At 49.8% G+C, this 143,493-nt stretch overlaps 1 protein-coding gene across 2 annotated transcripts; it reads right to left on the bottom strand.

The window, feature by feature from the left end:
- Positions 1-4,438: 4,438 nt before the first annotated feature.
- Positions 4,439-85,808, bottom strand: Sh3pxd2b (SH3 and PX domains 2B). 2 transcript variants are annotated; one of them, XM_060363883.1, is made up of 14 exons: positions 85,633-85,808; positions 59,277-59,357; positions 49,857-49,932; positions 44,728-44,804; positions 36,049-36,140; positions 35,542-35,567; positions 28,436-28,570; positions 24,666-24,770; positions 23,248-23,331; positions 21,228-21,345; positions 18,865-19,091; positions 17,331-17,380; positions 16,091-16,216; positions 4,439-10,379 (listed from the first exon to the last, which is right to left on the bottom strand). In XM_060363883.1, exons 1-14 carry the CDS (start codon positions 85,705-85,707, stop codon positions 8,844-8,846), a joined length of 2,808 nt encoding a protein of 935 aa, XP_060219866.1. In that variant the 5' UTR covers positions 85,708-85,808; the 3' UTR covers positions 4,439-8,843. The 2 variants fall into 2 exon arrangements, with proteins under 2 accessions (XP_060219866.1, XP_021491293.1); XM_021635618.2 differs by lacking the exon at positions 23,248-23,331.
- Positions 85,809-143,493: the final 57,685 nt, after the last annotated feature.

Raw genomic sequence — 143,493 nt, forward strand, 5'->3', positions numbered from 1 at the left:
CACACCTGGAAAGCATGTCTGTCAGTTGCTTGTGGCCTAGTGACAGAATGCTTGGTTCTCTTTCCTGTCTCACTTTCCCTTCTGAGCCTCGAGTTAGGGTTTGGTCTCCAGCAGCCCACCAAAGCCAATATTTCTTTGATATCTGTAGTTTTATCTTAAAAATTTAGGTCAGCTTTGCAGCCTGTTGCATGATACGTTCTTCTTTGTTTTCTTATGGATATGTGTGAAATAACTTATTGATTAAACTGCCCAACTCAACTGGGCAGTTCTGGGAGCTTTGTGTCTGTCTGTCCTACCGCACTGTTGCTGTGTGTCACTGGAAAGCCAGTACTATTCCAAAGTGAATCCTGGGTGGCCTGGCATTTCTGTGCCACTCAGAATTCGCACAAGGTCCTGCCCTTCCTCTGCTCTGTAAAGAGGGGACCACAGAAAGGAGGGAGGTCCCTCAAAGAGTTTCCAGCGAGGCTGGGTATAGTGGTGGATTCCTTTAGTCCCAGTACTTGGGAGGGAGAGGCAGAAGGAAGGATCTCTTGTGAGTTTGAGGCCAGCCTGGCCTGCATATGAATTCAGGACAGCCAGGGCTACAGGAAGAAGCCAAGCTTGAAAAACAAAAACAAAACAAAACAACAAAAAAACAAACAAACTTTCCAGCTAGGAGTCTGTTCATTCCAGGTTTGCATGGCTTGAAGCCAGAGTCAGAAAAAAAAAACCTCCCCAGTGAGAATATTGACATCCTTTCCTTTTTCTTTTTACAACATTTAGGGATGGAACTCAGGGCTACGTGTGTATCAGGTAATCAGTGTATCACTGAGCTATACATCAAAGCTACCAACTTTCGGAGTTTTCATTTTGATGACATTACAATAAAGATGGGCATGCACATTCTAAAGAACCACCACGTTGGCCCCAGAAACCAAGCTCTACTATCGAGTGAATGGGAGCTCAAATTTCCTGGGCTGAGGAGAGAAGATCCAAGTGTGACTTCACCCCAAAGTGATACGTTTGTGCCCACTGAGGGTTAAATGCATGCTGCCTTACCAACTCATTCCATTAGAGTAAGGTGAGTCTCACAGTACAGCACATCTAGCTAGAAAGACAGACTCCAAACACCTGCCCCACTCAGGCTCCATCTGTCAGTGTGCAAAGGGAGACAGATAATTGCAGCAAATCTGGGGGGCGTAATGTATGCACACATATATGTAAATATATGCGTATATATATGTATACATATATTGGAGATAATACGCATATATTGGAGATAAGCAGCGACAGTGGTGCTGTTAGTGCTGTGTAGGTATACTCTAAGTTTGGTAGTTGTGCAGCAGCTTCTAGAGGTGTTTATATTTTAAAAAAATACTTATTTATGTTTATGGGTATTTTGCCTGCATGTATGTCTGTTTACCACATGTGTGCCTGGTGCCCTGGGAAGCAAGAAGATGGTATTGGATCCCCTTGAAGTGGAGTTACAGAAGATTGTTAGTGGCTGTCTGGATGCTGGAAATCAAACTCAATTCCTCCAGATTAAAGGCGTGTGTCACCACACCAGCCAGTGCTCTTAACTGCTGGGCCATGTCTCCAGTTCCAAGGCACTTATATCTTATTTCCATTGTAGCTACAAGGAGGACATTTGTGCCTGGTTTGTTTATATACATATTATACATTGGCCACAATTAAAATAATGTAAGTCTAAATACTAGGGGTCTACGAGAATTTTGTTATCTGTAGGCAGGTACAAACTCAAATTTGAACAGCCATTTTTATTCAAGAAGATGATAAGAAATTAACAACAGAGAGCTCTGGAAACATTATAGTGATCCCTCAAATGCTTCAGCATAGGGGCAGGAGTTACAGCTGAGTGTGAAGAAATGCCTGCTGTGAAAGCAAGAGGCCTTCAGTGCCTGTAACTCCAGCACTGTGGGATGGAAAGGAGCAGATCCTAAGAGCTCACTGGGCTCCAACTTAGCCAATGTGGATGTGCTCCAGTATCAATGAGAAGCACTGTCTCAACAAGTAAGATGGAGAGGGATAGAGGAAGATATCCGATGCCATCCTCTGGCCTCTACACAAGTGCACCCGGTAGTGTATATCACATACACACGTGGAATCACCACGTGATCTAATAATTCTAAGTGAAGGCCAGGACTGCAACAGGTATTTGCACACTTTTAAACATTAAACATTATTGTTATTATCGTGTGTGCTTTCGCATGTGTGTGCCCCAGTGCCCATGTGAATGTCAGAGGATAAGTCTGTAGAGTTGATTCTCTGCTCCCACTTTCTGTGGGCTCCAGGGATTGAATTTTTAAGGTTACCTTACCAAGCTTATGTGTCAAGCTCCTTTACCTGCTGAACCGTCTTATCAGCCCTTGTTTTACAGAGATTTATACTATTGTTGTTGTTGTTATTCGAAACAGGGTTTCTCTGTGTAGCCTTGGCTGTCCTGGAACTCACTCTGTAGACCAGGATGGCCTCAAATGCACAGAGATCTGCTTTCAAACTGCTGGGGTTAAAGGCATGTGCCACTACCACCCGGCTTATTTTACTTATCTATCTATCTATCTATCTATCTATCTATCTATCTATCTATCTATCTATTTATTTATTGAGACAGAATTTGTCTGTGTACCGCTGGCTGTTCTGGACCAGGCTGGCCTCAAACTCACAAATTCACCTGCCTCTGCCTCTTGCGTGCTGGGATTAAAAGTGTGTACCACCAACTGCCCACCATAAGATTTACTGTTTTATTTTAAAATGTGTGTGTGTGTGTGTGTGTGTGTGTGTGTATGAAGGTCTCAGCACATGGATGCCAGGGGCATGAAATCCCCTGGAATTACAGGTAATTCTGAGCTGTCCAACATGGATGCTAAGAACTAAACTTCTATCCCTCTGCAAGACCAGTACATACTCTCGACTGCTGAGCCATCTCTCCAGCACCCCTTACTGTATTTGAGTTTTATTTTGTAGCCCAGACCAGCCTGGAACTCAGTACATAGTACTGACTAGCCTAGGACTCTTGGCAATCTGCCTGCCTCAGCCTCCCACATGCTGAGATAGTAGGTGTGAATGATGTACCCTTTGGACCTTTTGGATGGACCATAAGGGCACTGTTAAGTGAAATAAGCCAGTCACAAAAGGATAACAGTATGACTCCAGTTATGTGCGGTACCTAGGAGTCAATGTGCAGAGACAGAAGGTTGAATGGAGAATGTATTTGTGTGTATGGAATTTCAGCTGCATGAAAAAGCTTTGTGGACAGCCAGGGATGGCTGTGTGACAACGTTCCCAATGCCACGGAGCTGCATGGGAAGCAGCCAAGATGGTACAGTACAGCAGTGCTATGTGGCCCAGTAAACACAAGGGATGGGATTGAGGCAAGTCCATGTTCACAGTGGCCTGAGCACAGTCCAGCCTTCAGCTCTCGAGGATCATTAAAGGTTACTACAGGCCTCCAAGGTGAGTGCTTTCAGCCCTCTAGAACCTTCTGCAGGGCTCTCCAAATCAGTATCCAGAGGGTTCTGGGGGCGCGGGGGGGGGGGGACACCAGCGAATCTGCTATTCTTTCTAAATAGAAGCCCCTGACCCCTGTCCAGGTCGATCTGCTGGGGTAGGACATAAGCATGCAGGCCAGAGGCTTCCAACAGATGCCACAGGGCACTATGACACTGTGAATGATTACCACTGAGGCTCTGAAGCAGCAGAGGATGTGACACTCCAAAACATCCCGTGAACAACAGGGCTATCATCAAATACACTTTGGAAACACTGGGTTAAATTTCATCAAGCATTTGATGCACCTTTTTCTTTCTCTTCCATTGCCAGTGTGCTCACGTACCCAGGGGACATGGAAGGCTCCTCATGCAAGATTAACCGAATAGATTTGACCACAGAAGACGTCCTCAGGTCACACTGAGAGGGATAAACACACTTTGGCACACTTTTATTTTATGAATGATGATAAAATGGGAGGGGCCATCAATGCTGGGCCAGAGGGCAGCAAATGCCCTTGAGAAATTGATCAATACCTCTTGTGGACAGAGAACCAGGGCAGTCTTGCAGCATCACCGTGGCTGCATGCTTTCCCTGCACTCTTGTTCACCTGAAGACAGTGTCAGTAAGAGCAAGACTCTCTGGCCATGTGATGTTTCTAATCTCTAGACGGAACCGAGATGCCACCCAAATAGAAGGTGGCTTTCCCCTGTGGGTTTGCCTTTCTCTTTCTTCTCCCTCTCCCTCTTTCATTCTTTCCTGACTTCATATTTAACAGACTGAACGTTTGCCAAGGCTCAGAAAGGAGTCACCCCTCTTTCTGGGCAGTGCCCAAACAGCTTCCATTCATTTCTATTCTTCAGATGCAAAAATCTCAAGTCCAGACACCAGGGCACAAAGCCATACATCTCCTTTAGCCAGAAAAAAAAAAAAAATCCACAAACACTCCGCCTTTACAACGAAGCTTGAAACCAGTCAAGCATTTTATTATTTTAAAAAGAAATGTCTAATGGTATACAGTCTCTACATGCTACTGCTAGGTGTCCCCCGCCCCCTCACATTACACACTCATGGGAGACAAAAGCCACCACCAGGATCTGTCAGCTGGCCTAGGGGGTGTGAGAAGGGCTGAGAACCCGGGGGTCCCCAGCACCATCTGTGGGCACACACCCCCACGCAATGGGCGGCGCTGCCCACTGTTCTTGGAGGGATATCAGAAGCAACCTAACTCCGCAGTGGCCCTGAAACAGGAACCATGTATGGCTAAGGTGACCACAGTTTAGCACACTCCCGGATGAGAGAGGTACAACTAATAGTTACAGGGTACAAAGGCATTGCGGGCGTAATACAGACATCTCCGTTGCATTAGAATTGCTTATTGCTGTAGTAAGCTTGGTGGGGCACCTTTGCTCTTAAAAAGCATAGAAGTGAGAGTGAAGGCCACTGGCGATGGCACCGGCTCTGCTCTTTTGAAGCATGAAAGCTAAGCCCTTGTTCTGAGTGGAGTGAAGGGGCTTCCTTCAGGGAGGAGAATGGAGATGAGGAGGACGATGGAACACTCACATATGTAGGGGCTTGGTACCTCAACTAGATAGCACCGGAGACCAGGCGTCACCCCCCCAGAGCAGGGAGAGCTGGCCTGTGGGAAGGTTGTTCAGAAGGTGGCCTATGAGCAGGCGCGAAGTATGAACCATTGTCTTTAACTGTGTGGTCCTGCTTGGGGTCAGGTCAGCCCAGCTGCTGGACCTTAGCAAGTCGGGAGCAATTCTCCCAGGCAAAGGCAAAGCCTTTGGCCATGATACAAATTAACTTCCTACCTGTTCAGCCCATACCTCTCTGGCCTCAGGGACTCTTTGGTCTGTGGTAGGATACAGCTGTCTGTAGTATATAGAAAGAGCCTGAAGGAAAGTTTAGACAGCCAGCAAAGGGGCCGAGACTGCCATGATGTTCAGAGAAATGGCAAAATTTCCCAGAGTGCAGACTCTATCAGCACTGAAGAACCGCAGGCTCAATGGAAGGACAGGAGCTAAGCCATTAATGTCCTTGTTTATCTGCGAGGCTCGGGGTGGAGCCTGGGACACCATACCTTCCGGCCAGTGCTTTCTGGATGCACTGCACCTCCAGGGGGCAGCTTTTAGAGGGTAGGGGCAATTTCTTCCTCCCAATTTGGTGATAAAGACTGTCCTTAAGTCTTGTGGAGATTTGGCACCTGTTCTTTCCTGAGGCACATGTGTCCCCCACTTTCCACCCACTACCCAAGTCCCCAGTGAGTTCAGAAACAGTTTAAGGTCAAGAACTGTGCCACAGAAATCAAGTCTATGGGGCAGCCTGGTGGCAGAGGCTGAAAACGGCTGTGAAAGCTTGGTATGGCTCTAGCCATTTCCTGGCAGAATGTGAAGTAGCTGGAGTGCAATCCTGCCCCGGCCTCAGCCTGGGGCCATGGTATAAACACAAATGCCCAAGAGTGATTCTGGCCAGAAAATATAAGCAAAGTCTCATTCTATCAACTGGCCACTTACAAGGCCAGGTTACCAGAGCTCAGGGCACTATACTTGCTCTCGGGCAGAAACAAGGCAGCCACAGAGCCAGAAAGCATGGCCCATCCGGCCTGTGACCAATGTTTGGCCAGGAGATTGTGAAAGGGGCTGTACACATTTCTGGACAAGGTGGGATGTGACGGTACTCTCCATGCCATAACTTCCTCATCACACACTGGGGTGGCCCTTGCCACAGCATGGATGTGAAGGTTAGTTAAGGGGGTGAGGGGCAGGTTTGCATTGGCGATCTGCTCTCTGACTGTCCCAGACATTGCCCCCGTGGCTTTGGAAAATTTCCAAGGCAGGGATGGAGAAGAGCCTGGCATACGCTCTGCCCCAGAGGAGTGATAAAAAGCTAAGTCCCAGGCAAGGGAAGCTGGGTAAGTGACCACCTTCTGCAGACCCACTCACTTCCAGTTGCCCAGGGCAGGGATGACCACTAGGCTGACAGAGCTTGCTACGGAAAATTTCAGGCTGTTCCTGGGACCCAAGAAAAGGATAGTGAGCAGAGAATGCACCTTGTACGCCCACAGTTCACGACAGCACGGAATGGACAAAAGGCAAATTCTCTCGGTTGCCCACAGGAAGGCAGGCCTGTCTGCTCCACCTTAGCTGACCCCACAGAGGGAAGGAGGCAGATGAAGCCTCCTGTGGAGCTAGTAGGAAAAACTCAGTTCTTCAGTCAAGGGTAATACCCCTATGCCCTAGTCTACCCAGTACCTGTGGCATAGTAGGGGCTTGCAAAAGGTTACAGAGAGCCAAATGCAAACAAAACAACAAAAAACCTTTGCCCCTTCAAAGGCTTATAAAACAGTCCATGAAAGCTGTTCGTGAAGTGAAGGTGTCAAAAACTCAAAAACTATGAGGCTTCTTGCACGGTGGCAGTGGTGGGGCGTGCGGCTCTGAAGTGGTGCTAAGACTCTTTCAGCCTCTCCTCTCCCTAACTGCTACTTTCTCCCGAGGCACTGGACCCAGACTAAGTTGGAATGACCTTCAGGAGGTGCCTCAGACCCTGGTCCAGTACTCTGGTAGAGCAGGGCTGCAGGCTGAGCAGAGGAAGAGAGTAATGGTGCCACCATAGGTCAGAGGAAAGCAAACGGAGCTGGAGGGGCATGGAGAGGGGGCTGGGAAGGGGCAGGTGTGAAGAGCTCCGCTTGCACGGAATCTTTGGCACAGCAGGTAGGACTCAAGCCTCTTGGGAAAGGGAGCTTCATGGTTTTCATTGGGAAAGGGAGCTTCATGGTTTTCAAACCACAGTAAAACTGAGCCATGGGGGTGAGAGGTTTCTGGGATATGTGGAGAGAAGGACATCTGTGGGATGGAATGGGGTTCTGCCCTCTCAACTCCATTCCTCTTTCACAGGAAGCCCGTTCATAGCTACAAGTTGCTCTGGGCTGGAAGCTAGTTTAGCTCTGCAATAACTAAGCAGACCTTTTGAGGCCTCGGTTGTCTATTGGTCAAAATAGGGAAGGGCTGCCCTGGGCTTCTCCCCGGGAGAAAGCACGCAGAAAAGCAAACAGCTCTACAGGAAGCCATGGCTGCCGGGGGCAGGAGTCCGCAGGCTGGCTACTCTTGCTCTGCTTAGTTTGGCACGGACCCAGCTCCTGGTCCCTAGCCACCAGAGCCCCCTTCAAGCCACCCAGGGACACTGCCTCATCTTTCTTTATTCTCTTTCCACACCCAGGTTAACAGCCTACAGACTCTGTGCCAGCTACAAAAAATCCAGGGCATGCCCTGTCCTGGAAAAGCAGCTACGGGTCCAGGGCAGTCACTACTGTCCCCTTGATCATACCACAAGAAAAAGGCCCCAGGCTACCTGCCCTGACACCCAAATAACCTTCAGTTCTCTCCTCACTGATTTGTTCTTGCAGGAGTAGAGCATCAGTGCTGGAATCAGGCAGGCCTAGACTCAAATGTCCTCCCACCACTTCCTAGCTGGCGTGTCCTGGGGCCTGTAGGGCCCCAGTTTCCTCGTCTAGAAAATGGGTGCGATAGAATGGGAGAAGCTTGTTGAAGGTTAGAACATGAAGGCAAAAGGCCAAGGGCAGTTTGGCACCTAGTGGGCGAAGAAGCCCTCACAGACTGTGTGCCTTGTGAGGGGCCGCCTTATTTAAACAAACCTGGCAATTCTGGCAACTCGTTCTATTGGGGAGGTGGGCAGGAACTGGAATTTAAAAGTCCTGGATGGACCAGGGGCTTCAGCAGTGAAGTGAGGCATGCTCCGTTAGGGTGACCAGATGAATCCCCAGGACCACTGCTGGGCAGCTGCATCTGCTCAGGACTCAGAAGGAGAAAGTCCGGGAGCTTTCTCAGCACACAGTTCCCAATACCAGGCATTCTGGGAACAGGGAACAAAGCCACCATTGGGCTTCCAGAAACATGGAGAAATTAGAGCGAATTGACAAGGCCTTGTGGGCTGTCCCTCTCTGCCACAGCTGAGCACGGAGGTGTGGTCTGGAAGGTCTCCAGGTGACAGCTCTCTCAGGTCTGGAGGTCAGAGAGTGTCACTGTCCTGCTTCTGGGTGACAATACCATTGTCTAGGAGAATGGGTGCTACTTTTAGACAAGGATGCTGACATGACTTCTACCTAGCAAAGGCTGTGGCTCTTGAGCCCTCAGGAGAATCAGAGGCCAGGTTACAGGACATCTCTGCACCAAGAATTCTCCATCTTGGGAGGGAGGAAGCCACAGCACCCGGATGGCTGCCTTCCTTGAAATACTGTGGAGACTGATAAATTAAGATGCGTATTAAATACGTGGGACAGGCTGGCAGGGACAGCGGGGTCTCTGGATAGTGTGTGGGGGCGGGGCAGAGGAAAGCTAGGGTTTCTTCCGGAGGTAGTTGGAAGGAATCCAGCCTTCCCAGGAAGACGCCCCGCTGAGGACCTGACAGAACCACCAGCCACTGCTGTTCTTCTCCCGGACTTCGAACACTGTCCCTTCCTGGAAGCTGCTGGTGTCTTCATCGCCTTCAAAGTTGGCCACAGCCACATACAGTGAGTCCTTAGGGCCATCAGCATTGAGGGAGGAGGCTGCTTTCTCTCTGTTGTCTCCCATCTTGCCAGCCACGCGTGGCCCCAGCCCACCTTTGCCTCGAATGTCATCTTGGCCCATGGAAGAGTTGGAGAGGAAGGGCTTGGCCTTCGGAGGGACAAGGAGGGCCCGGCCTGTGGCAGGAACGGCTCTGTTTTCTTCACGGTGTGGTCCCCTGACCTCTGGGAGGGGCCTGCACGACAATGGTGATGAGGAGGTTTTCTTGGGGGGTGGGGGTCTCCGAGGTGGGACCACAGGTCTTTGCTGGGTGGCTTCTTGGATGGGCACAGGCGCATTCTTGGGCCCAGGGTCTATGGTCTTGGCTGGCCTGGGAGGGGCTCTGCACGGTGTCTCCTTTGGACTCAGCCCGTCCTGTCTGCCAGACCTGTCCTGGCCACGGCCAGGCCCCTCCCCGGGAAGGAAGCCTCGGCTGAGGGGTGTGTCATGACCCCCAGCAGCGTGGTGGCTTTCTCCATCCACTATGGTTTTCTCCTGGGACTTGGCAGGTCTGAGCTTGCTCCTGAGGTGATAGATGTCTACTTGGTCTTCACCCTGAGCTGGCTCTGCTTTGGGGGAAGGAGTGGGTTTGGGCCTAACCTGAGGTCTAGACTTCAAGAACAGATTCTGGGGGGTGGCTTCCACCTTCTCCTCGGGCAGCTCGGCTTTGGACCTGGTGATGGGCCGGAGGTTGGGCTTCTTTACTTCCTTGGCCAGCACCTTGTGGCCACACTCTAGCCCCATGTCATTTCTCAGTGGGAACTTGCTTTTGTCAGGTTTGGGCTCTGGTTTCCTGCTGTCCCGGGCCAGCGGGGCATGCTTGGCTGGAATCATTGGCAAAATCATGCCAGGGGGTTTGGGGGAGGAGCCCCGGGACAGCTCCATCTTCTGTCTCTCCCTCTCCAGCAGCTCCTCCTCGGACTTGATGATGGACTCTTTGCGTGGAGGGAGGCTGGGCTTCTCCTCCTGTGTGGGGTCTGAGATCTCCTCGTAGCCTGCTGATGCAGACAGGTCTGAAGATACCTTTCTTGGTGCCTCCTTTCCTCCTTTCCAGTCTTTGGACCACAGCATCCCAGAGTCCATAGCACCGTGTGGTGCTTCTGGCAGTGGTCTGGAGGGCCCCACCACTTCTGGACCCGTATTGTTCTCCACTGCAGTGGCATCCCCAAGCCGGAGCTGATTCATCTCATGGGGCAAGGGAGCCAGGAAGTTGGGCCTTGAGGCACTGCTGGTCTTCTTGTATTTGTCAATGAAGGTTGCTGGGGCCCATCCCTCCTTATCTTCCATCTGAATGTACCACCAACCACTTAGGCTCTTCTCAATCACCTAGGAAGGGGACAGGAAACACACTCAGTAGGTCTGTTACCACAGCCTGGGGCCCGTGATTTCTGAAAGAATCCACATGAAACAGGTACCCTGGAAGCAGTACCTGTTTCTGACTCTGCAAATTCTCCTACAAGGTCTATACTAGACCAGCGTGGTGGTTTAAATGAGAATGATTTCCAAGGCTCATTATGTTTGAATGCCCGATTCCCAGTAGGTGGAACTGTTTGGGAAAGATTAGGAGGTGTGGCCTTGTTGGAGGAAGTGTGTCATTGGGGGTGAACTTTGAGGTTTCAAAAGACTTCTCTCTCATTTCCAGCCTCTCTCACTCTCTCTCTTTCTCTCTCTCTGTCTCCTGCTTGTGGACCAAGAAGTGAGCTCCCAGCTGTTTCTCCCATTATGCTTTTGTTCTCCCTTCATGGACTCTGAAACTGTAAGACCAACTAAAGGCTTTATTTTATAAGTTACCTTGATCATGATGTTTTTGACATAGCAACAGAAAAGTAGCTAAGACAACCATGGATACTGTGCCAGGACCCACTGAACCCACCTCAGTGAAAGTGGGTTTTTGGCTATATTGTTTTTTGAGATAGGGGGATAGATACTGCCCATGCTAGCTTCTAATTCCTGGCTCAAGCCGTCCTCTTGCCTCAAGCACCCGGAAAGCTGGGATTATAAGCATACACTGCCATACCCACTCTTGGATGCTGACAAGGACCCTTTGAGGGATGTTCCTGACAGTGCCTCAGAAGGCACCTTTAGGGGAGGGTTATCTATTGATATCCTGCCCCATAATTCACCCAGAGCTTTAACTCCCTTCCCCTTCCTTTGACATGGGAAGCCACAGAAATCCACGTGTAGCACAGGCCAACTTAAGAGGACCTGGCCAGTACCACTAGCTGCAATGCCAAAGAAGGACAAGGCAAAAGCTACAGAGAGGGAGAATGACCCTTAGTCCTGGCTTCTTTGTCTGAATGCTAGAGGAGCTGTCTGGTGTTTATAGCAGGTACACCATATAAAAAATAGGATTTTTTTTTTTTTTTATTTTGTTTTTGTTTGAGAAAGGGTTTCTCTGTGTATCCATCCCTGGCTGTTCTAGAACTCACTCTGTAGACCAGGCTAGACTTGAACCCATAGAGATCCACCTGCCTCTGTCTTCCTAGTTCTGAGATTAAAGGCATGTGCCACCACTGCCTGGCTGAGAAACAGGAAGCTTTAAACACAGGAGTCACCCTTAGGTCAATGCTATGCTTACATTCAGGGAATGGAGGCTGGTGGAATAAAGTAAGTTTCATCTCTTATCTCCATCTCTTCCTGGTACCTGTACACATTGAGTTGACTGCTGGGAGAATTGTGGCTGTTATTTAAGATAAGAGGTCTCCTGTGTCTTTTGGACCCAGTATCATCCAAGTGGATTATTTGAGATGAACGGTACACAAACTGTGCGTTACAGGCTGAAGTGGGCCCCCAAGTCCATACATGAAGCATTCCCCTTCGGAGCCTCAAATGTCCTTGTATCTAGACAGGCCTTTAAAGAGGTAACTAGGTGGTGATGGGTCATAAGAGCAGGCCTTCGTTTACCAAAGTGACCTCTTCAAAGGAAGAGATTTGGAAATTCAGAGTGAGGGACTACGTGTGAGGACACGACAAGAAGGTGGCTATCTGCAGGCCAAGGCAAGAAGCCACAGGAGACGCCAGCCATGCCACACCTTGATCTCGGATTTTCAGCCCCAAGAAGGTAAATCACCGTGTTTAATCTAGCCCATCTTGGGGATTTTGGTATATGGCAGTCCTAGAAAACTAACACCTGCAACTGTCCAGCAGGTTCTGTGCACAGGAAGCCTAATGGCGCGGCCTTCCTGCGATCCAGGGACTGCCATCCCATTCTACAAATGCAGAGTGCAGGAGAGCTGAGGATTGGGAAGAGGGTTCTGAGAAAGGTGAAAATGGCGGAGGGCAGGAATCTGGGCTCTGAGCACTGCCAGACTGTGCCCCTCAGGAAGAGCCATGCCTGGCCTGAGAAACTGCTTAGGAGCCATAAGGACTGATGCCTGGCAGAAGGGATAACAGCTACAGAGTCAGCACCAGCAGACCCACCTTTGGGGCCTATAGTCCTGGGTTTCAGCTCGGAGCTTCACCATTTGAATGACGATAGCAGCAGTAAGACCCAATGGCAAGGTTCGCTAATGCCGCCACAAGCAAAAGTGCGACATCTTCATCAAGGCATGTAACTGCACTTAGCAGGTGCTACATTAGCGGATCAGAGGGAAGGTTGCCAAAAAGAGGGTGTGCTGGACAGGCAGATCTAGCAGGACTGACAAACAGGTGGCCAGCCAGTCTGTTATAACACTAAGCAGTACAGGGTACAGTTAATGGCACAGCCTTCATGAGCAGTTCAACTCCAAAGACATGGACTCCAAAGACACGAAAACAGCATGGAAAACAGGACAATAATGAAAAGAAGTTATCAGTGTGGCTGATACTGACACTGAAGGGAAAGGATGGTGGCAGAAACTCTGGCCAGACTTTGGATTTTTTGTTTTGTTTTTTCCTTTTGAGACAGGGTCTTACTATGTAGCCTGGGCTGGCCAGGAGCTTTCTATGGAAACAAGGCTGCCTGAAGCTCACTGACGCTGGACTGACTGCCTCTGCTTACAGAGTGCAGGGATTAGAGGTGTGTATACCCCACACCCGCCTCCCATTTGGGTCCCTAATCATGATTTTGTTTGTAGAGAGAAGCCACATGCTACAAGGAGAGAAACAAATGCAGGGTTGCAAGAAGGAGAGAAAAGAAAAAAGCCTGGGCTTTGAAACCAGACAGACTGCAGTTCAAATCCCTGCTCCACCACTTACCAGCTGTATCCCTAGACAAGCATTTACCTTCTCCCTTGGAGCCTCATCTGTAGGACAGGCTGATACTGCCCTCCTGGCCTCCCATTAGGCTTAGCTATCAAGTAGATAAGGCTCCAAAAAAGTGCCTGTACCATCATCCCCGTCACCAATGCTACCCCACAGACACCTGAAAACATGTTTGAAAGATAAATATTGCAGACAGCGAGCTGAGTCTCACTGTAGCCTGACTGCCAGAAGCCTCAGAAGCATCAATGAGAGCGGAGGCCTAAGATGACAAAGATATGAACCAGGAAGCAAAAGAAAACAAAAGCAAAAGGAAAACTCATTACCCCAAAGAACACCCATTAAGCCCCAAGCTTTGGTGGCAATCATTTCCTCAAAAACCCATTGGTGGGGTCTTCCAACATCACGGAGAACAGGACCTAGGATGGAGGCCAGCCAGGCTGGCTGTTTGTGTGGTATCATCCTAGTTACCCCACAGAAAAGTGCTTGCTCCTGCCCCCAACTCTCTCAGGACCACCCAATGTCTCTTACCCCTCGTAGAACTCTATGCCCTCTGAGAAACTGTGAGAAGTCACCTAAGGACCCACCCCTCCCCCCTGCTTCCTTCTAGCTGAGCTGCAGAGCTACAGCTTTCTTTCCTAGAATATGCTGCATAAAGAAAAGACAACTGTCCATTCCATCTTGAAACCAGAAGCCCACACTATAGGCTATGAAGGGCTTCTTCCACAGAGAGCTGGCCTCAATCCTAGGTCCTGTTCTCCTGCAGAAGACTTTAGGTACCAACTGTGAAGATGCAGGCTGGAGTCACAGAGATGTGACAATGCTCTGTGGCTGGCTCAGAAGTCTCTAGAAGCCAATTAACCTCCTGTGTGCATTTCCACGGACAGTGACTCACAGCTGCCTTGTCTTCTACTTCATCCTGTGAGACCCAGGGTGTCACAGGTGCTCAGCCCTGGCCTCTGCAGCCTAAACAGGTACTAACACCATGGAATAATTGCAATAAATATCAGTAACAACACGAAGACTGACAACTGAGGAAAAAGACAGTCAATGATAACAGGACTGTAAGTTAAACCACCATCCTTAGACAGATAGAGAAGAACATCAAGTTAATCAAAGGCTAGGTGAAACAAGAACGGGGAGCTATGAAAAATAATCAAGAGTACATGGAAACGAACACTGTAATTGTTGAATGAAAACGAGGAACAGCTGAAGAGCAAATTAATGAACTGAGAGACTGAACAAGAAGTCCTCTTCATCTTTCTGTGGTCAATATATCATCTTAGGTTGTTCATAATAGCTGCCATCTATAGACAGGTAAGTCAGTAAACAGGTAGGTAGGTTGAAGTTCTATCATATTGTTTTGGGGAGAAACTGACAAGCCAAAAAGTCTCTACATGTTCCACAGATATATAATTCCTCCCTCTCCCCGAGACAGAGTTTCTCTGTGTAACCTTGTCTGTCCTGGAACTTGCTCTCTAGACCAGGCTGGCCTCGAACTCAGGGATCCACCTGCCTTGCCTTCTGAGTGCTGGGATCAAAGGTGTGTGCCACCACCACCCACTAATCATTTTTTTTTTTTTAATGCTCATCAAAATCACAGATATGATCCTAGGAACATGAGGGGTGACTGGATTATAGGTACCACAGAGATGAGCAGATTTAATTTCTGCCTCCTGAAGTAGGGTAGAAAGCATCTGGCCAAAGTTTACTCATGACAGAGCAGAAGTAGGGGTGCTGGTGGCCAGATCACCTGGTTCTGTCAGGAGGCATCTTTGCTAGATTTCACATCTCTGCTCTTAGCTGCTATCCTGTTACCTACAGGCTTTCAGGAGAGCATGAGAAACATCTTTCACCTCTGTGCTTGTGAAGACAAAAGATAACACACAAGAAGAGAAAGAACTTATCTTGGTTATCCAGGGATCAGAGTGCACATGCAGAGAACAGAGGGAAAGGACAGAAGAGAGGTGGGAGGCAGGAGGTAACAGAAAAAGGATCATAGGATCAGGAGATGGTTTCATGTAAAACTAAAGACCTGAGCTTGATCCTTGGACCCATGGTGTCTCAGGTCTGTAATCCAAGCCCCAGCATTTCTATGGTAAAATGGGAGGTAGGGGCAGGAGAATTGGCTGGAAGCTCAAATAAAGTGTAGTAGCAGAAATAGCGAGAGACCCTGACTCAAAAACAAGAAGAAAGAACCAATTCATGGAACGATTGTCCTATGACCTCTTCATGCAGTGAATGCCATGAACACAAACACAATAAATACATCTTCTTAAAAAGTAAGAGAGGGGCTGGAGAGATGGCTCAGTGGCTGAGATCACTGGCTGTTTTACCAGAGGACCCAGATTCAGTCCCAGCACCCACATGGCAGCTCACAACAGTCTGAAGCTCCAGTTTCCAGGGACCTGACATGCTCTTCTGGCTTTCACAGACACTGGACACATGTGATACACAGACATACACACAGACAAAATACCCATACACATAAACAAATAAATAAAATTTTAAAAAGAGAAGGAAATACAAGCCAGCCACATGGAGCCATATAGTATATAATTCCACTTCTAGTCAGTAGGTTGGGGGTGGGGGAGGGGTTGGTGCAAAAAGGTCAGTGCTGGCTGATGGGGCAGGGTTCCTGCTAAGGGCTTTGGAACCAGAGTGGGGTGATAGTTACACAGCTCTGAATAAAAGAAACCACTGACTTGTGCACGCAAATTGGCCAACAGTTTGGTGTGTGATTACGAAGATTCTGAAGAGGTTAATAAAGCCGTTAACCTCATCTCCCCTCCCCCACAGAAGGAGGTAAGATGAGGAAGGCAATGCCTAGAATGAAGAACGACGGCAGGTGTGCTCACCTCAACCTTCAGGCCGGCCTGGAAGCTGATGCCATCTGGGATGGTGGTCTGGAACTCGGCAATGGTGTAATACTCTTCCTCCACCTGGGGCGGGATGGGCGGCTTGGGCAGGTTGAGGCCTCGAGGCTGGCAGGATTACACACAGGGCTGATTGAATCAGGCTGGCATGAAGGGACTAGGGAATACAAACATCACGGGTGCTGGGAACCTAACTGGCTTCTGAAGGGCAAAACAAAAAGGACTTGACTGTCACCTAGATGAAGTCTTCCTGGCCCTTCGAACTTTACAGTAACCAGCCACAGGAGACTTCCGGGCACATCGTGAGAACTTGGGAAAACATAAAAGTGTCTGAAGGTAAGAGGCAGAGAGGCTGTGGGAAGACCCCAGGCTTTTGGAACAGACCCAGGTGGACTGGAATGCCGACGAAGGGCCATGCCAAGCCCCTGCTTCATCCCTTAGTATAACTCATCCTAACACTACTGACCTGGCACTCCTTGCTATGACGATTACATACGTTACTGAGTGAAGTACCACTTTATGGTACTAGACCGGTACCCAAGAAATGGCAGCTGTTTTCAAAAAGCCCCCATCCAAAGCAATCCTCATTTCCTGATTGCTTGTGTCGCTATTGTTTTAGAGTTTGAATATTTGTATACACAGTGAACCATCCTGGAGACAGGATCCAAGTTCAAACACAAAATACACTAATGCTCCATGTATATTTAGCCCAAATAGAACATTTTAGGGTATTTTTAGTGCATCTGCGTTTTGACTGTGATCTGTCATGTGAGGTCAGGTGTGGAATTTTCTTTCCACTTTTGGTGTCATATTGGTGCTCAAAGTATCAAGATTTGGAAGCATTTTGCATTTTTTGGATTACGGATGCTCAACCTATATTGGTTAAAAAGGTACCTATAGGCAGACGTGGTGGTGAAAACCTTTTCTCTCAGAACTCAAGAGGCAGAGACAGGTGAGTCTCTGTGACTTTGAGGAGAGCTCTAGGCTGATCAGGGATACCTAGCGAGACTCTGTCTATATATAAATAAATGAATGAATAAATAAACAGACCTATAGAGTTAAAAGTGGGTCAGAATGTCACCTCAGACACACCTGTGCCTGAGGTGTGTCAGCTTGGGCCTGCTTGGGAAGCATTGGAATATGTGAGGTCTGGTGGGTGACTCAGACAGGACCCAGGCCGAGGAAGTGGGTGAAGCCTCAGGGCCCCAGGGAGTGCACTTACGATGGTCATGTCCCGGCGAGGAGGGGGTCTTTGCCTCATCTTTGGTGATCCTACGGGGAAACAAGACTTCATTCACATACAGACTTCCACAGACAGGTGCCAGCGGTGGGAGCCAGGTGGGGTCTCATCCCTCCCGCTGTCCATCAGGTTTTCTATGTGTCTCTGTGAGAACAGCCTGGCTGTGCTCTCCTCATGCTTGGATCAAGACCCTCCACCAACATGGCCTTCCCTGGATCGTTTTTATACGGGAACAACAGATGAATGGCACCAATCCTCAAGTACTGGGAGACTATCCATGCGGGGCTAAGAGCATGGCCTCAGAGCTATACAGGGCTGGGACTGGCACAGGACAAAATTACTGCCTGACTCTGGGCCATCGGTCCTTTTCTTTGGAACAGCCTAATGCATACCCATCCCTGGCAAGTGGGGTAATGTGAACTACCTATTTCTTCATCTTCTATAATATTAGAAAAATGCGGCAGAGTCTTAGCCAAGATATTTAGCGCCTCTATAAGGACTACCGTTTCTAGACTTCCTGGCAGCTTGGTGTTGCCATGTGACTGAGTCCAGCGAGGGAAGGTGGGGCATTTGAGCTGTTTCACTTCTCCCTGCCTTTCACTGGACAGACAGTGATGGGCCACACTGGACGATGAGGGCAATGCAGGACAGATATAGGAGGCCAAGATCCTTGACTGCGTGGAAATATCATCTCAGCTTAGACACAAAGTTGGTCTATTGTGTAGAATGGAAATGAGTCTCCAGGTCAAATGAGCCACTGTTATTAGCTCTCTCTCTCTCTGTGTGTGTGTGTGTGTGTGTGCGCGCGCACACACACACACACATGTCCATGTGTTTGTATGTATATATGAGTATGTCAGGGAGGAAACTTTGATTTTACATCTGAACATCTTGACAAAGTTACACTATTTCAGACGTTAGTTTGGCACCCTACGTTTAGTGGACTATACCCTTAACCATGAGAGACTAGAATCATAGATCCTGGGGTTTGTTAGAACCCCTACTGTGGCCTGCAGCACCCATGAAGCTCTTGGCATTTAGGATGGTGCAAAGCATGAAGCTCGGGGCACTGCCCTCGCCTGTGGGGAGCTGGAGTCTGTTCTCCACAGACTCTCACTGCCTTCAGGACCAGCACAGGATGCTGGGCACTGTGTCAGGGCCACAGTTCCAGGTACAATGCAGACAAACTATGAGTCACCCTGCTCTGGGGATGTGGGGAATAGCAGAAGTAAAACATATTTAGGGAAGCGTTGGAAAGCAAAATGGGTGATACACTGTGGTGGGAGCAAATGCAATCTGGGGTCAACTTTTCTCTCTCTGGTTCATACATGAAGCCATGGAGAAGGCTGGAGGGGCACAGGCCTTGGTGGTCTGGGTGAGTTACCCAAGGTCCCCCAAGTTTTCATTTTTATCTTCAGGGGATCAGCAGATGGCAGGGGATGTTGCGAGGAGGAAGGGAGGCACTCTAAGCTCAGATAGGCCTCAGCCGTCCGGAGCAAGGGTGGGTGTCACTCACTCTGCTTAACGTCACCATCTGGCGCCAGGCGGCCTTCAAACCGGCCATCCCTCTGGTTGTTGAGTGGCTCTTTCTCCCTGCCCACAGTATTCTGCTGCCGGGAAACACCATCCAGGTCGAGGGCCCCCGAGTGAGCAGAGGAGCTGGGGCCCAGCTTTTGGGGCAAGGGCTCCCCGCTGTTCTTCTTTAGGTAGGAAGCAGGGGCCCAGCCCTCTTTGCCCTGGAACCTGGGAAGAAGGTGAAGGATTCCAGTCAGGTTGGTCTGGGGGGCCTTGGAGTTGGCAGGGGGACAATAAGGGGGGAGCCATGCTTCTATATGTCAGGTTCAGGATGGCAGGACACTGAATTCTGACTGTCGTGGGCCAAAGGCTACCTAATAATGCCTAATCCTTCAGCTTGGCCTTCCAGGCCCTCCCCCACTGGTCTCCACTTGCCTTAATCAACAACCACGGTGTCCCACATGCCCCTTCCACGTGTAGTTTCCCAAATGCACCACTGCTTGTCACCTCCCCACGGCGATGCTCTTGGTGGCTCTCTACCTGGCAAGCCCCCCCCAACCCCGGTGGCACCTGTTCCCCTTCCCAGGTTTAACTTAATGTCATTCAGCCTTCTTCTGACCCTCAAATGAGGCCCAAGCTCCACAGTGGCTCTCTGGCTTCTGCACACTGCAATCCCAACACCTGCAGAGTTCACCTGCAGAGCGGGTTTCCTGTCTCCTAGTTAGAACATGAGCCCTTGGGCACAAGTAACTGGGTACTGGTGGATTTAATAAAGAAACAAGAGGCCAAGCAGACAAGCTGCCAATGGGCGTATCACATCATGGGCGAACAGCAGGAAAGCTCTGTGTCAGAGCTGTCCCCTTACGGTACCACTGTGATGATGACAAGGGTCATGGCAGTGAGAGCCAGCACTCTTGGCGCCTACTCTGTCAGTCCTGCCCTAAGCACTTTACAGCTATGAGTATGTTAGGACCCAGCTAACCTCAGCAAGACAGACTACAGGTTCACCTGTCCTCCCAACCCTCAGCTCCCAGTGAAGCTTCTTGAGCACCAATGTGATAGCACAAATGGAAAATTCCACACTTTACTTCACGTGAGGGATCGCAGCCGAAACACAGCTGTATTAAACTCACTCGAACTTGGTCCCATGCATTCCAGGTTAAGGGATTTGCAACCAGAACTGGGATCTGCTTTAAAGAAGCCTGAGACCCACCGGTGTTAAGTACCTCACTCAAGTTTACAAGCAAGTTGGTCTGTGGCAGAAATGGATTCAGATCTCTTAACTTGTTCTTTTTGGCTCTTTCCCAGAAGCCCCTGCTCCTGGTGCAAAGCCTCCATGTTGGCTGCCACTAAACTGAGGAATGATGGGGACTCTGACAGACCAGCTCATTTGTCTCGTGAGCAAGTGCTCATTGGCTCACGAGAGCCCTCTGCAAGGATACCTTTTGAACTCCACATTTAGTGGCATCCCATTGGTGGCTTGAAAGTGGTCACAGGACAGGTATTTACACCATGGAATCTCCGCTAACCCCACCAGGAGCTACTAGTAGTACCTCTCTAGAGAGATGCCCACAGCTTTGGGGAAAGAGGAATGACTAGTGATGATATATGGCAGAGCCAAATCGTGTTAAGGTCAGTGGTGGTGCACACTTTTGGTCCCAGCACTTGGGAGGCAGAGGCAGGCAGATCTCTGAGTCTGAGGCCAACCTGGTCTACAGAGTGCATTCCAGGACAGTCATGGCTATGCAGAGAGGCCCCGTCTCAAAAGGAAGAAAGGAAGGAAAAAAAGAAGGAAGAAAGGAAGGGAAGAGAAAGATAAGATAAAAAAGAACCACTTTAAAAACAAAATGGCCTGGGTTTCAGCAAAAAAGCAAGTCATTTGTAACTGGAGGCAGATTTACAAAGGAGATAGAAATCTGTTCAATTAAACATTTGTCAAACTTAAAAGGCCCTCTAAGAGGGACTAAGTCTTGTTCTAAGTGGAAAAAGTTAGCTGAGAATGCAGCACAGCCCACATCCTTGGGCCATCATTGGGCACAAAGCCACAGCGCAGGCAGCACACACAAGTGTGTGAGCAGGCTCTGGGAGAGGAGGGTGTGGGCTCCGATACTTCCCAGCTTCAGATGACCCTTACTGCCTCAAGGCCTGAGTCAGGTCAAGACCCTCCTGAATTCCAGAGCCGTGCGGCTGCAGCCACATTATTCCGCAGCACGGTACTGTGACAGTTACATGATGGGGCAATTTCTGAGAAATGCTTTCTTGGCTTCTGCCCTGTGCAAACACTAGCATGCTGACACAACCTTGACAGAGTGGCTTACCACAGCCAGACCCCACCCAACCACTGAGGGAGGGGCAGACGGGTACCTGATCTTCCACCAGCCTTCCAGGTTCTTCTGGATGACCTCCACCACAGCCCCTCGCTCTAGGTTCATCTCATCCTGGTCACGAGCTGTGTACGGGTAGATGACTGTATACTTCTCCTCTGCAGGCACAAAGGGTGACGGGGTGAGGAACGGACGGGGGAGCCGGGATGCTGGCTGTGGAATTACACGCAGGGCTCCACTGAGCTCTCTAGAGCCCCCGGCCCCTCTGACACCCTCTGCATCATAGAATCACCCTCGGTTTCCTCCAGTCTGTGCCTCAAGGTCATGTATTCTGACCCACAGCATCCTTATGTTCCTTGCTCAGGTTAACGTCTGAATTCCAGGAATCACCTTCTAACTAACACAACCTTTACCATTGTCTCAAGTCTATTTCCTGTGGGGGAGTATGAGCTCCGTGAAGGCAGGGATTGGTCTAGCCCAGTCATGTCTTTGTTGCAGCACTGGCCGGTGCCTGGCGGTGATTGTTTTAGGAACCGAGCCTCTGTTTAGGGAAGGGGCTTGTTCTGAAGCCCCGCCCCTGGGGGTGGGGAACCTCACTCACACAATGAGGCAAGCCCCCTGGACTCCTGCTAGCTCTGCATGGTGGAGAGCAAGAGTACAGAAACAGGCTGCAATTGCCACCATGGAAGGGTCAGAGAGCACTTCTCATTACCTAGACGGTGGCTTTTATTGGCTATGTTGCAGGCCTCCTCCAACCGTGCTTATTGCCTGTAGGCTGGGTTGCTTCCCACCCCACTCTCCCCACAAGCAAAAGCACCGTCCTTAGAGCCCACACTCCTCCCCGAGAGCCACCTCCCGCACAGAGAGGAGAGGGCTGCTCTGAGGTTCTATTTCAGTCCACAGGTGAGCGGCTGAGCCAGCCTTGGCCTAGTGCTCATGCTTCTTGGGAAAACACTTGAGGCATCGTTGCCAGCCAGCTGCTGTGGAGGAGGTGGCAAGCGCACAAGTGTTTATTTATTTATTGAAATGGCCTGCTGACCGCTCACTCTGAGGGGGCTGCGCTGACTTGTGGCACACATCACATCCTGTGTTCAGCATGGTCAGCTATTTCCCCTTGTGCTGAGTCAGCAGGGACAGGAAGCAGGAAGCGATGATTCGACAGGCCTAGCACAGTAGTTTTTGTGTGGTCCAGGTGGGAAGGGGTGCCACCTGGGGCCTGAGGGCATCCAAACTCATCCAAAAGGGAGCCCTGGGTCCCTTCAGGCTCCATCTGGGAGGGTTCTCAAACTCTGGGATGCTAGAGATGCTAAGAGACTCCAGCTTGAGCTCAGGGAACAGACAAGTGCTACCTATCCTTCTGCTGGTAGCTCGTCCATGTGCCATGAGGGTGGCTGAGCCCTTACGTCCTAGAGGGAATTGTGTGCGTGACCCTGGCCTAGTCACGGTACCGCAAGGCCTGGTGCTATCACTGGTTCAGGGATGGTACACAATGGGAGGACCTGGGGGGACAGTCCTAGGGCATGTGTTGATTTTTTTTTTTTCGTGACTGCCCTGACAGGTGCCTGGGATTGGTGTCATGAGGAAAAGAGCTGTGTGAATGAAACAGAACAGAAGTAGCTTTTCAGTGGTATGAGTCAGTTTTTCCCCACTTTTTTCTTTTTTTTTTTTTGGCAGCGTGTCCTCATGTAGCTCAAACTCAGGATCCTCTTGTCCTTGTGATAGGATTACAAGTGTGAGCCACGCACCACCAATCTGGCTTTTATTTGGTTGATGTGACTTCCTCCCGTGACTCAAACAAGTCCGGTAAAAGTAATGAGGCTGCCCAGTCACCGTCATAAAAGACCCAGGCACCTTTTCAAGCTGGGGTGCTCTAGAGCCCCAAGGCCGTCAACCACCCCAGGCCCACTCCTCCCGGTCCTGCATGCTTGCACACACAAGATTGACAAGACCATGGCTTTCACATGCAGCAGGCATGGGCAGTCCCAGAGCAGGGAGCTCATGCAGATGCAGAAACTTGGCTCCAAGCACCAAATGCAGAGAAATCTCTGAGGGGTAGGCACCTTGACGCCAGCTGATGCCATACAAGTTCCCCAGAGTCCGGCGGTGACCCACAGAGCGGGGCAGAGAGCAGTACCTCCAGCAGACTGGTCAGGCAGCATGTGGAGGGAGGGCAGAAGGCACAGTTAAGAGGAGTGTCCTCCCAGGAGCTGCAGGCCTGGGAGCACCTAGCAGTGTTCCCCTGGGAGGGATCTACCCGAATCTACTCTCAGCCCCAGGCATCCTAGGGATGTGCCTGGGGAATGGGCGTCTGGGGAGTGTCCAGTGGTCATTCTATTCCTAGCATGATTCTACTGTGACAACTGTCATAGAGAAGGAAAGAAAATGCCTAAGCCAGCAGAAAAATGGCCTGCCTGTCCTCTAGTTCTGTGGCCCTGGGCAAACCTCAGCCTTTCTGAGTGTGGCTCCATATCTGTGAAACGGGGCTTTAAGGGTCATTTCCTTCTGTGAAACGGGGCTTTAAGGGTCATTTCCTTCTCGGGCTTGCCATCACAGACTGTGTAAGGAGACACAGGCTGCCTGCAGTGTATCCCTCCCTTTAATCTGAGCTCACTCTGTGGGAGCCCCAGCTCCTGCAGGGCCACTGAAGCACAGCAAACAAACTCTATAGAGTGTTGCTGTGATACAACTAAATGCAAAGCCACATGCAATCTTTGGATGTATAAATTTTTTTTTTTTGGGGGGGGTCTTACATCCTTCTCTTTACCCACTTTTCCAAAATACTTTGATTTGTTTTTGTGCTTTCTTCGAGCCATCTGCTGAAACCCAGCAGCTCTTAGCCTTCAGGTAGGATGAAGACATAGGCCTCACTGCTTCCATGTTTAGCAGAGAAGGCTGGAGCTTAGAGGAGGCTCTCTGGCCCAAGATCACTCCATATGTGGCAGAGGTAAGATTCACACTCAGGTCTGGCTGCCTCCCAAACACTCATGTGCTATGGGAGGAACTGACAGCCTCTACTTTTAGCAAGCTCCCAGGGAGACAGGAAGTCTTGGGCCTTGGCATTGCTGGAGTTCAGGCATCACTACACAGAGCATCTACCATGAAATGTCCCCCAGGAGAGGGAAGTGTGTGGGAGACAGAAGGGGTCACTTAAACCAACAGACAAATCAGACATGTTTAAACAGATGGGGTCGGGAGTTTTGCAAATGAGCAAGTACAGTTGGGTATTGTGGTCACCACTGCAATGCCAGAGAGGAGTAGCGGGGTGTTGGTAGCAGTCAGGATGGGGGTCCCATAAGGGCGTGAGGGCCCAGCTTTGGCAAGGCTCACCTAGGGTAGCTCCCACGAGCTCATAAGGAAGTACAGGCTTGCCCTATAGTTCTAGCCCCATCCTGTTCACGGGCTCTGGATTCCGGGCTACAGAGCTGTCGATCCAGAGCAGAGGCAGGGAAGAAGGTGTGAGGGGGAAGCAGCCTCCTACCTTCCTCAGGCTGGAGGGAAAACTCGTCTTGTACACCATCCTGGCCCTCGAGGCAGGTTGCAGGCACCCAGCCTTGCTCTTCAGCAGTGCTGACGAACCACCAACCTGTAAGTAAGAGGAGTTTAGGGTGCTGTCAGTGGGGCGGAGGGATCATGTAATAATCCACTGTCCTCTGGCACACGAGGGACTGCTCTAGAGGTGCCCTGAGGGCAGCAGATCCTCACACAGGAGTCCCTCATATCACGTAAAGGGTAAAGGACCCACACCCCTATAGACTTTAACTCATCTTCAGATGACTTCTGCCAACAGGAGTCAGAGCTGTGAACAGTTAGGCTGCATGTTTAGGGGTCATGAGAGGAAAAAGCTCTGGACATGCTCAACACAATCATGTTGGTTTTTTTTCTTGATTATTTTTTATCCATGGTTGTTTGAATCCAAAGATCCACACCAGTGGATTCTGTATATTGTATATTCTGTGCGCGCACACACACACACGCACACACACACACTATATTCTGTGTAGTGACTGTCTATTCTGCCACTCAACTGTTAGTGCTCAGGTTAGGCTAAAAACATTTCTAATTCATTGGATACAATGCTACTGCCAATAGTAGCTACAAATTGTTAAAATAACCAAACCAACCAACCAAACAAAGAAGCTAACAAGGAAAGCAACTTGCTCCCGAGCCTGGAACAGGGGTGAGGGAGGTTGCCCTGAGTGAGGTGACTATAATGCATTTGCCACTAGCAGGGTGTGCAATGGACTGCTCACCATATGTTATCTGATATAACCTTCACATTTCTGTCCTCACTGCACAATGAAGAAACCGAGACACAGAGAGGACAGCAGAGGTGACAGTGTACATCAAACGTGTGGCAGAGCAGCGGTCTGTTTGATCTTAAAGGCACAGGCCTCAAAGGTACTCAGCACGCATCAAGAGGAATCTGGCTGCAGGCGTGACTGCTCAGCAGGCTTTGCACTCATACCTTGTTCTCTGTGAGGAAGGGCTGGTGTGGGCCCAATGACTTCCACCTAGAGATGCCCATGGTCTAATCCTTTAATATCTGTGGGTTCTACATTTGTATTTACCAACTATGAAATAAAAAAAAAATACCTAAAACATCCCTTCAAGTGACTGAAATATATAGCCCCTTAGTATTATTCTCTAAAACCAGTGGTTCTCAGCCTTCCTAATGCTGTGACCCTTTAATACAGTTCCTCGTGTTGTGGTGACCTTCAACCATGAACTTATGTCATTGCTACTTCATAATTGTAACTTTGATATTGTTATGAATTGTTATGAAAATGTCTAATATGCAGGGTATATGATATGCAACCCCAGAGGGGTCACAACCCATACTGCTCTAAACAAACAGTAAAACAGTTATCCCCCAAGATGCCTACATTACATAAAGCATAAGGTCACCTAGAGAGGATGTCAAGTGGACAGGTCAGAAGCAAACACTCTGCCTCCTAATAATATAAGGGACGGGAGCGTTATCTCCCCAGTATGTCTTCCTGCCTCACAGCCTTTGTAGCAATGCACCCTGGGAGCCCAGGAATGGACCCTCCTTTCTTCATTTCCCCTAGTATCTCCTTGCCATACAACCTGCATACATCTCTCTTGGGAGAACCACACAGACCTAAGAACAGCAGAACTCCAGCTCTGCAGCCTATAGAGACCTGGGGACAAACAGTGAGTCGCTTGGAGTCTGGCTCACTTGGCTATAGCACAGGGATTACAGGGAGATGACGCGTGATTTTCAGTTTTCACCCGTGGCTCGCTATTTCCATTGCTCCTGTGGCTTAAGTGGCTGGAATACTACTGGGACACTCTGGGCCTCAGAAGATTGGGACACAGTCCCTCTCTGTCCTTCTCCTGCCTGCCCCTTACATCTGCCTTTTCTACTCAAGACAGGCATGGAGGCGAGGATTTCCCTCCCCCAAGAGAAGTCACAGAAGCTAAAAATATGCTCTAATCTTTTCCACTTTGGAGCCCCTGGCTAGAAAGAAATTAAATTATCTGACCTACTTTGATAATAGATTATAAAATCCCATTTTGGAAGAGTTCCTACCCTATCTCTGGCATACAACATAGAGGCCAAAAAGCCTGGAGGAGCAGGCCTGGCTGGCTTCCCCACTGACTATTAGCATTTGATCTGACCTCTTTTATTTAGTCACAGGTCAACACAGTTGTCAACTGTGCCTCTGCAATGAAATCTCTGAGAACCGCAGGGGTCTGGGGAGCTCGCTGAGCACAGAAATTCCTGGAGGGCAGCGTGCAGACAGAATACAGAAGTGTGGTGCCTCTCCCAAAACTTGACTGTGCATCCCTTCACTTACATCCCTGAGAGTATCCTTGACAGTGACCCTGAAAGCATGTTTCCCTTGGTCATGTGAGCCACTTAACGGAGCCAGAGAAGGGCTGCGTGAACCGTGTTTGATAGCTAGCCGCAGTATGTGCAGGCGGAACAACCCAGCTAAGGCAATAAGGGAGGGCCTGAGGGATCCAATACTACCACTAGGCGTGCAATGTCAGAACAGAATTGCACTAAGGGGACCTTCAGCTGACATTCACTGCAGGCGTCAGTGCTGCTTGCCATGGGGAGAAATCTTCGCACCTTTTGCCGTCAGAGAAGTGACCTTGAAAGTGTTAGAGCACAGGACACTGAGATGACATTGGAGTACTCTTTCCTTCCAGGTCATCAAAGCTGATGACCTCTAGATTGCATAATTATGGAGGTTTGCTGACTAACACCAGCCTCATGACTAATGGTGACATGACCTGGAGGAGGCCGGAAACATCGTCTTCCTGTATTCTTGGAAGCAGGGACTGTTCCTGGATTGCACAGTTCGTTTCTGGTTAGCTAGTGCTGATCGCAGGACCAACATGAGATGTCGTAACTTGAAGGATGCTGGAAGCATCATCCTTCCACAGTCATGTGGACTTAACCGGCCACTGGGCTATCATAGAGCTTGGCCCCTAACAGGATGAGCCACTGAGAACCCGGTTGAGGAGAGGGCTGCTCACGCCCTGCTTTTTCCACATGGTGTGATGGCTGCTCTGTAACTAAGGGGGGGGGGACAGGGAAGGAAATCTGCATTTCTGCAGCACACGCAATGTGCCAAGTTCAGGTTACTTTTCAGTAGTTCTTTGACGGTTTTCTGTGTTTTGTGGATGACAAAACAGATGGCCAAAGACCTGAAGCAACCTGGACTGATGTGCTGTGTAGAGTCCGGGTGGAATCCAGGCCCCCTGTCTCAATCATCCCACTGCCAGTGGAGGTGGCCAGTGGTCCGGGATGACAGGTGGGTTGAAGAGACTGGCAGATGCCCATTTTTCTGAACAGGTTCTTTCATTTTTTTTTTTTTTTTTTTTTTGAGACACAGTCTCTCTATGTAGCCCAGATAATTGAAGGCCCTCTTGTCTCCACTTTACAAGCGCTGAAATTACAGGAATGTGCCACCTTTCTTGGATCTGCAACCTTCTTGAGGGCTCCCAGTGGAAATCAGTGAGAAAGTTCTCAATGGAGCACTTGACTCTGTTGATAGCTACGTGAAAACCGGAAGGATAGTTTCTGGGAGTAAGCCTAGGAGCAATGGTAACATCTGAGCCAACAGGCTGCCATGACAGTGGCTGTGAGCCCTCAGTGGCTCTGGGGAGCCAGGCCCGGCTGCCCTGTTCACTTGTTTTGGAGTTTCCACCTGCTTCTGGTTCGTGGGGCTTGGTGATGGTGCAGGGTGTGAGGAAGGGGCTCCAGGGCCTTACCTGACTCATTCTTCTCAATGATGTCCACTACTTGGCCTACACTGAGGCTGATCTCTGAGCTTTCCTGCTTCTGGTAGTCTGCTACCACCACATACTGCTCCAGGACCATGGGGTCCACCGAGGTCAGGTCACTCCCTGGGGACAAGCAAATGCCATCAAACATCCCATTAGTTCTGAAAGCCTTGGTTACAGGATTTGTCTCGTGCTCTGAATCCCTAGCCTTGCATCCTCTCATTCATTTGCTTACTCGGGCAACAAAGTTTACCAAGAGCACTGGGGTTTCTAAGAAATAAAAAAACCGGTGAAGCCAAACCTCCATAAAGTACCTCAGTACCTAGGAAATAGCCAAACAGCAGGTACTTGCATATCCTCTGCAGCTCCACAGACTTATCCCTGCAGTACCTCCCTCCTTCTTGCCTTGAAGAGTAAATTAATGAAGTACTACAGCGGTTTGCAGAAAACGTCAGCTTTTGCTCCTCACTCCCTAGGAGTGGCTTGGGTGAGACAAGTTGGAACTTTTGGCGGGAAGGAACAAAAGTCCAAACACTGAGAAGCCTGGAGGCCTCCAACACTCCAGATTGCCAAGTGAGTAAGATGTGGTATGTGCCCAGAAGCTGACTGCCTGGGTGGAGCTCAAGGGGATAGTTTTGAAATAGCTTGAGGTCACCTTCCAGCCAGTCTTTATCGATCCAACTTCATCCGAAATCCTCACCTGTGAACTCATAAGTCTCCTGTGATGCCCCACATACTTTGTTGGGGACCACAAAAACAGATGAGTCTCAAATAACTCAAGGTTTTAAGAAGATAGATACATGGAAGATATATATATATATATGTACACACACACACACACACACACACACACACAAACAAACATATGAGAGATCCAATTATACAAGCATCAGTTTGGAAATACCCAGGATGCCAGCACAGAGAATGAACAGGAAAGGCAAAGTTGTACCAAAAGAGTGGTCAGCAAGACCTCCCAAGCAGAAAACAGAGACCCATGAGGGAAGGTGTCCTGGGAACGGGGGAGAACCAAAGCAGGTGGAGTCTTCCATGATGGGAAAGGCCTGGGAGCCTCCAGGAAAAGAATGAGGTGGGGAGGCAGAGTTCTGCCAGGAGGTATGCATGGTTCTGAGAGAAGTCCCAAGGAAAGCACTGGTATGAGGCCAAGGACTTGATAAGTTTGGATTTTTAAATCTTGAGGAGTTGATTAAGGATTCTAGGAAGGGAGTAGCAAAATTTACAGCTGGACAAGTGATTCTTGCTGCCGTGTGGAGAGAGGCAAAGGCTGGCATGGGAGAGAGAGCAGACTAAGGGTGTGAGGTGTTAGGCAAGAGGCAATGGTGGCACTGGAGCTGGGCAGTGGTCCCAGATGGGAAAAGTATGGGAAGTGCTTCCGGGCAGACGGCTTCCCCAGTGTCACACCCTGGAGCTGTAAAGGCCTGGTGGTACCCACTAAGACAGACAGGTATCACACAAAAACACACCACAGAAGACTTAAAGGGAACATCTCAGTTCAGAGGCGTCAAAGGGGCCAGCCTGGTACATGTGGGGGAAGGGCAGGCCTGCTTCTTGGCTCTGTGAGCAGGTTCTGGCCACTGGTCCTTCCTGCTGTGGAAGTGCTGGGGGTGGAGGGAAGGCATCCAAGCAGGGACCACCCTACCCACCTGAACCTGAGTGGAGAGAGCATAAGGGGAAGGGAGAGAAGAGATGCAGAATGGATGTGTTGAAGAAGGCTGGATGGGAGGAAGCTGGGGGAAAAATGCCTCTCGTGGGCTGCAGACCATCACAAACCTTCCCCACCACTGTGCATGAGGTGGGCACTGCTTATTAGATAAGAAAACAGACTGAGGATAGTAAGTGAATTTCCTTTACCACACAGCTGGATGGGCTCTCCATCCCAGTGTGGAAATGAACGATGAATGACAGGGAAAGAGGTAATAGCTGAGGTCTTCTGGCTTTCTTTCCTCAGCAGTTCCTGGGTCCACCCCAGGTTCCAGCCTACCTATGTCCTTTCTTTGTATTTCTCAGAGGTTATACCCCTTAACAGCTCTCTGTCATACCCTTTAACAGGTCAACAGCCCACCAAACCCAGACAGCCACATTGGCTGGGGTCTGAGACAAGGCTGGCCTGACCCTACTGGATTGTGACTCTGTCGAGAACCTCCTGCCAGGCTAACCTGGTATGTTCTGCCCCTCCAGGGCCCTGTGCAAGGAGCCCATGAGTCTAAGATGCTGGCTCTCTGCAAACAAGGGTTCTTTCAAGTTCAACAGAACAAACCAGAGTCCACACTGAGTAGAACCTGCTTGAGGGCCAGAAACCCCTCTACTGGGCACCAGCTAGTCTTACTCTCCTAACTGGCTCCCTGCTGCCAGCCTCAATCCACCATGATTCTTCAGGTAGAGGATCATTTGGGTCATTATCCTCCCCAGGCAAGGTTCTGCTTTTGTGGTTCTCACCTCACTTAAGAAAAGCCCAGTGCCTGCAAAGCCCTGCCCAATGGATGCAACCTGTTAGCCAATCAGAACACGTTCCCTCCCCTGCCCCACCCCAGCCCACCCCAGAGGGCAGAAGGCTACTCAACTCCCATTCTCTTATTCTACAGAGACTGCAAAAATTTTGACCAGCTACATTGAACACTTGGGAAAAGACCTTTCCACTTGGGAATGGCATGAGTCAGTGGGTATGCGTGGAAGTATACGCAACTGCTTGGTGTCTCTATGGAAAGAGGCTTGCCCTGATTCACCCATTTCTCCTGGCCTAAATGGGAACGTAACAAATGGCTGGTGCTACAACAGCCATGCTGGGCCAGAAGGTAACCTTGTGAACACTGCCATGTATGGCAAAGCACTAAGGCAGGCCCTGGATCCTTGTCACTGCCAAACACTGTGCCAGGCTCGGCTATCTTTTGTGTTTGAGCTAAGAAGCAGTACTGAACTGTTTAAGCTCCAATCCGTCAGAATTTTCTGCCACAGGCAGTCAAATCTATCTCACATTTGTACACCTTATATCGCCACGTTGAGCCAGCAGCACGAACTGTTCTCTTCGCAAGAGACAGTCTCTGCCAGCTGTTGGCACCACTGTTTCTCTCCTTTCCTCAAGGGGTGCTTGGTGATGACCCCTCTGACAGCCTGCTGTTACTGCTTCACTTACTTTTGTTTCTTTCTATTTAAAAATTTTTTTAAAAAGATGTATTTTTTTTAAATCAGTTTTAGTTATGTGTAAAGGTGTGGGTATGTGCACACATGTGCGGGCTCTAGCGGAAGTCAGATGATCCCTCAGAGCTGAAGGTACATGCAGTTGTGGGCAGCCTGACATGTCAGGACCAACTGAGGTTGGTTCTGCTGTAAGAGCAGAAGTGCTCTTAACTGCTGAGGCATCCCTCTGGCCATTGTTACTTAAAAAGCAAGCAAGCAAGCAAGCAAACAAACAAACAAACCAGAAAAAAACAAAAAACAAAAACCCATCAATTCTATACATCCCTTTGTCTCCTGCTGTATGTTTTCCTGTTCATGTTCTAGCACGAATCCAGGGACTCATCTCTGGTTTGCAGGCTTCTCAAATTTTCATTTATTTTCTTATTTTTTTTATATTACATGTATAAGTATTTTTCTCTACACGGATGAATGTGCACCAAGTGCCTGCCTGATGCCTGCAGGTCAGAAGGGGACATTTTGTCCCTGGAACTGGAGCTATAGACAGTTACGAGCCACCATGTGGGTGCTGGGAACTCAAGCTGGGCCCTCTACAGGAGCAGCAGGTGCTCTGAACTGCTGAGCCGTCTCTCTAGCCCCACCTGCTTCTTAAAAGTGTCTGTGGATGAGGAGGATGAGACAGAGGAGGAGGAGGAGAGGAATAATATATTATTGTTAGTGACAGACTGCATGTGACCTGTAATATGGAAATTATCTATACATTATTTGGCTCTTTAGAAAAAAAATGTATCAATTCATGATCTAGACCATGGATGGTACCTAGTAGAGCTCAATAAATAGCCAAATGGAAAAAGGAATATTTTATTTTATTTTTGGTTTTCCAAGACAGAGTTTCTCTGTGTAGCTTTGGCTGTCCTGGACTCACTTTGTAGACCAGGCTGGCCTCAAATTCACATTGATCCACCTACCTCGGCCTCCCTGAATGCTGGGATAAAAGGCATGCACCACCACACCCGGCTGAAAGACTATTTTAAAACTTGGATTTAAATGACTTCCTGTATTAGGGAATATCAAATATCTCTATTATTTCCTTTTGTTATGTCCCTTTTTGCCTTGACATTCCCTACGGACCAAATACTGCCAGGCATACAGTAGGAGCTTGGTAGGTACTGGGTGACAGAATCAGGAAATCTAAATCAGTAGGAAGCCATGAGCAGAGAACAGAGGACAAATAACGGGGCTCAGGCTGTGATTTTGAGCTTTAGGCTGCAGTCCCTGGCCAAGGCGTGCTTCAGAGGCAAGAGCCGGGAACTGCTTCCCAGTGCTGCTTCCAGGGCAAGTGGTCTGCGGTTTACTCAGAATACCCCACTTACCGACACTGATGACAAGAAGTCTGGTTTCAGATGATTAGCCAGGAGCCTTACATGAGGGTCAGACCATTCGGGTGCCATGTAGAGACTGGGGTGGAGTGTGAGATTGAAACTAAGCCCTATTAGGAACGGTACCAGAAACATCTCTCTCCTGGTTGAGGCTCAAAGGTTCTTGATGTTGCCAGGGGCGAACTCAGAAGATTCCTAGGCTAACTCACATGACCCGCAAAGAACTGACAACATTCTTCTTGTCCTTGTAGTCTCAAGCCACATAGTGCCTATTCTCCCAGAGAAACTTTTGAATTAGGTGTTTTTTCCCTTTCTGATGACATGTCTTGAATTTTTAAAATGTTGAGTAATGCCAAAGTGAGATTTTTTTTTCTCCCTCCATAAGTTCACTAAATTGCCAGGCTTGCTAAAAAAAATCTGTAAATAAGCAAAAAGCAAGAAGAAAAGCTCTTGCAAGCCATCAGATGACCTGCTCAATTGTGGCGAGACGTTTCCCCCCTGTGGGATGAGCAGAATTTGGGGCCACATGAGCCAAGTCTGCAGGAGCCAGCTGGCTGTGACTGGGCGGTGCTGGGGTCAGACAAGCCTTTCTGGCAGAAGATGCAGGGGTAAAGTCTGCCTTTAATTTAAATCTCTTTAAATTCAATGAAGAAGGACAGCTCTAAAATCAAGGCAGTGTCCACCACTCAGATAAGTATGGAGCCCATCGAGGGTTCTGAGTCTGACTGAAGAAAGGTGCCGTGTTCCCGCCAGTGGGACTATAAACAAACCTAAGCCCCATCATTGCAGGTGAGTGATGTCAACCACTGTCACCACAAATTACAGCCTCGGCTTTCTTTTCCAGACAGGTCCCCTCATCAAGCCTGTTCCGGCGGGACACTCTTATTTTCACAAACCAGAGTGTCTCTTCCTTCCCCACCCCATCTTCTCCGGCTCCTGTCAGGGGAGTCTACATACTCAAGGCCAGAAACTCTGAGACCAGCCCAGAGTGGCAGCTGCTCTCTGATCTTTGCTAAGAAAAGAAATGTGTCATTATCCCAGCTGAGGACCATTTGCAGATTTAGCAGGATGCCATGGTGTGGCCAGTGACCGCTAAGCCCCAAAGGAGAGCCGGATGCAGTCAGCGAACAAAGGAGGCTGGGGCTGAGGAAAGAGGAATGAGGTCATGGCTTCTGTCTTCACTTTCTGCCTTGATCAGCCTAGAGGCCTGTAAAGCTCATCCAGGGCCTGTTCCCAGGAGGAGAGGAAGAGAACAGCCCTGAAATGTGGACCTGTTCTTGGTGCTATCGGGGACATCTGCAGGCTCGAGTAATAATCAAACAGTATCAGTTAGATATTACTATTAAAGGATTTTACATATATTATTATAGAACCTCTGATAATCCTATAAAACGCATTATCGTGTGTGTGTGTGTGTGTGTGTGTGTGTGTGTGTGTGTGTGTACTTAAATGGTACCCAGGGCCTTGTGCATGTTAGGTGAGTGTTCTACCGCTGAGCCACACCCCAGGCCTGGATGTCACACATGAAGAAAACTGAGGCAAGGTCATCAGTTTTGACTTTGTGAATCTCTGCCTGTGCCCCTTCCTCCCCGTGCACAGAGACCCTCAAACTTCCTGGAGTTCAAGATTAGAGGCCAGGGCCCTGGAAACTCCTAAACCCACAGTGGCTGGGCTGCCAGAAGGAGCATGGGGTGGTAAGAAGAGCTGGACTAGTGACCTTCATCTTTAGAATGTGCAGGCCTGTGGGAACCATCACCCCAGGCCCACCTCTGTTAGAAGACTGGTATCATCCCAAGAATAAAAAGGCGGTCAGAAGCCAGCTTCCGGCGTGAGAAAGGAGCCAAACAGGGCTTGAGTGACGGGCATCAAGCTCTGCCCAGGATAGAGGGCTGAAGGAAGCTTAGAGGGCAGCCAGGGCTGAGGCTGTCAAAGGCCCAGGCCCAGATCTGTGGCTGAGTCCACCTCCCAGTCAGAATGCATGGTGTCCTCTCTGCCTGGAGTTCCCTTCGCTCTTTGGAAAGCTCACCTTTAGTCCTCAAGATTCAGGACTCCTACCCTCTCCTCACTCTCTCCCTCCTCTTATCCTTCCAGTACTGTATAAGGCTCTGAGTGTCCATACTGCTTGTACGAAGTGGAATGGAGGCCCAGACCCTCTGCTATGTGGTTAGGAAGACATCTGTCTTACCATGCCACAAAAGCATTCTGGTCTCATCCACTTGGTAGAAGTTTTGGCAAGGGATAAAACAGGCTCAGATTCTTCTTTTGTGAGACAGGGATGGGCATTAGTTAATCAATCAATCAATCAATCAATCAATCAATCAATCAATCATCAGCTCATCTATTCATTCTCCTAATCATCTACATACAAAAGCACCCATCCAGTGTTTACCCATCCCTCTGTCTGTCTTATCTATTCACCCACCCATCCTACAACAATCTGATTACCATCCATCTGTCCATCTATCCCTCTGTCTATCCATCCATTGAACTGCTGTGTCCCCAGTGTAGAACCCAACACAGGGTACACGGCAGGAATGAAAAGAAGGAACTGGAATATAGGCTTACCTGACTTCTTCTTCCCGATATGCTCCCTGTGTAGGAGAGAGGGATGAGAAAGAGCCAGTCAGTCCTTGTTATGTACTAAGGTGAGACTCCATTAGGACGCTGACAGTCCTCACCCCACAGCGTCCTCAGGCAGTGAATGAACCCAAACCCACCCCAGGAACCCAGGCTTCTCTAAGAAAGCCCCCCCCACCCCTTCAATATTGCCTTTATCTGATAAAAGTTCAGGATTCAGGAACCAAAGTTTCTTTGCATTTGGGGAGTGGAGGCATCACACTCTGATAAGCATGTGTTGGTGCAGAACAACTGTGGACACTTAGCGGGTTCCATTGCCTGTTAGATGGGACCACGCCCTTTCCCACTTACAGTGGCCACAGAGCAGAGGGCAGTGAGGCCTTGCAGGGGGAGCTGAGGCAACAAACTCTGGCTTACTCTTTGCTGACTCTGCGTCCCCGTGGGACTGGGATGATGAGCGAGCTATCACCTGGGGAAGTCCACGGACCGACTTACTCTTTGGGAGGATTAAGGTCCTCGGGCCTGGTTTCGAAAAACTGTAGCACCTCATCACACTGAGAGATGTAGGGGGGCAGCTGGATCAGGGCCTAGAACAGAGACATGGGTGAACCCCAGGAAGGAGATGGTGTCAAGAGCGTTGTCGCCAGCGGTTCTCAAACTCAGAAAGGCATCAGGATCGCACTGGGGGAATTCCCAATGCACAGGTGGGACCCCCCAGAGCTTCTGACCTAACAGACCTGTGGCGAGGCCTTCGACCAGGCATTTTAACAAGCTTCCTGGAGATGCTGGTGCCCTTGCCTTGGAGAACACATGGAGAACACACAGGCATGCACATGCACTCTCCCAGATGTATGGAGATAATACATCCTGCTGGCATATGTGCAAACACTGTATGTTCATGATTACACAATCCAGCCCACACGTACATGCTATTTTGGAAAGTGATACTTTGACTAACAGTGTGAACTCTATGCATTTCATCCTTATCTACCATATTCTATGTTGTCTGCCACTGGAGAACATCTGGAGCGTGTCCAACAAGAGTCTGAACCTCCCAAGCTGAAGCTGCAAAACCCAACGATTTGGGTTGGATGTAAGTCTCCCGGGTGATGGAGGGTTAGCATGCCAGCCTCCCCGGGGCCAGTTCGCAGCCATCTGGCAGAGCGGCTCAGCTGGGTCATGACAGAGCCCGGCTGGCAGGCTGCATGAAGCAAGGTAAAGGCCAAGGAGGAGCTTGTTCTGTCTGCTTGTCTACCAAGTGTTCATTCAAGTATTTAACAGGTATCTTCTCTGTCCCGGGAAAGAACAGGGCACATCCTGCTCATCACAGAGGTGGTGCCGCACCAAATGAACGCTGAAGTTGAGCAAACATTTGACTAAGCCTCCCTCCTCTCCAAGCGCAGGTCCCGGAGTGGGATGATGGAGGTGCAAAAGGCTCATGGTAAAGCCGGTTCAGGTCCACGCTACTACAGACACAGAGGCGGGAGTGCAAGTGTGTGTCTGAGGGATTTACACAGCCTGTGCCCTCACAGAGGCCTCCACAGCTCAGTGGGACTCTGCACTTCCTGGGCTGTGCTCCCTGGTGCCTCTCTTGCACCTTCTGGCCCTGGCGTTGCCCGAGTGAAGAGATGGGTCATGTATTTTCTGCCCAACAGCTCTGCAAATCAAGCCTTGCATCAATGTGCAGAACACGGGGTTCAGATGCACCTCGTGGTGGCACACAGGGGACTCCAGGGTGGAACCTCACAGCTCCAAGGGGATTTTGACCCTACAACATCCCCCCTCCCCCTGTTAAGAATTTTACATTGTGGTCAAATACATATTAACATCAATTGGCCATTAACCGTCTCAGGGTCACGGACACCGTCCCGCTCTCTACCTCCAAACCCAGAGCTCATTCCATGTTGCCGGATAGAAATTGTCCCTACTAACTACACCCCCCCTCCCATTCCACTCTCTGTCCCTTTGAATTTCTCCTCTAGGCGTGACCAGATAGTATCTGTTCCCTTATGTGCCCCTGGTGTCCTGGATCATGCTCGTCCATTCGGGCGGGGTGGAATGTAGGGGGGACACCCTGGCCGCAGCGCATGTCAGGATTTCTTTCTTCGGGTTTGACATATTGTCCATGTCCACGGCATTCCCTTCATTCACCCTGAGCAGGTGGGCTGCTGCGTCTACTTCTCTGGCAGAGGTGCCGGGGGTGGGACCCAGGGTTCGTGCACACTAGGATATTGTTCTGCTGCTGAGTTTCCACCTCAGCCCGAAGGAATATCTGACCCAAGCTCTAAGCTACATCCACAGACTTAAAGTGGAAAGATACAGACAATGAGGTAGACAATGGTCCTGGAAGACCCCTCATGGTCACTGTCCACTGTCCAGGTGAGAGACGCTGACATACAGCTTGCTGATTTTTTTTTTTTTTTAGATTTTATTCATTTTTGTTTATCTGATGTATGTCTGTGTATCACTTGTATGCAGTACCCATGAGAGCCAGAAGAGGGTATCAGATACTCTGTGACTAGAATCACAGAGAGTTGTGACTACCATGTAGGCACCTGGGAATCGAACTCAGGTCCTCTGGGAGAGCAGCCAGTGCTCTTAACGACTGAGCCATCTCACCAGCCCCTTGTTGATCATTTCAATTTGCCATGAGGCAGCACCTACTCTGCAACTGGCACCAGGATGGACCTTTGCTAGGGTGCGGAGCCACACTCTCCTCTTCCACATCCCACTTTGATGCTTCTCCGTTTTCTAATTCTGGGCTGCGCATGGTGATTTTTCTGCCCAGGACACCTGCTGTGCAGGGCTCTTTCCTCTGAAGCCCTGTAGATTTTCCAGCTTAACCACACCAGGGAGTTGCTGATGTGACGCCGGCTGGGCTGTGCCATGCCCTGCTGTGTGGTGCACCGAGACCTCACACCTACCCACTCCGTGACAGCAACAGAACTCTTGAGAACAAACTAATGCTTTTTCTAGTGAGTGAGGCTTTGCTCTGCAGGGACAATGCACTGCTATAAATCGAGGCATGATGCCACATTTTGCTCTTTTTTTTTTTTTTTCTACCATGAGTTAGAATGTGTAAGAAGTCCTTGCTGGCACTATGCTCCCAGCTTCTGGAACCATGAGCCAAAAGAAATCTTTCTTTCTTAGTAGACACCCAGTCTCAGATATTCTGTTACTGCCACAGGAAATGAGCCAGGGCAGGCTGTCCTCAAACGTCCTCAGGCTGATAGAGGTGAAAGAGCACCTGTGTGACATCCGTGAGACCCTGAGGTCAGTACCCGGTACCAGAGGGTTGTAGTGGTACACAGCTTTAATCCCAGTATTTGGGAGGCAGGGGCAGGCAGATCTCTGTGAGTTTGAGGCCAGTCTGATCTACACAGTGAGTACTGGGGAGCCAGAGCTACATAATGAGACCCTGTCTAGAAAAAAAACAAAAACAAAAACAAGGGCTGGAGAGATGGCTCAGAGGTTAAGAGCACTGGCTGCTCTTCCAAAGGTCCTGAGTTCAATTCCCAGCAATCACATGGTGGCTCACAGCCACCTACAATGAGATCTGGTGTCCTCTTCTGGTATGCAGGCACACATGCAGGCAGGACACTGTAGACATAATAAATAAATAAATCTTTAAAAAACAAAAACAAAAACAAAAAAACCCAAACCAAATCAACCAAGCAACCAACCAACCAAAAAGCCTCAGTACCAAAACCCAAATAAAACACAGTTCACTTTAGAAAAGAGTGCTTCAAGGTGTCAGCCGTCTCTGTCTTGGATCAATCCCATAGTCTGAAACCACAGCATAGCAGTAGTTAGAAATGATTTTTTTTTCTCTCTCTACTGGAGAAGTGAGGTGTGATCTAGAGAAAGTCTGATGCTCTGGCCCCTGTGTGAACAGAAGCCGGTGAGACCGTGCTTCACATACGTCCTTCACAATGGTGCCCTGGGCTGGGGCCTCTTCTTGAGGGTTTTATGGCTGGGCTTTGCTGCCCCCAGAACGTGCTGCATCTGTCGTGGGCAGTGCTCATGCCAAGTGCTGCCAGGCAGACAGTTGGTAGTTCACCAGCCCCACAGCAAGCTGAGTAGCTGTTTATAAGGCCGTGTGACAACACATGCTCATCTTTGCGGCAGGTTCAGAAGTCATGTTTTCACTGCGTCCTTCTATAAGTGTAACTTCTTAGATGTAATGAAATACATCTTCTTTGTGGTCAGCACCTTTCGTGTCTTTAAAAGTCCCTCCATGCCTAGAGATGGGGAGCTTTCGCTTCCCGAAACCCTCACAGCAGTTCCTCTTACAGTGATGACTCTAAGTTGCTGGAAGTGAGCCCACTGTGCTGTGACGCTGACACTAGACATCTCCTGCACAACCCCTCACCCCCCCCCCCCCATATGGAGACTCTTTATCCAGGAATCCAGTCTTTTCCAATGATCTGCAAGGTTGCCTCTGTCAGTGCCAGCCAGCCCAACACACAGGGGTCTGTTTTGGGGCCCTCAATTTGTTTCCAGTAGCTTTTCTATCCGGTACCAATTCTGCAGACAATGATAACTGTACACTGGGTCTGGCAGAACCCTTTCTTGAGTTTTACTGCACACGTGGCGGCCAGGTTTGGGTACTAGCAGTCCTGGCCTCTTTCTACCTGTTGGAGATGACCACTTTTCTACTAAAATTAAGCTCAGTGTGATGGATCCAATTACCTTAAGTCAGTTCACAATGTCCCTAACAGCTGTCTAAATATTAGGAACAGTTTTTGCATGCAGAACTGCAGATCCGGTGACAGAAGGAACAGTTCATCTCCTCCAAGGAGGGCAGGTTCTATGGTACTAATAATCCAGGGAATCTGGGCAAGTGAAATAACAAAATGTTGGCATTGTTCTGATTCATAACCTAAGCAATTTCTTCCCGGGAAAGCCGTAAACATGAGTGCAGCTGGACCTGGAGAGAATTGGGTGTGCTGGGGAGAAAACAGGTCAGAATGATGTAGGCAGAGGATCCAACTTTGGGGAAAAGTAGAGGCAGGAATTGTCTAGCAGGGCACGGTGATCCTAAGGACCTAAAGCTCTTGCCAGCAGGGCCCGGACAAAGGGATGCTACCTTCAGAATGGCAACTTCAGGCTTTATAGTTATAAAAAAGGGATATGGGAAATGTAGAACTTTCCTCTGGGAGTTGGAAAGTAGGAGCAAAGTGCTTATCCTTGGCCCCTCACCCTTTCGGAAGACGACAGTTAGCAGGGAGGAGTCCGCCTGCCTATGATAATGTGTTTTCTGTTGCTATACCAGTATAGCAACAGAGACTGGGTCCTTTATGAGATGAAGGCTCATTTGGCTCACAACTGTGGGGCTGGCCAGAGCCTCCCCCCTCCCGATACTGTGGTTATGAGTAGCTGTGGGGCTTCATTTCCTCCTCTACACAGCGGGAATATGGAAAACCTACCTTGTATAGTCACCAGAGGGATGCAGGAAGGTCATGTCTGACCAGGAGCGAACCATTCCATCAGGAGTGATTTTCAGCCCTTCCTACATGCCTCCTCACCAAGAGGGGCCATCTGTCCCAACACTGCCCCCTTTGGTATAAAACTTTTCACATTTATTACAGTATAATTTACATGCCATATACTTACTCACTGCAAGTGCCCAGTTCAGTATTTAGTAAATTACAGAGTTCTAGCCTCATCCCCACAATTCAGTTTTAGAACTTTTCCATCGTCCCAAACATCAAAATTGCAGTCAGTCTTCCCGCCCACAGTCCCAGGGCCCGGGAACCCACTCATCTGCTTTCTGTGCTCATAAACTCACCCTGCTTGCACATCCACTTGGTCAGTTGTCTCTGCATCTGGTTTCTTTCACTCAGCAGCACGATTCTGCAATTCCTCTAGGTCATATGATTTACCCAAATTTAACTGGCTGACAGCATCAAGTTTCAGACTGCCCCTTCCATTTGGCTCTTAGGACTTACTGTTGCCACGAATGTTTGCATCTAAGGCTCTGTGTGAACATAAGCTTTCTCTTATGTATAGACCCAAGGCTGACTATATAATAAGCTTCTTGGGGTGTGTTGAAACAGGTTATGGACCCGGGCCGGCCTGAAATTTTGTGATCTTTGTGTCTCAGCCTCGCAGAAATGGCCCCATTATTTTCCAGATCCTCACCAACATCTGGCACAGCTGTCCCATGGTTAGTGCCAAACTACAGTCCCTCTTAGTATGACCCCAATGGTTCAAAGTGCTAAATATCTCTTCATGTGTTTATTTTATTTATTTAATTTGTTTATTTTTGAAAAATGCATCACTGCGTAATCCTGGCTGGCCTTGAACTCATTTGTAGACCAGGCTGGCCTTGAAATCACAGAGCTCCTCCTGCCTCTGCCTTCCTGAGTGGTGGAACTAAAGGCGTGCACTACCATGCCCAGCTCACATGCTTATTATAACCCCTGTCTCCTCTTGGGTGAGGGTGCTATGGAATTCTTCTCCTGTCTGAAAGTCTTTTTATTATTTCTTCTTCCTCCTCCTCCTCTTCTTCTTTGTTTGTTTTTCAAGGCAGGGTTTCTCTGTGTAGCTGTCCTGGAACTTGCTTTGTAGACCAGGGTGGCCTGGAACTCACTGAGTTCCACCTGCCTCGGCCTCCTGAGTGCTGGGACTCAAGGCATGCACCACCATCACCCGGCACGAGTTCTTTATGTATTCTCAGTAACTCCCTTACAAATGTTATTTATAGATATTTCTGTGCCGTATCTTTTGATTTTTCCTAGTGGTGGCTTCTTTCTTTCTTTCTTTCTTTCTTTCTTTCTTTCTTTCTTTCTTTCTTTCTTTCTTTCTTTCTTCCTTCCTTTCCTTCCTTCCTTCCTTCCTTCCTTCCTTCCTTCCTTCCTTCCTTCCTTCTTTCTATCTTTCTTTCTTTCTCTCTCTCTTTCTCTCTCTTTCTTTTTTCACCAGAGAACTTTGTAAGTAGGTTTGATGAAGAATAACTTGACCGAATAGGTTTAAGGATTGTCACTTTTGGTGTCCCATTACAAATCTCCTTGTTTAACGCAGGGTCATGCAGGTTTCCTCTACATTTTTCTTTGGAGGTTTTATAATTTTGTCTCTTCTACTTAGGGCTGTGGCCCATTCTGTGTATTTGTGCACACACGTCTTCATGTGTCTGCGTACGGATGTGTGCGTGTCTACGCCGGTGTCTTTCTCTATCACTGTTCACCTCGTGTTTTTGAGATAATGTTTTACTGAACGTAGATGTCACCAATTTAGCTAAAGTAGATGGTGGGTGAGCCCCTGAGCGTCCCTTCTCCCCAGCACAAGCATTACAGATGTGTGCTGTAACATCTGGCTTTTACACAGGCGCTGGAGATCCAAACTTGGGTTTTCATGCTCCAGGGCAAACACTTTCCCCACTGAGTGGTCTCTTCAGCTCCTATGACCCCTTTTGAGTTGATTTTCTGCACAAAGTGTGAGGGAAGGGGTCAGGTTCGCTGTATGTTTGCATGTGCACTGAAGCTGTGGGTGGATCTGAGGTGAAAGGGGGGCATAGTTTAGCTCTATCCCCTCAGGGCATATGTGCTTAGAGCAGGGTCTTTACAGAAGTAATTGGAGGTTAACCAAAATCATCAGGGGTGGGCCTTGATCCACATAAAGAGCGTCCTTTCGGATTAGGGCACACATACATGAAGAGAACATTTCCGGTACAGTCAAGACAGCTACCTGTGGCCTGAGAGACCCTGCTGCTGGTATTTTAGCTTTCAGGAGTGACAGAAAAACCAAGTCCTGCCATTGAAATCACCAAGCCTGGCAGTTTGCAGCCCCGATGAACGAGGCAGTAGCTAGTTGTCCCATGAGTTAAAAAAAAAAAAAAAAAAAATCCTTCCTCGTTGAACTGTTTTGGCCTGGCATTTTGGAGCATTTATTCCTGGCTCACAACTTTGTCCACTGATCTGTGCATGAATCTCAGGATAGTACCACGGAGACTGGATTCCTGTAGGGAGTAAGGAGCCTTGTAGGGAGGATGCTAAGCATGACATATCTTCTAAGATCCCTTTAACTTACACACACATGCCCACACATACACAGACACACAATAGGTCTTGTCAGCACCACTAAGGAGCCCATAGGATTTCTATAGGATTAAGTCCACATACAAAGAATTTTTTTTTCTTTTAGCGTACAGAATGCCTTTCCATTCGTTTAGAGGTTTTTTTGTTTTGTTTTGTTTTGCTTTTGAGACAAGGACTCACTATGTATGTAAGCCCAGCCTGTCTAGAACTCATTGTGTGGCTCAAGCTCTCCTCGAACAAAGAGTTCTGCTTCTGCCCCAGAGTGCTGAATAATGGCAATCCCACCACGCCCAGCTTTACTCACAGCTCGCTGGATTTTTCTTGGCAGTGCTTTGTATAAATTCTGTATAAGTTCAGTGTATAAATTCTGTAGTTTCAGCTAAGAACATTTTTAACGGTTTTAATATATATTTTTTTGTAGCTGGTGTGAGTAGAACTCTTCTCGCTCTCTCTGGTATATTTTATGTGCAGATGTGTATGCATGGAGATAAAAGCCAGCAGTCGGTATTGAGCGCCTTTCTCGGTTGTTTTCCACCAGTTTTGGGAACAGGGTCTCTCACAGAACCCAAATCTTGCTGGCTGGCTGGGCTGGCTGGGCAGTGAGCCCCCAAGACCTGCTTGTCTCGACATCTAAGCTCAGGATTACAGGTCCTTCAAGCCACGCTCAGCATATTACATAGGTGCTCAGCCAAACCCAGGTCTTCATGTTTGTGTGGTAAGCACTTTACTGACCACGCCATCTCCCCAGCCTAAGGGGAAGTGCAGCCTTAATGTGTCACATCTGGATACAGAAACAATTGGTGGCTGCATATGCCACCTGCATCCTGTGATCTTACTCTGCTCACTTAATAGAGATGCTAAAGGAAATGAAAACACGCTTCCTTCCCCACCAATCCAATAGCACCAAAAGGCAAGAGGCCAGCTGCTCCATCAACACTAGGGGCTGGATGCTGACTGGGACGTCCATGCCCAGTGCAATACCACACAGCCGCCGAAAGCGGATTCAGGTTGATTCCACAGTAGCAACGGGAATTTGTATGTTTTGTTTCCCACCCTCCCATGAACATTTGGCACGCAGAAAGGAAAACAAAACAGAACACCCACGGGGAAATATGGTGTTGGCATCTCTGCTTACCTTACAGTACTCATCAATTGGTATCAGGCGTTTGACGGCTACGTCCCGGATGTGGCTGCGGCGGAAGAGGATTTTGCCTGTGGGGGAGGAGAACACTTTCAGCATGGCAGTGACTAGTGACCTGCCCTCTGCCACCTGGAGTGGCTGTCTAGGGGTGGGCCTGAGTGGTACCAAAATTCCGTAGCGTTCCCTTTTTAAACTTCTGCATCTGTGTGAAATTACATGGAAGAGCCCCTGGGCAGGAAGGGCTCCCTCAAGCTAAGCCTGGGCAGCCCAAGACCCTCAGGCTCATGGGCAGCTCAGAGCAGAAACTCAGCCTCCCTTCTTTCCTCATTCATGTCTGTCTCTGCTCCTGGCTAAGGGTTCGCTAAACTTCTGTGCTTTTTTTTTTTTTTAGTGAGTCTGTGTATTTCTTTTCTTTTTTTTTTATCAGTTACATTTTATTAACTCTGTATCCCAGCCGTGTCCCGATCCCTCATTCCCTCCCAGTCCCTCCCTCCCTCCCTCCCTCATCTCCACCGTGCCCCTTTCCAAGTCCACGTCTGTGTATTTCTTATCTATCCAAACTTGCTAGAAAGAAAAAATATAGAAGATAATGCACCAAAGGATTTGAAGAGATCTGTCTTCTTCCAAATGACAGAAGACAGGTCATTTTTTCTTCTCTAACTTTTCCCATATTTACTGCTTTTAGAATCATAAAAACATCCTCCAACAGAAAAGGAGGGCAGTGCTGACAGCCTGTGTTTTTTTGTTTGTTTGTTTTTTGTTGTTGTTGTGTTTTTTTTTTTGTTTGTTTGTTTTTTTCAATGGGAACCCAGGGGCCAGCAGGCTCTGCTGTTTGTCCTAACTCGGAGGAACCCTTTTGGGATTCTGGGTGGGCTATCCTTCTCAGGGCAGAATTAACCCAACCCTGTGAGGTGTTGAGCAGCTCCAATTCAACTCTAGAGCAAGCTGGTGGCCCATCCCAGCCCCAGCCCCAGCCACCGTGACAGTCAAATAGCCCCAGTTCTCATTCTTGCTGGCCCCTGCAGGTAGAGCTGCTTGCAATTTAGACTCCGCTGAAGTGCCACAGCCTATAAGCCTTCACAACTAAGAAGGAATGTGACCCTATGGAGCAGCAAATGCTTTCTGCCATTCATCTGTTTCTCAAAGTGGGAGAGGACCCTCCCACCCCAACCCCAAAACTAATGTGTTCCCATTTGGCTGCAGTTCCCTTCTGCACATCAGGGGAGGAGAACCGTATACAGGGTTCTTACTATAGAGGTATTAAGTGGGCTCAAAGCAGTCACACTAACATGGGGCTGCTGCCAACCCAAACCACCAGACTTGTCTCAAAGCCACGCAGCTAAAGAATCTGTTTTGGTTAATTTTTTTTGGTCAACTTGATAACAGCTAGAGTTATCTCAGAGGGAATCTCAAGTAAGAAAATGTCTCCATGAGATTGGCCTGAAGGCAAACCTATGCAGTAAATTGTCTTGGTTAACGATTAATTTGGGAGGGCCTGGTGTCACCCCTGGACGGGTGGCTGCACGAGCCAGGAGCAAGCCAAGGAGCAGCACTCCTCCGTGGTTCTTCTTCAGCTCCTGCCTCGACTTCCCTCAATGATAGACTGTGACATGGACATATTAGCCAAACGAACCCTTTATTCCTCAACTCTTGTTTCATCGAAGCAAGGGAAACTAAAGGAAGCCGGAGACCCGTGTCAAGGCTTCACCCCAGAAGGAGCTCAGAGGGTGGAAACTCCTCAGTGGGGTTGGAGGGTCCTTGGGGATACTTTGGGGCAGGGGAAAAGCTCACTAGGTGGTTACAGCCAATCCCTCTTACACCGCGACCCTGAAGAGCCAGTCACCTCTGGAACCTGTGGACAGGAGGACAGGGCTTTGTCTCCCAGGTCCTCTACTCAACACACCTGGAGCCTGGCCCGTGGTAGACTTTACAAAGGAGTAATTACTGTGTGCTCCCAAAGCAGGATGAGAACGCCTGTGACGCTCTAGGTAATGTTAATTATCTCTCCCATGGTCAGCTTTCTGGGGCCAAACACATGAGAGCAGGGTTACGCTCAGGCCAGGCTCCAGGCAGCCCCGCCAAAGCTCTCAGCAGTTCCTAGCTGCTGCTGGTGCCTCTCTGGTGAAGTGTGGGGACAGTCAGCACAGGTCTGATGGGAAGGTGAGGAAGGACGGAGGGACTACCTCCATGCTGGAGCAGAAAGGGTGTTCAGCAGAGAAAAATGGCTTTGGTGGGAATGGGAGGCTTTTGTTTTCCAGTGGAAGAAGGCCAAACTGTAATGCTTAGTTTTCAAGTTGCATCCTTTGCCAAGTTGGCCTCCCCAGCCCTTGCTGGGATGGAAAGTCCACACAGGCGGGTCCCCCTCCCCCGCCTTTGTGCTAACATGAAACTCGCCTTTGTCTTGCTGACAAGGCACTCTGGGTAGAGAACTGACCTCAGAGAGGAGACCCACTTCCTGCCCATAGCATTGGCTTGGGGAATAGCTGAGAGGTGGGTTCAGAAGGGATGGGCCAGAGGTCCTGGGGCCCCTGGGGATCCTAAGCTGGAAATGGGCACAAGGACAAAGGGGCTAGGTCCCGAGAGCAGCATTTTCATGAATTCTTGCTGGAAAAGAATTACGTAACCACAAAGGCTTTTAAGAGCTGGGGAGAGGGTCGGGCTCAAGTTCTCTGCCTTGGGAAGGTTCCCAGAGCTAACTTTGGCCTCTTATCCAGAAGAAAGCAAGTTACAGCCTACGGCTCCCTCTCTCTTTCTTGAAGAAATTCTGGCTTTTAGAGCCTGGCTGAACTTGAATACTCTTGGTCATTCCAGGGTGACTCCAAAATATAAGACCAAGAAGCCCCAAAGGGAGCACCCCCTCCTTGACTCTGCTCTCTTACCGCCTTTCCTGAGAGCCTGTTCCGGGCCAGAAATTGAACTTTAGGAAGCAGAGTCACCATCTTATTTAACAGATGTGGAAACAGAGGTGCAGGGGAGGAGGGATGGCTGGGGGTGGTGATTAAAGTCACGGGGCTGAAGAGGTTTTGTCTCCAAAGCATGTGCTTTGCAGCCCCAAGTTTTGGCTACCACAGCTGGCACACGGGGTTCTCTCCAGTGGGGGAAACATTCCAGGGTGGCTGATGCTTTCGCAGTGGAGGGACTAAAAACGTTAGTTGTGTTTGTTTGTTTGTTTGAGGCAAAGGATTCTCTCGGCGGAGGAGTCCTAGCAAACTCAGCTGGCCCAAGGCTCAGCCCAGCCAGGCTGAGAACCTGCTGACTGGGCAACAGGAGAGTGGGCACCGATGTGACAGGGACCCCGGAAAGGAGCAGGGTGAAGAACTCTCCAAACCACGGCTATCCGAGGTGACCGTCAGTGTGCCCAGCCTACGTGTGTAACAACAGCAAGTGAGCAATGGCCCCCAGCGACTGGTCAGAAATTTACACAGTCCTTATGGGCACTGTTACTCTGGTACCGTTATCATCTCCAGTTTGGACGAAAGAAAAATCAAAACATATGCTCCTGAGTCATTTGCCAAGGCTAGGGGTGTGTGGGCGCCCTAGGTGACAGAGTTGGAAGCGCCTCCAGGCATGAAGCTCGAGGCCAGCCACTCCTTTGAGTACACCCCAAGCCTGCCATCTCTGTATGTGTGCAGCTTCTCTGGGCCCTAGCTCCTCCTTTGTGACAGGGGTGTGACCTGCAGGGCTGGGAATGGACTGGGGTGTAATGTAAATAACTCAGCTTGGTGGGCTGGCATCCGATGACAGCTGTAAGGAGCAGTTGTTGGAACTTGGAGCAGGTTCTGTTCTAATAATCCCTCTTTTTCACCTAAAGCCTTGACATTTCTCTTTGGTAGGGATGTGCAGTGGGTGGTGGTGGCTGCGCATGCAAGTGCTAGCCAAGACTGCATTGTGTTCTGTGCAGCAGTTGGTTTAACACCTGGTATTCAAGGTACACGGTACCACGACCCCGACATGTCCTGTCCTAATCTACAGAGCCGGTGGGCATGATGGGAGAGTCCATGCCTTCCATTATTCTGGATCAGCCTGGAAGCCACATGAACCCTGTGTAAGCAGACAGCGTTCTCTGTCATAGAGGTGAGAAGGATCTGAAGTGTCAGAAACCTTTCTCTGCCCCATCACCAGCTCCCTATGTTGAAGGATGCAGGCAGCTTCCAGACACTGCAGGGCCCCAGCTGATAGCCATCAAGTAGCCTGAAGGGAACTGATTCCACCACAACGTGAATGAGGTTGGACAGGAGTTCTTCTCTGCAACCTCCAGGTAGGAGGCTTAGCCTAGCTAACACCTTGACTTTGGCCTTGTGAGGGTAGACAGGGAACCCAGCTGAGCTCATCAAGGCTTCTTCTGATCCACAGAACTTGAGGCATTAATGGTTCTGTGTTGTGCTGTTAAACTGTCAGTAACTTGTGACACCGGAATAGAAACCAAAGAGTGGTTATAACGACCAGCTGCTGACTGTGAAAACCCCAAGCTCAGGCTCCCACTTGAGAGCTGGGAGAAGCTGAACACCCCAGAGGGCAGGATCCCGCCCAGGGTCACACAGCTAGTAAACAGCACAGCCTCTAACTCCAGTGCCCATTCTAAGCCACTAATTCTGCCCTTGGCTGAGAACTGTCAGTGGTGGCTGTGCTGGTTAGTTTTTGTCAACTAAACACAAACTGGAGTCATTCAGAAGAGGGACCTCAATTGAAGAATTGCCTCCATCAGTGTGATGGTGGTGTGTGTGTGCCATGTTATTAATTGCTAATTGTGAAAGGGCTCAGCCCACTGTGCACAGTGCCACCTCTGGGCAGGTGGTCCTGGGCTATGTAAGAAAGCAGGCTGAGCAAGCCATGGCCAGCGAGTGAGCCGGCAAGCAGTTTTCTCCATGGGTTCAGCTTGGGTTCTTGCTTTACCTTCCCCTATGAGGGTCAGTGACTGAGAAGCAGAAGATGAGATAAACCCCTTCCTCCCCAAGTTGCTTTTCCACAGTGGTGTTTATCACAGCAGCAGAAACTAGGAGAGAAATATTGTCCTCCCCTCCCCCAAAAGCCCCCACCATGAAGGGGGTTGAGCTCCTGTGCTCAATCCAGAGCTGCTGTTCAGTGCCATGCTTGCCCTGTCCGAGAGTGTACACCTTACCCACCTGGCAGAAATGGGATGATCCTCTGCTTGGGATCCTTCTGTCCCCCTTCCATGGGGAACTTGTCCAACATCTGCATCTAAACGAAGAAGGAATAAAAGCAAAAGCTTTTCATAATACAAAATGCACATTTCCTGACATCTTAAAGGGATATTTGAGATTTGTGGTTTGACATATTAGAAGTTCACTTTGTCCCGCTCTTCAGAAGTCTGAGGCAATAGGGATGGGGTCGGATCTGAGGCCCATTCGAAAGCGACTGTTTATATCCACAGCTTCCAAACTGTGAAAGCTCAGTGTTGCAAGAGACTATTGTTAGTTGGTTTTTAAAAGATTTATTTTAAATTATGTGTGTGTATGCACCTGTATGACATGGATGCAGGTGCCCTCAGAGGCCAGAAACGTCAGGGCCCCTGGAGCTCTTGGAGGTCATCTGATGAGGGTGTTAGAAACCAAACTTGGGTCCTCTGCAAGCAAGGGCCATACAGACTCTTAGCCACAGAACTATCTCCCCGGGCCACCATTCTTGGTTCTCCTAGAGAGTTTAATCCGAGGGACTTGAAATGTGAACAACAGCCTAATAACTTCTGTTTCACAAACATCAGGTCGCTCTGCACTCTGAGAAGTGACAGGCGTGTTAAAAGGCCCTTCACCTGGTGAAGTCTATGCTTAGGAGGACATCTATTCCTGACCCACTCCAAAACCCCCAACCTGCTCAGCAGAGCCCAGTGCCTGGTTCTATGCTGCATGCATGAGCCAGCCACGAAGACATGCAGTCTCTGCAAGAGCCTGGAAAATAAGCTTGTGATTGCGAGGTATTATATCAGATACCATGCAAGAGGCAGGGGTGGAGGATGGAGCTGGGGGCAGACTACAGCCGGTGAAAACCTGTGTCTCCAAAGTCTTAGAAAATGAAAGTGAAGCTGGATGTGGTGGCATCCAGAAACAGGTGGATCCCAGCTCAAGGCCCCTCTGGTCTATGTAAGGAGTTCTAGGCCAGCCAGGGCTACATAGTGAGACCTTATAAAAATCAAGATTTAGAAAAAGAAAGAACCTAATGTGAAAGCTCTGGCTTGATACTTGATCGAAGTCACAAGGATCTGCCACTTAACTCCTGTGTGTTCTGCTGTAACTTTAAGGGCCTTCTCTTTTGGTCCCCATAATGACAACATACTGCAGCATTGCACTAAGGTAAAGCTGGGCTGGGGATGTTACCAGAGCTGTCTGCAGGTAGGTCCCATGTTTCTGAACACAGGTTTGAACTGTCCTTTCCCATCCCTCGGAAATAGACCACATCTAGTGATGTGTCTAACCTGTGTTAACTCAGGGTGGAGGCTTGCAGCTGGATCGTGGTGTTGTCGATTTCTCTCTCTCTCGTGAAGGACATACTCCCTGACAGTGACTTCTCTGGTCCTGGTGGGAGGGCGCAGAGCCTGCACAACCCCACCCGTGGTCCAGCCCATGGCCTGGTTGCCTGTGGGTGATGCAGGCTGCTCTGCTGCCTGGTGTGTGTGTGTGTGTGTGTGTGTGTGTGTGTTTGTTTTGTTGTTGTTGAGACAGGGTCTCACTGCATAGCTTTAGCTAATCTGGAGCTAACTATATGAAGCAGGCTGGCCTCAGTTTCACAGAGATCTGCTTGCCTCTGCCTCCTGGGTGCTAGGATTAAAGGTGTGCGCTGCCATCACCACCCCTGTCTCAATACTGTCTCACCCCACCTCTCTCTCATTCTCTGCCTCTCTGTGCCTCTGTCTCTCTCTCCCTGTCTCTCTCTCAGTGATGATAGGGATTGAACCTAGGGCCTCCCCACATGCTAAGCTAGCACTCTGCCACCAAGCCACCTCTTGAACCCCGAGGTTACTTGTTACAGTAACATATCCCTATCTATGCTAATTCACAGGTAGCTAGGAAAGATGGAAAGGAGTCCTGAGCCTTCCAAAAATGGCCATCCAGTGAGAAGCGCCCCCCGCCCCCTGTCCCCTGCCTGTATGCTTCAGGGAGAACCTTACCCTGAGTCCCCAGACTCTCTAACAGAAAGAAAGAAGTTTGGGTAAGTCCAGGAGGAATGAGGCTCCAGGGGGCCAGTAAGCACAAGAGCAAAGGAGGAGGTGTGCCCATGGAATCAAGCACTGCATCTCAGTAGGGGTACTTTGTCATTGCAAGACCACACATCTACAGGGCTAGAAGACACCGAGAAGAACATGTGTTGGGCTGGATGGGGCTTCTGGCTTCTTCTATGCTAGTTTACACAATGCCCTGGGGAGTGGGCCAGCTTCCGTGTGGTTGGGCTTGCAGGGCAGCTGAGGTATGCAAGCTTCCAGAAGGCTGGGGAAGAGGCTTTATTCATGGATTTATTATTATTATTATTATTGTTAATATTATTATTATGTGCAGTGCCAGAGATGTAACCAAGGGCCTTGCACACATTAGGTAAGAGATCTACCACTGTAGCCACTGGGCCACCCTGGGTTCAGTTACTATGGCATTATTTGTGGCTGTCCATCATTGGCCTCTACTCCATCCTGCATGGGGACAGTAATCCTTGGTCCACTGTCCTCCCCTGACTGCCGAGATTACTGTGGGCCTCCTTGGAAAGATGGATTTATTTCTGAAGAGTGCTTCTCTGCCAGCACACAGCAGGCTTTCAATTAAAACTGGCGAGATGCATGCTCACGTGGGAGAGGCTGGGAAACTGCGGGTGGTATCCAACACTGTTCTGGACTCTCCAAGACATCTTATGGTGAGCCTAAAACTACCCCCAAATACAGAAGTTTAACAAAAAAAGAATCAATGAATTCAGCAGAGAGAACTTTTCCCTCTTCCGGGAGATCACTTCAAGGGATAGTTAAATAACTCTAATGAAAGCAGTTATATTACTAATATATAAAAAAATAGTAATAGCTGTATACAGCAGCTGACAGTCAGCAGTCTTCTCATTCAGTTTCATCTGTCATTACAGTAACTCTGTGAAACAAATGTTACGAATTCCAAGTCTCAGGTGAGGCAACTTGGTTGCAGAGAGGGAAAGGAACTTGCCTTAGCCACATAGCAAAGCAGTGGCAGGACCGATCCAAACACCTTTGTCTGAACACATTCTCCTGATATCATTCACGCTAGCTGGCTTCAGGGGTACATAGATGTAGAAAACCAGCCTGAGCCAAGGTAAGCTTAATATTCTGTGCACATACGAACCTTCCCTTTCCAGAAGCAATCCATCAGTCTTAGCTGCAGAGGCTCGGAAATTTATGTTTGCCTAACGCTATCTCCTTTTCCCTTCTCGATATTAAGCCAGTTGAGACACCACCGAGGGGTAGCATGCTGTAAAGAGTGCACAGTGACGAGGCTGCTTCTGTTCTCTCGGTGCTTTCTGAGGCCCTCTCTGGATGTCCCCACTGGCTGGTGAGTGTCCACACTGGCTATCCAGTATCCACACTGGCTAATGAAAGTTTGCATTGGCTAACGTATGTCCTCACTGGCTTATTCACAGCCTGTCTAACCTAAGATAAGTTCCCCTAGGTGCAGACAGCTCCACCAGAGGCATCCATGCAGCCTGTGTGGCCATCTGGGGGATGAGAGGCATTCTGCAGGGGCTGTGAGTAATGCTACTTTGAAACTCTTTTGGGAGTAACTTAGTAGTCAACTTTGTTGTTTTAAAACTGTGACACACACACAATATACAACACATCTTTCAACCATATCTGGGTGCACAGTTCCATCGTGGCCTTATGCACACTCACTCTGCAGGCAGCCATCTCCTCCACCATCTCCAGAGCTTTGCATCTGGTCATGTGTCAGAGCACCAAACGGCTCTTCATCCACCCACTCTGGCAAATCTACCTTCTGATCCAGTTTGATTGATTACACTGGGCACCTTGTACAGGTGGCGTGAAACATCTGTCCTTTTCTCTCTGGCTTTACTCTGCTCAGCGCAATCGAGGTCCAATCATATTACAGCCAGTAGCAAATTGTTTTGGTTTGTTTTTTGTTTGACACGGTGTCTCTGTGTAGCTCCGGTGACAGCTGTGACCCTTCTCCAGGGGGACACACTGAACCTGAGGGATTCAGAGTACAAAGGCTGCACAACAGAATGTAAGGTGGACCTGTGTCTGAGGTATTTGTATATATATATATATTTGTGTGTGTATATATATATATATATCTTTTTTTTTTTGTAAAGGACTCTGGCGGTGCTCAAGCCACAGGGAGAAGATGTGGCCGTGAATCCACATCTGACTCCTGAGGGCAAGTTCATCTTTCTAGACACACCCAAAGGTAGCCCTGGGCCCCAGGGAGGTATTGGTTGGATCCCTGCTGTTTGGGGCACATGACTGCCTCTCTAAACTTGAGTGTATCCACTTGTGAAGTGGCCATGATAGTATTAAGATGAACGAGATAGCACTGAAGAAAGGCACCTCCCGTTCTGGCAAAGAGTAGGTGACGTTAACACACTGCTCGGCTGGGTGCTGCCCGGAGCACTGTGTGCATCCCTGTCACTCATCCCCAGAGCTGTGCTTGAATGTCCACTTTCTCCATGACATCCCGATCAACTCTATAGCACTGGCTCCGGCGAGGGTGGAAACTGAGGCTCAGGGAGGCTGAGTGACCTGTCTAAGGCTTGGAACCTCACACCAGGTATTCCTACTCCAAGCTCAGGGCTCTTTTCTGTCCCCTCCAGCCTCAGGTGAACAAGACACATGACCAGATGTCAAGTCATAGTGGCAGACATGGCCACCTTTTCTAAGAAGTCAGGAAGGTGAGTCCTCATTATGGGACTTTTGTGGTTGTTGTTGTTGAGACAGGGTTTCTCTGTGTAGCCCTGGCTGCCCTTGAACTTACTCTGTTGACCCAGCTGGCCTTGAACTCAGAGAGCTGTCTGCCTCTGCCTCCTGAGTGCTGAAATTACAGGCGTGCCTCACCACATCCAGCTTATGAGGACATTTTTGCTGGTAACAGTGTCTTTGTCCAGGAAGCATCCTGGACCATACTCCTACTACCTTGAGTGGCCTCTTTTTACACTGTTGCCTCTGCTTAAATATCCCACACCACCTGATGGGATGCCCATGGTTCTGGCTTCCCTGATGCCCTCTAGAAAACCTAGCAGCCGGTATCCAGGCACACAAGCTAGATGTTGATTCTGTTTTCTGTCCAGGTGCTGGCCTTGAACACCTCATCCTATGGCCCAAGATGAGTTTAGGTCACAGGGGACATTCTCTTTTCCCCTGAGTTTGTCAGTCACCCTACCAGCCAGCACCCATGTCATATTCAGCAGCCTCGGGCTGTTCTTATAGTCTCCACTTTAAAAAAAAAAAGTAGCCAGGCATGGTGGTGGCACATGCCTATAATCCCAGCACTTAGGGAGGCAGAGGCAGGCGGATCCCTGTGAGTTCAAGGCCAGCCTGGTCTACATATTGAGTTTAGGACAGCCAAGGCTACACAAGAGAAATCCTGTCTTGAAAACAAACAAACAAACAAACAAACAAACAAACAGCTGTACCTCTCATACCATAAGCACATCCTGAGTCTGTCCTGATAGGTGCTGGACACAGCCTGGAGCAGTAGCTGCTGCCACGTACCTCACCATGGGGCCCAGGCGCAGTGGAAAGAGAGAGGTCCTTGACATGGCAGCCATGGGCCCAGCTGCATCCAAGCCAAAAGTCCTTGGACTTCTCCGCTCCATTCAGATGAGGAACATGATCTAGGAGAAGCCAGCCTAGCTGGGGTTCTATCTGCATTGTAACAGTCTGACAGAAACTGGACCTTGGGCCAGAAAGCGGTGAGAACTGGACTGGATCCCAGCTGTCAAATTCCAAAGTCTGGAACTTCAAGAAGCTGGTACCATGCCCTCCCTTTATCTTTCTGCGGATTCCAAACAGCCTGGGTCTGTCAGTCATCCCACCAGCCAGCATCGACTTCATATTCAACAGCCCAGGGCTGTTCTTATAGTCTCCGCATACCACAAAATCCATCCAACGTACCAGTCAGCAGTTTTCTGTTTATTTACACAGTATACAGTCATGACCACTAATTCTAAAACATTTTCACCCCTCACCCCCCAAGATACCCAATACCTACAACCAGCGTTTGCCCACTGTCCCCTTCCCTAAGCCCTCTGGGATTGTCCCTTCTAGACACAATGGCCATTTTAACTTGTAGCTGGTAGGAAAAGCAGCAACAGAGAGCAGAGTGGCTAAAAGCATGGACTTTTGCTATCGCACAGCCTTGACTATGGGCCTTGTTGTATTAGCTGTGTGACTTGGGCAAGCGAGTGAACGTCTCTGAGCCTCGGTTTTTTCATCTGTGTAATCTGATAAGCCGGTTGTGATGATTAAATGAAAGGACTGAGCCCAAAAGCAGAGCTTCAGAACTGCTGGCTGTTTTTAATGACATTAGCCCATGTCACCAATGAGAACGCTCAGACACAGAAGAGTAGAAGAGTGGGCCCAAGGCCACACAGGGGCTCAGGTCTTCCGAGCTCTCTGCTTTTTCTGTTATACCATACCAGCTCAAATACTCCTCCACCAAGCCCCAACCCCGTGAGCCAACTCACTTCTAAATCAATCCATCAATCATTCAATCAGTCAAGGCCATGTATGTGCAAAATGGGACATGGAATCCTGAAATCATCCAACATTAGGGTGTCATGGCCCCATTCAAGCTAGTCTCCTGTCTAGTCCTTGGGGACAGCTGAGCTGAGTGGCCTTCTCCTACCCATGGATATGGGGTGAGGAGGCTGTTTCTAGCTTGAGCCAGACCCCTGGCATTACATGGCTTTCCCATCCTGCCACCACACCATCTGGGACTCCTTAGAATTGGATGAAGCCAGGCTTCTGGACAGCTTTGGCATGCCAGGGACTGCCACCCGAGGCAGTTCATTCTGTTCCAGCAAACCCAATCATTCCCACAATGAGCTGGGAAGAAAACCTGACTTAAGCTGGGGCAGAAGGGAGGTCAATAAGAACAGGGCCATAATGAGCACAGGATTTGGGCTGGGGAGACTTGTGACCTGGACCCAGCAAAGGAGGTCACATGGGTGTCACACCTGTGGAGAGGGACAGCTGACCATTAACACATTGAGCTAGCCGGGTCCATCTCACAAGGGAAGCACTTTCTTTCCCATTAAAGACAGAGGGGTATATGGAGGCTCAAAAATGTACAGAGGAAATCCCAGCTGAGACCTGAAAAGAGATAGCCGAGTCTTGAACTTGGGTTTGCCTTCAGCCTTATGCCAGGCTGGAAAAAAGACTTGAGGGAACAGTCTAGGCACACGCTTCAACAGGCCAGCAACCAGACACATCCACTTTCACAGGGCTCTCTCCCACCCCCTCTCCTTGAGTCTCCTCCCCCAGGTGACACCCTCTGAGCCAGTGTCACCTGGTTCCCACCACAGCTGACAGGTGCTGACCTAACGGTGCTGACTTGGGGACAGACCCTTAGCAGGTTGGCCAACGGGCAAGCAAAGGAGGCTGGTCTAGAGAGGCGAGGTGGGTAGCAGGGTCCTGAGGCCACAAGACAGATGGTCAGGAGCTGCCATCAGACACTGGGCCCTTTCAGGCTGTAGTCGTGTTTGCTCTGGGTTCCAGCAACATTCTGCTCTGACTGTGACTCCAAGCTATTCCTCTCTTCATGCGGCAACTAGCTGAGTGGGCTCTGCTCTGCAGACGTAAATAACCCCGGGATGACAATCATGTCATTCTTGTTCCTTAGCCCCACTACTCCCTGTTGGAGGTGCCAGGCTGGCAAGAAGCCCCTGAACACACGCCAAGGCAGAGCTCCCAAGGTAGACGCCACTGCCTAGAACAGCAGCCTAGCGATGGGCAACAGCTGTACGTCACCTGCGTCATCACTCGCCTGTGTAAAAGGGCAGAGCAGCCCTGGATGCTATTGGTCACTCTCACAGGGGGCTGTGTCGCCTGCTCAGGACAGTGGTGGTACCAGCCACCATTACTGTCCCCATGCCTCCCTCCCCTCGGTGTTTCCTTCTCCCCTGCCTGCTCATTCTAAGTGGTCATTAGCTAATTTATTAAGGGGCTGGGATCAAACCCCAGGCCTTGCGTGTGCGAGCCGCACACTCTCCCGCTTTGCTGCTTCTCACCCCACAGCAAGTGCTGCGGATAGCCCCGCTGTTTATTTATATTCAGCTCGTTTGCGGCAGAGCAGCAGAAAATGATAAGTGTATGTGACACTGGCAGATGGGGCTGCGTGCTGTTGAACACCAAGCACCACAGAGGAGCTCATTATGTTTTAAATAATTAAGTGACTGGCATCTCAATCTCTTTACACGACGCAGTGACTCCTGGCTGTGTGTCATGAAGGCACCAGGGACTGTTTTAGCTACACTAAATACAATAGGTTAGGAGCCTATTGCTGTCTGCCCTCCTCCTTTGCAGTAGAAGGACACAGGCACTGGATGGTCTCCAGTCCACACGGTCAGGAAGGGCTTGGGTCTATGGAGACAAGGATGCCTGCAGTTAATATTACTCAGTCCCTCTGAGAACCTGAGATTCTCCTTCCCAAGCCAGGCATACCCTTGATGCCATGGGTGGAACAGCAACCCAGGAAAACCCATTAGCGGTTCCAGTGATTGGCATAGAGCTAAGCCTATGGCATGCAAAGTGCTAGCCAGGACAATATGAGGTTTGAATAGGTTTGGTCCCCATTGATTCTTGCATTTGAATGCCTGGCCCACTGGGAGTGACATTGTTAGGAGGTGTGGCCTTACTGAAGTAGGTGTGGCTTTGTTGGAGGAATTGTATCACTTTGGGGGCGGGCTCTGAGGTCTCACCCTAAGCCCAGTGTGGCTCACTGGTGTGTCTCCTTCTGCTGCCTGTGGATCAAGATGTAGAACTCTCAGCTCCTTCTCCAGCACCATGTCTGCCTGGGTGCTGCTATGCTCCCCTCCATGACGATAACAGACTAAACCTCTGAGACTGTAAGACAGCCCCAATGAATTTTTTTTTTATAAAAGAGTTACTACCATGGTCATGGTGGCTCTTCACAGCAATAAAGCCCAAACTAAGATAGAATTCACTGTTACTATTTCCTACAGAGTGTGAGCTGTGACAGTCTAGAAGAGACAGATAAGCTGACAGCAACAAAAGAGAGAAGCTCATGGCACTGGGTGATGATGGCTCTTGATGAGCAGAGAACAAAGTCCAACAAGGCTTCTGGGAGCCGGGAGCTGGGAGCTGGGAGCTGGGAGCTGGGAGCTGTGGTGGCAGAGTTATCCAGGCCGAGTCTGGTAGGAGAGCAGAGTAACAGCTCAGGTGAGGGTCAGTAGACGCTGGGGAGGGGCTGGGGCTGGGACTGTCATGCATGCCAGGTGTTCAGACAGACTCCTGGATCACCACACGGTCACTGTACCAAACTTGGTTCAACACGGTTCCAGAGCCACACGTGGCCTCCAGGCTGGCTCCCACCAGAAATGCCTACCTGAAGGTCAAAGAACTTGCTGTAGCGCCTGTAGATGGCCTCTGTGGTGCCACTGGACCACGTGACTCGGATGATGTAGACCTGTGGAGGGACGGAAGAGACAAGTGTTAACTACAAGGGGATGATATGGTTGGTATCTATCTTCTTCTGGTCCATGTACCAGGAATTTCATTCCCATGAGCAGAGCAGGTAGACAAACTTTTGAGAGGTCGCAAAAAGGTTAAGGGCATCAGCTTGGGGTGGGTTCATGATGCCCAGTGGGTTTGTTAGAAAAGTGAGTTTAGTCCACCTATCCTCTCTCCTGCTCTCTCATCCATCTTCCATCTTCGGCCACAAGTTCCATCTTTGGCCACATCCCAAAGGCCCCTTGATCATACACTTCCAGCTTCTAAGAAATAAACATCTATTCTTTACCAATTACTCACCTGCGCCATCCTATTACAACAACACAAAGCAGACTAAGAAAGTCTTTCATCGCTGAAACTGAGGAGCTTGAGCCAAAAACACCCCTTCCTGTTTCAATCTCAGTTTGGCCAAGGACCAGCTGGACCAGTTAGCCCCTTGCTGTCTCTGAGCCGTAGCTCTCTCCTGCTTCAATAGAAGGGGAATAATAGACCTTGTCTGTAGAACTGTTTCAGAGACGGTACAGGGTCAAATTGGGGAAGCTGCTACTCCCAGCACCGTAAGGATGCCTGTCTGCTCCCCATCTGACTTTCCCGTCAGAGTAATTCTTAAAATCTTCATGTTCATCAAGAGATGTCAGGGCGCTTGAGCTCTTTTTTTTTTTTTAAAGATTTATTTATTTACTATGTATACAACGTTCTGCTTACATCTATGCCTGCACACCAGAAGAGGGCACCAGACCTCATTTTAGATGGTTGTGAGCTACTATGTGGTTGCGGGGAGTTGAACTCAGGACCTCTGGAAGAGCAGCCAGTGCTCCTAACCGCTGAGTCATCTCTCCAGCCTGCACCTGAACTCTTCGCCTCTTCTACAGCCCGATGCTGAAGTTTCCTCCACTGGGGACTCAGGCTAAATCAGATGTTCCCTTGTGTCTCAGCTTCTCTGTGAACTGGGCTAACAGCACCTGCTTCCCAGGCTACGTGAGGGTCTGACAAAATCAAGGTCATGAATCCTCTCAGCAACCAGAGGACATGTGACCTTGACCTGTGTCACAGGAAACAATACACTGATAACAAGCCTGGGGAAACTGAGGTTTCTGCTGGCAGGAGGGCATATATGCCCCTGCTGGTTTTAGTCAGCAATGATTACCACAGCACCCTGACTTTTCTCCAGAATGCCTTCTTCTCCATCTTGCTCAGCCCCTTAGAAACAGAGAAGGCACTGTCCATGGTGACTTGGAAGGGTTGACAGGTGACCTGAGCTGGGCCAATCAGGGTCAGTAATAGTTGGCCCTGGGACATCAGCGCCAACTCTTCCTATGAGGAGACCTCAAGGATACAATCTGACCGTATCTATTTCAGCTTGAGGCTAAGTCTACAGACACCTGATTCCTGGACTAATAATTACCATTTGGCCCACAGAGAGCTCTGCATAATTACAATAAATCTGTATAATTATAATAAAAATTGCTTAATTATCATTTTTTCCTTGTGCATATTAATGGGGCACGGTATGATAATCTGAGGTATGCATACCATGTGTAATGATAAAGTCCAAGCATGTGTGATAGATGGTTAAGATATATGTTAGACATATTTTATGATGTATACACGTGTATATGCTTACATATACACATATACACACACAGATAGTGCTGGGATTGAAAACTGAAGAAGCTAAAGCTGATAGAAAGTACAGAACTCAGCTAAGCTACTAACTCTATCTTCTAGTTGGGCAAATTGAGGCCTAGAAAGTGAAAACATGCTATCAAAGGCCCCCGACCCTGGAAATGCCCAAGCCAAGTTTGGCTGGCTGCCAAAGACAAAACCATTGAAGATGAAAAGAAAAAGAAATATTAAGAAAGACTGCCAAATACTTTGTTTTCTTAAAATCTACACAGAGCCTCTTCCCACACATGGAAAGCCTCCTCACGTACAATTCTGAAGTTCTTAGACTGAAATAACATAACTTCTTTGTGGGAATGAGCCCCTGACCAAATCCGACATGGCGCGTGCAGGCAGAGGCACACGCTCAGGCCTGAGGGCTCAGGGTTGGAAGATGGTACACACCAGCTCTGCGCTTCGGGAAGGTGCTGGCCTCCCCGGCCGTGGTACCTTTCCCTGTGGAGTGGAGACAGCAGCCTCCTTGAGGATCAAGCATGACAACGAACGGATATGGGCCTTGTCGGCTCCTGGTACACAGCAGGAATGTTTAGCTAGCTTCTCCCACACTGCAGTCTTCCATGCTGCTGTCTGGTACTCTTCCCCTCTTCTGGCTTCAGTGCCAGTTTCTCTTGGAGAATTACCTCTTTCCTTTCTCTCTCTTTTGCTAGGGGGAGGCATATTTCCCACATCTGGTCGGTACTGCCTGGCTCAGGCCACAAAAGGGGCTTTGCACCTGGCCTGACAGGATTCAGGATCTCCAGTAGCATCATAAGATCCCCCTCCCCAGTTAGGCGGTGGTGGTGGCTGCAGCAGCAGCAGTGCATGCCTTTAATCCCAGCACTTGGAAGGCAGAGGCAGGCGAACCTCTAACTTTAAGGCCAGCCTAGTCTACCAAGAAAGTTCCAGGACAGCTAGGACTACACAGAAAAACCCTGTTTTGAAGCCCCCCTCCACCAAAAAAAAAAAAAGATTATTTTCCCCCTGAAATGTCCTGGGGGGAGAACACCATGCAAAGAATGATTCCATGACAAGCATTTGCTGCATGGAAGAAAGCTGAAAAACAACATCTATGCAGTATGTATTTTCAAAAAAACCTCAAAAGCCATGAGCAGAAAACAACTAACTCAGTTACAAGAGACATGTAAAAGACCCACTCAGACATGTTACTGGAGTGAATAGACGGATGGCAAGAAAGCCGGTGACAGGATGGCCGTGCCACCAGCCGCTGGAGAAAAGCAGACGAAACACTGATGGGAAAGCATGCTACCGCTTGGCGAGTGTCCACACAAGGACCATGTGTTACAGGCCTGGTCACCAGCTTGTGGGGAAACCATCAGTAGGCGGAGACCAGAAGGAAGAAGCTATGTCGGTGGGGGCATGCCCTTGAAGTGTACTCTGGGACCCCATCTCTTCGATTCATAGCCAACATGCTGCGCCATACCCTCCCACCACGGTATATGTTGTCAGCACAGATCCAAACACAAAGGAGAGAACCACCCTTGACCTCTGAAAATGTGAGCCAAAGCGAGCTCTCCCTTCTTGTACATTGTTTATCTCCAGCATTCTGTCATAGTAACAGAGAGCAAACCCCAACTGTGAATCTATTAGCGTGGATGAATTGAAAAATACTGTTCAGTATTTCCAGGTGCTGCCTGTACTGCTAGCACCTGGAAATGGAAGCTGGAAGATTAGGAGTTCAAAGCCAGCCTGGGCGACATAGTCAGACCCTGTCCTAATTGCCACCATGTTAGCTTTCCAGTCACTGTGACAGAATGCCTGATATAAACAACTTTAAAGGAGAGACTAGACTCACTATTTCGGAGGTGTCAGCCTTCCATAGACGGAGGGCACGGTGGATTAAAGCAGCTCCCACAGTGGTGGCAGGAAGCAGAGAAAAGGGAAAGCAGGAAGGGTTCAAGGCAAGATACAGCCTCTGAGGCACACAGATGACAGCCTACTTCTGAGTAGGCCTGACTCAGGCTAGCACGGCACTATAAATCACTAACAAAAAAGCTCAAAAATGTAAAAGAGGTGGAAGAAGGACACTTGGTCTAGACACAAGAGCAGAAACAAGAGGGCTAAATGCCACTGTGCTCAACCTCAGCTGAGACTGTCAGTTGAGAATATTCCCAGATGATGTAGATCTTGACTCTCACTTGGGCCACGGATAAATGTCACCAAGTATACAAGTTCATAAATATAGATAAGGATAGACCTACACAGAGATGTGTATTCACGTAAAGTTACTACTCTGGGCTCAAATGAGCATGGGATATTTTTTTTAAAGCTCTGTTCTTAACGCCTTCTCATATTTCCAGATGTTTTTATCCTGTACAAATACTCCTCAATTTATGACGGTGGAACACCTTAAGCAGAAAATGTACTGACTCCACCTGACCTTCCGGACATTGCCGCTTGGCCACACAGCCCACTGTGTGGTGTCAGCTGTTCCCCTCTGTCCTGTGACTGGCCAGCACCTGTCGGCTTCCTAATGCTGCAGCATCTAGAGAGTATCTGATCGAACAGCATTGGCCTCAGCAAAGAAGCGAACTCAAAACCAGAGTGTGCATTAAAGTCACAAGTTGAACTGCTACCATTCAGGGGCTTCTGTATGTCTAATGAGAAAATGACGCGTCACTCCCTGGGAAGACTGAAAATCACTTTGTTTTGAGCCCTAGGCTAGCATCTTCTCACTTGGCACCCAAGGAAACTGTATACAGGTAGGGCCAGTGCCACAGGGATGCCAAGTATCCCTGTGTAGGGATGGCAGGTTCTAGCGCTCACCTCAACTAGATCTGGTTGTGCCATCTGCATTCAGGACTTAGTGTGTGACGTAGGCTGTGACATCTGTCTCTGGGAAACTTTGTGCTCTCTGCAAAACAGGCCGAGGCTGCTGGTCTTTCTTACCTCCCCAGCTGACGGAAAGTTCCAGGAATGGAACACTTGCTAAATAAAATCTCAGCTCAGGGATGGAGTTTGCAGGAAATGTTCTCTGAATGTTGTTTAATCCTTTACCCTTACCACCGCTGGCAAGTCTGCCCCTGGACTGTGAGCCCCAAGTCCTTGCAAGGCCCCTACAGCACATGTAGCAACCTAGGCCCACTTCCAATGTCAATAACCAGAGGGTTTGTTCTTCCAAGAATAAAGTCTGAAGCCAGAATCCAGCTTACAGCCCCTTGGGAAATCAGAGCTGGGCCCTAGTAAATGCAGGCAGTAGGACAGAGATAGTCAAGCCATCTCCTGTGGGACCCTAGAGTTCCAGGGCAATCAAGGCACAGGCCTCATTCCTGTTCACCCACTAGCTTAGGGTCCAGCACCTGGTGGCAGCACCTGAAAAGGTCCCAGGACATGGACAGGCCATACCCCAGGGCAGCCCCATGGCCTGCAGTCGCTGATTGGCCCACGCAATGCTGTGATCTCAAAGGGTTTCATCATCAGAGCTGCAAACATGAGGAGTTGTTCCTTGGAAACTTAGGGGCGGCTTCCAGTCACATTCTGCTTTTCAGATCTATTGCTGGAGTTTCTTGGGGCTTCTGGGCCTGGCTCCAACTCCAGGCTGAGAGCAAGGACTGGGCGGGGCCACTATGCTGGTCATTAGGCAGTCATCACACTGAGGGGTGCTGGGGTGGGGGTGGGGCAGAGGCAGATGCTGACTGACCTTCCTCAAACTCTTTCCCAACCCTCTCTGGTCTCCTATCAATCTCAGAGCAGGGCCACACTGGCCAGGAGGGATTTAATGCCAGAGTTTCTTGGTCCTATTTCTAGCAAGTGTTCCCGGTTTTCCATTTATGGTAGCCGGCCAGTTTCCCTTTAAAAGTAACTGAATTGCCTAAGTGAGTGCATTTGGGGAGCCAGGCTGTGCTGGGAATATATAGTAAGGCAGTCTACAGGCACAGAAAAACTGTGCCTGCGGGGAGAGAGGAGAATGTGGCTGGCCCTGAGTTCCCAGAGTTCCCTGACATCCTCTCTGCATCTGGAGTTCTGTTGTCCATAGGCCAGTGGATGACATTTCTAAAATTAGAAGCACATCCCTGCCTGTTCTGTGCCGGTGGGTGGTCTGCAATGACCTGGGGGGGTGGGGACACTGAAAAAAAATTTACAGGAAGGGCCCACATGGGACTGAGGCTGTTTCCCAACAGCGGTTTGAGAAAGATACATCAGCAAAATGGTGCTGTTAGTCATTAGCAACGTCTGTCATGAGGGTAGGCTGAAAGGCGACATGCACGCTACAATCCAGACCTCATTGAGGGAGTCACCCCTCAAACTAACACAGAGGTTAACATCTTCGGGTTGACACTTCAGCTGTGAGCTCTTCCTACCTCCACAACAGGGACTTTTCTTACAGCTTCTCTATGATAACCTCCGGGCTTCCCACACAATGGGAACTGGCCTGCAAGAAGCCCCAGGATCCTGCAGAGGCCAAGCGGGTGGGCCTCTGGACTGTCTACCCTGGTTTCCATAGCACATGCCACTTTTAGCAGTTCTATATGGAGGAGAGGGTGTAACCAGCAGCCAGCAGACCAAATTGTTAGACGTTGGTCTACAGTACCATGGGCAATCGTCCTGCAGCCTGCAGACGGGGCCTGAGCTCTTGGCAGACTATAGCTTCCAAGACTTTAATATAGGAAATCCCTGCTTTTAGGCTACTCTTTATTTTATAATTAGGGAAAGTTGGAGGGACCTATCTGGGGCCACGTAGTCTATGAGGAGGATTGTTGGAACCAGCAGCCAGGGCTCCCCTGGGGAGAGGCGAGGGCTGGGGTCTTCCCTCTAGAAAGCTGCTCTTGATTGCAGAGATCAAAGGGGGGGGCGTTGCAGAAGGCAACTGAGAGCATCGTTGAGATGCTGCAGCTTTGGCTCACAGGCCATGGTTAGTCCAATGAGCCCTCAGCCCAAAGTAACTAATGCAGCCCTCCTCCGCAACCAAAGCAAGCCTTAGCACATGAAGCCCCAAAGTCCTTCTGCTAAGCCATCCCAGGCAAAGGGAAGACAGCACCAGGAAGGGAGGATTTGATCAAAGGGACAGTGCTACAGTAAGATGGAAGGAGGGAGTCTGGGTTGGCTGCGGTTAACAGTAGGTCGTTATGTATTTTAAAACAGCGAGAAGGGCTCTGGGTGGATATAGAAAGGAGAGCCATTTAAGGCAATGCACACATCAGCGACCAACGTGATCATAAAAAAATGTACCAAACATCACACCGTTCTCCATAAATTATCAACCAAAAAGTGATCCAGATTATTTCCTGTTAGGGAACATCTAGGGGGATATGCTGAAAGAGTTCACTGACCCCAGCCATCAGAATCATCTCTAGCTGGGCATGGTGGCACATGCCTTTAATCACAGCACTTGGGAGGCAGAGATAGGTGGATCTCTGAGTTTGAGGCCAGCCTAGTCCACATAGTAATATCCAAGACAGCCAGGGCTATGTATAGAGATCATGTCTCAAAAACAACAAAACTCATTTTTAAAACATAGGTGGGTTCTCCTTAAAGCTCCCACCCCGGCCGTGTTTCCAAATTGAGAGATCCAGTGAGGAGCCTAGCTGGGCTCCTGGCTCTGGCAGTGTGCTGCCTGGCCATAAGGCCGAGAGCTGAATCAGAGTGAGAGGGGTCAGAAAGAGAAGAGAAAGGGTGGGAGAGAGAGGAAATGAGAGGGGTGCGGGTAGAGGGTAAAAGAGAGGGACAGGGAGGGCAAGGAGAAAGAAAGTGGGGCTGGGAGAAACAGGGGTGTAGGACCATGGTGCAGGGGAGTGAGGTAGCTGCAGCTGGCCTCATCTGGGCCTGAGCTAACAGGAAACATGATCCCACAGCTCCTCCTGGAGACCCTGGGTTCCCTCTGGGTCTGCTCTGCCAACTCTCTCCAGCTGTCGGCCCAACATCTGGCCTATGTAGGTCAGCGCCTCCAGCCTCTTTCTGAAACTGCAACACGCTGCAGTTTGTTTGATTTCCCAACACCCCACGGCAGCCCCGCCACAGGAAGTGCTGAAAAACGTGGATTTCTCTTAAATAAAAACACGTTCAATTTATTCCTGGATAGGAATGCTGCCGAGCTTCATGGTGCTAGGAGGGAACGCTGGGTGGAGACTGGGAGCTAAGAGGGAGTACTAGGATTGTAAATGTAGGAGAGCCAAGGCGCATGCCAGGCAGGTAAGGTCTGCCTGGATCTGAGACTGTTTACTATCATGTACCACCAGGCCCAGCCCTCACAGATCATTTACCAGGAGGGTGGGGCCACCTTGGGGTGAGACAGGGCAGGAGGAAACCACACATACTTGAGGTCAACCAGTGGGAAGGGCGGATTGGCTCCATCCCAGCCCACCTGCCTTTGAAGTCCCTTCTCCCAGTTCTCCAAGGCCCCCAGTCAGCAACAGGAATCACCAAACTTGGTGGCACCCAGCAGCTAGAGACACTGGAGATGGCAGGCTGCCAATCTCCCTCCCTCCCTCTCTCTCCTTGCCATTTTTTTCAATTAAGTGAATGGTTGGAATGGGGCCCAGACACAAGAGCCCGCTGCGCCCTGCGCCAGATAGGATGCTCCAGAGTTAGGGCTGTTCTTTGTCCTACATCGCACACTGTAAGACGGGGGCTGGTGGCTGAGGGTGGTTACACCTGTGTGAAGGTGTGTGAGCCAGATGGCAGCAGGAGGGGGAGAGGACTCCAAAGGGAAGGCTGGCTCCTTTGCCCAACATGCTACTCAGCCTCATCTGGTCACAAGGCAGATACATACAGACCAACTATGTGCTGACTGGGAATGTGGCCATGCAGACCAGGGAATGTCACATGCTGGTGAGGGTGTGGGGACCTCAGGCATCTATCCCTCCTGTCCAGGAGCACATGTGGTGACTGTCTCGGCTGGGGACAACTTTCTCTGCCCTCTCCTGCTTAGTCACCAAGTCACTGTCCATTGGAGCCTCAGCAGACAGTCTGAGGTGGCCGCAATTCTCTGGCCTTCCTAGATGCCAGGCCACGTCAGGAGGGGTCTGGAGAGCACCTTTCTCCTTGCCCTCCCTGTCCCTCTCTTTTACCCTCTACCCGCACCCCTCTCATTTCCTCTCTCTCCCACCCTTTCTCTTCTCTCTCTGACCCCTCTCACTCTGATTCAGCTCTCGGCCTCATGGCCAGGCAGCACACTGCCAGAGCCAGGAGCCCAGCTAGACTCCTCACTGGATCTCTCAATTTGGAAACACGGCCGGGGTGGGAGCTTTAAGGAGAACCCACCTATGTTTTAAAAATGAGTGAATGGCTCACAGGACCCTCCAGCAGCAGGGCCCAGTCCGTCTAACCACTTTTCTGCCAGGGCCTGGGAACAGTGAACTTTCAAAACACTCAATAGAAGAGAGATGAAAAGCCCAAACAGGGCTCCACGGTCAAAGATCACAGCGACCTTTCTCAGGCTCGGTGCCTGGGCAGTCACAATGCGCTTGAAATGGCCGAATGAATAGCTCAGCGGCCAAGGGCAATAGGAACAGAACTGTTTTGTGACAAGGAGAATGCAGCCATGGGCTGAGTCGGGGCGGGGGTGGGGGGTGGGGAGGGAGCCTTGCTCTGATGGCCACTCTGAGAAGCAGTGGGCGAACGCGACATTCCCAAGACACAGAAACTGCACAGGCCCATCCTCACATAGCTGGCTGAGAGGACTCGGGCGTTCCTCGGGAGAGCTTGCTGCCTGTGGCAGCTCCTGTCAGAACTCAGAAAGCAGAGGTTCTCAACCTCCCTAATGCTGGGACCCTTTAATACAGTTCCCCCTGTGTGGTGACCCCCAATTATTTTCATTGCTACTTCATAACTGTAATTCCGCTACTGTTACGAATCATAATATAAGTATCTGTTTTCCGATGGCCTTAGGTGACCCCTGTAAAAGGGTCATTCAACCCCCAAGGGGGTCGTGACCCACAGATTGAGAACCATCATAGAACATTGGCCCAGTCAGCTGTGCTGGTGCACGCCTTTAATTTCAGAACTCAGGAAGCAGAGGCAGGCAGATCACTGTGAGTTCCAGGTCTGTGCAGCAAGTTTCAGGCTAGCTAAGGCTATATGCCCTGTCTCAAAAAGAAAAGGAACATTAGATCCAAAAGCCAGTGCCCAGACCTGGCAATAACAACTCAAGGCTAAAGCTCACGGCATGATCTGTCCCGTCCCTTGGGCATGCTTGGACCCTGTGGCGAAAGCCATGTTAAGCAGAAGAAGCTGGAGCATGTAAGCAGGAAAGCCAGCTCACAGATCTTTACCCGGGGCACATGTCCCTTTATATTAGGGGGGGACATTCGGGGACAAGGGCTGGAGCTGCTACTGGACTGGCGAGGCAAAGCGCTCTGCCTGCAGACCGAGGTACTGAAGGCTGGAAATGCCGCTGGCCTGGGCCTGTGGCTCCAGCTGGGCCTTGGCTGCCAACTCACACATCTCTGCACACATCTGGCCCAGGCGGTACGGGAACTTTCCAATGGCAAGCGGTGGTGCTGGCGCCAAAGCCCAGGCTCAGGACACCAACCTGTAGGCTAGCTTTCTAGGAACAACTCCAGGGCAGGCACTCAGGGCTTGCTGAGATCTTGAAGACTGCCAGGCCTTAGAGGTGCCTGGGCAGTGTGAGAGGGGTTGAAGTCAGTTGGGGCTGCCCGTGTTGACAGGGCTGCCCAGGGCAATGGACCCGATGACAGCACCCACTCAGTGTGCCGTACAACCGCTTCCTTTATGATATGCCACTGGTGTTGGACTTAGAGAGGGTAAACGGTTTACCCACAGTCACACGGCCATATGTGGAAGACCTGGGAGTGGTACCCAGCCTGTGTGCTGCAGGAGCAAAAGCTGATGGTATGTTGTCGGGCACCTAAGGATCCTGGCGCAGTACCCAGCACCCAGCAGTTGCTTAATAGAGAAGACCTTAGCAGGGTTCCCTTAAGTACCACAGGCCATCTGGGTACTGTGCAGAACTCATCAGAGCTAGTTCTGCTAGTGGCACCTGGGAACAATTGTTTCCAGGTTGGAAACAATTGCTCTAGGTTTTGAGGGGTGATAGGGTCTTCTATATGGTGACCATATTAACAATGCCATCCTCCTAGGAAAGCAACCCGGTGGGGTGGCACCTACAATCTGCCCCATTTTGCCATTTTGTAGCAGACAAAAAACGTTCAGAGGCGCTACAATGCCACTTGCCCGAAGTCACACAGGGACTGACTTGGGGGGGAGGCGTCAGAGGCAAGGGTCTGGATTCCTTCAAAACAAAAAGGCAGAGTCATATCACAGTGAGGGGCCATCTCACCCCATCCAGGCAGGGGACTACCAAAAGAGACAAGAGATAACAGAGGCTGGCAAGATGCAGACGGAGAAGGCTTTTGCATGGCTCGTGGGGGTGTAAACCAGTACAGATCATGGTAAACGGCATGGAGCTTCCTCCACTCCAGAAACAGAACTACCTACCAACCCAGAAGCCTGCTCCTTCAGAGGAAGTGAGAGTGGTATGCTGGAGAAACAGCTGGAACCCCATGCTCACTGTAGCAGTGTGTGCAACAGCCAAGAATGAATGGGTGAGAAAACGTGGCCCACACACAATGGGACATTATTTGGCTAGAAAAAAAAACCAAAAAAACATGACAACCTTGATGGAGCTGGATGACATTATGTTGTGTAGACTAAGTCAGGGACAGACAATTCCACCACGATTTCACTTGCACGGTGTCTTAGTTACTTATTGCTCTGATGAAGCACCATGGCCAAAGCAACTTGAGGAAGAAAGGGTTTGTTTCAGCCTACACTTCCAGGTAACAGTCCACCACTGAGGGAAGTCAGGACAGGAACCCAAGCAGGGCAGGAACCTAGAGACAGGAGCTGATTCAGAGGTCACGAGGAATGCTGCTTACCAGCTTGCTCCACGTGGCTTGCTCAGCCTGCTTTCTCAGAGAACCCAGGACCACTTACCCAGGGATGGCACCACCCACAATGGGCTGGCCTCTCTCTCCAGTCGATCGCTATTTTAAAAAATGCCCTACAGGCCTTCCCTACAGCCAAATCTTTTTATTTATTTATTATTTTATTTATTACAATTTATTCACTTTGTATCCCAGCTGTGGGCCTCTCCCTGGTCTCCTCCCAAACCTGCCCTTCCTCCCTCTTCTTCTCCTATGCCCCTCCCCCAGTCCACTGATAGGGGAGGTCCTCCTCCCTTTCCATCTGACCATAGCCTATCAGGTCTCATCAGGACTGGCTGTATTGTCTTCCTCTGTGGCCTGGTAAGGCTGCCCCCACCCCAGGGGGAGGTGATCAAAGAGCCAACCACTGAATTCATGTCAGAGACAGTCCCTGTTCCCCTAACTAGGGAACCCACTTGGAGACTTAGTTGCCATGGGCTACATTTGTGCAGGAGTTCTAGGAGTTCATGAATGGTCCTTGGTTGGAGTATCAGTCTCAGAAAAGACCCCTAGGCACAGATATTTTCGGTTCTGTTGCTCTCCTTGTGGAGCTCCTGTTACAGCCAGATATTAAGGAGGCATTTTCTCAATGGAGGGTCCCTCCTCTCAAAGGCTGGGAGTGGTAGAGACAGGATGGTTACTGGAGACGGGGTAAGAGTGGACAGGAGGGAGGGTGTTAATGTTCTACAGTGTCACAGACTATGGTGGGTGGCAGGCAATAGTATACTTCGAAGGGGGGATTTGGAACACTCCAACACAGAATGATGACTGTCTGAGGTGATGGACACAGTAGTTCCCTGATCTGGGTATCACACACATGCACGTTCAGATGCCAGCATGGAGCCTGTAAACATGTGTGACCGTTCCATGTTAACTAAATGAAGAATACCGAAAACAAAACAAAACAAAACATTCCTGCCTCTAGCACTTGGCCAGACAGTGTGGCATGACTGGGAGAGGTGAACAATATCACTATGGGAAGCTGAGGACAGTGCTGGCAAACAGGTATGGCCCTGTGCAGGATTGATGTCCAGAGAAAATGAGCCAGCCAGGTCAGAAAATGGCCTGACCATGCTTACTGTCCCTGGCCATTTTCAAAAGTGATCAATCAGAGTGGGGCATACTGGCATGTGTCTATAATTCCAGCATCTGCGAGGCTGAAGCAGGAGAATGATGAATAAATTCAAGGCCAGCCTAGGCTATATAGAGAGTTTCAGGCCAACCTAAGCTATATAGAAAGACTATCTCAAAAATGACTGCTTAGTAAGCATGGCAGCCCTTAAGACACCAAAATTCTACACTCGCCAGCCCCCTTCCCATGTGACTCCAAATCCTGCCCTCTGGCTGCCCAGCTGTGTGCCTTGGGCAAGTCCTACCTCAGCCTTGGCTCCACCTCTATAACACAAGGTGACATACAGCCGGCGGCATGAGCAGTGCCGGCACACACGTGGTGCTCAGCAAGGTTGGTTATTGCCCCACTCCACCCCAGCCACCAGAATGAGCCTGGAAGTCCACAGAACTGAGCCCAGAGGCCCCCATCCTGCCAGGAACCTGGCACCACCCAAAACAAGACGAGCAATGGGACCCGACAAAGGTGTCAGTGGGGAGATGCAGACTGAGGTGGCAGGAAGGCAGAGAAAGAAGCCTGCTGTTCATGGCCGAGCTGGCCATCCTGTCCACCACATGCCTTTACCCAGGCTATCTGCCCATGGTCCTCCAGATAGAGGTCTTCCTAAAACAGAGGGTTTTAGGGTTCCCAATTTGCCACCATGGAACCTTGAAGGGCGCGGGGGCTAGTTCCAGGGGATCAGGTCTCTAAGGGATTGAGTGGTTCTGCCAGGATTCCACTAATTGTATAAGAACCAACAGTTATAAAGACCAATTCCTGTTCTCGGGCAACCTGTCCTGCACTCACGACAGTCCCTGACATCTACTGGGACAGCTGAGGGCCCTCACCACTGCTGCCATATGATCTGTACTTTTTCTCTTTCTACACCTGTGAGCCAAAGAAACTTTCATTTTTCTTTTTAAGTTACTCAGCCTCTGGCATTTTTGTCAGAGAAATAGAAAACTGACTAATACACACAGAACTTAAGCTAATTCCTCTCTTCTGTAAGGCCCCCTCATGGTTCCCTTTAAAGAAAAAAAAAAAAAAAAAAAAACAGCAAATACCTCAGGTTTGTATTTAATGAGCGAGACTCTAGGGCTGATCAGATCCTGTGCTGCATGAAGGGGGTACACAGATGGGCTTCCATCTCAGGCATACCAGGAAGCCTCTTTTCCTGTATCACATATGCGTGGCTCTTGCTCTCACAGGCTAGGTTCTGTGAGTAGGACTGGTCACCCGTGCCCAGCCTTGCTAGCTTGTAACCTGGTGGACCTGAACACTGTCATCCCAGTGAGGGCTCTGTGTGGATGCCTGTGTCATCCTCCGCTGCCCTCTCCTCTTCAGGGAGAACTGGATAGTACATGAAAACAGACACTTCCCTGTGACTGCTGACCACATGCCAGAGTCTGGGTCACCGCTTGCTCTGGTCCACAGGAGGAGCACAGGCTGCACTTCCTATTTTGCACTGAGGGTATGTGGGGAGGGTCAGTAACCCGCTCCGTCCAGATGGCAACGAGCAAGCCTAGTAACTGCAGAGTCTGAGACCTTGCAACCATCCACAGTCCCACCCACCGAGACGACACAATTGGCCCAGTCCCCAGACCCTATCCCTGCACAGAAATGCTTTGCTAGTGAAGTTCACACCGGATGTGGCCATCCCTCACTATCCTCAAGGCGTGGCTCTGGGCTCCCTCCAGACCCTCCCGTCCACTTCAGACCACCTCTAGATGACCTGAACACCTAACTCAACATGCACGCTCTGCAAACAGTTGGCATATAGATGCAATCACCAACCATACAGAACACTCCGGCAGTACGGCCCTCCCCACCCAACATTTTCTTTCTTTCTCTTTTTTTTTCTCCCCTCAATATTTCAAACCATGGTTAGTTCCAGCTTGTGGACAGAACTTTGGGCACAGAGGCCAACTGGATGATTTATGTTTTCAACTTGAGCTGTAGGTTGGCCACCTCTCCATCCCATTAAACATGCTTTGAACAAACCTCGTTTAAAAGCTCCTTAGTCTACAGCGACTCGGTATTATCGTGGTAGATATTTAAGCCATTTGAACAGTTTTAATGATGAATATCTGAACCTGCCAGTCCTTGCAGAAGCTGATTGATCTGAACTTTAGTGAACCAGACCCTTGGTCCATCTTGTGTGGTCACTCCAGACTTGGCTGTGTACTTGAGACTGCTGGCTAACAACCCCAAGCCTTTAATCCCGGCACTTGGGAAGCAGACAGCCAGGCTACATCGTGAGACCCTGTCTAAAAAGAAACAAAGAAAAGAGCACGTCGCTGGTGAGAAAGCTGACCATGGTGGTAAAGGCCTAAAAGGGAACTGGCTGCAGGCAGTACTCTAGTCACCATCCCGACTGCTGCCCTCACAGCGTGCTCAACAAACATCTTATCCTTAAAAAGAAAATAGGGAACCATTTATTCGGCCCGTCCATTTGCCAGGAAGTGAACTAAACCCTTTCCGTGACTAAGCCACCTCACACATCATCCTGCCTTCATTTCCCAGAAAAGCGAACAAGCACAGAGAGGTAAGTCACTAACTCTGGGTCACAGAGCCAGGCCAGGTCCTGGCCATCCAGCTCTCAACCTCTGAGGATTCTACCCAGAGACTGTGCATCTGTTTTGGGAGCTTATTTGGCAATCTCATAAAATTTACAACTCCATCTTGAAATGATTTAAAAATCCACAAAATACATAGGATCCCAAATGAAACTAAGTCAAATGACATTCATTAAAACAAAAAGCAAAATTGTGAATAGATGTGTTTATTAACTTTTTTTCCCAATCTATCAGTAGGTCACATGATACCATGATTTTAAGCAATGATGAGGATCAGGGAACTATCAAAATATGATGGAAAAATTAATAAATTTATCTGGAAATACAGTCACATCATGACAGAATGGAAGGAAATCTCAGAGAGCTGTGAAAACTGAGACCAAGCCCTTTTTTAAGCCCTAGGCCCATGCTGAGCACCCTCCCCAGTCCCCAGCACCCGTCTCCGTTTGGCCTCCCTCACAGTGAACGGGATGGCCTGGCCTCTGACCCCAACCCTGTCCCCTCCACCCGCTGCACCTCAGATGCACTTCGGCAGAGGTGACCTCTTTCAGGACAGCTCTGTGCCCACTCATCACTGCCTCTCTCTGGCCCTGAGCCACAGCTGGGCCAGGAGCGGACATTAAGCCACATCTGTGTAGCTGACTGGGAGCCAAGTGTGGCCCAAAGCCACAGCTGCTGATTCACACCTTGGCCCGAGAGGAGGAAACAGTGACGCCACCTCGTGGGTTCTGGCTTGTGGGCTCCAGCACTGTGGGCGGAGGTCCATGAAACCCTGCTTAACTAAGCAGAACTGAGCACACAACCTTGTGTGCTTTAAGGCAGCCTCCCTCCAGCAAGGGGGTGGAAAGCTGTTGGTACCCAGAGTTTCAGCCAAGGGTGATCCTGAGTGAACTGCCTCAGTTTCCTTCCACACGTGTGAAGCAGGCTAGGACAGTGTCCACGTTCACACATGTGTGGTGTTGCCTTGCCATCCATACCTCCTCCTTCCAACCCCGGCACCTTTGACCTTTGCTGCCACTATTAGAAATAGCAGCGGGATGTCACTCAGGATGGCCCACTTCCACCTGGCAGATGGTCAGGTGTTCTGGCCAATTGGGGTCCCTCTGAAAGCTTGGAAACAGATGCTTCTGGTGGCGCCCATGTCACTTCCTATTCATCCGGAGACAGGAAGCAAATAGGTTTGCCTGTTCTGTAGATTTCTCTCTGGTTCAAGTTGGTCAGGTATTTCATTTGTTTGTTTGTTGTTTTTCCTGTCACTTGCAACTCAAGGATCCAGAGATCATCTTCCTATTCCCAAACACTGTCGCACAGATTCAGTGGCCTTAGGCACAAGACCCACGAGCACATGATAAATACTCAGGTCAGTGACAGCTAGTGTCTGATATAATAACTAGCAATAAAAATACTGTTAAATTCTGAAAGCAAAACAGGCTAAGTTATTAACACACGAGTCAACTGTCAGATTTCCAGGCTTTCGCACTGTTCCCTGAAGAGCCAGCTTTGGCTTCACTGTCCACATGAATCTTGCCCTCTTCCTGCTCCTGGGATGTAAGCAGGAAGCCTAAAGACCAGCTTCCCTCCAAAGATCAGCTTCTCTCCGAGGATCAGCTGCTCTCTCTGCTCAATGGCTTTCACCATGCCCTGGCCCCACCCATATGTATGGTCCCAGGTCTCTTAGTTTCCTTATATCCGTGGCCTCAATCAGCACTCCTCACATCTCTTATGCTTGTCCAATCTCTGGCCCTCTGCTCTGCCTTACCTTTCTTACCCTTGTCCACCTATGCCATGCTGGGTGATCAGCCTGAGTTCACCTCCTCAGTGCTTGCCTTCTTGGAGTCTAAGGCCAGGTTCCAGAAGTAGCCCAAGGTGACCTGTCTGCCTGCCCTCTTTCCTGGAGGCCCACTGGAGTATCTGGACTTTGTCCCTGAGTTTTGGAACGCCTGGCCCCCGGGTGTCTTGTCCATGAATTCTCAAGACACACCAGTCTTCCCAGTAGGAAGGTTCTGGAGTGCTGTGTTTTCAAAGCAGTGTTTCTGGCAACACTGTACAAAGCAGTGTTCAGTAAAATTTAATTTCGGCTAAGTGATGAATCACTGTTAAGTATCAGTACAGCCCAGATACTGCGTATTTCTCTGGAATTCACATTGTACTGGGTGTACTGTGTTTTCATCTGCTTAGTCAGAATGGGCCAAGGCAGGACTGCAAGGGGCTGGTGGTAGAGTCCCCTCCCTCCAGCCCCTTCTCCCTGTAGCTTGGGCCAGTAAACAAGAAGGAGGAGCCCTGCAGCTTAAGTATGGTGCAGAAGGACCACAGCTTCCAGTGAAACTCAGTCTGCAGGATCCTGGAAGGGACAGAGTCCTGGGGCGGGGGCAGCCACTCCACCCTCCGAAGTACCACTGCTGTGCCACTGAGCCACTGAGCCACCTGTTCCCACATTCGGCCAGGAGATAAGGAATGACAGCTTGGTGCAAGGTCCGGTCAACTTTACCAGCTCTAGGAACCACAGGGCGGTGGCTTAGGAACTCTGCTCCAAGGACAAATACCCCAGCATCTTGTGTTCCCAGGCATTCTGCACAAAAGCTTTTGAATCCTGGCAAAGCCACCAGCCTTGCCGAAGAGACATCTTATGGGCAGCAGTGAGCAAAGGACAGCAGCAGACCAGAGCCCAGTTCCAGATGCCACGTACCCCCCCCCCAGCCACCTCACTGCCAACACCCACTGATACACAGGCTGCTCGGGGACTGTCATCTCCCTTTCCTGCAGCTGCAGGGACGCAAAGGGAAGGAGGCAACTGAGTCACGAGGAGGAAGACCATTCGCCAGTTTTCCTCCAAGGAGAAAGGATGCCGTGCTGGCTACTTTTATATTGACTGAGCTTGGCCCACATCTGAGGGGAGGAGCCCTCGATTGAGAAAACACCTCCTTAAGATCTGGCTGTAAGGCATTTTCCAAATCAGTGATTGATGGGGGAGGGCCCAGCCCATTTTGGGCAGGGGCCGCCCCCTGGGTTCTATAAGAAAGCAGGCTGGGCAAGCCATGAGGAGGAGCAAGCCAGTAAGCAGCACCGTTCCTCTGCATCAGCTCCTGCCTCCAAGGTTCTTGCCCTGTTTGGGTTCCTGCCTTAGCTTCCCTTAATGGACTGTGACTCAGGATACAGAAGCCAAATAAACCATTTCCGCCCCTCCCCCAAGTTGCTTTGGTCATGGTGTTTCATCACAGCAGTAATAACCCTAACTAAGACAGATGAGGAATTTGCCAGGAGAGTCCAAGTATCATAAATGGGATGTATATCTCAACAGGAGAGTCTTCAGTCAGTCCTTTCTGGCAGTACAATAACTGTGCTACTTTCTCAGTGTGGGCACCTGGAGTGAGAAGCCGTCAGATGGATAAAATGCCTCAGGAGCAGGGGTCAGGGCACACCTCTGGCTGAAAGACTTTCCCAGTACCCTGTGACCTCAGAGAGCACTCCAGAAGTCTACAGGACTCTGGGCTTCATGGGTCTGTGCCCCCTTTTAGCTGCAGGCACCATGAAGGGCTTGACTCCTGCAGCAAGACACACTGTAGCTAGGAAAACACAGCCATGACCACCCTGTGGGATTTCACAGCTTTTTGCCTCTTCAGCCCATGGCTAGGAAAGCCACATGCAGGCCCTTCTTGTGTGGCAGGAATGGAAAAGTGTCTGAGGCCAACAGAAGCCCATCGGAGGAGGCCTTGCCCTCAGAGGATCGGGAGATCCAGAGGGACTTCACAGGCTGACAGCAGGATGTGGGACCTGCTGGAGCCAACACAGCCTGGCACAGCCTCTTTAAACACACACACACAAATCGAGCAGTCACTGGTTTTTATTTTCACTAAAAACAGGGCTATGTGTATACTGCAGAACATTTGGAAAACAGAAAAAAGCACAGACAAGCAAAAAAAGAAAAAAATGCAACATGTTTTATCAGCTCTATTTCTGGCTCTCTGTAAATGGCCATTTCCACCCTTCACTGGCAATCTGCTGAGAAGGGCCTCAGCACGTGCCCGTCGCCAGCTTGACTGTGATGCCCTGGCAGAAGCCGGGCACATCTGTGCCATCCTCCTGAAATCCTGCATGTGCAGATCACCCGGATCCTGCTTTCTACTGATGGGCATTTAAGCAGCCATCAACCCAAAACTATGGTAAACGACAGTATACATGGATGCTTCTAGTAAGGCTTGCTGTTGTCAGGCCTGGACCAGGGCCGGGGTCCTCCATCATCCCCACACTGGCTGGCCTCCTCAACCTGGACCTACCAACACCCCCATTTTACAGACGGGGCACTGAACACAGGGCGGGTGACTGATGTGATTGTGGTCACAGAGCTGGTAAGCGGTGGGGTGGGAATCTGAACCCATATGTCTGTGGACTTTCTGCACTCACTGGAGGCACGGAACGGCACCGAGTCAAAGTCTGCACCCATTCGGTGTTGAAATTGTTTGACGCTATGCCGGGGCAGCCTCCTTCCACCTGCAGGACCCGGATTGTAAGGAGTAGCTGAGACACCTCCCTTGGAGCGGGCCTGCCTGCGAGGGGAGGGACTGGTGCCTGCACCTACGGGTGAGGGGATTGGAGCGGGGAGCACAGCTGTCAGGGTCTCCAGAAGAGCACCCTGAAGCCCTCTTGCTTGCCACCTGACCAGAATACACACACACACACACACACACACACACACACACGCACACACACACGTTTTTCAGCCTCAAGAAAGCAAACAAACACTTTTTTTCTTTTTTAGGAAATTGTTTCTCTGGGTAGCCCCAGCGGCTGTCCTGGAATTCACTCTGTAAAAGAGGCTGGCCTTGAACTCAGAGATCTGCCTGCCTCTGCCTCCTGAGTGCTGAAATTAAAGACATGTGCCAACACACCCAGCACAACAGACACTTAAAAAAATTTCTACTCAGGGGCTAGAGAGATGGCTCAGTAGTTGGCTCAGAGATGACTCTTCCAGGTGGCCTAAGTTCATTTCCCAGCACCCAGGAACTGAACTGTGACTATCTGTAACTCCAGCTCCAAAGGATTGAAAACCCTCTTCTGGCTTCTGGGGCACCAGTTCATTCTCTCCCACAGACAAGCACATGCACACACAGATAAAAATAGAATAGGTCCCCTTCAAAAAGGAGGCTGGCACTGTGGCACCCGCCTGCAATGGCAGCACTCTGGGAGCCAGAGGCAGGCAGGGCTCTGTGAGTTCAAGGCCAGCCTGGTCTACAAAGTGAGTCCAGGACAGCCAGGGATACACAGAGAAACCCTGTCCAAACAAACAAACAAATAAAAACAGAACAACAAAAAACCAGAAAACAAACAAAATTCTGTAAGGGCACTACTGCTGTGTGACATGGTAAAGTATAGGACCTTCTGTCCAGGAGGCTGGAGTGGCTCTTCATGATGCAACCTGGCTCTCAGCCTGGGCAGGTACCACAGGACAGAGCAGAATGAAGACGGGCACAGCATCTTCTCAGAGTGGCAGTAGATCTAGACCGCAGCTGTGCTTTGCTTCTTTATGGCTACCATAGTGACTGCCTTCAGGCAGTCACGAGGGTCAGGACTTAAACCCGTGCCATTCAGATATTGTGGGAAGTGCCACCGTCAAGTCTCCTGGCTCGGCAGTGGTGAGATTCGAAGCCAGGCTTTGCCTCCGCGATGGCAGAGGTAAGCCGGCAAGAAATGTGCTAGTCGCTGGCAGTTTTCTCCAGCAGAATTCTAGCACCCTCGAATTCTCACCTGATCTTCTCAGGAGGAGCCGCCTTTGCTCACAAAGCTGGAAGCCAATGTGAGGCAGAGGGGCCCCGTGCCACACAGAACTTGCATCTAGACTGGCTTGTCTCTAGCCTTCATGCTGGCTGCCCTGCTCTGAGGGTTTCCATAAAGGGGTGCCAGGGACGACGGCGGCTGTGGATGTACAAGGTAGCAGGTCTCCAGCCCACACAGCTTGGTATCTGGAAACCACCACACAAAACAGAGGACAGCCCTAGTCACGGGATCTGGGCACATTCAGACTTACTGACTCTGTGGGCACCGTCCCTCTCAGGCTCCCGGTGCCTGATCAGTTAAGGAGGGAGGCCCTGCCGTTCTCTCATTCTGAGGACAATCAACTCAGAGCTTCTTTGGAGTAAGTGACCGTGGCTGACAACTTGCACATTAGCTGACTGAATGAACAGAGAGAGCAGACGAGGGCCTAGAAGGACCCTGGCATCCCAGACAAGGTGGCATCAGTGGGCCGGCTGAGGTTGCCCAGCTTTGTGGAGGGAATAGCGAGGCTGCCTGTATCACCCAGACAAACGTGCCTAGCTCAGTCCCCAGGCAGTCTCTCCCTGCTGTGTGACCTCACACACACAGACTTGGGATTCTCTAAGTCTACAGTCTCCTCAGGCGGACACTGGGAACACACGCACCTAACCATCTGAAAGGTTAGTATCCCAGATGTATAAACCTTCCACATGAAGAGAGTATGAAAGGCGAACCACACCGAGAGAGACAGCAGCAGAAGATAAGCATGGAATCCAGAGGAGAAACCCAGCTGGCCTATGGAGGTACAGAAGGCTACTCGACCTCGTTAGCAAGCAGGGAAGGGTTATCAAGCACTGCACGGGACATTGGCGTGCAGCGAGCAGACTGACACCATCTAGAAAGTCTGGCAAGAGAGAGCCTGAATGAGTCCCAGAGCAGACTGAACCCAGGGATACGGCTTCCAGGGTGACACACAGAGCTGAACACGTACTCTAAGACCCATCATAGTTCCTGTTCCGGGACTGTACACAGAGACAGTTCCAACCAGGCTAACTGCTGGGAAGAACAGCCCTGAGTCCCCGCTAGGAGAGGACCTTTAGGAGGGAGGAAAACGGCCACAAATGGAGTACTATGCAACAGTTAAAAGTGAGCTGGGGCTTTGGTGTTAACATCGATCTCAACGGGGCAAGATTTTTATGGTTTTGAAACATTGAAGGCAAGACTGAGAGGGGGTTAGCAGGTAAAACATGTAAAGGTCATGGAGGGGGATACTGATGGCAAATGGGGTGGCAGAAATGTTACAAAGCTGGGCTGGGGATATGGCTACTTAGCTCTTTAGAGCTACTACAAATGCTAGTGACCTCCGTAGTTACAGTGGGTCACTGTGGTGGTATGTCAATGATACCCGAAGAAGGCAGCTAAACAAAGCTTTAAAAGATGATCCTTATGAACCCGTATTTTATTTTATATGGGTAGATGCTTTTCCTGAATGTATGTGCCTGGTGTCTGTGGAGGCCAGAAGGGGGTATCAAACCCCCTGGAACTGGAGTTACCGACGGTTGTAAAGCGCCATGTGGGTGCTGGGAATCAAATCCAGGTCCTCTGCAAGAACAGCAAGTGCTCTTAACCGCTGAGCCATCTCTCCGGCCTGTGAATCGGTATTTTAAAAGTGAGTGTGGCCCAGTCATGTCAGTCTTTAAGCTCAGGACTCAGAAGGCAAAAGGCAGGCAGATCTCTATGAGTTCAAGGCCAGCCTGGGCCACAAAGTGAGATCCTGTGTCCAAAACAAAAACAAGTATGTGGGAATGATAAATAACAAACCCAGGGTAGTGGGCTGAGGAAAGATGTGATTGGGAGCCTACCCAGGGCACTGTGCACCTGTGATTTATTTTAAATATAAGAAGAGAGAGGATCTGAAACTCATACAATGGCAGGGCCTGGCAGAGACAGACCTCTGTGGACAAGGGTTGGGCTTTGTTCTCTTTGTGCCCCTACAACACTGGCGTCACATGATGGGAGCCTACCACCCTTAAGGAGCAGTCATGACAATGACACCCACACCCAGGTCTCCATCCAGGGCTAGTTAGTACTGCTAGGCCTGGAGGCCCTCCTGTGCCCTTGACCCTGACAGCTGCCTCACTCCCCAGGCCCTGCTCAGAGGCTTCTTCCGGATTGGTACAGGGGAGGGGATCCCCACAAACCCCCCAAGAGCCAACAGGTTGCCAGAAGGCACTCCGGTTAGGGAGGCTGGCCCTAGTGTGTCACTCTGAGAGGCTCCCTTCACACTGGTCCTGAAGCCCGAACTCTGAGTGGGACAGGCTCATCAGGGACTGCGCAGTGACATCTGCTTGCCCACAGGAGAAGGTGGCCTTTCTGAGAGACTGCTCACCTGACATGGAGGCCTGATCCCCAGGTACTGCTGTCTAACTGCAGCCTCATCTAGCCAGCCCGTCCCTTCCAGGCATGGAATCAGGAGGGCACAGCAGCCAGGGCCCTCCGAACTGCTGTGCATATGGCACTGTGGGGGCTCTGACTGGGGCAGCTGTCAGACCGTCACTCCTGTTAAAGGTCTGCATATGTCCTAACCACATCCCAGAGTTTTGCGTTGAATGCTTGGTCCCTAGTGTGGTGGTGTGAGAAGTGGCAGGACCTAAGAGAGGCAGAGCCTAGGAAGAGGCAATTGGTTCTGTGGCCTTAAAGGAGATTAAGGTAGCTCTCCTGGGACCACGGTCCCCAAAGCGTTGTTGTAACAAACGAGGAAAGTGCCCCTCCCCCTATCTTTTTGGCTTCTCATCTCACCATACATGTGCCCACCATGACGTCACCTACAATTCCTACAACTGCGTGATGAGGCCAAGAAGTCCTTACCAGAGGCCAAAACAATGGGACATCCCAATCTTGGACTTCCAGCTTCCCAGTCAGCTACATAACCTCTTTATTTTACAAAGTACCCAGCCTCAAGTACTTGGCCATAAAAATGAAAAACATTGTTATAGACTAAGACTACCATAGTCCCTAAGCGGACATGCAACACCCCTCAATACCATATTTTGGGTTGTTACAACTGTGAAAAGGGAAGCTGCTTGTGGAGGGTAGAAACAAGGTTACCTCAGCCAGGCTGCCAACACCTGTCTGCACTCTTCTCAGTGTGTGGAGCTTGGGGATAGGCACCGTAGTCCCGTCTGCTGCTGTTGTTTGAGACCCCGCCACCATAGTACCAGCTTATCTGCTCCCCTGGATGATTCCAGCTGCATCCATCCCCAAGCCCCTCCTCATCTGGGGAAGGCCCTTGTCACAGCAGTGACTAACCGCACATACAACGGAACAAGTTCTCGGAACAAGTTCCCGCATGACTTCAGCACGTTTCCAAGCAGATGTGGACACCACGGGGATAGACTTAAGAAACTCTATTAAGTCACACGACTGCTCCCGCTGGAAGCGGATGTCATCACCCCACCTTACATATGAGGACACAGAGCCTCAAAGAAGTAACATTTAGCAACCTGGAAGCACAAGAGCTGAGCCCCAGTCTGGGGTGCTACACAGACCTGCCTCAGTGGGCCCCTAATTGGTTGGGAGCTCAGGGGTGTAGATCCCTCAGAGCTGCAAAACCCTGGCAGGGAGGCGAAGGCCTGAGCAGATTCCCAGGCTTTGAGAGGACTTTGTCCAGGGCCTCTGTGGCTGTGTGGGATGTAAGAAAGGGGCGTGGTCTGACAGAACGACATTTTTGGTCTAACGGGCCTGGATTTACATGCCTGCTCTGCTTCTCTTTGCTGGTTTCCTCATCTGTGAAACGGACTTGAGGAAACCACCACTAAATGTGTGTGACAGCATAAGAGAGAGCGGGGAATGATGCCTAGTCCTTGATGGCTGTATCTAGTCTGATGTGGCGGGTTCACAGATCTGGTGGAAGGCAGCATGGAGAATTTCAGACTTCCTCTGGTTGGTAGGTTGCTGAAAACTGTCCCATACCCAAGAGGCAACTCAACAGGCTCCGACAAGAAAGCGAGATTTGGCAGCATTCGAAACAGTAAAGGGGTGTGGGGAAAGAGAGGGGTGGGGTGTGGGGAAACCAAGACAATTTAGCTGAGCTCTGAAGCAAGGAAAACTTAGCTCTATTTAAAGATACCACAGGTCCAGGAAGCAGCCCCCGCTGGCTGGCCCAGGGCTGAGTAACTGAACGCTTAGCCAATAACAATACATGGGAACACAGCACACCCTTTCTTGCAGAGCGCAGTGGATTCCCGGCTATCTCCTTCCAGAATTTTATGGGAGACTCGGCGAAGGCTCGTCTATCTGTCTGCTCTGTAACAATGACTCTCTTAAACAAACAGACCCAAAAGGGGCTTCCAGGGAGGCCCCTGGCCAGCCTTTCTCCAGCCAACGCCCTTTCTAGCCATTGTTCCACTCTTCTTTGTTAGAATTTTTTTTTCCCTCCCTCTTGCTTTTTTCCTTCCTGGTTAACTTCTCCAGGGTTGCCACAGCCAGCTTCTTTCAGCCAGGGACACCGGCCCCCTTCACTCCTGGAGTGACGTCCCCAAGGCCTCCTCTGGATCCACTGTTCCACTATCCAAAACCTCCAGGGGTGGAACCGGAGCCACCTCAACCTCAGACCAGGTTCCAAGCATCCCTGGAGGCCACTTCCCACCTGCAGGCCACCGTGAGCCCGGGCCCACCTACCACGTTCTAGTATCCTCAGCCTCTGGACCTCAGCCTTCCCATCTGCAAAAAGGACGCCAGAGACCCATTTCCCCCACACGTTGGCAGCTCCAAAAAAATTTTTTTTTCTCATTTCACAGAGGGGGTTACTCCTGGGGAAACTTTCCCACGTTGTTAAACGGAAGTTACTAGAAAGGGACGCTCAACTGACCCATGCCCAGGAGGTTGGCTAGTCCCACGAGGCTGGGTGCCTCTGGGCAGGAGGGCGGCCTGAAAGACGCGCCTCCTGTGGGTCCCTCTCCTGGTTTCTGCCTTCATCTACAGCAAAGGCTGGGGCCAGACTTTTGTACGGGTGGGCAGGGCGGGAGCTCGCGAGGAGATGGCGGGGAGGGAGCGGGGACCAGGGGCGAGCGGGGAGATGGCGGGGAGGGCGCGGGGACCAGGAGAGCTTGCGGAGACCGACGGCAGGGAGGGCGCGGGGACCCGGGGCGCGTGGGGAGGGAGACGGCGGTGAGGGCGCGGGGCACAAGTTGTGCGGGAGGCTGGGGTCGCCGCGTGGCGCGGGCGCCGACTCACATAATGCTTGTTGGGCACGCGCCGCTTCTGCACGTCCAGCACCTTCACCTCCACGATACTGCGCCGCGGCGGCATGGCCGTTCTCCGCGCCCAGCGCCGTGCGGGCCGGACCGGGCCAAAGCGATCCCAGGCGCCGAGCACCAGCCGCCGCCACCGCCGCCGCCGCCGCCGCCGCCCGCCGCGCCCCGCCCCTGCCCGCCCCCGCGCCGCCCGCCCACCCCGCTTAAAGGGCCCGCCCGGCCCGGCCCGGCCACGTCCGCCCGCGGGCCTTTGTCCCCGCGCCCGGCGGGACGGCGCGCTCCGCCCCCCCCCCCTTCCCAGCCTGGTGACTCTAAACCCCCCCCCGCCAAGTAGCCTTCTCGAGCTTTCCATCTCCGAAATGGGTTCAGAGTGGTTGCCCACCCCACCCCTGGCGGTATCCGTGAACCGCGGGCGTGCCAGTCGCTATTAATCCGCTGGGGGGCTGCGGGAAGAAGTGGTGGTCGCTAGGTCTCCTGGGTTCACTGTCTGTGACTGAGAGAGGAAAACTGCAAGACCGCCCTCTCAGCCCTGCAAAGGGCGGCGAGTGTGAGCGAGAGCAGGGAAGCTGGGTAGGCAGCGAGCTCCTGACCCCACGATGAACTGAGTCCACACCTGGCCCTGTGCCCTGGTCCTTTTCACAGATACCCGCTTAAAGTCTCACAACGCCTGCTGGGAGTGGGAAGGAAGATGATTAATCGCCTTTGATAGAGGACAGTGTCCGGAATCGTGGGAACAGGTGGATGGAACCCGTGGTTGTCCCACACTAAGCAAATCAAAGCTACAAATGGCTCCACATCTTTTCGCCTAGAGTCTCCTAGCATTGGCTGGGCACTCAGTAGGTGATACATGCCGAATGACTGGAGAATGAATGAAGGAAGGAAGGAGCAGACACACATAACAGCACGGAGAGGAAGTTGGGGCTGCACATCAGAGCCGCCAAGCTAGGGTTCCTCTCCAGCCTAGCTTCCCACCGATAGTCCAAGCTCAGGCAAGAAATTTTTTAGGGGTGGGTTCTCCTCAGGCAGGTCTTAACAGACTGCTCCACTTTGATTCCCTCTGGAAACCCCTCCATCACCCTTTTGGCTTCTTTGCCCATCTTTTTCACCACTCTGGCCTTGAAGGCTGGTCTGGATGGGTTTCAGTAGCAGAAGTCCTGTGCTTGGGTTACTTGGCTGCTCCCAGGCCTTGGCAGGAGGAGAAAAGTCTGAGTAACCTGAGTAACCCTCCTTCCCAGCTCCCTTCCTTCAGAATTGTCTTTTTGTACTATGGGCAGATGCAGCCCCAGGCACAGAACTCTTGTCTTGGCTGCCTTGGTGCCACCCATCCCTTGATAAACGGACTCTTTCCTAAGCAGTCCTCACTGACCCATTTGGAGAGTGGCATCCATTTGGGACCGGGACCCTCCCTAGCCCAGTAATCCCCCCTCCTCTTCTCCAGCAGAGCTGCCACCCCAGGCCCCCTCTGGCCACACTGGAAATAAGCAATGTGGTGACCTGGCTTCTCCCACCCTCTGCACAAAGCAAGCCTCCCTGAGGAGGCAGGAGCACAGACTGCAGAATCTGGGTGTAACCTGAATCAGCCAGTTTCCCCACTTCCCAGGTTCCCAGCCTTCCTGGAATGTCTGACTTCCTGCTGAGAGGGTGGTGGTTGGTGGCCTGCAGTCAGGTAGAGATTCTTCTGTATCCCCCCCCCCACCTGCCTGCAGCAACAGTTTTGCCATCATCTCCCACCCCCTCATCCTCAAGTCCTCTGTTGGTTCCTTTCTGCCTGTGTGAGTCTGGCAACTCTGGGTCACTCCAGAGTCACTCTTGCGGCATTTGTCCTTGGGTGTCTGGCTCATTTCGCTTCAGGTCCGCAGGTTCATCCTCATCCGTTTCAGAATCTCCCTCCTTTTTATGACCGAATACTATCTCAGCGTGTGTGCTTTACACGTTTTCTTTATTCTAATGTCGGTGGTCACTTGGGCTGTTGCCGCCTTTGGGCGATTGTGACTAAAGGCTGCTGGGAATGTTGACGGACAGATACCTGTTCAAAGTCCTTGTTTGCAGTTCTTTAGGGTATAATTCAGAAATAGAATTTCTGGATTGCATGGTAAGTCTGCCTCGATTTGTTCATTCTTTTGTGGAGTTGCCCTCCTGTCTTCCTGGTGGCTCTGCCGTTTACCAGTAATCCGCAGTGCACAAGAGGTGCAGCTTTATCCCCTCCCCTCCCCATGCTGTTATTTTCTGCTTCCTCTATTGTTCCTGACCACAGCCTCCCCAGTGTCTTGGAGCAGTGAGTCACTGTAGCTTTTATTTGCATTTCCTCGATGATTAGTGACATCGGGGAAATGCCTTTTCGAACTCTTTGCCGAATTCTACACAGGGTGTCCTGAAACTTTTCTCTTGGCTTTCTGAGTCTGTGACTTAACCTCCTACACATCTGGGCTTTCCCCAGGCAGGCAGCCTGTTTGGGTTGGGGTGGGAACTGAACCGTGGGCTAGTGATGTGACTTAGGTTGGCTATGCACACTAGAAAGAGACACCCAGCTTTGCTTGTGTGACAACAACAACTGAGGGTTATCTCCCCGGGCAGGGGTCAGGGTGAGGGTGTCAAATCATATAACCGGTACATTTGACGAGGACTGCCTACTGTGGTGCCTTGTCAGCCACACAAACCACTTCTGCAAATTCAAGTGCGCCAAATCTCCAGCCGGAGGGAAAAACCCCACTTGGATTTTTACTCCAACCAGACACTGTTAGTGTTTGCAGAGGTTAGTCAGTGAGCTTGGTACTGGCTGGGACTTTACATGCATACAGTCCTGTGGGTTACAAACCATCCTTTCCGTTTGCTGATGGGGACGTTGAAGAGCTTGAACAGGCCCGTGCCTCCCTGAGATCGCAATGCTGGGATAAAGTGGCATTTGCAGATCGTCTAACTCCAAACTTCATGTGCAGTGGGGAGTGAGTGACCTTGGGCAGGTACCTTGGTCTTATCCATGGTTGGCATGAGAAGAGCCACAGTCTTGGAGGCTTGTCTGAGGGAGGTAATTCATGGGAAGTACGTGCATTTTTGTGATGTTTTTTCTAACAGCTAAACTTTCTTTTAAACTTCGTTAAATCTCAGGATTGACTTTAATCTTGTTGTTGCCCCAACTACATCTATGTTTTTCTTACTGTGAACCTCTTCTAGCTCATGGTCACATGTCCAGCCTCATCCTTACCGGTCAACCCTCTCTTCTGGTTCCCAAGGGCTGGGGAGACGGCACTGATGGTGCAAGCGTGAAGACTGAGTTTGGATTTTTAATACCCGTATGAAAACTGAGGGCAGTGGCTCATGTCTGTAAGCTCTCCCACTGGGGTAGGGGATGCCCCATCCTAGCCCCCTCCCCTCCTGTGAGTCCGTTCCAGACAGAACAGGCTCCTCCTCCCAACACTACCGGCCAACTGGGCCTCAGGCTCTTCCCTTGCTCTGATAAAGGACGTCGGCCATGAGAGAGGTCCACCATCCCACCTTCTCTCATGGGGTCCTTCTCAAGTTTTCTCTGAAATAAACCTGTCCTTTACTGTCAAGCTACCTCTTCATCTTTCTTTTTAAAAATGTAATTCCCCCCCCCACCTTCCTTCCTTTCTTTTCTTTTTCTTAGAAAAGGAGGGCTGGAGAGATGGCTCTGCTGCTCGTGCAGAGGACCCAATCTGGTTCCCTGCACCCATCATGGATGGCTCCTATAGCTCCAGTTTCAGGGGTTCTGGTGCCCTCTTCTACCCTCTGTGGGCACCTGCATTCACACACATGCAAATAAAATATATCTTAAAAGATAAGAAAAAAAAATATATAAATATATATATATATATATATATATATATTTTTTTTTTTTCTGCAGGGAAGGGATGTACCTTTGACACCCAGCCTATTTGCACAGCCATCTGTGGTTTAATGAGCCCCACGCAGTCTCCAGGCTGATGCGACAGTTTACTGCAGTCTCCATGGCGCCCCCTGCAGGCTGCTGTGAGAGAGCACAGTTGCCGTCTCCAGCATCACCACCACTTTACGCAACCCAGTGCTTGTTAAAAGTCTGTTTATAGGACTGGACCTAGGCCTGAGGGGTGCAGACAGGGTCTGCATGGGTGCGCGCGCGCGCGCGCGCGCGCGCACACACACACACACACACACACCTAGCTCCCTCACCAGACTCCAAGCTTCCTAGGAGCCAGATAGACTTTACTTGTTTTAAAACTCCCCGCTCCCTGCACAGACTTGCAGAGAGGTCCTTTTTGTGATGGACAAGCCTGTCTCTGGCTGCTTGACCACAGAGGATCCTTGCCGGTGACAAACCAGACCCTAGGTGGACCTCTCTGCTCTTCTGTCTCTCAGAGGCATCTGGGAGCAGGGTGCTGCCCTTGATTTTGGGTGTGCAGAGGCCAGGGATAGAGCTCAGACTCCCACCTTAGCTGGTATTATTCCAAATTCCTGGTCCAGAAGGCATTTTGCAAACTCGAGTGTGGCAGCGCTCAGAACAGCCCTGCTGGAGCTCATGGAGTGCCGCGTTCCACATGGCAGGATCGTGCAGGAAGGGCCGAGTGCTGGAGAGGCATCTCATCAAGCCTGAATGAGCTCCCGTTTTTTTTTTTTTTTTTTTTTTTTGTGTGTGTGTGTGTGTGTGTGATTTTGATGTCGGCTTGGCTGACAGGCTGCACTTCTCGCAGCCCATAGCCCGCAGACAAGCAGGCGGGGCAGGGAGGCTGAAGCCTGGTTTTTGTTGCCCCCTTCATCAGGAGCCTCTGGGATGGAACTGGGCTGTTCATCGGGTCGTGGTTGGACAGAGAGGGGGCAGAGATGATCTCTCTGAGGTGCTGTCGGCATGTCTGTGGGGATGCTCACGCAGAATCCCCACGCAGGGAGAGCCTCACGGGATGGGAGGCCTTGTGGTCTTAGGGGGAGCGAGAACATCTACAGCCTGCCCTCCCTCCTGTCCATCTTTCCCGCGGCCAAGTTTGTTTGTTTTGAAGGGAGCCCTGTTTACGATCCTCCCATGCCCAGAGGCCTTTCCTGGACTGTGCTGGCCACAGAAGTTCTTCACTGGAGGTGGAGTCTAAGGCTTCCATAACTAACCTCCTCCATGTTGCTTTCTCGTCTTCCCCCGAGGGCTCTCCAGCTTCCCCCAGCTTTATGAAGCGACATGTGCACCGGCCAGCCATCATCTACAACACCTTGTGGTGGGTGACAGATGGTGGGAGTGTGCGGAAGAGATTATTGGTGAGGCAGGCGAGCACCCAGATTATTGGTGGGGGGAGCATCATTCTCACGTATGTGACAAGTTGCCCCTGAGGGAACTAACCAGGTTCGAGGAGCACTACACTACACTGCCATGTGCGGGTCATGCTTCCAGCCCACAGACCCATCCAAGCCACACTGAGCCCCGCAGATCTGCAGGGCATTAATTTTCCCATTTCAGGAGCTAAGGGAGGATGCCCGGGGTCACAGCACAGGAGCATGGTTTGCTGAGACCTCTGGCTGCCTCTGAGAAACAAAGCTTCCTTTGAGGACGGGTCTGGAGTCTTCCTGATACCGTATCTCCTCCCTCCCCTGAGCAGTGGCTTCTGAGCTGATCTCCATTCCCAGCCAAGGAAAATCAGATTGCATCCCCCCATCCCCATCCCCCCGTTGCTCAAATGTCCCAGTGATTTCCTGAGGCACAAAGGATAAAGCCAAATTCCTAGAGCAGCCATTAGGGATTAGCAGAATCTAGGTTCAGTGACCTGCTGACCTCGTCTAGCCCCCTCCCCTGTCACACTTTCCTACAGCCACTCTGGCTTCTCTCCGGGTCTAGAATTGTACCCTTTATACGTGCTGTTCACTGCTCTGGAATGCTTCTCCTGTCTTCCAAGCTTTAGCCTAAATGTCCCCCTTCTGAAGCCCTCCCTGTTGCAGTCCCCTTCACCTCCCATATGCATTTTCTTCACCGCTCCTGGCATTGCTGTCACCTCTTCTTGCCTAGCTCTCAACCAGAATGCACCCGAGTCAGGGAGGTCAGGCATCTCCCCTGCTATTATTCCCCAGGTCAGCCCTCTCTTATGGATCCCACTACACTGTCATGTGGGGGACATGCTTAGAGCCCACAGACCCATCCAAGCCATACTGAGCCTGGTGGATCTGCAGTGCCTAATAAATGAACACTGCCTTTCCTAAGAGAGGAACAGCGGTCTGAACGTCGAGCCCCTGGCAGCTGATGAGCTGATATTTACCAAATGAGTGGGTAGACGGATGTGGATGTGCACAGGTAAAGATCCTATTGATCACAGAAAACTTTAGGGTTACATTCAGTTCAATGAATGCATACTCCAAAGGTGACTGAGAGGCCAGACCTGGTGACCAGCATCTCATTCACAGAAGCTGGAGATACTGGCACCGTGGAAATCAATGTGGCGCTTTCTCAGAAAATTGGGAATAGTTCTACCTCAAGACCCAGCTATACCGCTCCTGGGCTTATACCCAAAAGATGCTGCACCACACAGCAAGGACATTTGGTCAACTGTGTTCATTGCAGCTTTATTCGTAATAGCCAGAAACTGGGAACAACCCAGATGTCCCTCAATTGAAGAACGGATAAAGAAATTGTGGTACATTTGCACAATGGAATAGTGTTCAGCTATTAAACACAAAGAAATTATGACATTTGCAGGCAAATAAATGAAACTAGAAAATACTATCCCAAGTGAGGTAACCCAGACCCAGAAAGGAACACTCGGTATGTACTCACTTATAAATGGATATTAGCCATATAGTTCAGGAGAGCCATACTATAATTCACAGACCTAAAGAAGCTAGCTAACAAGGAGGGCCCCAAGGGAGGATGCTTGGATCTCACTTAAAAGGGGAAATAGAATAGACAGCATCGGAAGTGGATGAAGAGAGGAAATAGGGTAGGAGAGGGAGTGGGGAGGAAGATGAAGGTGGGGGAGGAGGCCAGAGGGCTTAGAGAGAGAGAAGGGAAACCAAGCGTATCTCTGAGACAATCTGGAGACCTGTGACAGAGAAGGCTCCTGGGAGGATATGTGATGACTATCTGAGACTCCAAGTAGCAGGGGTCATGAAGTCTGAAGAGGCCACTTTCTAGCCAGACAGGATCTGGTGGCAAAAGGGGAACACCAACCCACCCACAAAATCTTCGACCCAAAATTTACCCTGCCTACAAATGTGCAGGAGTAAAGACAGAGCAGAGATTAAGGGAATATCCAACCAATGCCTAGCCCAACCTGAGACCCACCCCATGGGAGAGAGCCAGCCCCTGACACTATTAATGATACTCCACTATGCCTGCAGAGCCTAGCATAGCTGTCCTCTGAGGGGCTCCACCCAGCAGAGGATCAAAACAGATGTTGAGACTCATAGCCAAACATTAGGCAGAACGAGGGGTGGGGTCAGGGAGCCTGTTGGAAGAGTTGGGGGAAAGGATAGAAGGACTGGGAGGGGAACTCCACAAAAAGAGCAAGTCCAGAGTCAACTAACCTGGACTCAAGGGGGCCTTATGGACCATATATGGACTGGACCTAGACCCCCTACACAGCAGATGGGCAGCTTAGTCTTCATATGGGTTCCCTAGTAAGTGGAGCAGGGGCTGTCTCTGAATTGAACTCTGTTGCATGCTTTTCGATCACTTCCCCCAGGAGGGGCTGCCTTGCCCAGCCTCGGTGGAAGAGGATGGGCTCAATTCTGAGGCGACTTGAAGTGTTGGGATGGGTTGGTGTGGGGGGGGGGTGAGGGCTCACCTTTTCTGAGGAGAAAAGATGAGGGGATGAGAAGAGGATAGCGAGATGGAACTGAAAGGAGAGGGGGGAGGGGACTATAATCTGGATGTAAAGTGAATAAATAATAAACTTATATATAAGTTTATGTAAGTTTATATATGCTTATATAAACATATAAATGTATATATAAAATGTGTACACATAAATGTATACATCTAAATGTATACATAAAAGATGTAACTGTTTAATGGTTAGCATCACCAGGACACCGAGTGGCTCCAGTGTAGACTGGGTGTGCTTTTTCATTCAGCCACAAGATGGCAGCCTCTCTAGGTGGTCCAGGAAACAGTCCCCAAAGGTGCAATTGTTGCTATTTCGTAATTGTCACCCAGTGTCTCCCATTCCCGACTTTCCCAGGACAACCTGACCCCGGGTGGTCGCTCCATGGATTAAGCATACTGTGGTTCAGCCTCTCCTGCTCAGATACACTACAGGAGAGCATGGTTTAAGAGTGCAGGTGGCCTTGGCAGCCCATTCGATAGACAAGCATTGAGAACCCAACACCTGCCAAGCACTGACCAAGGAGAGAGAAGCAGACACAGCAGGTGAGGATTTTTATTTTCCCTGTGACTCACATTCTGATGGAAAAGGCAAGCCATGGGCGACGAGCGATGATCAGGGGGTATGCCTCGCCCATAGAGAGTCAATGTTAGAGATAAAACTAAAGTACACAAGGCATGCTGTAGGGGGCCAGGGTGACACCGAACCCCAGCGAGAGTCTCTGAGCCATAGAGCCAATCCATGCTCCTCAGTAACACGGAGCCTGGGCACAGGTTCCTGCAACTCAACAGGTTCACCTCCTGGGGATCTGGTGGGGTTGAGATGTGGAGGAAGAGGACAGTAGGTGACTGGGAAAGCTGCCCCTGAAGACTTTGGAGATTCCCCAGGTAGGAGCAGGGTAATAGGAGAGAGGTTCGGAGGCAGAGTTGGGCCCTGGCCCAAGAGTTCTGGCAGTGCACAGCCTGAGCCTGCGATTGCCCAGCTCTGTATGCAAGGTGGATATCTTGGGGAAGGGAAGGACTGTTGAAGAAGATGGTGTTTCTGGGTCTGTGCCATGTTACCCTGCTAAGAGCTGGGTGGTATGTTGATGTTTCTGGGGAATGACACAGAGACAACCCAGTAGAAGGAGCCTGGGTTGGTGTCCATGCTGGGTGGCTGTGATGTCCAGGCCCTGGTCCTCAGGGTCCTGCGCATCCATGTGGACAAGCAGCCCTGTCCACTGCTGACTCAGCGATGGGCCCCAGAGAAGCAGGCCTGAGTCCTCACAGCAGGTGGCCCTGGCCAACCAGAACCTGGATTGTGGCAATGCCAAAGACCAGCAGCAGGGGACTTTGGCTTCCTTCCTGTCCCATGACCGTCAGGCTGTCACCTCTGAGTCTGTGCTCACGGAACCAAACTTCTTCCTCATCCCCGCATGCTCTGCAGCAGCATCTCACTGGAGAAGGCTGGGCTGTACACGCTGCTCAGCCAGCGCCCACCGGAGAGCGTCCTTGCATAGAGTGTCTTGATGTTTTCGATCTGGTTCCAGTCCATGCCCCTCAGCAACACGGAACCTGGACCTACTTCTTTGAGTCTGCTGAAAGGATTATCATACACATCGCCCTATAGGTGAACTGGAGAAACTGGAGAACCTCTCAACGTATATTTGGTGCAAACAAACAAACAACCACAAAACCCAAACACCTGGGTGCAGGGCACACAGATGTAGTAGCTGCTTCTTCTCAAATGCCAGGTCCACTCTGGTGACAGAGCTGATAGCCTGATGGCCAGGTGGTGGAAGGAGATTCTGTCTCTGCCCTGGGTTCCCACAGACCAGCTCTAGGGAGACTCAGTGGGGTTCCTCATTCCTCCAGACTCAGTTCTTCCTGATTTCCTGAGGTTAGGCCCCTGCAGAGGTCGCTTGGGACAGCCCTTTTCCAGTCTGGCCCCCATCGCCAGCCATCTATCCAGTGATGGAATACTATATGTGTTTTTAAAAAGCAGCGCCATCCAGTGGGGGCCAGGAAGCAAGGACTGGGGTGGAGAAGCAGCACTTTGGCCTTTTGTTTTCTCCTCCTAACTCTGACCCTTAGTCATTTCCCTTCGGCAGGCCACTTTAGGAATATATTTATTCTCTCCCAGTTCCGTGCATATAATATACTTCGATCGCACCCTCCCCCCATTGAGCACCCTCATCCGTTTCTTCTTCCCCCTCCTGACAAACAACTCTCTCTCTCTCCTTTCACATTGCGTCTGCTGGAGGCCACTCACCATGCAGTTGTTCTCAAGGAACAGTGGCTTTCATTTAGGCCATTTGCTGTTCTCCTTCTTCCGGTTACAGAGCCAGGGAGCTGCCTAAGGATGGGTGTTGTGGGTCTGAACATGTTTTTGTTTTAATCCCAGTTGTGGGATGTGGGACTGATTCAGATGGTCCACAGCAGCAGACTATTTGCCTCATGCAGGCTCTGAGAGGAGCTCTTTGCCAGCTGCAGATAGTTTGAATCTGAGGACTCTGGAGAGAGAATAAATGCCAGAGCCCAGAGGGTGTGGGGGAGCTCCGAGAAAGAACAAGGCTGCTCCTGCTTCCCCCTTGCTGCTCCTGGTTGCTGTTGTGAGAAGAGAAGTTGGAGATCTCCTGAGATGAGGGCTGGACTGGCTTCCAAGGTACCCGACAACCCTAACCAGCAGGAAGCAGCTAAGAGAATTGTGTCCCCTCTCCCACTAACCCTTTCTCTTCTACCTTGTGCTGGGGTGTTGGAAGGGATTGAGGTGGAGTAGGGAGAAAAAGGTAAAAGAAATGTAAATAAAAGAGTTTTTTAAAAAGTACACCTACAGATAGGGGCTTGGGAAAACACTGAACACATACATGCTTGGATCTTCAAGTGCATGTGACGACGACCTTGCTTCAGCTTCCAGAGACAGCTTTGCAGTGAGCTCCAACACCACATTTACCAGTATCACACACATTACCTTATAGCCAGGTGAACCAGAGACACTGGGAAGTCTCTTAGTATTTATTTGGTGCAAAGAATTGGTTCATTTTAAATTTCATGCTCTGGCCGGGTGATGGTGGCACAGGTCTTTAATCACGGCACTCAAGGGGCAGAGACAGGTGGGTTTCTGGGAGCTCGAGGCCAGCCTGGTCTACAGCATGAGCCCCAGGACTGCCAGGGCTACACAGAGAAACCCTGTCTTGAAAAAAAAAAAACAAAATTTGTGCTCTGGCCCTGAATGGTAGAACTCACACTGAACATAGGCTCAACTCACCGTCTTTACCAGAAGCGTCAATGGTGAGTGTGAGGTCACTGAAGAATTGGCTTTTCTACAGCCTTTGAAAGACACAACTACAGAAGATGGCTCCGTGGTCAAGAGCACTTGCTGCTCTTTCTGAGGACCCAGGTTCAATTCCTTACGCCCACATGACTGTTCGCAGCTGCTTGTAACTCCAGTCCCCAGAGATTTCTTTCTGTAGGCACCTGGCATAAATGTGGAACCCAGATTACATGCAGGGAAGAAGATTAAAAAAAAAATAAAAAATCATTTCTAAAAAGATGCAGCTAGATCAAGAAATCTGTATACCACAGTAAAAAAAAAAAAGTTATATGGTTTTCTTTGTCCTTGTAAACGTCTCTGGTACAGTTACTGGTGGGACCTGGTGACAGTAAGTGAAGGAGAGAGACTTATAAATTGAATAGAAGATATGATTGCCATTCCAAATTCATGTTTAATTAAGGGTCATTGTGTTAGCTCACTCAGAACACTCTCGAACCAATGTCTTTAAAAAGGTACCCTGTGTAAACTACATCAAGACTGAGACCTTCAGAAGGGCGAGGGACTAATTCATCTCCAGCTCAGGCTTCCTTAAAGGGGTTCCTGCTGACTACAGCCACACTTGCTTTTCTGAGTTAGGATGGCCCAGTAGAGGCCAAATGTTGGAAAGATTTTATGATTTGTGACATGTGACTGTTATCAAGTCATTTATGGCATCAAAACCAAAACTTGTCTAGAATTTGAAAATTGAAACTAAACCATCTTAGCAATTTTCTTGAACTTTATTTTTCTTTCTATCATCTGTGTCTATCTATGCAGCTAATTTTTAAAATCATTTATTTTTATTTTCTGTACATTGCTGTTTTGCCTGCATGTTTGATCTATGCAAAGGTGTCGGATCCCCTGGAACTGCAGCCACAGACGGTTGTGAGCTGCCATGGGGGTGTTGGGTTCCAAAGGAACCCCTGGTCCTTTGGAAGAGCAGCCAGCACTAGTAAGTGCTGAGCCATCTCTCCAGCACCTCTATTTAATTTTAAAGATTTATCTTATTATTGTGTGTGTGTGTGTGTGCACGTGGGTCTGTGTGAATGTGAGTGCAGTACTTGAGGACACAAGGCACTGACTCCTCCCAGAACTGCAGTTCCTGGTGATTGTGGACCACCACGTCTGTGCTGGAAACCAAAGCCAGGTCCTCTGGAAGAGCAGCAAGCTCTCTTGACTGCCAAGAGGTCTCTCCAGCCTGAATATGGAGCTCACTGATTGGCAAGGAGCCTGAAATCCTCCTGTCTCTACCCAATTCCGGGATTACGGGCACAGTTACTGTCATGCCCAGTTTGCTCAGTGCTGGTGATCTGGCCTCAGGCCCTCACTTTACTTGTGAGCCATCTTTCCAGTTTCTAAACATCTATTTGAGTTAAATAAGTGTCTTCAAGGTGAAACCAATTTATCAACACAATGTTTCAAATCATAACAATGACTGAAATTATGGAAGACTGATCTGTGACCAAAAGAGACTGAAATTATGGAGAGTCTAAACCAAATTCAAACCAAGCAAACAAATTAAGTCAAAGCAGACAGTTTTATACATTTTAGCATATTGGCCAAACACCCCAATAAACAGCCTTGCTTCTCAATTTAAGAATTTGAAAACATAGTTCAGGCTTTCCAAGAAAATAGTTTTGTATATCTGGGACGGACTTTACACCAACACAAATGTTACCTCGTGGTTTCCACAGGAGTCTATACAGCTGACATTCAGCTGGAAGAAAGATTTGACCGAATCTCTTTGCTAGACTTGTGTAGGTCTGTGTTATCATTGCTGCAACAAAACACCTGACAAAGGCAATGTACAGGAGGGAGCGTCTGTTTGGCTTATGGTTTGAGGGTGCAGTCTGCCACAGCAGGAAGTCCTGAGAACTGCTTGTACTGTGTGCCTTCGGGAAGCAGAGACGAGCGAGGGGCTTAGCTTGCTCGCTCCCACTCATTCAGTCCAGGACTGCAGTCCACGGTGGTGCCTCTGCATTCAGGGTGCCTCTTTTCACCGCAGGTTAAATAGATACCACTCCACGGGTGAGCCTGGCCGTTAACCTAGTGGAGGCAATCCTGCCAGGGAAGGTTTAGAATTTGGTCTCTGAGGCGAGAATCAGAGGTTCTCAACCAGTGGGTCACGACCCCTTCAAGGTTTTATATCTATCAGACATTCTGAATATCATATATACATATATATACATATATATGTATATATATACACATTATGATTCATAACAGCAGCAAAATTATAGTTAGGAAGCAACAACAAAATAATTTTATGGCCGAGGTCACCAACGTGAACTGGGAAGGTTGAGAACACATGTGTGCCCCTTCACATACACACACAAATGCAGACATGCACAAACATGTACACCCGTGTACCCACAAACATAAACACATGCAGACACATGCATGCACACACGCAAAAAAAGAATAAGGCTCAGAAAAGGCAAAGAGAGGACACAGCGAGGACCCACTAAGCTGTAGCTCCTTCCACTAAGCAGCACAGACTGAGGCGGTAAATACAGTATCAAACATTCCGCTAGTTTCATGCTGCCCTTCTTTTCTTTTACTATTATAATAAATATAATTTTTTAAAAAAATCGATAAAATTTCGCTTCTTATAAATGTCCATCTTCATTACTGGCGATCGCACACGTGGGACTATTGAAATATCCTTAGGTCTTATAATTTTGTACCCATATAAGAATTTCCCAACTATTGTCGGTTGGGAACGGTTATGCTGCTTTTTCCTTATTTCAAGACAAGGTCTCACTGTGTAGCACCGGCTGGCCTGGAACTGGAACTCGTAATATAGACCAGGCAGGCCTTCCAATTCATAGAGATCCACCTGCCCCTGCCTTTCAGGTGCTTAGGTTAAAGATGTGCGTGCGCCCTCCCCACCCCCAGCTATATTCCCATCAGCAGTGGATGAGGCATCCTCCTGTTCCGCCTCCTTCTCAGCTGTTGACAGTTTCGCTGTTTTCAAGTCCGGCTGTCCTGATTGGCCTGGCCTGCCATCCCCCAGTGTGTGCTCAGTGGGTGCCTGGCTGGTCTCCAGGTGTGGGCTAGTGTGAATAGTAACGATGTGAGTGCTGTCGGAAGAGCTGCTCTCAGTTCTTTGCAGGTGGATTTGTTAAGTGGTGAGTCCCAGATTAACTCCCTGAGAGCTTGAAGTGAGTTTCCTCGAAATGTCTTCTGAAAGTTGTCCATGGCATGCGTGGGTGTGGGGTGTGCGCGTGGGCCCGTGCGCACGCACACACACACACACACACACACACACACACACAGTCTATGATATGCATGGGCTGGTAAGGTACACTGTACACGTGCACATACACAAAATAATAGTTTACAGTTTTTCATTTTAATTTTAACACTTTTTTCAACGTGTCTCAGAGTCCAAGGTTCTTGGTTTCCTGATGTGTAGCCCACCCTGGGACCATCGTCCCTTCTCGGATGAGCTAAGGACAAACTTGGAGCTTCCTGTGGGCACTGAGATGAGCAGGAGGCCCTGACAAAGGCCAGAGTGGAACAGCTGCCTGGGAGTGGAGCCAAGACTGACGAAGCAGCCGACAGTGGCAATGGGCCCTCATTGTGAAGTCAATCTCAAGGAAGATGAATTCAGGAAGATGGAGTCTTTACAAAGGAGCCATTAAAGGGAACTGGAGATGCCCGGGAAGTCCTAAACGGAAATGGAAATCAATATTTGTTGTTTTTGAACTGAACGGGGCCAGGAGCCACAGAACACCGCGACACAGGACTGAAGCCAGCAGAAGTCACTCGGGAAGTGGGGGCGGGGCCTGGGTTGCAGAGTAAGAAATCAAAAGAGTAATTTAATTGGGAAAACTGATTGCTGAGTTTTTAAAAGCAAGCGAGCTCGGGAAGTGCCCGAGCAAATCCAGTGATTGTTGGAAGATGGATGGCTGGGAGTTAAAGGACCCCATAAGTAATGGGCAGGGTGGGGACCCATCTTACATTCTTGCACTGACAAAAGATGTTCCTGGAAGAACACTTGGGCAAACACCTTTTTGTTTCGTTTCTTTCTGAGACACCCTACAACCCAGGCTTGCCTGGAGCTCAGTGTGCATCTCCAGGATAGCTTCCAGCTCAAGGCAATTCTCCTGCCTCAGTTTCCCAAGGGCTGGGGTGACAGGTGGGAGCTGCTTTTCCTAGATATGTAAATCTCCTTCGTGGCTCAGCAGACAGAGTGAGAGGTGGGCAGGCATGATTGCAGAGGTGAAAGGCGATGGAGGTGCATTTGTAATTCCGGTCCGAGTGGAGGTCCTGGAAAGCAGAGCCTGCAGGAGGGTCAGGGAAGACATGATGATGGGCAGAGAAAAATGGAGTTCTGGGCTGGGAGTGAAGGACTTTAAGTCTTCCAGGAAGGGTTTCGCTATTACATTAGACACAAATCACATGTGCAGAGCAGCAAGCTCATCTCCATCCCAGAGAGCTGAGAAAGCCTCGCCGCCAGCATAAGGACTTCTTAAGATGCTGAGTATCAGTGCAGCAGCTATGGCGGCCTTCGTGGGCAGCTGGCGTGGATGGTTGCTCCTTGTACTTCTGCATCGGTCATAATGAAGAGAGCTAACCCTCTGACTGAGCTCCTCACCTGCATTAGCTCAGTTAATTCCCTCCACAACCCTGTGAAGGGCTGAAATAATTACATGAGGCCAGGATGTGGGAGCAGCATGAGTGAAATGGAATTTCAGATGCAACATTTAAAACAGGTTCTTAAAAAAAAACAAAAAAAAAACCCAAAAAAAAACCCCACAGTAATTAACATAAATAATATGTGAATACAACACTTTAAAAAAAAGTCAAAGATAATGCAAAAAAAAAAAAGCCCATGATGGGCAAATTGCCAAATTAATAAAGACAGGATCAGCAAGAGCACAGCTTTTAAGTGGCGGAGCTGGGATTCAAACCCACACAGCCTGTCTACTTCACAGCTGCATTCAAAACTGTTATTTCTTCTCATGGGTATTGGCACCACCTGCTCAGGGTCCAGCTCACCGGAGGGCTGTAGCTCACGACTGTCAAGGGGCCCACGGAATCCTCCCCAGAGGCACGCATGGCCACACAACTGGCGCCTGCCTGCTCTGGAATCAAGGCCAAGGGTTTCCTCCCGATTCACAGACATGCCCTGTGCCCCATATTATTCCTAGACTCTGATGAACACATGCGCACCTCACGAGGATTTGAATACGCTTGGTTTCTTTACGGTCTGGTCAACTCAAGGCATCTGATAGCCTTGGGTGGTGAATGTGTGAGTTTATTAAGCCTGTAACAGGTGAAAGTAAAGGAGTAAATAGCAGCAGCAGATACGGAGAAGCAGCCGATAGAGAGTAAATCCTCAGCAGGCAGCAGAGGTGGCTGAAGGAGTCCAGGTGGGAGAGCAGGCAGAGGAGACACCAGCAAATCAAGGCTTGCCGGACACTCGGCAGGCACCGGCTGGGAACGGTCCTCCTCGTGGCTGAGCTCCCTGCTGTTCCCACTGCAGGCACGTTTACATCAAGGGATACATGGCAGTAAGACTTACTGGCAGCCCTCAAGGGCACAGTGCGATGTTCTCTTGCCTGCTGCCGTCAAGAGGGACAGCCCGTCCCTAGACCTAGGAGGACGGTGAGATGCTTGGGTCTGAAGTGGAGGGGGCAACCCTACTTCCAGACTCGGCCTCTCAGCGAGCTTAAACAGCACTTCAAAATTATCAGTATAACGAACGTCATACGTTAAGGATTGACTGCTACTGTGGCCATGTCGGAAGGCAGAGCTTGTGGGATGTGGGTGATTAGGTCTTTAAGAGCGATTTAAGTTTTTCCCGCCCAAGGGAGTCCAAAGAACGTGTGGGTTGTATTGAAAGTGAATGTTGTGATGTAAGCCCAGCACTGACTGTGTTTTCTCTCCCATGTGTGCCTTCACCTGACCTTTGACTTCCCCAGAATCCTGAGTTCAAGTGACCTTTTTGTTTTTTAAGTGGCTCAGTCACAGGTATTATGCTATAGCTACACATGGGCTTCAGGAAGCCAGAGTTAAGAGGGAGGGTGTCAATCTTGAAACACTATGATGGACTTTGAGAGGGGGTGACATGTGAGCTGGGATTTTCCCAGGTTGGACGGGGGCGTGGGGTGGGTGATATGGCAAGCAGAAGGCAGACAGACTCTTGAATCCTCACACGCATACTGTTTTTAGACAGTGTCTCACTGAGTACTGAAGGCCTGCCTTGGACTTGAGATCTTTCTGCCATATCTTCCGAGTGCTGGGATTGCAAATGGGTGCCATCACGCCTTGTGTAACATTCATTTTCTAAAATTCTAACAAGAGGAGGTGTCCACTTGTCAATTCAATTAACTAACTAAACAGAAAAAAAGAGGGGATGGTTGTGTGGGTTAGTTTTTGTCAACTTGATACAAACTAGTGTCTCCCTGGGAAAGGAACCTCAGTTGAAGAATTACCTCCATCAAATAGGCCTGCGAGCATATCAGTGGAACATTTTGTCTAAAGTTTTTTCTTTTATTTTGCTCTGTGTAAGGTATTTTGCTTGCACGTGTGTCTGTGCATCATGTGGGTGCCTGGTGCCTGCAAAGTTAGAAGAAGGGTCAGATCCCCTGGGGCTAGAGTTACAAACAGATGGTTGTGAGTCGTCACGTGGGTGCTGGGAATAGAATCTGGGTCCTCTGGAAGAGCAGCCAGTGCTCTTAACCTGTGAGCCATTTCTCCTGCTCCATGGAGGCATTTCTTGATGGCTGATTGGTGCAGGAGGGAGCAGCCCACTGTGGGTGGGGTCACCTGGGGTAGGTGGTCCTGGGTTATAGAAAAGAACAACCTGAACAAGCCATGAAGAGCAAGTCAGTAAGCAGCACTCTTCCATAGCTTCAAGCTGCTGCTGCACATCTATTGCTTTTGGTAAGAGCACTTACCACAGCAACAGAGGCGAGCTAGGGCAGTGGGTGACACCCACATACATATGAGGAACGAACTGTGGACGGTTGAGACAGGTGATGGTGAGAAAATGCTGCTTTCAATAGCAAAGTTCAAAAGGAAACTGCAGAGGCAAACAGGGATCCCCTGGTCTGCTCTGTAGGGATTCGGCTAGACTGGTGAGTGCTGTCCTTTCAGATGTACAAACTGACCACATGACCTCTCCAAGGTATGGTTAAATGAGACGGTTTTTAAAAAATTTATTGTAGCCAGAGATACCTGGAAGAGTCCAGAGCAGAGAGAGAAAGCAATAGCCTGAACATGTCCTGCAGACTGGTTGACCTCAAGAGAGGAGAGAGTGAGTGATACAGAGCAAGACCAAGAGAAAGAGGCAAGAGAGGGTGAGGGACCACCCGAGAATGAGAAAAACAACTGTGATTATTTGAATTGAAGCGAAGTGCAGATAGCTCTTGAAGGGCAGGGTGAACTGTTCTGAGAAACAACCAGCTGTAAACTATAGAGCAAAAGTGGTCTGATTTTCAGGTATAAAAACCCTGTGCTTTGCATGTTTGGGATCGTCTCCTGTCTTTGGAGGAGCGACCCTATCACGATAGCAATAAACCTCTTGCTTTTGCATCGAGTTGTGGTCTATGAGTATTCCTGGGAAAGGCGTGATCCTGAGCTCCTAAGCAGTGAGACTCCAGGTCTTACATTTTTGGTGCGTTGGCTGGGAAACAGCGTGCCCCCTTCCCCAACCCTCACCAGACTGGGCTCAGAGGTGGAACTCGGAACAGGTTAGTCTGATTTCTGGTATACCACTCCGTTTCTGTTTAGGCGCCTATCTGTACCTTTTTGGTTGTCTGATCAGTCGTTGTATCAGAATATCGCTTGACTGGGAACTAGAGGACACTCCAGATTCCATTTGGGGAGGCTAAGTCCAGGGCGGTCCTCCTCCCATCTGTTTCTCGTCAGAGATGGCCATCATGAGGCAGCCTCTCAATCAGAATTCTGTGGCACCACCTGTTAGGGCATCCTTGTCTAATTGCCTGTCTTGTTCTCTTTGTCTCTATCGTTACTTCTTTGACTTTCTTGATGGACGATTTTATTATGGGACAGACTGTGACTACACCCTTATCCCTCACCCTTGATCATTTCTTGGAGGTGAGATATAGGGTACATAACCTTTCAGTTGAAGTTAAAAAGGGAAAATGGTAACTCTAACTGGAAGGCCCACAACCTCCCCCTTTTCTGAAAATCCCCAAGCTCTAACTGATTTGTTTGAATTTGTCCTATTCTCATACCAGTCCACTTGGCATGATTGCCAGTAACTCTTGCAGGCCCTCCTGACTACCAAAGAACAGGGACGGGTCCTCCTTGAGGCGAGAAAGAATGTGCTGGGAACAGGAACGGACAGGAGGTCTTCCGTCCTCCCTAATGAGATTGATAATGGCTTCCCCTCACTTACCCCAACTGGGATTGTAACACACCCGGAGGTAGGGAACGCCTGAAGGTCTACCGCCAGACTCTAATGGAAGGTCTCCGTGGGGCTGCTCGAAAGCCCACCAATTTGAGGATAAGAGAGATGGTTCAGGGGCTGGATGAATCTCCCGCAGCCTTTCTTGAATGGCTGATGGAGGCATACTGCCGGTTTATGCCCTATGACCCTACCTCAGATGAGCATAAGGCAATGGTGACTATAACCTTTATAGAGCAGTCAGCCAGAGATATTCGTAGAAAACTCCAGAAAATAGAGGGTTTACAGGACAAGTCGTTGAAGGATTTAGTGCAGGTAGCAGAAAAGGTTTTCTACAGTCGGGAGATGGAAGAAGAGAAAGAGGAAAGAAAGCAAAAAGAGCAGGAAGCAAGAGAAAGAGAAAGGGATAAGAGGCAAGACAGAAAGTTGACTAAGATCCTGGCCACCGTAGTGCAGTTGTAAGGATAGGGAGAGAGTTCCTGGCAATTGGAGGGGCCCTCTGTCTAAGGATCAGTGTGCCTCTTGCAAGGAGAAAGGACATTGGATCAAGGATTGTCCCAAAAGGAAGATGAAGCCCTACACCCGGACCTGGCATACTTCCGGGCCACCAATCCCCAGGTAACTCTTCTCCAATATGTGAATGACATTCTATTAGCTGCAGATTGTAAAGAAACCTGCCTTGAAGCCACTGACCGGCTGTTGCAAGAGATGGGTGAGCTCAGCTACAGAGCGTCGGCGAAAAAGGCCCAGCTCTGCAGGTCAGTTATCTGGGATATATATTAAGAGAGGGAAAGAGATGGCTATCGGAGGCTAGAAAAGAGACTGTATTTCATATTCCCCCTCCGAGGACTACTAAACAACTGAGGGAATTTTTAGGTACAGTGGGGTTTTGCCGACTGTGGATTCTGGGATTTGCCGAGATGGCAGCCCCTCTGTAAGCCCTTACAAAGGGCAATGACTCTTTCATCTGGGGAAAGGATGAACAAGCCGAATTTGATAATATCAAACAAGCCTTAATGTCAGCCCTGGCATTGGGACTCCCTGATTTGACCAAACCCTTCCATCTCTATGTGGCCGAGAATCGGGGAATGGCCAAAGGGGTGCTAATACAGAAAATTGGACCCTGGAAGAGACCGGTAGCTTATCTCTCCAAAGAGCTTGATTCAGTAGGGGCAAGATGACCAACCTCCCTGCGAATAGTAGTGGCAGTGGAGGCACTAGTAAAAGATGCAGACAAACTGACTCTGGGACAGGACCTCACCATCTATGCTCCTCATGCCCTTGAGAGTGTCATAAGGCAGCCACCTGATCGCTGGCTCATGAATGCCCATATGATGCATTACCAGGCATTGCCGGAGGGCACTTCTGCTCAGCGAGCAGAACTGATCGCTTTAACCCGGGCATTAACTCTGGGAAAGGATAAAAAGATAAACATCTCCACTGATAGTCTGTATGCCTTTGCAACAGCCCACGTGCACAGGGCCATCTATCAGCAGAGAGGCCTGCTAACATCAGCCGGTAAAGAGATCAAAAATAAAAACGAGATTCTGGCTTTGCTCAATGCCTTGTTGCTGCCCGCCAACGTAAGCATTATTCATTGCCCGGGACATCAGAAGGAAACTTCCAGGGTAGCAAAGTGGAATGACATGGCCGATCAGGAGGCTAAAGCAGCTGCTAGAGGAAGCTCTGTCCCAGTGGTACTGACCACTGAGCTGCCCAGAGAATGACTAAACTACTCAGAAAGTGACTTAAAGCTAATACGGCAAAACAGGGGATATTTGACACCAATGGGGGGCATGGATTGACTCCAAAGGTAAGATCATTCCACCACAGGAAGACGCTGAGAAATTAACAACTCAGATGCATAAGTGGACTCACTTGGGGACAAAGAAATTGGCTGAAATTGCCCACCAATCCCAGTACTGAATACTAAACCTCACTGCCCTGACTGAGAGAGTGACTCAGGAGTGTGAACCCTGTCAGAAGGTAAACACAGGTAAGAATTTCCAGAGCCCAGGGAAGTGGCTGAGAGGAACTAGACCTCTGGAATGCATTGGGAAGTGGATTTCACTGAAATTAAACCAGCCAGGTACAGCAATAAATATCTCCTGGTCTTTGTGGACACCTTCTCAGGATGGGTGGAAGCCTTTCCCACAGAGAAAGAAACCGCTCTGGTCGTAGCCAAAAAGATTCTGGAAGACATTTTTTCTCGGTTCGGTATTCCAAAGGTAATTGAGTCAGACAATGGGCTGGCCTTCGTTGCTCAGTTAAGTTGGGAGGTGGCCAGGTTTCTGGGGCTCGATTGGAAATTACACTGTGCTTATAGACCCCAAAGTTCAGGACAGGTAGAAAGAATGAATAGAATTCAAAAAGAGACTCTCACCAAATTGACCATGGAGACTGGCGGTGACTGGGTGGTGCTCCTTCCCTTGGCCATTTTTAGAGTCAGAAATACCCCCACCTTACTGGGCCTGACTCCCTTCGACCTATTATATGGGGTTCCTGCTCCCCTGACTCTTCTTGGGGACCCCCTTGACATAACTAGTGGTAACTCTGACTTGTTGTCCAGGCTGAAAGGACTGCAGCTTATTCAGAAAGAAATTTGGAGTAAGGTTGACAGTGCATATGCGCCTGGGTCCTTGGAGGTGCCCCATCAGTTCCAGGTTGGTGATCTGGTAAGTGTGACGACACCGCAGCCAGAATCTGGAACCTCAGTGGAAGGGTCCTTATTATGTCCTGCTCACCACCCCAACTGCCGTCAAAGTAGAGGGCATCGCACGCAGCTTGGATCCACGCGTCACACGTCAAGCCTGCTCTTCATCAACCTGCAGACACCTGGAAAGTCCAAGCCTCCAGCAGCCCGCTAAAACTGAAACTCATCAGGGACAATGAACTCTCCGACCAGCACTCGCCTTCGTCAGGGAACGCGTAAGTGCAGATCAGGTCCTGATGCTCCAGAGACAGTATCAACCTCTCCCTGAGGTTGATCCACAATTTTAGGGTTAAAATTGAGGCAAAAAGGAAAGGGGGGAAATGAGGGACCACCCGGGAAATGAGAAAAACAACTGATTATTTGAATTGAAGCCAGGTGCAGATAGCTCTTGAAGGGCAGGGTGAACTGTTTTGAGAAAAAAAAACAGATGTAAACTATCTACAACCAGCTGTAAACTATAGAGCAAAAGTGACTTGGTTTTCAGGTATAAAAAGCCTGTGCTTTCCATGTTCAGGGTCGTCTCCTGTCTTTGGAGGGGAGACCCTATCACGATAGCAATAAACCTCTTGGCTTTTGTATCGAGTCGTGGTCTGTGAGTGTTCCTGGGAAGGGCGCGATCCTAAGCTCCTGAGCAGTGAGACTCCAGGTCTTACAAGGGCATAGAGAAAGGACTAAGAGAGGAAGACAAAACTAGCTGAAATAGCGGGGTTATAAAGAGAAAGAGTCACTGCGGGGAGGGATACCTATGAGCTGGACAAGTTTAGGGTAAGGGCTGACGAGAAGGACCAGAAGGCCAACACGGCCTCGAAAATGTGTAAAAGGTATTTGCCACACTGAGGGGGGCTGGAGGCCAGCAGGTGCTTTGGTATGCTAATTGCCATTTGGTATGCAGATAGCTGCTTGTAAAGGGAAATGACCCCTGTGGATAGCTCCTGAGGAGTGTTGGCTTTTTGCCTAACTGCTGGGTCTCACCTGAGGCAGTGAGGGGTTGTGGCACCTGAAGACAGAGTAGGAACATGAGAAAATCTTGCAGCTTACCTTCAGTGACGGGCATTTTAGAGAAGGAAGAAGGGAGGAACAGAGCAGGGCAGAAAGAAAAGAAAAGGAGACTTGGAGGCTGGTTAGGGTGTCTGTGCAGTGGCTGTGCCAGCAGAGAAGGACACACTGTGGGGAGGTGCATGGGGCCATAGTGTGAGGAGGGTGTGGGCATCATGTGAGGACAGTGTGGGGAGGAGGGTAGCACAAGGAGACATCCTGTCCTCCTGGTACTGACACTTCCTGAGGAGACACCTGCTGCATCTGAACCTGGTGACTGCAGAGGAACAGTCCCTCCTCCCTGCAGTGCACACCTCGAAAGTCCAGACCAATATCAGGGATTAAACTCTGAAACTTCTAGGTGGGGGAGAACCTTGAGTGGGACCTTCATGGTGACAGCAAGGAGGGACTCCGACCAAGTGGACCACACTCCTGCATTTCCTCCCTCCCAGGGCTGCCCAGAGGTGGACCCTGGACCATACACAGGATCTGCTGTCCACTTGGCTCTCAAGCGTGTGCACTATATGCGTGTGTTCATCTCTGCGTGTATGTGTGGGGGGTTCGCACATGTGAGCATGTGTGCATGGGGGCCAAGGGTCTTTGTTAGGTGTCATCTTTGCTCTCCAACTTAAAAAAGTTTTTTTTTTTTTTGCACGTTTAGAGAGTGTGTGTGTGTGTGTGTGTAAATCAGAGATAGCAGGGGCAGTTAGTTGGCAGCACTGAGTCACCAAAGGCAAGATGATCCTAGTTACCGTAACGGGCCACATAGACAGAGCGCCGGCCTGACCCTTGACAGTCGGCACAGGCAGAGTGAATCTATGGTGGCATGGCTTGGGTGAGTCTCCCTAATCAGTCATGGCGTTTCCCCGCATGAAATAGATAAGAATCTACCAAACTTTTCTATGATCAGAAGGCTTTTCAAACAAATAAAAGAAAGGCTACTTTGGCTCCTGGCAAGAGGGAATGAATCTCAGCCCGTGAGTCGATTTTCGGTTTTCAGACCCAGAAATCCTTTGAATGAAGGGATGGCCGGGATCCCCTGAGGAAGGACCTTGATAAAATAGCTAAGAGTTTTACGTTCGCCTTTCTGCGGTCCTTCCCCAGAGAGACCCGCGGCCCTTTACAAGGGTAACTGCACACTGGGGGAAGGAAAACAGATTTCCCAGGGTCTATTGGAGACTGGTTCTGAATTGGTGCTGATGGTTAGTGGAGTTTTGACTGAAGTCTGACGCACAGTAGGACTAGTGGGTCCCCGAATTCATCCTGTGGTTATGTCTCCAGTCCCATAATGTATAATTGGGATAGATATACTTAGAAGTTAGCAGAATTTTCTGGGTGGTGGTGGCCTATGCCTATAATCCCGGCACTTGGGAGGCAAAGGCAGGCTGGTCTCTGTGACTTCTGTAGGTCAGCCTGGTCTACAGAGTGAGTTCGGGACAGCCAGGGCTACACAGAGAGACCTTGTCTTGGAAAACAAAACAAAACAAAAAGTTGGCGGAATTCTCACATTGGTCCCCTGTCATGTGGCGTGAGGGCTGTTATGGTTGGAAAGGCTAAACGGAAGCCTTTAGAGCTGTGCCTTCCAAGGAAAACAGTGAATCAAAAACAGTATGGCATCCCTGGAGGAAACGCAGAAATTAGGGCTACCAGGAAGGATTCCCACCACGTCTCTGTTCAACTCTCCTGTCTGGTCAGTGCAGAGGACAGGTGGAGCATGGAGAATGACAGGGGACTATGGAAACCTCAGTCAAGCAGTGGCTCCAGACACAGCTGTGGCCCCAGACTCGGAGTCCTTCATCGGGCAGATTAACAGGCCTGGCATTACATGGCATGCAGCGACTGATCCGGCAGATCCCTTTTCCTCGGTACCTGTCCATGAGGACCAGCAGCAGCGATGTACTTTCAGTTGGCAAGGCCAGTTGTATGTCTTTAGAGGTGGTTTTTGTTGTTTTTGGTTTCAGTTTTTTTTTTTTTTTTTTTTTTGAGAAAGGGTTTCTCTGTGTAGCCGTGGCTGTTCTGGAACTCACTCTGTAGACCAGGCTGGCCTTAAACTCACGGAGATCCTCCTGCCTCTACCTCCCAAGTGCTGGGATTAAAGGTGTGCACCTGGCTCCTACGAACTAATTCACTCTCTAGTAGGTTGCACATTTTGTTAATTTGATTTTTCCCCCCAGTGGGAAAGAGCAACTGAGTTTTATCGTCCTGACAGATCTTACTGTTTTACCCTCCAGCTCACTGGAGCTCTACCTTGTATATTTTCCTAGAAACACTCAGAAGTTGATGCCATTACCCAGAAACAAGGTGAAGATAAGGAAAAGATCAAAGTCTACTGTTAAATAATTCATTTGGTTAAGGAAATTGGTCTTCCACTGCGGAGAGTAATTGCTGCTAGAGTACATTCGTTCAGTTCAGTAGGGCTGAGGATTATGTTGTTCTAATATAATTTTAATTCTTTCCAATAATGTTCCAGTGTAACCCCTCTATGTAAAACCACATTGAAATTCTCACTAAATTGTCTTTGTGCTGGTCGAGGTCATGAACCCGGAAATGCCAAGCCTCACTGGTCAGTGAAGCTGTCAGAGCACCAGCAAGTTTCTCGTTAGAAACTTTAAGTCAGTATAGCATAGACTGGCATATTTCAAACTGAAAGACAGCAGCAGTCAACCCAGATCACCACAGCCGTTAAAGCATTCTTCCCAATTAAGGGAGAAGAGGAAACCATCCCATGCTTAAAACATGAAGCCCAGCATGACAGAAGGCACTCCTGGTGGCTACTGATTTTTCACGTTAGTTTTGTCTTCTGTCATTTTGATGAGAGTGCCCATCAGCTCTGGTTTTGTACTGGAGTCTTTTTTTATTTTATTTTATTTTTTTCTTATCAGTTACATTTTATTAACTCTGTATCCCAGCCGTGTCCTGATCCCTCATTCCCTCCCAGTCCCTCCCTCCCTCCCTCATTTCCACCATGCCCCTTTCCAATTCCACTGATGGGGGGGAACCTCCTCCCCATTCATCTGATCCTGTTTTATCAGGTATCTTCAGGACTGGCTGCAAAGCCCTCCTCTGTGGCCTAACAGGACTGCTCCTCCCTTGGGGGTGGGGAGGCCAAAGAGCCAGTCATTGAGTTCCTGTTAGAAATAGTCCTTGTTCCCCTTACTTTGGGAAACCAATTGGTTACTGAGCTACCACAGGCTACATCTGAGCAGAGGTTCTAGGTTATATCCATGCATGGTCCTTGGTTGAATGTCAGTCTCAGAAAAGAGTGCTGGAGTCTTTAGGGTCTTTTTGATAAGGAATCATACCATCTGCAAACAGGGCAGTCCTTCTTGCAGGCAGCAAACAGATGGACCATTTTAAAGACTTTGATATCCTAGTCCATATCTTTTGATTGGAGAATTGAGACCACCAGCATTCAGAGTTTTAAAATAAAAAGTGTATATCGAATCCTGTCATTTCTTGTTTACTGTTCTAATGTGGTTTGTTAGTTTTTGTGGCCCCATGGAAATGTTCATGTTTCTCTCCTGTGGGTAGGATTCCTTTGAAGGTCTTCTGAGAGCTGTTACACACCCAGTTGTTTTCCTGGGTGTCCTCCATCTTGGCCTGACTATAACTTATTATGGAGAGAGAGCGAGAGCACATGTGTGAGAGAGAGAGAGACTTCTCTTCTTGCATTTATCTGGGCTCTAAATTGAGGTTGGGTTTGCATGTCTATTTCTTTCTCTAGGTTTGAGAAATGGGGGCTACACTCATTGACTGGTCCATAGTGTTAGCTCAGGTCCTCTCTGTTGGACTTTTAGGTTTTGTCCTTTGGTGGCATCTCAGATTGCTCAGGTGTCATGGATGTTTGAATGCAGCATCTCATCAGCTTTGTCCTCATCCTCATGTTCCTCCTCCTGCTTGGTGGCCTTTTGGTGATGTTTGTCACTGAGCCTTTTATCTGATTCATCAAGTTTTTGTTTACAACCTTTCTAGTTTTTTTTAAATTTCTAAATTTCTTGCTGAAGATTTTTTTTTGATGTTGCCAAGTTTTTTTTTAAATCCATATTGTTGATTTTTCTCACACATTTTGGTGAATTTTTTTTTTTTTTACTTTATGTTGCTGACTTTCCTCTCCAGTCATTGACCATTTTTTTTCACCAGAAAACCATCTATTTCTACAGACACCATACATTCACATATTTATGTCTTGACATTAAGCAGGAAGGAAAGTTAGAGAGGAGGAGGAAGAGCAGTGGAAGGTGGGTAGGAGGAAAAACTTTTCAGAAAGTGAGAGTGGGGTGGAGTTGTGGGAGGCAAAGTACCATATATATTGAGATTATCTTCATGAAACCCAGCACAATGTACAATGGATATACATTAGTAATAAATGAAGAACAAAAGAACAAACCAAGCCAACACAAGAGGGAGGCTTCCTACAATCAGGGTAGGGCAGCTTCTAAAATGTATTGTTTAAAAAGTAACATTGTTTCCTTTTTTTAAAGAAGTAAAAGTGGAGCACCGCAAGAATAGACCAGAAGCATCAAAGGACTGACTGTGGGACTGGGGACAGGAAAGGAAACAGAGAGATGGGACCTGTATGTTTCATAGTTTTGATTGTGGTGCCAAAAATTGCTTATTGCATCAAAAAGAAGGCGTGGCTCGGCTGTGGCTCCGTAGCTCTGCAGAGCACTGGGGAGGCTTCCAACACCGCACCAACACCAAACCAAACAAAACAAAACAACAACAACAAAAGAATCTGCCTCAAACTTGAATACATAGGAAGGACAAAACCTGTCTGTCAAATTGCCGATGGAAGCGTCCCTAGGGCTGTGGCCGTCCTGTCTTAGCGGGACACATATAAAAGCCCTCAGAACTGGACTGGACTTCAAAGAGTTCCGTGGAATGAGGACTGAGTGACAGCTGTGGGCCAAGAGCCAGAGCATGATGGGCGATGCTTATCCGGCCCTGCATAGAGCTGCGGAGCCTCTGTTCCCGAGGTCCGCCACAAGGGGGTGCTCTCCTCCTTTACGTCTCTCCCGAGCTGCTGGGGCCTCCGCACCCCGCCCCGGCTACCACCTTCTTCCAGGTTCCCCAAGCAGACAGGAAAGTGATGGGTCTAGGTAGGTGCAGTTTTTCCCCTCAGTGGCCGCTGCCTCGTTGTGCACCGAAGCCCGGGTGCCTTGCTGGAAGGCACGGCTGGTTGGCAGGACGGCAAGCAAGGGTCGGGTCCCAGTGCCTCTACGCACCAGCCCTCGCCCTGAGACCTGCTGTCTTTCAGCCTGGAGCGACTCAGGAGACACAGCAGCCAGGCAGGACTCGCCTCCTTACTGCTTTTGTCACCAGACTCTCCTGAAAGAGATGATGCAGAAAGAGCAGCAACCTCTCTCTGTCCCAGAACTACAAGAATCTTTTCCTCCTTTGAATGGCGGTTGAGTCCCGCATACTGTTTTGTGCAGTCATTTGACTCAATGAATAGCTCTTGTTTTTGAACCTCTGCGCAGCTCCGGTGCTGCTGTCTTGTGGGTTTTAAGGAAATGACTGCTGTCGTGGAGAGTCTAGACTCTGAATTCAGCCTGATCTGGGTTTGCATTCTGAAGGTTGCCAAGCAAAGGGTGTGGTCTTACAGAACAGTGATTTAACCTCTCCTGAGTTTTTGTTGTCTTTCATCTATAAACGGGAAAATTAGAGCACCTTTCCCAGAAACTTATTTGTGGAGCTTTAAAAACATACCTTTCCCTATGAAAAACGCCAGACAAAAACAATTAGAAACACCATGGTGGGGATGGAGAGATGGTTCGTTCATCCAGGGGACCAGGGTTTAATTCCCAGCACCCACACGGTAGCAGCTCACAACTGTCTGTAACTCCACCTCCAGGGCGTCCAACATCCTCACCCAGACATACATGCATGAAGAACAGCAATGCACATAAAATAAAATATTTTGAAGAAGAAGAAGAAGAAGAAGAAGAAGAAGAAGAAGAAGAAGAAGAAGAAGAAGAAGAAGAAGAAGAAGAAACACCAGGGCACTAAGTGACAGGTCCCGGCCCTGTGGCCAATGGGCTTATTTTGAAGCAGGTGCTTGCTCTGCTAGTTCATTTGTGAAAACAATGTGAAAAATAAATGCTCTCTTTTAAGAGCAATTTTACAGGACTTTCGGGAGTCTGTTCTCTGTGGCCAGGACTTTTCTTTTTTGAAAGTATTTACTAGCTTACTTAACTTTCTTATTTACTTATTTTTGAGGTCGGGGGGGGTGGTGTCTGGCTGTTCAGCCCAGGATAGTTTCAATTTTACAATCCTCCTGCCTCACCACATCCCTTCCCCATCCTCTGAGACCTGACATTAGACACCATGAACATCTGAGGTCTGGGTTTTTAATGACATTGGTGAATGTGCACTAGTCACTTGTCAGGACGCTGTGACGAAATGCCCGACAAAAACAGCTTTAGGAAGAAACTGTGTCTTCTAGGGCTCCAGTCCACCAGGGCAGGGAGGTCATGGCAGCAGGAGGGAGAGGCAGCTGGTCACAATTCATCATCCACAGTCGGGAAGTAGAGAGAGAGATGAATGATGGTGCGCAGCTCACATTCTTTTTATTTAATTCGAACCCCAGGCCATGGGATGGCACACCCCACATCTACAGTGGGTCTTTTCAACTCAGTTAGCCCAGTCCAGAAACTTCCTCCCAGACACGCCCAGAAGCCTGCTTCCACGCTAATTCCAAGTCTCATCAGGTTGATCCTGGTATCAACTATCACAACTCTATTCCTCGTCAACCTGACACCCAAACCCACTGCTTTTAAGCCATAACTTTCCTCCCCTTGTCTCTACAGGTCTGCGGCCAGGCATGCAAAATGTATTCAGCCCAACCTCAAAAGTCCCCATGTTCGATAAGTTTTAATACCGTTCGGAAGAGAAAATCCCCAGTCTTATCTGAGACTCAATCTCTTAACTAGGACCTTTAAAAAAAAAAAGTTATAGACTTCCAATGTGTGATAGCCCAGAGTGAATGTTCGCACATCTAATGAGAAGGGGCATAAGGATGAAAGCTCAGCCCAAACTGAGTCATTTACCCGGTGGGGCAAAACACCAAATTCTGCAACTCCACGTGAGGTCTGGGGTTTGTGGTAGGATTAATTACCTGGGCTCCAAAGGGTGTGGACATCCTTGTCCTCCAGTCCTGCTGCCTGGGCCTCGCCTCTCTCTCGGGTCAGTTCCATCCACAGCTTTCTTTGGCAGAGTTATGTGGTTCTGACATCCTCGATATCCTGGGGTCCCTGCTGAGCCTCACGCACATACCGTGGCCTCTCAGGGCCTCCTTGTAGGTGCTGTCACGCATCGTCAGCTGCTCTCTGGGACTGTGGTACAAGGCTCTGTGGCCCTTGCAATCCTGCATCCTTCACACCCTCAAAACCAGTGCCCTGTGGGTGCTGCCACCAAGTTCTTCTGCTATCTCTGGGTGGAGCCTGGACCTTCCTGGAGCACAGCCCTGGGAAATGCTTCCCTGGGTTAGTCAACCAGGAAGCCTCTTCTATGGTAATCTTAGTTTAGACTCTTTCCTCTTAAATGAACTTGCGCTTTCACAGGATGGAGCCTTCAATGGGTGGATTTTTGTTCCTAGAGGCACCTCTCTTGTCACCCAGTGTCAGCTTCTCTTTACTGCCGCTCATCTCCTTAAGTCACAGATGCTGTATCACCTGGCTCTCCTTCCCTGAAGCTTCAATCTTCCCTTGCAGCTTTTCTCATCAAAACCAGTTTACCTTACCTTTCTGATCCACTGTTTCCTCTCACACCGGAGGCCTCGATCAGAGCATTGAGCAACAACCCTGTCACAGACTGAATGTTCTGCCTGAAGATGTCCTCTGCCAGACATGACAGTCTGTTCTCTTCAAAGTCACCCTCACTCATGCTCTCAAGGACATAGGCAGACTGCAGTCAGGTCCTTGGCCAGAATATCACCCAATGTCCACTCATCCACTCCCTATGGAGCATTTCCCCTAAAGCCTTGTGGGTCTCTGCTGTCCACATTTCCCTCTGCATTCTTGTCTCCCAGGCTCCTGTCAAAATGTCCCGATTCACCTGGGCTTGCCGTGTCCCACAGCCGTTGTAGCATGAATTCCAAGCTTTTCCATAAGCCATCCCACACACCAGTCCAAAAGGCCTAAGAACCACACGGCCAGGTTTCTCATAGCACCAGTTCAGCTCTTGCCACATCTTCATCCTCCGGTGGAGTAGGAATCTACCCCAATCTACCCCAGCAGGCAGGAGGCGGCCCCAGGGCAGTGAGATGGCCTGCGCAGTCCCACCAGAGTGCCACCGTGTCTGAGCTGACCCCTGGCGATTACACAGGTGACATCAGGAGCAAAAACTGTCTTCTACATCCTGCAGGTCTGGGTGCAGCCCTACGTTAATGAAATGTAGACATTTAACGAGCATTTGGTTGTGCCAAGCCGTGGCGAAGGAGGTGGTGATGGGGCTTGGAAAGCCTTGCACTTACCAGCAGTGACCTGCAGAGGGCACCCTAGAGACTGCCTGCCTGGCGGTCATTAAAATGCTGAGAGTGGGCCCCAAGGTGGCACCACTGGCTTTAGAATAAGAGGAGAGAGCTGAGCTTACTGCTTTCTTATTACCTGGACCCTCCACCATGTTGCAATGTGGCTCGAGGCTCGCACCCAGAGGCCTATGTCATGCCCTCAGACCTCCCACCCTTCAGCACTGTGAGCAGAATTAATTCCACTGCTCATCCACAACCCAGTCTCAGGAATGTTGCAGTAACAGAACACATGAGAGGACAGAAAGGTGCTTTGTGACATTTCCCGGTCTCATGACTGGAAAGCGCTCTCTTGAGATTGCCTGGTGTTGCCACCATGTGGGAAGCTGAGCTGGGCAGGGTAAGCCAAGCTGAATGTCCCGGGAGGTACCCTTTCCCACAGGGCGCTGCATAGCGGAGGGCTGGCTGTCTCCAGCTTAGGCTTCTAACCCTCAGCGGGCAGGAAGAGAAGTTTGGTGCGGTTCACCTATTCCCTGTACGAAGCCCCTGGTCTGAGAGTTGATTGACAGGTGCTGGGTCTGAGGATTGGTGACGGTGTCCCGGGTCCATTGTCTCAGTTTCCAGACAAGAGCGAATGCAGCTGCTTCAGAGGCTTGCGGGAGAGAGACGGGCAGCTATTTTAAGACGGCACCGAGCTCTTCTTCACAGCCCTGGAAGAGCAGAGCAGACCACGGGGAGGAGAGAGGAGGGGAGGGGAGGGGAGGGGAGGGGAGGGGAGGGGAGGGGAAGGAAAGGGAGGGGATGAGTCACAAAGGACCATGGAGGGTTTCAGAGACATAGCCTGGGGCCTCTGCCTGGACTGATGGACAGTTCAGGACCACAGCGCAGACCTCATTTAGGCCATGCCTCCATGCCACTGGTAGGGAAACTGAGGCAGAGATGTGCATAAGCAGGGGGTATAGAATCAGAGGTCAAGGTTGCTTTCCTCTGTAGTGACAGAAGTTTCTTGTTTTGTTTGAGCTAGGGGGACATGTTGGTAAAAGAAAAGCAAATTGTAGACCAATGTATATTCACAGTGGGTATTTAAAATAAACAAACAAATAAACATGTGTCTGGGGAGGCTGAGTTTGAACCCTGGAACCCATGTCAAAAAGTCAGACATGGTGATACACACTCCCAGAACTGGGGGAGCAGAGTCTGGAGGATCCCTGGGGCTCACTCCACAGGCAATCTTACCTGCCGAGTGAGTTCCGGAACAATGAGACTCTGTTATTTAAAAAAAATTAAAAAGGTGGTGTCTGAGGAATGACACTCAGGCCTGTCCTCTGGTTTCTACATATGTGGGTGAGCACACACACGCACACACACACACACACACACACACACACACACACACATGACCCATACACCTATGTGCACGCCACCTCCCAGGTAGACAAACAAAACAAAACCTAGGACACGGATCCCTGTTTCAGCAGGTCCATAAACATTATCAAGGCCTGGGGAAGTCCTGGAGGGAGGGGAGGCTGTCACCTTTCAGAGGAGCTGGGTAGAGCAGGACATGGGGTGACCTTCAGGCTCCTCTGATCTGATAAGACAACCATTTTTTATACTGCTTATTAAGATGCAAGATACATGATACTTTAAAAACGTCTCAAGGTTCGTTTGCCCCGGCTTCCTCTCAGAAGCCAGGCCCTATCCTCCACTCGGTGTTTATTAGGCTCATAAATAACAGAGATGGGATAAAAATGCTAATATAGCCATGTGCTTCTCCTCCCTTTGCCCAAATGCCAAGGGAAGAGGGCATTTCCCAGAATGTCTCAGGCTTCCAGGCACTTTCTAAGCCCTGGGACAAGGCCTGTGGGGGGCAGCCTTATGATGACAGGTATGGCGGGTTGAACTGTGGCTCCCTCCATCCACTTCAGACTTCTGGTCAGTCTGTCTGTCTGTATCTCTGCTTTGTACCCTTCACACCTCCTTCCCAGATATCAGAAAGGTCACCTGACCGTTCCCATTTGGCACACACTTCCAGAACTTTCTCTCGGCCTCTCTGTGTCAATAGCAGGTCATTCTTAACGTACAGTCACCTTTCGGTAGCCTCTTTCAAAATTAATTTTTGAAATCAGACCCCCCCCCAAATCAGAACACATTTTCTTGGGGGGTGCAGGGCGGGAAGAGAAGGTGAAGCCGAGGTCACTCTGTGTATCTCATCTCTGGCTGGAGCAGGCTGATTGCTTGGTGATGCTGAAGGCAGCGTGGCACACTTTGGTTCAGGAGCCGCTCACGCTGGAAGCTGTTGCTGAAGCAGATCCAGTGGAAGGAGGCCTGTCTGCGGCCTTGGACAAACTCGTTCTTGGTTTTGACACAGTTCTTCAGGAAGCGCCTCAGATTCTGCGATTGCTGCGTGGAGACGATGTCAGGGAGCCACACCCCCAAATTAATGAGCTCTCAGTAGCTCTTCTGGTAGTTATTGCTGACCCACAGACAGACCACAGACTGGGGAAGCTTGGAAGATATACACCTCTGGATTTCAGCGTCTCACCTGCTTCCCAGAACTGGGAACTGCACGTTTCCAGCGTAGGTTTGGAAACCAAGTGTCATTTTTCAAGGGAGGAATCCCAGAGGATCGACCATGTCCTAGAGATTTGTCAGCAGAAGTTTTGGGAAAGTGAAACACAGGGGAAATAAAAGCAAACTGGAACCTTTGAGGACCCTGCAGGCCTAAGCCACATAGGGAATGAGTGGTGTGAGCTGTGATTATTGAAGGAGAAAAGACAAGAGCAATCCGGTCTGCACCGGCTTGTACAGACTCCTCTCTTTCTTCTGAACTTACCAGAGCCAAGGTTGGCTAAGTCCCCGACCGCAGATGCGGATACGCTTTAAACTCCATATCAGGTGGGTGATGGTACAGGTCTGTCATCTCAGCACTGGAGGGGTACCTAGAGGCAGGAGGATGGTGAGTTCAAGGTCACCCTGATCTACATAGCAAGTTTTAAGACAGCCTTGGCTACGCAGGGTCAAACCAAACCAAGACCCCAAGTCTGTGTTGTACCGTTGTGGGTGGAAGGCTGTTTCATGGGTGAAAGACTGTTCTGTGGCTGGAGCCAGCTGTACATGCCAGATCGTTCCCACTTGCTGTGGTAAGACAGAGGTGCCAGGAGGCCCCTGCCTTTGTGCTACTGCCTGACTCCTCTCCTGGTAGGTAGCCACATGGCCTCTCTCTGCCTGTGGCTACTCTCTGCCTGGCCTCAGCTTCTGCTGGCCACACTCCATTGGATCTTAGCAGTCTGAAAGCTAACCCTCTTCCTCACGGTGCCTCGAAATAGAAGGTTGCGGCTCCCAGAGCCATTCTAGTGCAAGGATGGTGCACAAGACCAGCATCTTGGGCATTATTGGATGGCATTATTGAAGAGCAGGTAAGCAGAGAGGCTTTCTGTAGACTGAAGGAGGGAGGCTGAGGCTCCGCAGACTGCCCCCGGGAAGAAGCAGAAGCCCCGTCGTGAGGGTGCAGGCAAGTCTTTGAGGGTCTTCATTGTGAGGCCTGGAAGCTGTAAACCAGTTCATCGTCCCCAGAAAACAGGGCATGCCTCAAATGAAAGGCCATCAGGTTCCCCACCATGCGTAGAAGGTAGATCTAGTGGCCGATTTAGGGGGAGCTAGGCGGGAAGTAGGAAAACGTCAGGGGGACCCTGCAGGTGGTCATGGCAGAGAAACAAACCATGACGAGATGAGAATGAAAACTCCATTCAGATGGACTTCGTCAATCTGGATAAAGACGCGGGGAGTCTGATGCCAGAACATTTAAATGCAGTATAATTTGGGGGAAAGTTCCCAGGGGTAATACGATCCCCATTGCACAAGGAAGTGTAATTACATTGAAACTCGATTTAGGGTACATGTCATTTATTCCAAGAAGTTGAGTTTTAGAGTTAGGCTACCTATCCTAGCCAAGGGAATGAGGAAGAGTGTGGTCCAGTCACAGTCATTCAGATAGTGTAGAGGTCACTTGGGCTATTAGCCACCTCTAGTCCAGGTTGTGGGAGCTTGGGAAATCCCTGGCTGTCAGGGTCATTTAGATTACTAGCTACCTCCAGTCCTGTTTGTAGAAGCTTGATATGGCCAGGCCCAACAGAAAACAAATCACACAGCTATCAGTCATCTCCAGTTCCCAGCTTTCTGGACGAAAGAACCGGTTTTACATCTTTCCCATTCTGTCTGCTCAGCATTCCTGGCTTCTCTAGAGCCCTCATGCTGTGCTTCCAACAAAAGGGACTACGAGCTCTGCCAACTCACTTTTGAACACCAAGAACAACATGGGAGCCTAGGGCTGTGAACTAGCTCCTGCTTTGGGGCCCTATCACAGCAGATCAAATATCAACATGGAGTCACTCATGCCAAGACTCTTATACTAAGTTGTGATGGCTGTTCTTGGTTGTCAATTTGACTACATCTGAGATAAACTAAAACCCAAGTGTCTGGGGATTTTTTTTTTTTTTAATTAACTATGTCATTTAAGTGGGAAGATCCACCTTTAATCTTGGCTATACTTTTTGCTGGAAACCTATGTAAAGGATGGAAGAAGGAAGTTTGCTCTTTGCCTGCTTGTCCTCAATGGCAAGTCCATTTCTTCACTTAGTAGGCATTAGAACCTACTTCTTCAGGATTCCGGTGTATACTGAACACCAGCTGAGACATCCAGGTTGGTGGACTGAACAGTGCCTGGGTTCTTGAACTTTCTGCTGGTAGAGACGAGCTGAATAACAGCCTGTAAGTCATTCTAATAAGTCCTGTGTGTGTGCGCGTGTGTGTGCGTGTGTGCGCACGTGCATTCATTCTATCAGTTTGTTCCTCTAGAGAACCCTAATACACAAGTCAAGACGAAGGCATCCTCAGCACCCAAGAAGAGGAAAACAGCTGACTTCCCAAGCAGGTGTTTCAGGGTCCATGACAGTGAAGTCCTCTTAGCTTTAATCCTCACAGGCCAAAACCATAATCTGCACTGAACTAATGCTAACCCATCAGCTCCTTTTCTACTGGCCTGTCGCCTGTTCCAGCCTTGAAGAGCAAGCAGCTTCAAATGCAGTCATCTTTTCTCCTCCATTCCCGTTTCTCTCAGCCCTTCCCTCGCTGTCTGCCTCCACTCAACTTCTGCAGTGCTCTTGCTGTTTTGTGAGATGAAGTTTGCTCAGTGCTAGGATCACAGCGCAAAGCCAATGGAAGTCTCTAAAGGGACCTGTCATTTCACCCTTTGACAAGTGCAGCCGATAATCAGGCCACTTACCCTACACCCGGGGCCCAGCCTCTTCTCAGCTTTGCACTGTGGGCAAATCACTGCAGGGACCCCTACTTCCTCCTGACCTCAGCATTCCAATCTCCCACCTGTGGTTCTGGGCCTGTCTTGCATCCTCTGCTCTGTGGGCCCTCCCTGTGTGAAGGGGACTCAGGCACTAGATCCAGTTTCCATCGAACACATGTCGGTCAGCTGTTGCATGCTGGCACGCAGCGGAAGTCTTGGGCTGCAGCTGGAGGAAGGAAAAGTTCACGGAGCCCCCAGTCTGACTGTCACTTCATCTAGGACCCTGGGGTTTCTCTCCAGCTATTTTGGGCATTGGGTCTTGTGATGAGACTCTGGTATGGGACAGCCCTTCTCTGTGCATTTTCTCGATGGCTGCTCACAGCGTACAAAGTGACACCTGTCTTCGTTCCTTGGGGCAGGCAGGAGGCTCTGCCTTCTTAGCAGCATCAGGCAGACTGGGGGCTGGGTCCCAAGCTTTTCACGGTGAGACAGATCAGGACAGCTGGTCTCTTTTAGTGGCCAATGATGACAGGACATCATTGGCTAGTGAGGTTAGTGAGCTTCCCTGCCTGCCAGGTGACCTAGGGGCTGGGGAGCCTAGTGGCCAGCAAACCATACTGCCCCGGAGGCCACAGAATCACTGAGCCTATAAAGGAAGTGGCCCCACAGAGTGCAGGGGGTGGCAGATTCAGTGACTTCCCACACATCAGACTGGGCCTCTGTGCTTCAGAATTTGTCTAGATCCCCCATTTCACAAGCAGAGGGCTTAGCTCCAGAACAAGGAGGCAAACAAGGAGGCAGGGAACTCAAGTGATTTGTCTCTATGTCCTGGACAGCTCAGTGGCTGAGCTGGTGACGGGTGCGAGCGATCTGATTCCTATTGGATGGTCAGCCGGGGTGAGGTTGTATCAGTCTTCTCTGTAGGGGAAAAAAGAGCTGACAGAAAGTGATAAAAGACAGGGAGTTTTACTTTGTCTTATGGTTTCAGAGGGTCCAGAGCACCATGGTAGGGAAATCGTGGTAGATGAGGAGGGCATGGTAGGTGAAGAGGGCGTGGTAAGTGAGTGGACATAGCAGTGGGAATTTGTAGTACCAGTTGGTTCACACAGCACGGCAGAGAAAAGGGTGTGACTGTCAAAATCCTGCCCGTAGAGACCCATTTCCATCAGCCAGTCAGTCCTGCCTTCAAAACACAGGCTGGGAAAACGCCCTCAAGACACACACCTGTGCCGGCCACTTCAGATCCAAACCGCAACAGAGTTTGACTGTGTTCAAGGTCACACTTGGGGGCGGGGCAGACAGACGATTCTGTGTAGAGGAGAAAGGAGAAATCACTCCTCAATTAAGGTTGTATGTCCCAGGGGGCTGAGAAAAGAGAGGTCCTCTGGAGTTGGGTATGGCTTCAAGCCTTGGAATGGCTGGAATCGGGGTTGGAAGGGGGCATCCTAGACTCTGTCTCTAAATTCTGTGTGTCATCTTTCTGATGCCATAATAAAGCAGTCGTGGGCAGATAGGCCTGCCTCTCACCAGCTGTGTGATAAACTGGATGTTCATGCTCAGCTAAAGAAGGAGGTGGGCTGCCCTTCCTCTCCAGGGGGGAAGGGATAGGTGAGGCTGTGTAAGGGCTGCCCAGCAGAGCTAGCAGTGCATGGCTTTCAATAGGACAGGCAGGTATCAGCTCTGACTGTGTATTTGTCCCCAAGTCTGTCTCAGGGCTGGTCTGGGGCTTCCTGGGGGGGGCAGAGAGATGGGGGTTCTGTCTGGCATCTGTAAACGAGTTGGAATTGCTTCTAGAATAATCCAAGCCAGACTGGACGTGCTGCTCCTGGGTCTGCTTTGCTTGATAGCCTCCCACAGTCTGAGGATGCCCTTCTGTGGCCTCCGAGCAGAGGATTTAGCAGGGTGATTAACCTGCACAGAGAGAGAAAGAGAGACAGAGACAGAGAGACAGAGAGAGTCAGGGAATCCAAACAACACAGAGAAAGACTCCTTCTACCCCAGAGACTGTGAGACACTGAAGGGACCCATGTTGTCAGTTATTCACAGGCCCTAAAGAGCCTGAACAGCAAGCCCTAGTGGGCATACAGTGAATGACGGGTGATGCCTCACCCTATGGCCGATGCTTGCTTGCACTGTTTCCTCCTGATTCCCAAGAGACTCTTTCCAGAGAACCTGCGCTGCAAGGGGACAGGGTATCCCACACCATCGTATTGTCACATGGGACAGACCATGTGACGGGTGACAATTGCTAGGTGTGACCAGCTCGGGACTGAATGGAAATGAGGGTTCTTGAGCGTCTCAGGATGCCCTGTGGCAGGCCTGTGCTGCGGCCTGTTGGGGTGCACTGCCGAGCCCTCCCCTACGGGGCTTATGCTTTATCTGTGAAGCAAGTAACAACAAAAGTAAGCAAACACACAGAATTACTTTAGGTAGGGTAAGTGCTATGGAGAAAATGGAAGTTTGTACATCAGCTCAGCCTGGTGAGTGACCCAGACCCATCCATCTGCCCATGACACCTCCTCATCTGCCTGACCGTGATGTCCCCACACCCCCAGGCCTGGCTGGGGCCACACAGCCTGCACACCAACCCGGGCAGATAGATGTAGCTCTCAGCTGTTTGTTTGTTGTTTTTTTTCAGCAAATGGAGACTATAAATGCAGGAAATAAGTGACCATGGGGTGCACAACCCCTCTTGGTACATCTGCAACTCAACTCCTACACCTAAGCCTCACGGGACATTTTGGAAAGATTGTAAGAGCCAGAGGACACCTGCTGCAAGACTGTGTCTTCTGAATGTAACACGACGTGCACCCACGACGTCTCAACAATACGGTAGTAGTGACATCAGCTCACCTGCCACAGTGGTCAGGAGGGGGAATCCACAGCCCCACCCCCAGACGACGAGCTAAGGCAACCAATGGCTGCCAAGAGAGGATGCATCAGTTTTCTCCAGGGATGAGGCCACTGGTACGTTATCCAATCCCAAGCAGTCAGCCCAAAACAAATGAACACAGGGAACAGCACCAAATGAGCTCATGGATCGCATTCATTTGTACCTCTCCTCCATCTCCCCCCTCCAATGCATGCAACAGTAACGATTAAAGAAGAAGAGGCCATAGACCTGAGAGGAAGTAGGAGGAACATGGGAGGAGTTGGTGAGCAGCGGGGAAGAAAATAGTGTAAATACAGTTCTTATGTGAAATTCTCAATTTTTTTGTTTTTCAATTAAAAACCAGACAAATGGGGGATGGAGTATAGGGAATGGGAGGTAGGGTAGGGGAGAGATGATCATTCAGTGGGAGATCAGAGAAGAAGGAGGTGGCCAGAGCTGAGGACAGAAGGAAGCAAGGCAGGAATGATCCAGACAGGGGCCCGAGGCCCAACGCACTGAAAGGATGGCATGGCGCAGGGCTGCAGAGTGATAGAAGGGTCCGACCTGGAGGCCTCCTCCCCCCTGCACAGGCATTGGAGGAACATGGAGTTCCCTGTGAGCAGAAGAAAGCTGAGTGCAGAGCAGGTGGGAGTTCACACAGGTCTGCATTCTCCGGTCTTGCTCCCCTCACCCCAACACCTCCTCACGTGCTGCCAGGCCTGGGGTGCAGCACCACTCGCTCCCCATCCCTGTCTATGCTTGCAGAATCCCAGGCTCAGCTTTGCCAGGGTCACTCAGGGTCACACAGCTACAGACAGTGAGAAGGGTCACTTGGTTGGGAAGGGTGTTTGACAGGTCTGCTTGGATCCCTACAGACAGACATTCCTGGTCCCATTTCTATGTCCCGGGACCTCAGACCCCACCAGCCATTAGTGCTATCAGTCTCTGATAGAAAACCACAGCTCTGCTGATGGGAGTTTCCACACAAAGCTTAGCCCGGTAACGTCATGACCTGTGACATGCAGCCCAACACCAGATAAACAGTCAGAGAATGGAAGGGACATGCTCTCAGTGCCAGTGAGATGGGTGTCGTGCTCTGTCCTCCTAGCTGAGCAGATGGTAGAGGCAGGGGCGTCAAGGCTAAGGAGGTCGAGGCTAGCCTCTGATGCATAGCAAATTTGAGGCCAGCCTGGGCTACACAAGACCCTATCAAATCAAAAGCAAAATCAACAAACGAACAAGCAAACAAAAGTTTAAATTGTTCTGTTATCCTCGGCCACGCCTCAGTTCTACATCTTGGAATTTGTCCAGGTGAAGTCACAAGATCTGCGCAGAGATGAGTGTGCAGGCAGCAGGGAGTCTACCGTCTGTCCATCAATCATCTGTCATCATCAGCTTAACCATCATGTATCTACATATCTAGCCGCTCATTCATCACCTCTCCCCATTTCAAGACAGATGGAATACAGATAAATTTGTGAAAAAAAAAAAAACTTTCCCACCTCATTTTTTAAAAATGCAAGTTTGGAGCCAGGCTGGATAGGCATACTTATGACCCCAGTGCTCCAGAGGCAGGAGGATTGAAAAAATGATCTGGGTTACACTTTGAGACCCTATGGCATAAACTACCCGACATACATGCATGCAGGCAGGCATGCTAGCAGACAGACCGACAGACAAACTCAAAGTGGGAGAGCTGGCTATAAAAGCACACACCCAAATATATCATCATAAAGAAGATTTAGGTACCAAAGGCCTCTTCATAATCTTTTTGGGAACTCCAGTAAACACTCAAGCAATCTAATTACTCAAGAAAATGTAGAGATCAAGATGGGAAGGTCCCCACTCGGCAGAGACCCCAGGGCTACTGTTTCCAAGCATGGCCCTAGTCTTGCCTACGCCAGGATGAGGAGAAACTCAGGAGAGTAAGGCAAGGCAGAGGCTCCAGGACCTATAAGAAACTTCAGAGCAGCAGATACAGCCAATCCGTGATGGCGTGAGCCATGGAAACAAATCGCCTATCGCAGCATGAAGAACACGCTGAAAGGTTTTGATTGGTGCCCAGAGCCAAACAAGACGCTAAAGGCATCCAAAGGGGTGGGACTCCAGTGCTGTGATGGCAGGCCTAGGTACAACTCTCCCAAGAGGCACACAAGTATCAACTGTCACCAGGGTAGAGTCCGCTGGCACTAGGGAGAGAGCATCTCTGCAACAGAGCAACACTAGGCTATGCCACATGCTGGGGTGGGGCAGTGTGTCTTTGAAGCAGTGTGGACCCAGCTCCTGCCATTCAGGAGCCCTGTGCTGTGGGGGTGGGTCAGTCGGTCTTATGGAACTTGCAGTTGCTTTCCAACAATGGGAATGCGGACACCACCAGATTAGAGTGGGTGGTGGTGAGGGGTGAGGCAGGGCAGTGATGTGCCTTGAGGACGAGGCGTCAAGCTCTTTGGAGTGCTCATGGAGGGGAATCAGTTATTTGAGAACCCTACACCAATGCTGAGTTTTACCCATGATTCACGAGACCCCATTGCCTTGTGGCCCCATGTCCTCTGGTATGGGAAGCTGGGTAAGTCCCACCCCCTCCTTGACCTGAGTTTCCTGACGGCTATTGATGAACCTATCTATCCTACCTGCCTGGAAAGGAAGTGGGATGAGATGGGGTGGGCATTGGAGAACAGGTCAGAGAGGGCCATGCTCTGCGGGACCACCATCAAGTTATGGGAGGAGGCCGCAGCAGCTTTCCCCTGAGGCTGGCGAGCTCTGGCGTCCAAACTGCAGAACATTCTCCTGTGCTTGTCCTGGCATCTGTAGGACTGTCTGTGACCTAGGAGCAGCAGGGGGGTCACAGCTCCAGCCACAGGGGAACTCCAGTAAACACTCAAGGATGCATCAGTTTTCTCCAGGGATGAGGCCACTGGTACGTTATCCAATCCCAAGCAGTCAGCCCAAAACAAATGAACACAGGGAACAGCACCAAATGAGCTCATGGATCGCATTCATTTGTACCTCTCCTCCATCTCCCCCCTCCAATGCATGCAACAGGTAAGAAGACAAGCCCCTTGAAAGGGCTGCTTGGCCAGAAGTCACTAGGCCCAGGGGTCTGAAATCTGGTGTGCCAGTAGAGTTTCTTACAAGAGGGCGCTGAGCTGAGCACGGGGCTGTAGGCCAGCACAGGGCCAGGAAATGGAGGAAACACAGTGGGGCAACTCCAAGAAAGCTTCCGGCAGGAAGAGAGGCAAGAAGCTCAGACCAGAGGAGCACACTCGAGATCGCCAGAAGAAATGCAGCCTAGGGGGACCGCTAGCAACAGGAGCCTCTTCTGCTCACCCTCTGGACAGATCAACCGCGTAGGAGTTCTGCCTTCTTGCGCTTGCACTCAGACAGCTTGAATACCTAAGCATGTTCAGCCTGTGGGACAGTCAGAGGAGGTTATCTTTAGGAGACAGTGGCTAAAAACATCTGGACAGCCATGAACGAATGGCTGGAAGGTCAGTGTGTGTACACTCTGTGCAGTAGGAAACGAGAAAGGCCTAGAGCAACGGTTTTCAACCTGTGGGTCTCCAGCCCTTGGTCGGGGTGTGGAGTGACTTTTTCACAAGGGTCACCAAAGACCAACAGAAAACACAGATCCTTGCGTTATGATTCGTACCGTAGCAAAATTACAGTTACGAAGTAGCAATGAAAAAAATTCTGTAGCTGGAGGTCACCACAACATGAGGAACTGTGTTAAAGGGTCACAGCACTGGGAAGGTTGGGGCCCATTGTCTTAGAGTATGTCAGGATCTTGGCACTCACGGTATCAGAAAGCTCAGGACAATTGCCAGGGACAATGTACCAAGGCCGACGTGTCATATGTCATCAGCTCTGAGTGGACAAGAAACACAAATTTGCTTAGAGTTGTGCGGTGGCACCTTTGGCCTTTGGAGGAGGTGGGCTAGCTTCTTCCCCAGGATGTTTGCTTCCTGAGGAGTGGGGCAGGAGACAGGAGTCAGCATTTCCACTCAGAGCACAGGAGTGGGGAAGGCAGGAAGCTCACTGAGGCAGCTTGGTGGGAGGGGCCTACAGCACTTCCTTTCCGCTGCTTCACTTCCCACTCTGTTGTGCGGGCTGTCACGGTGACCCTGTTAGTGAAGGCCAGTGTGCCCGGCTTTCTTTTCATGGATACATCCTCATTTAAAATTTAAAATACATACGCTCTAATACCAGTCCATTCAAAGAGGGAACTCATTAGCAAATAATGCGGGGGAGATGGGACAGGGGCTGGGAAGTGGGGACTGTGACACAGGAATGCAGTGGACAAGGATTTCCTGTGATGTTCAGAGCAGCTTGGAACAGGGACCAAAGATTTCTTTTCCTTTCTTTCTTTCTTTCTTTCTTTCTTTCTTTCTTTCTTTCTTTCTTTCTTTCTTTCTTTCTTCTTCCCTTCCTCCCTCCCTCCCTCCCTCCCCCCCTCTCTCTTTCTTTCTTTCTTTCCTGCTGAGAAAGATGCCCAGGATCATTTGTTCTTAGTCCCAAACCAGGTCTGGAACCTGGTGTCTCCAGGGATGGCTGGCGTCCCATCCATCTGGCCAGGTCTAGGCAGTTCCGTAGCTTTGAACTCTGCAAGCAATGCTGCTTCCCTTGGCCTGAAACTGGCTTGCTCACCCACTTAATGGCCTTGGGCTCTGTTTTGTGGGGCTGGGGCTCATCTTAATGCGGGACCAGTGCTGTCTTTCAGATGTCCAAAGGATTTAAGGAGGTGTGTCGGCTACGATCCCCCAACTTAAAAGAGGCGGTAGAATCCCCAGAGCGTGGAGTCACTCTCCCAGAGTTCCACAGGTGGAGAGAGGAGGAGGCAGAGGCATGCTTGTGGGCCGTCAGATGTTTCTTTCCTCATTCTCCCTGGTGCTGACACCCTCCCTGTTGAGAGCAACCCCCCTCCTGCAGGGAGTGTGGACAGAACCAAGGGACCTAGAAAGGGTCAGGTCCATAGGGAGGAAACTCTCATTTCTTAGGCCTGCGGGCTCTGCCAAGATCTCCAGAAGCAGCCGACTTGGGTACAGGGCGGGTGCTTTCCTGTGGGAAAATGTGAGGCGTTTCCACTTATAGCCAGATAATTGGGCCCAGCGAGGTCCATAGCACAGATGATGTCATTCTGTCTCTCTGGCCTTTGGGTCTTAGGGACCCTCTGGGAAAGTGGTGGGGAACGAAGGGCTAGAGGGCAGAGGCTCTGGAAGGGACCACAGTTAAAAACAGAAACAAGTTTTGGGTGGGTGTGGACTGTGGCCAAGGATGGAGCAATGGAAGCAGGCTAGCCCGGGGAATATAGTGCGCATCGGATTCAGGATGGGAGCAGGGAGCAGGGACCAGGGCCGGAGGCAGAGCTAGGCAAGGAGGCTGGAAGAGTGACCGGGCGGTGGACAAGGAGTGAACAAACAGCACTCAGGATTCCTGGGAGCCACTGAGCCCGGGGGAGGGCTGCGCACGGTGACCCTGGATGCAGTCAGTTCAAGATTCAGTTACCACTCCTCTTTCCTGTTACCCTTTGGGCTACTATCTTGACCTTTCTAAGACTGCCAGACACTGTCAACTTCCAGCCCACCCTTGCTAACAAACCCTGTTTTAACTTGGAGGACAATACAGGCGGCTTGGGTGTCTGTTTGCCTAGCTTCCCTCATAGCTGGGGGCTGCCTAGCTGACCCAGCCTTAGGTCCATTCCAAGGCGAACGACCAAGGTCTCATTGAGGGGCTGAGGTACCTAACCCAGATGTGCTCTATGAGCAGCGCCCTAAACATGGCTCACTTTGGCCATGCTCTAAGTCTGTCCCTGGCATGGCCACCTGCAGTTGCTCCCGACCCCCCTAGGGCTGTCATCAGCTTCCATAAACCCTCCATCCTTCCCTAGCCTCCCAGCAGCTTCTCCCAGGACCCTGCCATTACTCATGGCTCCCTGCCGCCTCCGTGGGCCCTGGAGCCAGCTGTTTGGACTCAGATCTCAGCCCACCACTTCCAGCCCCGTGTGACTTTGCTTTGCATTTGCTCCTCAGGATAGGCAGGGGAGGTTCCCGAGCCCCCCACGGATACGGACTAAAACTCCACCGAGTCTCTTGTAGAAAGCCGCAAAGTGTCGGTACATAGCCTGTTCTTGAGGCCTCTTTAGATGGCTTAGAGCACCTATGGAGATGTAAATGAAGCTGTTCTTAGACTGGTGTTTAGGGACGCGGTGATTTTTCAAAGTCCCCACGTGTCCAGTACAGCCATACACTCACTTAAATATTTTTGATCCAGGTTGGTTGAATCTGCAGAGGCAGGGCTGACGTCTGTGGCGGGCCGGTGGTGTAAACGAGATGGGACCTCCACCTCCGGCCATTACTGCCTGTATGTGTGGGTGTGAGTGTGGGGGGTAGTGGTGGTAAGGCTTAGTGCAGAGCTTGGGGCTATTGGACTCATCACTCCTGCCAGGACAAAGGGCAATTCCTGGCCTCTCTCAAGCCTTTGTGGCTTCATGCTTGTCCGGCCTTGGCTTGGAATGCCCTCTGCTCCCTGGGTCCATCTTCACCCTCCTGCTTCCCCTTGGCACCTGGAAGCCTAGTATTTTTGTCCTCTTCTCTAGGAAGCCACCCCGGGCTCGGGCCTAGGCCCCAGGCTTTCAGAGCTTCGGTGTGTACCATCAAGGTGATCGCCAGTCTCTCACAGCCCCTGTCTGAGCCCCTTAGGCCTCCACAAAATATCCTTGCCTTCCCCTAAGCATCCTCAGAGCCTGAGGTGTCCTCAGTGCCGCAGCTGGTAGACTAACGCTGATGCAGATGTGGCCCAGGCATCACGCTGGGCCAAATCCGATGCTCATGGTGTCTTCTTCCAGGTGCTATGAAATAGCAAGCAGCTGAGGCTTGGGGACTATGTCTCATGGCCAGGGCCAGGCAGGGCTCAGAAGAAGGGCCAACGTGACGGTCCAAGAAGCCTCAGCCAACCTTCCCCACCCTGCCGGTGCCATGGCACCTCCGAGTCAGACTTCCTGAGCCAAGAGAGCTGGGCAGCCCCTTCCCAAAGAGCCAGCACAGTTCAAAAGATGTCGAAGGACAGGGGGAAGGGTAACTCATGTGAACCAGCAGCTACGGACCCGGGTCCTTCGTGTGTAACATTGCCAATGCCATGTTGAAAGCAGAGCATCTGTATGCGTCCACACAAGACCCTCACAAGACAGAGAGACAGAGACAGAGAGTGACTGAGTCTGGCATGGCCTTTTGAAACCTCAAAGCCCGCTCCCAGTATTATACTTCCTCCAACAAGACCACACCTCCTTATCAGACCCAAATTGTTCCACTAACTTGTGACTAAGCATTCAAATTATATGAGTCTATGGGGCCATTCTTAATCAAACTATCACACACATAAATATGTACACACACACACACACACACACACATACACACTTGCTCTCTGCTTGTCATAGTTTTTTATGAACTCAACACAAACCTAGCCATGCCTGGAAAGAGGGAATCTCTTGAGGAATTGCCTATATTAGATTGTATTTTGGGCAGGTCTGTGGGACATTTTCTTGATTGCTAGTTCATGCGGGGGGGTTCAGCCAAAGATAGTAGGTAATGTCCCTCACCAGGTGGTCCTGGGCTGTGTAAGAAAGGTAGAAAATCCAGGAAGTAAGTGGTAAATACCCTATGTGGCCCCTATTTCTGTTTCTCCTGAGATCTGCTTTGAGCTCCTGCCTTTGCTTCCACTAATGATGGACACCTGTAAGCAGGAAAACAAAGCCAAACCCAAAGCAAACCCTTCCCACCCCAACCGGTTTTGGTTATGGTGTTTGTCAAAGCAACGGAAAGCAAAATAGAATCTACGCCCCTTTAGCTGAAAAATTTGAGATAATGGTCAATTTTTATGCAGTGAGATAGTTCAGAGAGATCCGTGTACGTCGGGCTCGTTTCTCCTCAACCATAATGTTCTGCAAAACAGATCTTTTGCCGCTTAGGGTATGAAGGGTGAATGGAGTGATGGTGAAGGAGATTTGTGGGGGCCCTGGTGGCCCAAGGCTTCTTTCCCATTGTCTTTGCTCTCACCAAAGGCCAGGACCATCACCCAGAACGTGCCATTGTAATGGAATAAGTTTGAAGAGCTTGTGGTCACCCTTTCAGCCATTACCCTTGACATGGCTGGAGCCATTCTGAGATAGTCAGCTGCCCAATCTGGTCTAAATTCCCTTTAGAGCGTATGGTGGTTGTGCCTGAAAGAACTACATTTCCCAGCATCATTTGCTGTCACGTGACTTGTTCTCACGAATGTAATGTGGACACAAGGGCTGAATAAGTGGGTTGCCATTTTCCTTTCTCCCAGTCTGTTATTTGGATGTCACTAGGATGACCCCGAGGTCACATGACAGCGGAGAAAAGATGAGCTCTGTGTCTGAGAGAAATCCCTGGCAAAAGCCACTTAGGGGACCTACAAACCCTGAGCATGAGCCCTGGATTCTGTAGGAGGGAGAGATAAACACACAACAGTGTTTCACACGTACAGAAGAAGTAGACGGCACCATACAATAATCTTGTTAGTCATCACTATTCTGCTTCAAGAAATTATGGATATTTTTCCACTGTTTTTCCACCGACTGTTCCACCCCACCTCTTAAATTGCCTGCTGGAATATTGCAAAGTGGTCCCCTGACATCATGCACAAAAACAAAGAGAAACATTCTTTATTGTGCCGAACCAACAAGATGTGGGGTCATTTGTCCAGGCAGGGAGCTGAGCTTGGCTGACGAGGTGGTTGCTTGGAGTGTATATAGCCATGGGCTAGAACACACCAGCTTTTCTTTGGACTGCGTGGTATACAGAGGAAGTGTCAGGAAGTGTCCAAGTTCTAGCGTGCCAAGCCCTCCACCTGCCAAGAAACAGCGCTCTGTTCTCCAGGCCCAGCTGTACCCAGCTGCACCCAGCCGCACCCACCCACCAAGGCTCCATTTTCCCTCCTTCCATTCCCTCAGTTCAGAACAGCAGCAGGGTGTTTTCAGACCCTGTACTTGGCCTTGGTCAGCCAGGGCTGGGTGTGTCAAAGCAAGGCTAAGGGGAACAGAACAAGCAGGCAGAGGGATGGATGGACGCTGGAACTCAGAGCCTACCAGAGAAGCTACCGGGGATGCAAGCCCTCTGTCAGCCCTGCCTGGGGTTGTGGCCCTGGCCCTCAGGGGCAGGCAAAGCTCTGTGGCTAGAACCTTCAAGAGACCAGGGGGACTGAGTCCTTTCAAAGAATCACTGTTGTGCAAAGGCGCTGAGCTAGCTCTCAGCTAAGTCACTTCCCCATTTCTCCCCTCAGACAGGCCCCCTCACTCCTTGGAGCCTCTATCTTCCTGTTATTGAAGACGATGGAGGATCAATTTTCCTGGGTTTGGGGTATGCCGATGTTGTAGGGGTAAAGCCTGGCATCCAGCGGGCCTTGCTGATTCACAGTCATAGCTGCAGGTCTCCTTAGCAACAGGGAGGATGCTGGCAGCCCCAGTTGGCACCCTGCCAGTAAGTGGGTAAGGCCTGAGGGTGCTGAGCCCCACCCTCCTTGGGAGAGAAAAGTCGAAAGCAGGGAGCCGGGGCTTTCTATGGGAGCAGCCAGATCTAGTTTCCCATGTCAGAGGAGCGTGGGTGGGTGGATTCTGTAACTCCCGGGCTCTTTCCTGGAAGGGGCAGGGCTGTCAATCAAGTCCTCGTTGGAGGCCAGCCTCTCAGCCGTGTGGCTTCCCTTCAAAAAGGAGAGATTTCAGTCCTGTGGGAAGCAGGGCAAGATGTGACAGACAACAGGAATTCTGGATAGTTCCTCCAGCCAGGATGGAGTGGGTTCCACGTGGGCCACAGTGCATGCTTGCTGTGTAGCCTTGGGCCCGTCACTTCACCTCTCTTGGCCTTACTTACATCATGTTTTACATGTGGGTGGTGATGCCCATACTATGAGAAGAAAGAATGGAGTGTCTGAACACCCTATTCGGAGCTGTACGCAGGGAACCTGAATTGGGCTTCACTCACCCCAGTTTCTACCACAGTGTAAACAGTTATTGTGCCATACTGTTTTTAAAAGATTGTAATTGCTTTTTGTTGCTGTGATCATTTAAAAATATTTGCAATGGTTCATTCTGCAGCAACAGCGCTTGTGTGTGTGGAAGGCCTGTATCCATCCACTTCCCGAGGATGCCTGCTCTTTGCCTGTCTCTGCTACAAGCCCCATGGGCCCTTCCCTAAACCCGACCTGGTGCAGCCTCTCCTTTATCCCCCAGCGACAGGAGCATGGCCACCATGGGAACAGCATAGGCTCGCCTGGCTCCCCTCTACGGTTGCTGCTGCTTTTTGTTCTTTGTCATTGCACGTCAGGCTGGTGTCCTTCAGTTCCTAATTCATGGACTCAGCCATCTGCATCGGAAAGCATCCAGAAAAATAAGCGCATCTGTGCCAAACCTGAACAGGCTGCTTCCTGCCACTGTCTCCTCCACATTTGCACTGAAGAGATAAGGGTCGGATAAGGGATGGGCCGCCTAGGGCAGGTGCAAACACTATCCTGTGGAAGGACGTAGAGTTAGATTCTGACTCGTGGGTGTCTTTGATAGCCCGAAATGCTTGTGTATGCTCTCTGTAGGATGCCTAAGGCCCAGCCAAGAGACTCCTTCACTCTTAACACCCCAGTAGCCTTCGCTAGGACGGGCCCTTCTCATTATTGCTGAGAAGGACCCCCAGCCGAGGACCTCGCTCACATTCCACCCGTAGTTCCAAAAGAAAAAGCTGGTCATGCTTTGTATCCTGTGGCATATCCCAATGATCTCCTGCAGCTTGGGACAGTCCGTCAGCCTGCTGTCACCTGTCCTGACCTTGGCATTTGGGGATACATAATCTGGTTATTTTGTCACATGTCACTCCATTTAGTCTTGTGTGAAAGTTCCAAACTGCCAGATTATTATTATTATTAGTAGTTTGTTTGTCTGTGGTGGTGGGGATAGAACCTAAGCCTTGTATGGGGTAGGCAAGTGCTCTCTGACTGAGCTGCTCCCCAGCCCCACACAAGCAAAGGAAGCTGGGCCATAAACATGGTGGCTCATCAGGTAAAGGTGTATGTTGCTGGGCTTGAAACCTGAGTCTCGTTCCTGGGACCCATATGATTGAAGGAGAGAAACAACTCAGACAAGCTTTCCTCTGACTTGCGCATGGTGGCTGTGGCATACATGCTTGACACCTTCCCTCACAGCTACAATAAATAAATAAAACAAATTTAGTAAAAGGTTGTTTGTTTTTTTAAATTTTTTAGAAAAGACAAAAGAAGTCTCACTCTATGCTTCCTAGACCGTCTCCATTTGGCCTCTGCCTGACTTCCCCTGATCTCTCCATCCACCCTTCACGCCCTGGCCCTCCTCCCTGGGGCCCATTTTTACAGTTATTAGCCCACGTGTGCACCCCCTTTTCTCTAATAATGCATCTTCTTTAATTTACATGGCATAGAATTTGTTCCAAACCACTACGAATCATGGGGAAGATAGACCTGGTGCTACTTCCCAGCTGTGTTACCTTAGAGGTCGCTTGGTATCTCTGATCCTCTAACACACAATTTCATATTATAATATATAGTGTATATCCTCAACTGAAAGAGAAGGTGAAATGATCAATGTGGAAGAGCCGTACGGGAGTAAGTGTAGGTGGCCCCCAAATCTGCAATCATTGGCTACAATATCCCCAAGAGAGACAGGAATGAACAACGCAGGGAAGGCTCTGGCCTGGTTGACCTCTTCATATGGGACATCCTTCTCAGGGTTTCACTCTGTCTCCATCACAGATGGCGTCAGGATGAGACTGAGTCTCCCAGTGGCTAAATGAGGTCCTGAGCAGCAGGAACAGGCAATGGCAAGAAGGATGTCACCTGAGGCGATGGGGGACTTCCTAGGACTGCTCTTTCCTGAAAGACAGCTTGGACAGTGGCTCCATCACTATACATCAGGTCACTTGGTCTCGGGAGTGTGGTCAGGGCACTAGCTGTTGACAGTCTGTTAGTCAGACGAGAACCATTCATGGGAGGACTCACTTCTGGTTCATGGTCTTAAAGGTTTCAGCCCACAGTCCTCGGCTCTGCAGACTCTGGCTCATGGTAAGAACCACCTGGCCACCGGAGCAAGTGGCCAAATGTGTTCACCTCATGGAGGACAGGGGTCAGAGTGAGGGTGGGACAAGAAGTCATCCCAGAGACCTACCTCCTGAAGACTCCAGAGTTCTCTGAACAGCGTCACTAGCTGGGGACAAAGCTGTCAGTACAAGAGTCTTTGCGGGGGCACACTTCATATCTCGAACAGAGGCTCTCTGGGAATCTGAGTGCCCATGCTCAGCGGCCTTGGGGAGGGGCATTGAGATGTTAGGATTTTCAGACATAAGAGATGGGAGAGACACCATCATTGGCTGTGAGCACAGGCTGCCTCTCCCCACCCCCACAGAGCATTGCACAGAAATCACAGGGTTAGATGCCGGCTTTCTTTTTGGAATGTTCTGTACGCTGTACTCATCTACCTCTAAAATCACTTTCCATTACTCCACACACTTCCGTGAAGGACCTTGGCATCCTTAATACTGTGGAAATGACCAAAAGCAAATCTTCAAGATTCAACAGAATCTCCACCCAAATTCCAATGTCACGCATCATGGAAACAGAAAAAAAGCCACCAACAACTTGAAACTCACATGGAAGTACAAAAGGCTCAAGGCACACAAAGCAATCCTGAACAAAAAAAAAAAAAAAAAAAAAAAACAATGCTGATTTTAAGTTCTAGTGCATGGTTATAGTAACAAAACCAAATAGTACTAGATAGAAATAGACCCATAGATCAGCAGAAGAGAATAGAAGACCCAGATATGAACCAATGCGGCTACAGCCACCTGATTTTCAACAAAGGTGCCAAAAATACCCACTCGAGAAAAAGCAGCTTCCCCAACAAATGGGGCTGGGAAAGCGGATGTTCACATGCAGAAGAATGAAGCTGGATCGCTGCAGGCACCATCCACAAACGGCGGCATCAGGCACTGGGAGGGGGCTCGGTAGCTAAGAGCACTTCCTGTTCTTCCAGCACCCATGAGTTTGGTTTCCAGCACCCATAGCTTGCAACTGTCTATAACTTCAGTCCACATGGCATACATTCATATACAGACACACACACAGACACACATTTAGACATACCCAGAGATACACACAGATACACACCCATAGACACACACACACGTAGATGCACGCAGATACACACACAGATACACATACTGACACACATTCAGACACACATACACACACACCAGACTTCAAATGCATCAAAGGCTTTGAGGCAGAGGCAAGAAAGAGTGGATACAGGTAGAGGGACTTGCTGACTAAGACTTAGGTCATTCCAGATTTTCTGGAAGGATTCCAAGTCCACACATCACAGAGTCACCTGCAAGCCGTGCTTACTGAGGTGCTACCCATAACAGCTGCGGCGTAGCCACCCTAGGGCGTAGCCACAGAAGACTGGATAAGACAAAGGCACATACACACAGTAGAATTTTTGCAGCCATAAAGAGTGAGGTTGTGTTGTATGTGGGGAAATGGCTGTAACTAGAGATAATTATATCGAGTGAATCTAGCCAGTCTCAGAAAGACAAATGTTATGTTTTTCTCTTATCATTCCTAGGTTTTATATAAATACATAAAAACACAGAAAGTAGGATTGAAACCATGTGGAGTGCAAAGGGACTGACGGGAAGGGGGCAGTGAGAAGAGAGAAGTGAATGCTGCCGGGGCTAGGTATGCTCAAAGTACAATATATACTTGTATACAACTTAACATAATAACAATAAAAAAGAAGTTGGCATCCTTGCCCAGAGTCCAACATTTGGTGACACAGCCTTTGCTTTGGCCCAGGAACTCCTTAAAATAGCTCCACGAGGCCCCTGAAGACAGCTCGAAAACCACAGCTCATGTCCTTGGTGTGACCTGCTGCCCAGGCCAAGGTTTATCCTCACCCAGAACCTCCAGGCAAAAGCCACAGGCAAGATGGAGTAGAGGCCTGCCTGGCAAGGCTGGCTGCCTGGACTTTCCTCTCCGGGGGGTGGGGGAGGGGGTGGGGTGTGGGGGTGGATGCACATCAGCCTGGTGAGAGGGCCAGCCTGGGGCCCCCTCCCATTGGACTGTACCCTCCTGCGATTAGGGCCAACTGGGGGCTGCTAATGAGTTCTCCAGGGGGTCCACTTGGTGGCAGGAAGAAGAAAGCTGCTCCAGGAACAGACTCCAGGGAGGCAGGGCCAGGTGGGAGGCAGCGGAGGTGGCTGTTTCGCACCTCCCGGTGGAGAGGGGAGCAGTTTCCTCTGGAGGGCTGAGGAGGTGACCTACTTCCCGTGACAAGAGTGCTGTTTCAGCACTGGGAAGGGGCCAGCAGGTGAGTCTCCTGAGACAGTGGGGAAAGGAAGCCCATCCTGGGCTCTCTGTACACAGGGTTCTCCAGGACACACCAGTACAGCCCCTCTATGGCACTCCACTACGCTCCTGGGAACCAGCCGGGCGACTACCACCCAGCCTCCCCCTGCGGGAGGCTGAGCCCGTGCCTTCTGAATTGGACACTGGGCTGTTCAGCCTGAGAAAGGGTTCATGTACGCTTTATGTATGATCATGCCACACCATGCCTCTAGCACAGCTTTGCAAACCCAGTGCTCAGAGGCGTTCAGTTCTCCACGGTGAGGTGTGGGCATGCAGGTGGCTCAGTTCTCAGCTCAGAGTCCTCTGACTGTGGGGCTATTACCTGCTAGCTGCCACTTCCGAGCCCTTCACAGCACGCGTGAAGGAGGCGTGGCGAGCATTAGTCTCACTGGTCCATGTTGGAGAGCAACGGGCTGAGTGTTCGTAGCTGCTCAGGGACTAGAATGGCTTACCACACCACTCTGAAGCTCAGATTTAAGTGTGTGTATGCATGTCTGTATGTGTGTGTATACATATATTCATATATGTACATGTGGTATATGTATGTAAATGTATGTATATATGTATGTGTCTGTATGGATATGTATATGTGTATATGTGTGTCTGTCTGTCTGTCTGTATAGATATATGTATGTATGTATGTGCATGTGTCTGTATGCATATGAATATGTGTGTATATGTGTGTCTAGATGTGTCTGTATATATATGTGTGCGTGTACTTGTCTGAGGTATACGTATGTATATATGTGTGTATGTATTTGTGTGTCTGTATGCATTGTATATATATGTGTGTCTGTCTGTCTGTGTATGTATATATATATATGTGTGTGTGTGTGTGTGTGTGTGCTTATCTGTCTGTGTTTGTATGTATATATGTGTGTGGCCTGTCTGTCTGTGTTTGTATGTATATATATATATATATATGTGTGTGTGTGTGTGTGTGTGGCCTGTCTGTCTGTGTCTTCTAGCACTCCGGAGGAGATGAGGTGTGGTGGAGCACAGACAGGTGGATGCCTGGGCTTGCTGGCCAGACAGCCTAGGTGACTCAGGGAATTCCAGGCCAGTGAGAGACTCTGTCTCAAAACAAACAAGCAGACAGATGGACAGACAGACAGATAGGAATGTAGGCAGCTCCTAAGACACTGGAGAAAAGGCACATGAAGGTGTGATCTGCTCTCTACATCCATGTGCACAAATAGGAACATGTATGACACGCGTGACTACACATGTACACATAAATTACAGTCAGAAGAAAGGTGGAAGATTAAACTAAGGACAAAGAACAAGACAACAAATAGAAAACAGGAGCAAACATGGTAGAGAAACCCTGTATATACATGGTTTAAATCAACCAATTAAAAGACAGATTGTAAGAGCAGATGGAAAACAACGGGAAGCTATACCTGGTCTGCAAGAAAAGCACTTAATATAGAAAGCCACATATAGATAAAAATGAACAAGATAGGAAAAGACACACGGTAATAAAGAGAAAATGAGTGGACAGGGCTAATTCGAGGGAAAACAGAGTTGAGACGAGAGAGGTTATCAGCAGAGTTATATAATGATAAAGAGGTTAATACTCCAAGAAGATGACAGAATCCTAAATGTGTATGCATCTAGCACTCTCTGAGAACACACAAGGCAAAACTGAAAGAGCTGCAGAGAGAAACAGATGAACTTACGCTATAGTCAGAGATTGGACACCTGTCAATCAGACCTGGACAGACCCAGCAGGCAGAAAGCCGGCAAGAATGTGTTTGAATCCAACAGAGCCAACAATCATCTGTGTGTAATTGACATCTATGGTCTATTTCACCCAACAACAGTGGCATACACAATCTTCTCAAAGTCACATGGGACACTTGTCAAGACAGACCATATTCGGGAGCATAAAGTTCACTTAAACAAATTAGAAAATAATAGAAACCACATACCCTGCATTCTCAAATAACATGGAATTAAAACCCCCAAATCAGTAACGGAAAGATAGCATCTCTGTTCCAAAAAAAAAATCACTTAGAGATTAAATAACATACTTATAAATAATACAGGGTCAAATATAAAATCCCAGTAGAAAAGATAAAATATTTAATTAAAAAATGATTATCGGAATTTACGGGATGAATGAAATTGTCTCTAAAAGGAAATTTATAATGTCAGATGCATGTTCTAGAAAGAAGACAGATCTAGGATCAATAACTTAATCATCCACCCTAAAACACTCGGAAAAGATAATCCGAAGTAAGTAGGAGATGAAACACGAGTCAGAGTAGAAGCCAGTGGAACTGAAAGTAGAAGACAGGTATGGCTTAAAGTGACGTGTTTGTGTGTCAAGTTCACGAAGGGTGAAGTTGGGATGGTTAGTCTTATGTGTCAACTTGGCACAGTCTTGAATGACTTATGAAGAGAGCCGCTTTGAGGGACAGTCTAGATCAGGCTGGCCTGTGGGAGGTTATCTTAGTCATATTGAGGTGGGAATATTTACCAGCTGTGGGTGGCGCCATTCCCTAGACAGAGCACTAGCGCACATTAGTTAACGCATAGCTTTGTGTTCCTGATTATGAACGGTGACTCCCCTGATGTGATGGACTATTCCAGGGCTCTCAACCTTCCCAAACTGCAGCCCTTAAATACAGCCCCTCATGTTGTGGTGACTCCAACCATGTTTGTTGTTACTTTGTAAATGTAATTTTGCTGCTGTTGTGGATTGTAATTTAAATATCTGTGTTTTTCAATGATTTTGGTTGACCCCTGTGAAAGGGTCATTCAGCCCCCAAAGGTGTTGTGACCCATAGATTGAGAACCGGTGAACTATAATCTGGAAGTGCAAAGAAAAATCAATCCTTTCTCCTCTCGGCTGCTTTTGTCATGGTGTTTTCTCACAGCACTAGCAAATGAAATGTAAGACATTTCAGAAAGGCCCGAGTTGATAGCTCACCAAAGACAGACAGATGGCAAGTGAGCATAGGCAAACACAAAATGAAAGAACAAGGAGATGTCACACCACGTCTGTTATGGCGGCCAGAATCCAAACCTGACGCTCCCAAATTCTGGCTAGCAGGCGGACCAGCAGGAACTCTGTTCATTGCTGGTGGGAACCCAAAAGTTTGATGCTGCATTTAGAAGCCGTTTGGGAATTTCTCACAGAAGGAAATGTATTCTAACTATATGGCCGAACATTCACACTCTTATTCACATGAACTGAAAACGTGCGTCTGCCTCCATACCTGAATACAAATAGACGGCTGCTTTTTGTGCAGGTGCTTAAAGTAGGAGGCTGCCAAGGTGTCCTTTAGTAAGTCGATGGACATATAGACATACAGCTGCAAGTCCAGACCGGTAGATGTTATTTGGTACTGGAAAAAGGACAAGTTGTCCTAGCTTGGTTTTCTGTTACTGAGATAAACATCAAGCCCAAAAACAAGCTGGGGAAGAAAGGTTTCGTCTTACAGCTTACTAAGCCAAGGCAGGGCCCTGGAGCAGAGACCCTGACCCTGGAGCAGAGACCCTGGAGCAGAGACCATGCTTATTGGCTTGCACACAAGTTTATGTCCGGCT

Source organism: Meriones unguiculatus, chromosome 11 (assembly GCF_030254825.1).
Source record: "Meriones unguiculatus strain TT.TT164.6M chromosome 11, Bangor_MerUng_6.1, whole genome shotgun sequence".
NCBI classification, from domain to species: domain Eukaryota; kingdom Metazoa; phylum Chordata; class Mammalia; order Rodentia; family Muridae; genus Meriones; species Meriones unguiculatus.

Coding starts and splice junctions, on each gene's coding strand:
- Sh3pxd2b (XM_060363883.1), bottom strand. CDS start 85,707: ATGCCGCCGCGGCGCAGTATCGTGGAGGTGAAGGTGCTGGACGTGCAG. Junction 28,571..35,541: donor TATCGGGAAGAAGAAGTCAG/GTAAGCCTATAT, acceptor GCTTGTCCCCAG/GGAGTGACCTGACCTCGGTG. Junction 24,771..28,435: donor CATTGAGAAGAATGAGTCAG/GTAAGGCCCTGG, acceptor TCTTACTTACAG/GTTGGTGGTTCGTCAGCACT.